We start from the raw sequence: 123191 nt of genomic DNA, 5'->3' as shown, positions 1-123191 counted from the left end.
TTGTGCCTTATGGAACTGATGTGATAAAATGGAATAAGAGAATTTGATGTTTTCTTTTGAGCACGCACAGACACTGGCGACCGTCGTCTTCTCGTGGATTCGGGAGTGTGTCCAGCCTCACAGGAGCTCGGAATCCCCCCAGAGGCATGTGAGACTGGGATCACTAGCGTTCACGTCAGTGGCGCTACGCCTGTGGCGCTACGCCTTTGGATTACGTGTCTGTGTTGTGTCTCTTCTGATTGGCTTGCGTTTTGATAGTGGGCGCGGCATAGCACGTGCTGCACAGTGTTGCACACTGTTGAACGGGCTCTACGTTTTACGATCGAGCTGCGCCGATCACTTGTTGATTTCTGTTCTCCAGACTTTCAATATTAAAAAGTCAGCAGTTTACGGTGCGACGTTTTGTGATTTCGCAATAGTTCGCAATCCAGATCGTATTGCTCACTTCCACGGGATAGATTCCGTTTCTGTCTCCGTCTGTGGATCTATTCTGGATCTACCATTAGACTACTTTATGTATTACCAGACTATCAGCTGTTTAGCGGTTTATCTATAATCAAGTAGCTTTTATCGGCGAGAGGCGTCGGTTTGTTATCAGTTCAGCCGTTAATGTGCTGTTTACGTGTCATACCGCAATTCCTCTCAAGCGCTTAATTAGGAATCTAAATTTTATACAGTATATACTGTAATGCGCTTGCCGTATAAATCAAAAATACAAGAAATTAAACGACATTATTCATGGTAGATCACCATTCCTGTCAGTACCTCCTGTCATTAATTGCAAACGAAAACGCAGATAGAAATGGCGGTTTTTCAACACGAACAGATCTCACGCCTTGACCCTTATCCTATATATTCTTATGTTTCTGTATACTGCAGCCCCGACGTAGTAGAATTAGGCTGCTATGGACTGAAAATTACGGATGGGGATCAGCACACCACCTCTATCCTGGACAAGGAAAGAGCATTGTTGCCAAAGTTATCTGACCAATGGAGCCGTATACAGAACTATGACTTAACCGTTGCGACTGCAGAGCGAGATGATTTTGGGAAGCATTCGACGCATCAGTGGAAACCTCTCTACCATCTGAAACAGTGGATAGATGCAAATCAAGAGTTGTTTTGGGAAAATGGTATTTGGTACGCCGTTAAGGTTGCGCAATAGTTGCTTGTGTTTCCAACACTACCTACTATAATATTGTTGATTTCGTACTGTATCTATTTTCCACAGTCCTCATGTAATTTGCTCCGGTACGCTGCTGCGCACTCTCCTGGGACTTTCAACAACAATCTTGCCAGTACCGCAGCCCGGTGTGAGCGCTCCAAATTACTTCTCGAATCAAAATGCGTATAAATTCGTTGCCTGTAAAGTCAATGGAGTAATTTACTTGGCACCAAAAAACCAGCAGTACGGAACGGATGAAGGAGACTGGGAAAACATTCTGCGGTACATAAATATAATGCTGAACTGATTTTGCTTCGTGTTTCATTATTAGGTACTAGTATATGAATACTAAGCTAACAGAAGCATATAATCATCTGTGCCAGGATTTCGGCCGCTCTCCAATGTCATGCATGATATCACCTTTTACCCACTACTGGCAGTGATGGACCCCTTTGTATCCATTAGCTCAACATTTATTTTGGATTTGTAAGCTTTGCTGGTTGTCGCAGACATCCCTACGGTTCGGTGCGTTGTACGGTTCGTTTACTCGGAGTAATTAATGTCGAATCGCATGCATGCTTACAACGAACCGTAATTTTCTCTCGAGCTTGGATAATTACTGGACAGAAAGGCAGAAGCCTAAATCCTCGCACAGATTACTATTTGTACAAGTACTAAGTATGCTGGATAAACTACATTTTAATCACTATTAGATCTATACTTCTACTGTATTATTTTCAATACCGTTTCCGTTTTATCAAAACTACAACACAATGCTTCTAAAGAAGCTAAGTAGGTATTTGTAGTCATAAACCGTAATTCGTCCGTGCGGGCTTGTATAGAAGTTGGTTCCAATTTGAGAAAAGAGCGTTAATGCTTTCACGGTTCCTTCATCCCCAACGTTTTTGTACGATATTGTACAGGCACAACTGTATGTTTCATCATAATTATTTTTCAAATGTTTCATCAAATGTTTCAAATTTCAGCCGGCGAAAGTTTGAGAATCTTGTTACTACCACATCCGAAGGCAATGCTCACAATGCTCGCAAAGGCAATGATTCTGAAATGTTTTTCACGGTGTTACAAAGAACTATCGGCAACACTAACCTGCTATATTCGCACAAAGTGGATTGTGAAGATCCGCTCAGTGAAGAGGCTGGTCCTCAGCGTTACGTAAAGTTGGCCTTTCGAAAGCCGGTATCGATGGATCAACAGGGTCAAAGCAGTTCTAGGTGCCGGTATGTACTACTAGTACTGCCTACTAATATTTGCAAGATGTTAAAATTTAATAAGATAGATAGATGTTACGAACGACACTCAGGTTTATGTGCATCCAAAACTGTTTTAACGGATCCATATCTGTGCTGTAATAATAACGAAATACTGTATACCAAATGGAGATCCATTGGTCAGCATCGTAGCCGGGGTGTTCTTTCTTAGAGGGACAGTAATATGTAACAGAAGCGTAACGGTAGGGTAGTGCAAAAGGTGGCGAACCGAGCGAAAGGTTGTGAAAGGTTGTGAACGGAGTGGTCACCAATATTATACTGAGAGCAATTTGGCAAATCAATCAGTATGAATATACTGCACTGTATGTTCCATCCAATCAACCGCTACTTCTGTCCTCTGTCAGCATGAGGAGGCTTTTCATGTTACCATAATAATTATCATATTCACTTATTTCTTACCTTAGTATTGCTGCTTGTTCTTATACAACCATAAGTTTGTGCCCTAAAGTGTCAGAATTGGAAAATCTATGACAGCCGCTTGTTAGCGCCTTTTTTCAGCTTCGTCGTTAATCAAATTTGCCCCTTCTAGGAAGCTCTGCATAAACTCAAAACTGAACTGGTTGGAGAGTTTCGTTCTAGGATCGTCAAATTTACTAGTGGGATACACTAAGAACCATACCTTACTTCGTTGTGAACTTATCGCGGCTTCCGTTATTCCGGATAATATTATATCGGTAACTAACTTCGTCATTCGATTCCGCTGTTCGTCTAGTTTATTGTTTCTCTTATTTCGAAAGGTAAATTTCTTAACCGTAAATCACATCATAAATCATAAGTGCTCGTAGCCTCGTACGTATCAACATTTCCAATTATTAGATACAAACTGCGAAGAACGGCCTATGTCTTTGTTTCCAGTGCTCGCAGAACCATCCATTTCATTGGAGTAAATACCAAAGCATACAGTTTGTGAGCTGGTTTTTTGACAAGCTGATGGTCTCAGTGACTGACGACTTCGAGAGGTACGTACGCAGTTGAACTTCCTGTGGAAAGTGCGAAAACAAAAATACAGTTTTAATGGCAAACATCTGTCAATGTTTTTGTAGTGCCTCATTAGCTATTATGGTCAGATGCCTCATTAGTTTTGGTCTTGGCTCTTACAGATCGGTCTATGGATTTGAATTCGACTGTACAGACACAAAATGTTTGGGATTGACTGTCACGCAGTGGCCAGCCGGTCTCCAGGAATTTTCCGCAAATAACATTATTAACAGTTGGCGATACTAGTAGTCTTTCCGTCACCAGTTCTTAGCGTGTTCTGGATAGTCGTTAAAGCAATATCAAGATTAATGTTTGGTTTAGCTAATCATTTATACAAAAGCGGCTAGTTGCAGACCTGGTCACAGATCATACATACTGGCGCATTGTCGTGGTTTTCAGTTAACTGCTATAACATTAATCGTAAATTGTAATTACAGAATAGTTAGTACAAATTAGCTACTAGTTAACAACATTCCAGAAGCTACCATTCAACACAAAAAACAAAACTGCAACGTATTTTTATTGAGAAGAAAACGAAGACTGTTTCAAGATTCTGTGTTTGCTGATTTCTCAACCTAGACCGATATATAGTAGAAGACCTACCCAAAAATGTTCTCGACACTTGCTCTTGCCAATGGTATTTTCTAAAATTTTAACTGTACCTCATTTGTATCGATAGTTAATTTTAGGGAACGACCATGCCGGATCATAAAGGAAGCTCAGTTGAATGAATCGTGTAAAGTACGAGTACTTCTCAGCATGTCCTATATACAATGACTTACAAAGCTGTCGGATATCGATCTGATAATACACCCTATCCAGACATCGGCATGTGGGCTAGGTTAATCGCTTGGACGGAACTCGAAACTCGTTTGTCAACATGCAAATAGGACATGTAGAGACCGACAGCCCCGCGCAAGGTACGAGAATAACGAGATGCGTGCGCATGCAGTGCAGTTTCTGATAGGCAAATGAGAGCTGACTTGTTTACTATGTCTAGTTTACTATGTCTGTCTCTGTCACATGATTTCAGGATGATTTCAACTGTTTTCAACCGTGGACGGTTTTTAAGTGTTTAGACAACTGTACAGCTAGTGCGTACGTTGGCACTAATACACGAATGGAATCTAAATTATGTGCGTAGATGTGCGCAGTATTGCAAAATCCGTCGTTTCGCATACTTTGCAGTTACAAAAACTCTTGCTGCCGCCCATAATAAATTTCTGAACAACAGCAGCAAGCTGATCGAACAATTATGGCGTTTTATTCGTATTACACAGTGCTACGCAATGCTCCTCGTCCATATTACGTGCCGTGCAGTCCGGTAGAAGAAATAGGTTGCTACGGATTGCAAATGGTCAACGGGGATCCGTACAAGTCATCTTGTCTAGTCAATGATCGCACATTTCTCCCTAAATTGTCGGAACAATGGAAACAAACGCTTAATCACGATCTGAGTGTTCCTGTGGCGGAACGAGCGGCATGCGCGAATAGCGCGCCGCATGAATGGAGGCCGTTGTATCGTCTGCAGCAGTGGATTAGTGACAAATCCAACAACACTACATTCTGGCAGGCTCATTCCTGGTACTGAGTTTCGGTTTTCTAAATACAAATTTGAAACTGAAATCATAAAAACGTTTTGGAAGCAAAAGCCCATTAATTTTTATAATGCCATTCTTGCAGCAGCTGAAAACCCCTCAAATTTTTTACATGCGGTAGTCTACACTTTAATACACTTTAACAATAATACACTTTAAGTGCACAACTGGTACACGAAGTGCATGTTGATAATTTTTTTTGCAGGCCGGATGTTATCTGCTCAGGAACCACGTTGCGTACCATCCTGGGGATGCCGACAAGCGTGTTATCCAAGCGGAATCTCTATGCCCATAATTATTTTCTCAACAAAACTGCTTATAGTTTCGTGGCCTGTAAAGCGGATGGAGTAATTTATCTTGCGCCCAAAAATGACTATCGATACGAAAATGACGATACCGACTGGAAACATATTTTGCGGTAGGCAGCTGTGTCATCGATCATCAGTACTCACAACCTAAGAAACCTAAAAACTGTTGCCGTCTTACATAAAGCACCGGCATTTGTTGTACAAAGTTAAAATTAAAGATAAACAGTGTTTGTAGTACAAACACTGTTTATCATTAATTTTACTGCAGATATAAAACTATAAGTACTACAAAGTACTACAAAGGCAAGCTGTTCAGCGTGCACTTGTAGTACACAACGTGACGAAAATCACATTCCCGAAATAATGCAGGTTTGCTGTCTAACTTCAGTACAATATTTTTGACCTCTGCAGTCGGTTGAAATTTGAACGGCTTCTGACGACAACGCAAGGTAGTAGCGATCGTCTTCCTCAGCCTGGAAACAACAGTGAAACTTTTTTCGCAGTCTTGCAAAGAACCATCGGGAATACGCGTGTACTGTACTCGCAGAAAGTGGACTGCGAAGACCCGTTGAGCAAAGATCCAGCACCGCAACGCTATGTCAAATTGACACTCCGACGTCCTTTACCAGCGGAATCACCGTGCTGGTAAGCAATCTGAGCAGTTTAGATAATTCCCGAATACTCATGAGTACTAGTTTTCCTCCACTTGATCGGATAAGTACATTATGTATTAGTTTTACGTATAACACGTCGATAACGTTTGGCCTCTAGGTTGCAATCAAGAAGCAGCAAGTGCAACTGGTTGGAAAGCTTCGTTTTGGGTTCATCGAAAATTCTTGTCGGGTATCACAGCAATGACACCTTGCTGAACTGCCAAGCCATCGCAACACCCGACATTTTGGATGATACACTGGCAAGTTAATATTCGGCTTTCGGTCTCAAAACATACAAATTCGATATAAGAAAATTTAAGAATTTGTATATCAAGTACTACAGGACCATGAGTGAAACGTTTTTACATACGAATCATATTCGTCTTAGTGCGCGGAGCCCCATTCATTTCACTGGAGCAAAGTCCAGAGTATCAGCTTTCTCAACCGTTTTCTCGATTTTATGCGTGCTGTGGTGGAAAAGGATTGTAGCAAGTGTGTACTCATTTTACGTTATGCATGCTTCATGCGTTGCTGCTTCAAGCACGTTGCATTTGTGACTATGTTCCAGCTCCGTCTACGGATTTGATTTTGACTGCACCAATCGGGATTTTCTGGAGCTGACCGTAACACAATGGACTGCAAACTCGGAGGAGTATCTTGCAAACAACATAGTGTATAGCTGGCAAAGCTGATGCGCACCGACCAGGACGCGTTAAGTGGTGTATCCAAATCGACCTCGCACCAGGTGAAGACACGATACTCTAACGTGCCGGGGCGTGGCTCGTGGAGTGATTTGAAGTTTACTTATTATACTTTTATATATATTTTTCAATAAAGTCAAACGTAAATTACAAGCTACGTGTATCTTTATTGGGTTGCCTTATCCGAAAGGGGCAAATGGCTTACGCAGTGTATATCGCATTCCTGGTAATATTCTCATGTTTTTGCACCAATTTTGTATACCTCTTCTTCTGATGTTTTAGCTAATGACTATTTTAGGCTTGCTACTGGTACGCATCTAACTTATCTTAAATGTGGTAAATTAAAGTAATCCTGAATAATAAATTAGACCACGGTAGAAATGCATATACGCACGAGTAAATTATCCAGAACATGCGAGCATTTTTCTAATGACGTTGCTGGTGCCAAATAATCAGCTGTGTCCTTTTGAGTATAACTTTTAATCCGAAAGAGAAACATTGGTTGTCGAGAATGTAAAGAAACATCGGTTGTTTTCCAAAGAGTGATACTTCAGCTATCGAACAGTGTGCCAGCGCGCGAATTATTTACTTGGGTGGGCTATTGTCTAAAGATAACGATTAAACTGTATCTTTCTGCACTTCTGGTACTGGTAGTATACGATTAATAATCTTCCGCGCTGTATATACCGGCTACTTGTCGCATAACGTGGCGTGGCCATTCCTACAAGCACAAAAATTATCACTATCGTTTCATGTCCAGTGCTTAATGATTTATACCATGAGTGCAACATGCGAGTAATATTAGTTTCAATTCACTATTTTATGATTTCCTCGTTCGATCAGACCTTGTCCATAACAAGACAGCAGTGCGCTCGTTGTAAGGAAATAAATTATCGTTTCTATGTTGTGTAAAATCGCAATTTTTCATTAGTGTATCAGCGCAGGTGTGCTGTTACGTAAATGGGCTATTGTATGGATAAAATACAATTATCGTTCTTTCACTGCAGCTTGGTACACTGGTAATGGGCAACGCTGTGCTTTGCACTATCACAATAGAATCCATAATCAGAAAAATAGGGGATACCGTTAGCTTTATCAACTGCGGTGTATTTAACTGCGTAGCATGATACACCGGCATCGCACGCACGAGCAGCCAATTTTGAAACCGACACCGTGCACACTAAAATTGTTTAGCAGTAATATAAGTTCCGGGTAGTACAGAGTAAATAGTATACTATCTAAACAGTGCACCTTAACAAACTGCCAAATTTCCAGAGAAAGAACGTTGTTCGCCTGAAGGAAGCAACAGCCAAGAAAACAAACTAATGATATTTTGTGTGGGATCGGCCCATTCATGCTAGTAACACGTGTTCTAGCATATAACGATAATGACAATTAGGTATATGCGCACACTTACCATTTACAAGCATATTATGGGAGCGCCAGTTCACCGATGTTTGCCCTTTCCCAGCAGTATACACCTAGCTGGATACCTATTTTCATGCAATGATGATTAGCCTAACATACACATACTGCCTTACACAACAATAGTGTTTCATTTGGCCAACCATCATAAATCACCGTACCTACTGCAATGACATTTAATTTATTATTTTGGCAGCAGACGCTTCTCCAGCAGATACTGTAATTATAACGACACAATGTCATACTGATGGTGAGTCACTTGACAATTGTTGTATCGGTAAACAGGCTGGCTTCAGCTGAGCCCACGCTAGGCTGGTCCAAGAACGCTGTGAAGACGTTAGAAACCGGTGAAATGTGCCTCCGGGGCTTTTGCAAGAGGACATCTCGATTATAAAGACCACCGGTTTTCTGTGCTTTACCTTGTAGTTGGGAACGGTTTTTCTGGTTTACAGTACTTTCTGCACCACTATCACCATGCACGCTTTATCGGTTATCGTTGCCCTTTTCGGCCTGTCCTTCGCTGCTGCCTTCCGTACGTAATTTTGCGTCAGGACTTTAAAAGAACTGTACATCTAATTAAGAAAATGTTACAGTATCTAAAAAATTAAAAACAAGCTGAGCTTGTGAAATATAAATCACCGAGAAATATTCAGATAAACTTTTAACGAAAACTTTTACGTTGCAGCCTTCTTCGGTGGTGGCGGCAGTTCCAAGCCGGCTCAAGTTGGCGCTTGCCAATGGAAGCCAAAAGACAGTAAGTTGCCTTTTTGCAATATAAATTTATACGACCGGCGAAACTCTATAACCCCGCATCATGGCCTATAACCGATGTTATAATTCGCACTGTTTGCAGTCGGTATCATTGGTCAGGCTGTGAACGGCGTGGGTAGCCTTGTTGGTGGTGCGATCGGCTCTGTCTGGGGTTTTGTGGCACCGACCTCGGCCAACCAGGGCGCCATTGCCGCTGCCAGCGGAGATGAGAGCCAGGATCAGAGCAACCCCAATAACCCAGCCAGTGGTATCTCCAACTTGGGCGGCCGTGGTATCGGTGGCCTCTGGGGCGCTGTGGTGCCCAATTCCGTCCGCTGTGGAAGTATCGCCGGCGCTAAGGCCACAGGTCTGTTGAGCACTGACCCTAAATAGGAAAAGCCTATTTTAGAAAATTGAAAAAAGAAAACAATTAACTCCCAGTTCGAAATATGACTGCAAATATAAATAAATAAACTAACATTTAATACAATTCAAACTAAAAAATAACATGATTTAATTTATTTAATTTAATCGCAATCAGAGCAGGTAGCCCATATCCGGTTAGACTGACAGTCAAGCGTGGGATTTTAAACCTAACTGATGATAATAAATGGGACAATTTTTTTAAGTTTTAGTCTCATGCAATTTTTAGGAAACGTCGGTACCTCGAAAAAGGACCCCGCTTGCGATAACTATCACTGGGTGGACGACAACGGAGCCGCATGCACTCCAAGTATAATGCATCGAAAGCCGCAGGATAAATACATACTCTGTATATCCAATTATTAACGCACGCACCTTTTTTATAGGCAAATCTGACCAGGAAACCAGCGGTGCTGGCGGAGTGACTACCAGCGGTGGCCAGCAGCTCTTGACGCCAACCATCACCCAGACCGGTAGCTCCTTCTCCATCACCGGCACCCTCATCATCACCTATAGCTCGGACAGCCAGCGTGATGCTGCTCTGCAGAAACTGCTGCAGATCTGGACCAGTGTTCTCAGTACGTGATTTGCATTACACAGTATTTGTAGCAAATATTTTACCAGAAATTTATTACTTGCACGGCATATATTGTGGAGGCTAGTGGAGCAAATGTTTTTTCCATCATGTAAAGGATAATTATTACAAGTACTGTACACTTGCTTTGTAAAACGCTTACATGTATAATTTCTATGTATAAAACACTTACATGTATTCGATAATTTATATCATAAATATTACATACATTATCAATAGATTCATATATCCTTACGTCCTTATGTTTTGGAAATTATCTCATAAATCAACATTGAATTTTCCAATAAGTTGTTATTTTTACAAAATAGATCTTCGCACAAACGTTCCTACCTTTATCTTTAAAAAAATCATAAGTTTTGGAGAAGGTCTAAAAAAATTTTAGAGGTTGCAGTACTTAAAGGTTGTTAGTACTTAAAGGTTGTTAGTACTTAAAGGTTGTCGGTTTTGGAAATTATCTCCTAAATCAACATAGTTTTTTTCCAATAAGTTGTTAATTTTAAAAATAGAGCATCGCACAAACGTTCCTACCTTTATCTTTACAAAATATTAAGTTTTGGAGATCTAAAAAATTTTTAGAAGTTGTAGTACTTAAAGGTTGTTAATACTTAAAGATAGTAGGTAGTAGTTAAATGTAGCAGTGTAGTAGCACTTTACTAAGTTGTAAGTAGTACTCCTTAAATATTGTTAGCTATCAATAGTAGATACTTTAAAAGAAAAACGAAAAACGTCCTGAGTGAGCACATACAAGTAACTTAGCAACTTAAACAATAGTTATTCAAAATATTATTGACAATTACATCAGACTTATAATTTTATTTTTTCGAATGCTTGAAACCTTTAGGATGTTTTTAAATCCATTCGAATCCCTCAAAATAACTAAACAATTTTCCAAAGTCGCCTCTGAAGCTTTTACATTTAATTCCAGAATTTCTAAATATTTCTAAAAATTTCCAGAATTTCTAAATTTACATTTCCAGAATTTTAAATATTTCCAAATATTTCGACTCGGCCCCGCGCAGCGGGGCCGTTACCTCTAATTTTTGAGCCTCCAGAGTTTCGAAATTATAAAAACATCTAGAAATATGAATACCTCAATATCTCACGGTTTTAAAGTGTCTATTATATACGAGTGTCTATTAAAGTGTCTATTATATATCTCGTAATTCTAAATTCTAAATATCTAAAAGCTGATCCGTTTATCGTATTCAACACGTGGCGGCTCTGTGATACTGGTGCTTCCTTCGGTATTCACTAACCTACGCTCCTCTGTAATACTGATGGTAGCATGGGTATACAAAAACCTCTAAATTTAATAAATATATGTATTTATTTTATTTTAAAAAATACTGAAGTGCTTGAATGAATGGCTGAAAATGTTACAATACGTAGAAAGATGCAGTTTACGAGGTCACCTAGAGCAACTGTTAACTGTTTCCATAAGTTTCTGCTGAATGGTTTTTTTTATGGGAACTGTGTAAATGATCCCACTCCATCCATTTTATCACCGTTTAAATACTATCTGTCGTACCAAAAAATTAAGGTTTTGAATTGGAGAGTGGCTAGCTCGGCAATATAAAGTTACATTAAAAACGTGAAAAAGACAAACAAACAAAAATTACTGACGATTCACAACTTTTATAAAACTGGTTGATTTTAACCGGAAAGCTAGCTTGAAAGCTGCCCGCATTTCTACTTGTTTAAAATATTTTCGTGGCTGGCCTTGCTGGGGCTTTATATTGGAATATTTCCCAAAATCTGTTTTATTGCCGTACCAAGTGTATTTTGTTATTTCTTTCATTTTTCCATACCTCGAACACAACTGGTCGCGCCCTAGCGCGACTGATACTTGTAAACATATAAAGCTGCTTATAATATAACTACACTTAATATTAAAAAAATATGTAACTACATACCCTCATATGCTTATACACCTGTATACTGTATATTTATATGAAACTGCCCATAGTCTTTATATACACGTAAGCAATATAAGCAACTGCTTCCATATGTTGTATGTCACATATGCAGCAGAATAACGAATGCGTTCGTTACAGAAAGCTACAAAATCCAGAAGGCCACCATCAAGGTGAAGACTGTCCACCGAACGGACTTCAGTGAGCCAGCCTCCGTATCATACACCGTAACCGGTACGGTTACCGGCAAGATCAACGTCGATTCGGCACAACAGGCTTTCTTGACCCAAGCCAAATCTCAGAAATTTTAAACTATGTTACTGCAGTTTTGATGCTGGTACCTGACTGTTTGAAGAAAAAAACATAATCTGTAAATCAGTTTATGATTGCTAATCAAAATTTGAATGCCGGTGGTGGGCGCTGGCTTGAGAAAGACAATATTTGATTTGTCGTCTCGTGTTACGAAATCGGAAATAAAGAAATTGTGCGCATTGTAAGCAGAGGACCGCCAAGCACTAAACAGTAGCGTAAAAAGTACGGCGCGTAAACCAAAATGTCTATTTATTTATTTGTCTCCTAAAATAAATAGTCGCCATACATGATATTGGCAAGCGTTCGTTAAAAACGTGTTCACGGCAGATTTACAAACGTTATAAGTAATTGATTCACGTATAATCAAAGAAAACTTTCACTACAACGAATGGCAAAATCTAAGCAAGCACAAATAATCCATATTTGTACATTCTAGTTAATTTCTAGCTAAAAAGTTTCTGCACAGTCATTTTTTAATTTTTTTTGAGTCGTTCTAGTTTATTGCCATCGGTTACGGTTATGAATGCACAGTGAGAGAGTTTGTACAGCGTCTGGTGGTGTAGTTGAGTGTAAAATACTGATAAAAACCAGCAAACCGGCAACTTTGTGTACTGTAGCCGTTGGTAAAGCAGGAAACGAACACAGCACCTTCTGTGAAATGGGACATGTTTGTCGTTCTCGGAAAGGATACCGGCTACACCCACGATGCCGATGCAAAATTAATGGCATCAACCATTAATTAATAAATGATCAGAGATCACATTAGACGTATACCTAACTCCTAATTGTAAGAAAAACAAAGTGCTGCATTAGTATTTTCTTGCCACGAGATAAAGCCAAGGCTCTGCGACAGATCAAAATGCATGTATAATGTATATACCGCGTAGCCATTATTAATTAATGACCTCTGGGTCGCAAGTATGTACTTTGAATGTCTCGTCGGAGTACTCAAATTACGGAAAGGGCTCACAGTTAATTGTAACAAGTAGTATATTGCGGGGGGACCCCATATTTGAAAATAATTACAGTAAATACATGTGGCATGCAATATGCCGTACGTACGCCACTTCTATTATCTCTAATTAGACCATTATCCCGGTCGCATCAGTGCCGGAAGCATATCTTGCTTTTATTCTTCCTGAAGAGCAGTGCAATCATTCACCGTTACTGGGACTAAAGGTATCTAGAAAACTGCATTTCTTATCCCGTCAGTATTCCCGTCATTCAACCGAAAAGGCGCAAGATTGTTTTTCTCGAGAACATCACCTGTACTATGGCTAACGGTCTTATTTATGAAAATGCCACATTTATGACGAACATCACCAGTTCTAATCCGTATGACCTTTCAAACTTTACCTGGAATTTTTGGTCTATCGCTAAGTTGTTCGTATTCATATCGTCCGTAACATTTAACCTGCTTGTGCTGCTGGTATTAATCTTCCACCGGGAACTTCGTACGCCCTTTACCGTGTACTTGATAAACTTACTGGGTACCAACATTCTCTTAATGGTCTTCGATCTACCGTTTGGCACCATCTTCGCGGCTAAACCTAACTGGTATCCCGGATGGCAGGTCTGCGCCGTCTACCTGTATGTGCTTTATCCGCTGACCGCATGTCAATTATGGGCGCAAGCCCTCATCACTTTAAACCGTATCTGGGCGATTTTCCATCCATTTTCATACCGGATGATGCACACAACCCGTATGGCTATTTTCGCTTGTACCTTTTTGTGGGCATTCATCCACATTTTTGGGATCCCTTTAATTGTCACCAATGTCACGTGGTACCGGCTACCGGGGACATTTTACTGCGCGATAAACGAAGCTGCCCAGCCGGTAACCGTCCACGCCTTCGAGATCATTATGCTGGATGTGACCATGTGTATCATCTATGCGGCATATCCGTTACTGTTGTATAAAGTGTGGAGCAGTTTTCGTAAGCGCTCGATGCGTGTCACCTCTAGTACGAAGATGGGCACTTTCACGAGCAGGAACAGTCAGAATAGTAGTGAGACGGCGAGGTTACCGCTGCAAAATCTCAAGCGTCGGCATGTGGCGCGGCGCCCGTTGGTGATCCTGTGGTTGTTGACGATCAGTGCGACGGTCTGTTGTACACCGCTGTGCATCGTCCTGCTGCTGGTATCCTGGACGGCCGTACAACCGAATGCCTTCTGGTATAACCTGGGATCGCTGCTTTATATAGTACAGCCGTTGCTGGATCCCGTTGTGTTGATTATCGGTTTGGACAGTTTACGCGGAGCGTTATGGCGAAACATCATAAGAAACGCTCGTGACTAAGGCGGATGAGAAAATTACTTGTCTATATTAATTAAAATTTTCATTGTCAACTCTCTAAAAATTTGATGGGCATTATGATGTTCAATATGCTGATATTATTGGTCGATCATTATCGTAAGCACAAAACCGTGATTTAAACGAACAATCTTCTGGTCGTTTTTGCTTTTGGGTTTTCCTGGAATTACGAGTACTTCTATAATTAATGTTGAAATGTTGGGAGCCGTAAAATGAATAAACATGCGTCATTTTTAGGTGAAGGCTCTGCATACCATGCCTTTTACCACCTTCGGCTCCTAGTACCACCTTTTATACCGCTTTTGACTCCCAGTACCACCTTTCTCCGCATAGCAGCGCTTGATTTATTACTTTTTAAACTTCATATCTTATTCTTTCTGGAGGAATACCTCGAAGTTTGAACGTTCAAAACCAGTTTTTTACCGGGATTCTGAACGTATAACACTGTTACGAGTACTCTACAATAATTCAATAAATACGGTTGTGCTTTAGTACAAATGAATAGTTTTAAAAACCCATATCATATCTTTTTTATAAAGCGAACCTGTACAAATGTGAAACATACAGGTAGAAAGAATGCACAAATTTTACTCGCAATCGGCTAAATTAATTACGAAAACCGTGTTTTCGTTCTACCCTTGCAGTCAATCGCACTCAGGACAAACACTGTCAGGATTTGTACGCTGGAATTAATTTTCAGATTGTGGAGCACAAGATATCGTAAAATTACCTTGAAACTATATTTTATTTAAGGATTAAAGTTATCGGTGGTATGCGGAGTCAAAGGTGGTAAAAAGGTAGTACTAGCCTACTAGGAGCCAACGGTGGTGTAAAGGTGGTATGCGGAGCCTTCACCTTATTTTTAATACGAGTACATCAGAGATCGATTTCATTTGTCCAAGAACGAGTGAACGTTTGGTACGCAACATAATTAAAAAAACTCGAGTCAGTTGGAAAGCAAAATGAATAAGTACATAGATATAAACTGATATGAGTATGCAGACAAAATACTCGTATATTGTTTGTTGTTGTTTTACAAAATATATTGTTTGCAAAATATGTTGTTGTTTATAACTGTATGCAGACAAAGTATATTGTTTTACTCGTATTTGTAACAGGCTAACAGGCAGTAACAGCAGCCAGTTTAGCTGTTTTTCGTACTTTTTACAATAATAACAGGTTGGCTAATCCAGAATGGCGTGCTACGATGGAATAGCTTGTTTATTATTGGCTTCAGCTACTGTATGTTACGTAACAGTCTGAGTTAATACTGCAACCCCCGTTATTATTATTGTGTAATGTCTAATTGGAAAGGACGACCGGTAAAAGCGCGGCGAAGATGTTTTTAATAATTAAAGAGACAAATGAGGATGACGCTGATTCATTCCAAGCGAGTGAAAGGAACAGCGTAATTTCGGTATGTTTAACGACAAGATAGCGCAAGAACAACAAGAATAATAGAGGGCTTTGCTCCGTATTAATGGCGGCAGGCACTTCTCAGCGAAACAATCTAAAGAATGTCCATCCCATTTTACCATCAAAACAATGGTGTCCAGAATATACTTTGCGTAGGAACTAGGAAGTAGAGTAGCAGGAGTTATGACATTGAAACCGACGCTGTTTATCGCAGATTCTAAAGAAACTTTATTTACTGCGTTTAACTACGAAAACAGTTTCAATTCGTCATTTTTGGCAAGAGCTTTTTTGACAAAACCCAATCGAACAAGCAGGAAAAAATGATAGCCAACTGTATCTCCACCTATTTGCTTTTATGGACGCTAGAGTCCTTTTTAGACCGATGTAAAGCAGAACCTAATTACCTACTGTAGTCTGTACATATCTGTACTTGTGTATACTATAATTATATCGAAATATGTACTGTACGCTACAAAAAGCTGTATGGGTGTAATTACATTAATGTCCGCATAGAGAAAAGACAGCATTCAACACACCGCATACGCAGTATTACCTTTTAATATTATACAGCGCCAAAATTATTATACATCTGCAACCCGAGCAATGATTTATTTCTACAGCACAGTTATTGTTGTAAGTTGCGGAAAACAACGACAATTTAAACTGTACAATGACAAAGGGCAGTTATTACTGGTCGCGTGACGGATGGACCTTATTGGAGACGGTGCTGGTAATCCGTTTTACGCCGGTCAGGGACATGGAATTCCCGTTTGTGGATGATCCGCCAAAGACACGTTCCGCAAAGGGCAGCCGGCGTTTCAGCACATCGTGGACCCGCTTCTTCAGATCCGAGTTGAGATACGTATACAACAGCGGATTGGCCGCGCAACCTGTCAACAAATTACCACACAATCAATGCAGTTCCTCGTAGAAGAAAGGCAGCTGCAACTACAGGGACATTTACCAATCCACATCAGGAACACCAGCGCCATCCCCATGGGTGACTGCAGGGCCGCCCGCGCTTTCACCACAAAGCCGAAGATCGCGCTGGGCACGTAGCAGACAATAAAGCCCACACAGGTAATGAAGGCGATCTGCGTGATCTTCCGCTCGGCATTGCGCTGACGTCGATGGTTAACTGGCATCAGCAGAGCGCCGGCCTGGTTCACCGCGGGATTCTTCCGCAGTTTCCGGCTGGAAATTGCAACTTTGCAGAACACGGCAGCATAACAGATGACCATAATAATCACCGGGACGAAGCCGTAGAGGACTTTATAGGAAATGACAAATTCCGGGGAGGTCAACGAGGAGAAAGTGCATTTCATGCTCTCCGTCGAGAATCCATACGTTCCGCCTAAACGCAGTAGCGGCCACATAAAGGTCATCCCGGCAATGAACCATGACGCCGCGATCAGGAAAACCGTCGTCGATGTAGAACTGAGTTTAGATTTTTGCAATACAACGATAAACAATCTATTCGCGGCAATGGCGCTGTGGGAATACGCCGAAGCGGTCAGCGTCCAAAAGTAGAAAAACCCGATAAAGCTACACGCTGATTTGGCAAGATACGTAGGCTGGGCGAACGAACTGGCTTGTTGCGCCAACTGTGTATACGCATGTACCGGACACACAATTCCACAGAAAAGTAATGTCGCGATGGATAAATTTATATACAGTGCGTTGGTGCTGCTGCTCTGCTGTTTGGCATGGGTGCGGATAAAACCCAGACAGCCGATACTACCCGCCGTGCCGACCAAACTGATGGGGATAGTGATGATGCCGAATACTTCGGTCGGAGTGGAAAAGGTGACGGTCGTGTTGCCGGCTAAAGACGCTAAAGAAGCTGTTGTGTTGGGCATCGTGACAAATGACGGCTGACGGTTTAAACGCACCGCCACGATTCCGGCGCGGCATTTATATAGTAGGAGCTTTTCTACAGCGCATTGTTCGGCTTCGATCACGTTCAGTGGAGAGATCGGCAGCGAACCGGCTTCCGGCATCCCTGTGGCTTCGTAACGTGATGGGGCTGTAATGAAATGCGACAGATTCCGCTTCCGTGCGACTTTACGTGGATGCTAATGTACTCTGCTCGAAAATCCAAAAAAAGCTCTTTTGTTTAAGAGCAAATGGGTTTCGCACGAAGTCATTACAGTGAAAATTATCCGTGGAATGCCTGCATGAGTGGTTTACGTCAGTCAACCATTTCTGCTGTTAAAATGGAATATTTTTGTCTATGTAGTAACTAAATGTAAATATCCTGAAACTGGAATCCTATTTCAAACAAATACATGTGTCCTCGCCGACCTTGAAATATGATACCCCTTTACCGACTACAGGTTACACATTCCCCGGAGACCACTCCACAACAAACAATAGCGTAAAACTCCATTTGCATTAGCAGGTCATTCTTGACAGCCATTCGGCAACAAATGCAGTTTCTGCAGAGGGCTTTTTGCTGCACCCCTTTTCTCTTTCTCACTAATCGTAACCTAATAATAAGGACATTTTAGCTATTCTTCGGAATAAAATAAAGGTGTTCCATTAAGGCGTAATAAAGACTAAGAAGAGCGTCTTTGACCTATGCTCTTTGCAACAATTCTGATTTTAATAAACAAAATCGGTCAACCGTCGGCGCGTACAAAGCATTCTATTAAAACCCAGCGTTTCATTAGTATGTACCTACGTCACAGAATGTTTGCACTTATTTTGAATTTGTGTTTTGTGAACAGCATAGTTTAGCGCAGTAGTAGTGTGTTTTGCGGCATAGTTTAGCGCAGAATGTACGAATTTGCACATCGCCTTTAAAAACTGGAAAGTACCAAATTCAAACGAAAGCTACTCTCCATTAGCTTAAGCGGCATGAAACATAGGTTCTTTTAGAAATTAAACTGAAGAATTAATCAAACTGTACGTACTCAACGAAATCCGGTAGTGACGGAATAAAATTATATACGTAAAGCATTATCTAAAGCGTCCCTGCCTTTTTTAAAGTAAAGTATTGCTCATTGCTTTATCACTCTGTGCATTAAGAATGTTTCTATAACTTAAGCGTTTTGAAGAAGAATTAACCATCAGTCGAAAATATACCCTACCTACACCAAAACATACCAATTTACCATAGTTATTGTAATTACAACCACCTTACAAAGGGGATGACAAAGTATAGTAGTAGTACTCGCTTTTTCGTCTGACTCCGCATATGATACGCATGAGCGCCCAGGATACAAAGGTCATGCTTGACCCCGGTATAATTATGCTGAAGTATGTTATGTAGTGGCTGGAAAAGTGCACCACCAAGCAGTTTTCCACCTAATACTACAAAATCTGTGGAGTACTGGCCGCCGTACTGAGTCATGTTCGTTTGTATACATTTGTCGGTGTGCATATGCAGTAAAAGTCTTTGTTGAACAATTGCCCAAAGCTGCGATATGCGACAGCGTCCACAAGTTATAAACCATGCGTCAGCTGGACATTAACCTTGCTCTTATTAACATTTCAAATAGATTGTTTCCGGATAAACGTTTGTACACGCCGGTGTATACGCATACTTTTGGAATGTCCACTTTACAGACGCTCAGCTTTACAATTATTGAAAGGAGTGCGTTCTGATCTCGGTTTATTGTACAAGGATAATTTCGTGCTAATTACAGACCGTTTTGTATTTTTGGTAATATACTGTGATGCTGCCACGCTATCGAACATGGCTTGGGGTAATCGATTGATTTTGGATTATGTTTCTGTGGGTACGGTTATCCTGACGATCCTGGTGGCGGCGCTGACGCTCACGGGATTCTGGACATCGTCATGGCTGGTTGTGGACAGCGAAATGCACCCGGAAATGGTGCCGTCGTTCAGAATGCTCTTCCACAAAATCGGCTTGTGGGAGATCTGCTTCCGGATGTACCAGAACACCGGCAATCCCTATCAGCGCTATTCAGTTATGTGTGATTCGGTGATTGTTAATACAAATCCCAACTACAGAAATCCAGGTACATAATATTAATAAACCAGCAACTATAGAAACTATGCAAATAATATTTCCTTGCAGTAGAATCGATGTTTATTGAAGAATTTAGAGACAGTCGGCATAAGCTGGGTATACACGTCTACTTTTATTGCTATCAACGGCCAGTTATAAAATTAAATTATAAAAAATAGAAGTTCTGCACAACAATATTTTTTACATACTGATATTTTTTAAAAACAATTTTTACCACGATAAACTGCAACAATAACACGGGTGTATTAAAATATTTACTTACAGTTGTAAGCAGTATAACGATTGCCGGCAACGATATTGCTCTAGTACTCGTCGTGATTGCGCTGTGTTTACACATCTCTCAAGTTGTGCTTTTGCAGATTTTATGCTAGCAACACAGGTGCTATACAGCACCGGGATGGGTGTGGTCATAATAGCCACGGTCTTGATGGTGGTTATGCTGGCATGCGGAGCAACCCGGAAAATCATATTCGCGCTTGGAGGATGCTTTCTCTTTTCAGGTACTAAAAATAGGCATAAATTATGCTACACCATGCGCATATTGTGCTGTAATTTGTAATCTGTATGTGCCCACACAACGGCGCACAATTAGATATTTAGATCATCGATCTGCGCATTCAAGTTGGAAAGTTATGACGGAAAATCTAAAATGTAACGCAGTTGTCATTATTGTTCAGCGTAAGAGCGCATGAGTTATTTCGGTGCAAATTATGCCAATAATACTATAACACGTGATGGCTGCCATAAATAAATTACTCGCAACGAATTTGAAGAACATAAAAATATTTAACAGTACTGGCGGATAGTATCACCACAGCTTAATAATACTAATAATAATAATAATTAATAATAAATGGGCTGTGGTCATACCTACGTAAAAGTAACAATATCACACTGAATTACAGGTTTTTCGATATGTTTGGCCGACATAGTCTTTGCCGCCTGTGCATTCGAGAAGGAAGGGTTATTTGGATGGACACAGAGCAATATTTTGGGGTGGACCTTTTGGGTAGCGGTGGCCAGCGGGTGCTCTTTGTGGCTCCTGGGCACGTGCTATTTTATCGTGGCATACCGGCTGGACCGGGTTCACCATGCTCAGTTCACTAAATATATTCTATAACAACTCTCTTGTATCTGCGCAATACTACAGTGCAAAAATTGTCGGTTAATTGAAAATTTTGTACAGTCCATAAGTGCTTTCTGGTGCTCTAAAAAAGCGCAAAAACCGCTATTTTCCAGCGGCTGGTGTCTGCTACTGCTTAGGAAATCTTTATTGTCTTCATCACACCGTAATTTTTTTTATTTTGTGTAGAAGTACAGTATATTAGTGTTGCATAAATAGTATCGTTCCGAGTTGCTGTCAGCATTTACCGGCAAAGTTGTCATAAAACTGACCAACTTACCACATATACATGGTGAGTCGATTGAAACGTTATTTTATTTAATCCGAGTTAAACACTGCATCCAGTGGTCATAATTAACAAAATTGTTTTAGAGCAATCAAATTTTTTCTTCTTTCTTTATACGACTTGATGATACAGGAATGCTGGAATAATAATGCTGGCTATTCAGCATAATTACCGGAAGATAAAATACGAGTGCCGATAAATTATCGCAACTTCTGTACAAGTACCAACCGTGAGAACCAACCACCTCCAAGAGATAAACCATCGTCAGATATAAACATCGTTGTGCTATAGGTGAAAATATTTATAATGTCGTTTATTTTAAAAGTTTTATTAAAAAAATTTATTATTTGGAACTTGTGTCGGTCGTAATCAGAAGTTTCTGCCTTCAACAGAATTTATACATATAAACCTAATTATTAATTTATCTGGCATAAGTATACAAGGAAGCCTTTTGTGTATCCACCTTGACTTTGTTAATCATAAATTTAATTTCCGTATTCTTTTCTCGAAAATGGTTTTCCATCCTTTTGTAATTGAATATGTCCAGTGTATTTGCCACTCTGCCTTGGAAACCCCTACCACGATTATTGATTAAGTGTTAAAGATCACTTTAGGAGCAAGAACGTACAAGTAAAAAAAAGTGGTTTCTGTAGACTGTAATACTTTTGCAAGATGCACTCCATTCTTACTATCGCGAGGTCACTTTATAAATTTGATCCCTAATTCATCAGGCAAATGTTTACCGTGTGACGCTCGTTCTACCGGCAGCATTGCGCCAGTAGGTCACCATTGTCAGTGCCACAGAAAATGTATCCTAATTGGCCGTAATACACACAACACACAGTTTAGACTTCGACCACATATGTTTACAATCCTCTCCGCAGTGGTCGTCCTAGACATACAGCTGTTAAAAGATTGGAAAAGTGATAAGTAAATACTCAACACTTCCTCCTACCTAATCGCTGCACAGTCTTAACACGCTTGTAGCATTGACTTCTTTCTCACCTCATTGTCACTTACGAAATTTGGAGTGTTACAAGACGCTGCCGTTATGCAAGCCAACACTCTGGTTACGCTGTAAAATATTACAAAATGCTACTCTACGAATCCCGATGTTTTCTTCCTGTGATTGGATTATTGCTTTTTACTTGGATATCATGCGTTTATGCCATAACGGATGTTGATGTTTCCGAGTAAGTGTGAATTTTATTTTTATGCTTCGTTGTTACTTTTTACCCTTCTAATGCATTTGAATAACATAAAAATATAGAATAACATATAATAAAAAATTTCCCGCCAGAAAGTGAACAAAAACCCTGTTCGGTAAAGCGAATTTACCTAATTAAAACAATATATGTATCTGTACATATATGAAAATGAAAATGAAATTGAAAAAATGAAAATGAAATATATTATGAAAATTATTTTTGCCGGTGAAAATTAATTGTTGAAGTGGAAATGCTGTGTACTGAAGTCACTATTAACGTTTGTAGAAATATTGCCAACGATGACAACGCTATTCCACAGTTTGAGAATATCTTACCGGAAGATTCCAACGAAGTTACACTCAGCACGGCGGAGGTCGGCGTGGCCCGGTATCTGGGTTTAGGCTATGACCTTATGCGAGCCAATCCCTTTGCCACCACTCTGGATCCCGGTTTGAAAAGCAGCTCGCTGAAACCGGCAAAACTCCTGAAGACCTTCTTCCAGAACAACGCCACGTGCCCGCAACTAACGCAGTGTTTGAAAATCGAACCGTCCGTTGGCACGGACGGACCGGCGAAAGACCAACAACTTTTTATCAGATCCTTCGCCGATTACCAGCGCGCCACTCTGGAACATTTGCATGTGTATGGAAAATTTACAGTACGAATGCCCAACCCATTTTGTAATATAACACCTCGTATATAAGAAGACCTACGTTTTTTATTGATGATTAATATGAGTTGTCTGTAACTGATAAAGCCGGTTATCTAAGGAAAACTGTAAGAATATTACTGCATTGCAGACTACATATTCACAAATTCGGTAGTGATATCTTTTTTACTTAACTGCTGCCGTTTTTTTCTACAGAAAGGTTTAAAACGGCACATTAATATATATAATGCTAACTGCATAGAAATGAAGAAAAAACAAATCAATCTTGCTTATGTAGATAGGAATATGGTGGCATAACTTATGACTTGTGTACGTATAAACTGCAGGTACATGCCGATATATATTGTACATGGGTGTTTAAACGATTTTCAAATTTTTTAGAGTAACATTACAAATGCAGTCGGAACAGCCGAAAATTCCCTCGACACATTGCGTAATCAACTCGCCAGTGGAGCATCCTTCACCGCGGCCGTATCCTTCCGCATTTCCGAAGAGGCTGAACTGGACTTCCGGTCCAGTCAGACCCTGCACACGCCCTTCGCCATTGCCCTGTGTGAACTGCCGCTCGACTATCAGCGCGATGAATATCTCAGTCTGCTGAAGGAATTCGGCACGCACGTCATCGTCAAAATCCGTTTGGCCAAAACCGTCGTGCGGCGCGTGACCATCACACCGGAAATGCTGTATCAGTCCTTTGTGGATAGCGGTGTAAGTGTTGATACTATAAACGACGGGTATTTCCTAGCCAACATCACCGGGACACTGATGGCGCGTATTGCCCAAAACGTGGAAAAGAATGGGTCTCTTACGTCTTTGGTGGACGTAAGTACAATGAGCGAAGCGAGTCCTGTTGTCACGGCCATTCGGGAGATCCCGTATTTCGTCACCCGGGAGCGTTTGCAGCGATCCGGTGCCAGTATTGACAATTGCCGGTAATTAACTGAATGAATTTCTATCTGGTGAAAACATTTTTCTATTCACGTTGTATTTGCATTAGACAAATTTCTACTGTGTGTTAAAAAATAAATTTCTTAAACTTTGATTTTTCTTAAATATGCATTAGCGTATGATTTCTGAAATATGCATTAACGCTTTTGATAAACGTATTTAAAAACGTACACCGGACTCATAAAGCGTAAAAAGAGATACCTATCCATTTGTTTTTTTTGAATAAAAAATATGTGTAATCAAGCTTTGTAACGAAGCCTTTAAAAAAATATCAATTTTTAAAAATACACAAGGTAATTTTTGTACAGGCACCTTATACAAGACGCTCCCGATGGCACCGCAGCGTCCAAAGTCGCTCAACTCCGCGAGAATCTTGGTCGTGCACTGATCGACTATGCCGGCGAAAGTAAACACCGTCTCCACATCAAGCAGCCGGAATTTTTCTTCTGGCCACCGGAAATCTACGCCCGTATTGCCTTCACACAAAGCCGTTCTCTGGAATTCATGCCAGATGGATGTACCGGCTCCGTGGATCTATCGCTGCTGGGGCGGGGCTACGATATCTTCGCGGCCGACACGCTGGGTTCGCACTTAGATTCCGGAGTGCATTTCACGCCAGCACTTCTCCATAAAGCGCCGTGTTTGGTGGGACGGAAGCCCTTCTGCAGTACCGGGTTGTCGTGCGCTAGCGTGGAGGCCGCGGAAAGGTCACAGTATGCGGTGTGGTCCGGACGAGACTACCAAAAGGAGATCAACAGTGTCCTTCGCATTCCAGATACGCTGCCGGTAAATTAAAGAAAGTTTTATTTGTGTTTTGATGCTTCACCGTATTCTGACGACATAATAAACTTATAAAATATTTCAATATACAATATTCGCTTCCTTTTCCCATTGTACCGATCATAATGCAGTCCGAACAATAAATTTCTACGTACATAATTTCTTACGTATATATAATTCCTTACGTATTTCCTCTGCAGAATGCATGTATGATTATAATTTCTACTGTAGGTGTAACTGTAATTATGTATTCTAGTAATATACACGTACTGTATACAAAGATTATAAATATGTACACACATGAACTTAAATTCAAATAAAATTTCTTGTTTCAGTGCTAATTATAATTAGTAGTTTCTTTTCGTAATTTTCAGATTCAAATGGCCGGCAAAATTGGCGGTAAGGGCGTTTCCATGCAGCAAATTAATCAACTCTTCCTTGCCGGCAACGGCATAATCGACACCGTCCAACTCAACGCCTCCAACGAGGTCTCCCTAAACTACCGCGATATGGATCAGATACTGGACCCGCATTTCCTGTCTGCCATCTGCGAGCTCCCAACCGTGTATGACCCGACACGTTACGTCAGCTTTCTCAAGGAATTCGGCACCCATATCATGGTGAAACTGCGGTACGGCAGTGTTGCCGTTACCCGGTCAGTTATCCCCCAAATTCTGATCCTGGAACAAATTCAGTCTAATGGCAGCGCACAGACAGTTACTCCAGAAGTACTACAAACAGCCATGGAAACCGCACGAAAATTGGGATCAGTCGACATTATTACGAATTCTTTTTCGACACCTAACAGACCTATCATGATAACGCTGAGGAACATTAGCTACTTTGTCACAAAACCCAGGATAGTCGCGTCCAATCCGCCAACCGAATGCAGCGGTGTGCTCAACAACGACAGCGCCATTTCTTCGCTCCAGAGCAACTTGAACCAAGCCATGAGCGATTACAGTAAGGAGACAGATGTTACCGAAAGGTCATACCCTGTAATAATTCCGGCTATCTCGACATCGTCATCAAGCACGCCTACTCCGCAGTCAAGAATGCTGGTTATACCGAATGAGTCGTCTACTCAGCTACGGACGAAACCACCCAAACGGACACCACCACCGCGACGGTCGACTCCATCAACGAGGACGACAGCTGCCGCAATACTACCAACGACAACGATGACCTACGTCGTTGACGGGCCATCTGGGTTGTGGCCGGCTGGAACGTATGCGTTATTGGAAGCTGCGGACGGATGTCCGGCAGGAGACTGGAGAAAGGGCAGTAGATTTCAGGTAACCTTGAATCAACCGTACTTGACCTTTAGGTGCAATGTATGGTTCGTTTTCAAAGGAAATCATTCATGATTTTCACGTCCCGGTGTTGCTTGAAAAGCTCAAGGGTCCCGCGGTTTTATTATTAACGCCGTCATATATATAGTTTGAAACGCCATCATATACATGTACAAGAAACAGCCTCGGCTTCGCCTCCGCGTTTCTTGTGGTCCATGGCCATTTTATTTGAATTTGAACGAATATTTATTAGAATAACATCTAAATTTCTCCGAAACATGGTCGGTACATGCAATAGGGCAAACACGAATTTATATGAAAATCAGTTCATGATTCTCTCAACTTTGAAAGCATTCTCTTTGACTGTGCATACAGATAATTTTTACGACATCCCCTACCCGAAAAGAAAGCCGAAATATCAGTCTATAAGCATGAAATTTGAAACAGTGATAGTGCACTGGATCATACGGTACTGCTCTTTATTAAAAATCACTTCACAAATCAGGTGGAAGAAAAATAAACATTACATTATTCACAACAGCAAAACTTCGTTTAAACTATCCACTCCGTCCATCGTGCCAAGGATAGATGCTGCATTTCCGCTGAATTTCCAGCGACAGCCGTAGCCGTCATTAGTTCGGTGACTCGTCACTTCACTGACTCTTTTCACTGGAAAGTCGTGTGTGCCCGGTAGTGTATGTCCGGTCAGTAGTGGTACCTCGATTACTTGCTTACCTAACCGGTTCGGTTCGCCGGACGGTAGTGGTAGCTCGGTCGCCTGCTCACCTAACGGACCCTGTGCACTGGACAGTTTAAACATCAGAGTGCAGTGTTTGTACGGATTACTGGTTTAGCCAAACTCCAAAGTCAAAACGAGTGGTAGCTCGGTCACTAATTTACCTAACCGGCTTTCTGCGCCGGACAACAGTGGCAGTTCGGTTACTCATATACACTGTACAATAATGACAGCTTGGTCACTCGTTCACCTACCGGGCTCTGTGCACGGACAGTAGTGGTAACTCACTCAGTCACTCGTTCCCTAACGGGCTATTTACACTGGACATTAGATACAACTCGGTCACCCGCACACCTACCGGGCTCTGTGCACGGACAGTAGTGGCAGCACTGGTCGGTCACTCACTGGCTTAGCGGGCTATTTTAACTTGAATATAGTGGTATTTCGCCCACTCGCTAAACTAACGCAACAGTGCCTGGTTAAAAATACTCGTACCACGATGATAATTATTATTATAATAATTTAGTTACATTTGGTGAAGGTAGTCAAAACACTTCCGCTTTAGCGGTCGAAGCGGGAGAGGTTTTGATAGAAATGAATACTGTCTGGCAGGGTTTTCGACTACGGGCATTCAGAATATAATATTGGTTTTGGTCAGTCTTTTCTGGTTTGCCGGCTCTGGTGTATCCCATTCGTGGCAACATAGATCTGAATCTGGATATAGTTTCGCACACGCAAAGGCCCATAAAATTAGCTCAGTTTTATGAATGCGACGATAACTGTGTTTAAACATCTCGTGTGTTTTGGACGGTGGGCCCACTGGATACTTGCACTTCTTATAATACAAATATAAATAATTATCGTTGCCTAATTTACGCGTGAAAATAAATGAAACAATTTTTTTAGAAAGAGAACCGGGATTTATGCAAAGTAGCAGATTTATCGGAAGAAAAGCGTACCATATATACAGCTTATGTAAACTAAGTTTTAATGCGTTGCTTGCTCTTTTCAGGACTCAGAAGACCGCAACAATCGCAACGACTGGGCCGTGTTGCTGACCTCCCTCACCACCAGCCGCTTCTCTCCGGAAGGCGTCCGCCTCCACTTCTGCGTCAAAACGACGCCTTTCTCCCCCTACGAACCGGACTGGCCGCCCGGCCAGTACTGCCTCTTCAAGAAAGGCCCGTGCCCCATCGGTTTCGAGACCAGCTTTGTCGACCACGACGACGAAACCACCAACAACGGGAACGGTCAGGAGGGTGTCCTCCCCGACGGCTTCTACACGCACAACACCCGCTACTACTTCTGCTGTCGGGACGACGGGGACGTGGACATCCCCATCAGCCTGCCGAAATCACGGCCCTTCTTCCTCTTACGTAAAGGTCAACAGTGCCAGCGGGTGTGGGATATGGACGCCGAGCCGTTATGGCTGTTTACCGACTGTGAGGATTCATCGGCAGGATGCCGGATGTCCCCGTACGGTCATCATCCGGGGCTGACCAGTGTCCATGGCGATTGGCAGTGGCATTTCTGCCATTATACACCGGCTAAACGGTTGGATTTCTATGCGCAGTTTCTCAGGCAGGCCTTTGATTATTTGGATTTGTAGGCGCTGAGGAGGAAGTGCAGGATGATGACAGCCACGTGCGTGCCGGGGTCAATCGATCGGATATATATGAGTCAGATGCGTATATATGGAAAATCGGAATTTATTTGGCGCTTTCATAACACCTGCTGCTCTTTACTAACAATTTATACGTCTACTTGCCACTTGTTGAATTCGGTATTTTTTGCTGCTGGTTGTTAAATTCGTACTGAGGATTTGATTTAATGCTTAAGCTAACTGAATCACAATAATTTACAAAATGATGTCAAATGCGTTTTTTGGTCGGAAATGTTACAGTTGGTAAATCTTTATGTACATAAAGGATGGTATCAAGACTCCACCTTGAAATGTCCAAGTTAACATCGATTAGCGCACGGTTGTTCTCGTGGAAATAATTTAATGTTGTTAGAGCTGAGTCAGGCGATGCGTCAGTGTAATTTTTATCGCGCAAAATACAGAAATACAGCACACGCCGGCACAGATTAAACTTGCGCCGGTAATCAGCGGAAGTCAGACACTGTTGCGCTGCCCCGTCGACCATTGATGCGGCTCGGTTAATTTACAATCAGCACTTGGCCCGTCCATCAAATTGTAAGTTGCAGTCGGAAGAATCGCTAGCACATGTATAGTTTTTTTACAATCCGTTGCCAAACATATTGATCGATGCGCACAAATGAATGCTGAGGGATATGTGGTGTGATATGTGTATTACCAGCGAAGAAATCGGACGGAGATTGTTGTTTAAATTTTAAAGTTCAGAACGATTAAAAAACCTTCGGCTCATTATTTCCTTACTTCGGCCAAATTCTGTTCTGCATCTGAATAATGGAAAGGCGGCATGTGCTTTGGACGATTGCCGTTATCGGTATATTTTCCATTCTGCTAAAACAAGGTACTTAATCGTAGAATTATTAACCGTTAGAATTAAACAGCGTTTGTATTTATACGTTCAAAAATATTCAGCTGAGTATTAATGCGCTGTTGTATTGTACAAGCGCTTAAGAGTTAAGTACTGCGATATATACATAAAGTTACTGATTATTTGAATTTCCGGTTACCAATACTCCAGCATGCAGGTCGATTATTGAATTGTTTTTAGCTACTTTGGATTACCGCTATCTGTATAAAATTTGTTTTTCTTCTTGGGTGCTACGCATTTTCAATTTTGTGGAAAAAAATTCGGGAAATTTTTAAATCTCGAAATTTCCCGAATATTAGCTGGTCTGTGAGTCAGTATGGCCGATCGTTGAACGTGACGCGACGCAACATTTTCCCCAAGATAAATCCGATAATATCAGCCCTTAACACCGATATACTGTATTATACATGTGATTATTCCGTAGGTTGGGCACTGCGATGTTATACATGCATTGAGGGAACGTGTCCCAGCGCTTCCGATATGAAGGAGACCGGCTGCACCACACTGCTGGATACATGCTTCAAGTTCGAAGGCGTTGTTACACAAGATGAAGTTCTGTTTCAAGGTACTAGTACTAACAAAATTACAGCCATAATTATATGATAATATGTAGATGAGCACTGGGACTGTACATCTTCGTTAAAAGATTCAGCTAAAAGTACGCGGTTGTGTGGGATAATTTTAGGCTATGTCACACGTGGCTGTGCAGCGAACAGCATTATGCAACAGTTCACGCCGGGCGATATTCAACCGAACAAGTGCACGAACGTTACCGGCTCCCGTGATCCCGATCCAGATAGATTAGAGACATACACCGGCAGGATCTGCCTATGCGACACCGATCTTTGCAATACAGCTTCCGCCAGTCGATCTCTTTATGTTGTATTTATTTTCTTTATAGTTTTATCATGTTTGTATCAGCGTATATAATATAATTGACTGCTTGAGGACGATGATCTCCCGGATTTTGACACAGAATTATACATAACTGCGATTGTTTTTGCTAAAAGTTTCGCCATAATATACTGTAAACGTTTTATACGATATTACAATTGTATAACTGGGTCGTGTGGTAATGGAAAATAATAAAATATCTATGATAATGAAAGTGCAGTAAAACTTCCAAATTTGCTAGAGTACACAAGTGCGAGACTGCGAGTAGTACGTATATAAATAGCAAAATTAATGCAAATACTTACATATCACATACTCGTAGAATATGTATATGGTGCAACGTGAATAGAAGTATGCAGTATTATTATAGATGGACACTGTATGTAACAATAAACCTAGACAGAAATGCTATAGCGACTCACGAGCAGTTCCGACTTCCAGTATACTAGTGGCAGCGATATATTACTGTATTTAAACGCCAGACGTGTCAAACACTTGCATACGTAATAAGTTATGTAGGACATTAATAAAAATATCTAATCATAAATAGAAGTACAGTACTTTGAAAATTGCTGTTCAAATAGAGATAAAGTACAACGGCAAAATAATTATTAATTCAACCGGCTCGTGTGCGTTACTGTACGTATCTGTATAGTATACCCGGACCGGTACGCTGTAATACGGAAGTTACCTAATTACGTTAAGCGGTATGGCTGTTTCTGCAGTCTGCATAATTAGCAACTTTAATAGGCACAAAAAAATTATATTACAATACAATACAATAAAGAATGAAATGTAATAAGGCGGTTTAACTTTTTAATTTTTTACATGTACAATACATGTACTGTATTCAAGCTGCAACTACAAGCCAACGTTGCCGTGCAAGCCTACCCCCTTCGGGTGCGGTAAATGAGATGTTCATGTTTGTAGGACTTTTCCGTTGAATCCGCTCTGCAAACGCGAAATTTCTATCAGATTTCCGATTTCGAGGCTTTTTTTGAGTTTTCGTACAATTCACATTTCATTTTCGACAGAATCGACACTGACAATCCCGATTCTTCTCAGTCCTTTTGAAATATTCTAATTTAGTGGTTTACACGTTCATGAGATTATTGATGAGAATTCTGTCACGGATTGGTTTGTTATCGTGTAGTAATGCAGCTACAGTCGCTGCTAAAGTGTATTCAGAATCAGTTCGCTGTTGAACGCCATCGCGCTGTGATTGATTCCCTTGATCTAGACCAGCAGGATGCGGAATGCGGGAGATCACTGCAGAATCAGATTGAGGAGAAATTGCTTGAAGATGGAGGTTTGTCCGTTTTTTCACTTTTACGTTGAATGACATCAGTATTTTGCGTGCGAAACTGCCTGCAGTGAGTGCAGTCTGCATACGTCAGAATGTTTCTGGGCGTAACCGGTCACGTTCGCAGTACCGCATGTTGTGATTCCCAGTTATACGATGAAATGCCCTGATGGGCTCTAATTTACTTTTGGCATTATGAGGTGTTTTAACGGTTGATCAACGATTCAACATTCAACTTTAAAAATTTTCGCTTGACTTTCTTCTTATTTGTTGGGATCGTAAGCTCACAATATTTGTGAGTTACGGACATTCGTGGATGGATATCGTTTTTATTGTTGAATTAATTTAAGGTTGTTGTTTGACCAACGAACAGCGTGTGTGACTGTGTCTATACTCTATAGCTCTGTGCAAAGTTATGTTTTATGGTTATCAGGTTATGGGAAAAATCGAGTTTGTATGCGTAATTTTATGCATTAATAATATGTATTTAAATTTTATAGGTTTTGTAACAAAACCTATAAAATTTATAAATTTATAAAATTTATAAAACCTTATTATACCTTATAAACCTTCAAGGAAATCAAAAATGTGTTTAACAAAACTCTTTGTTAAACACATTTTTGATTTCCTTGAAGCTAATGTAAATATGAAAATGAAAAAGCGTTCAGAATGAATGAATCCATGCAAATGTTATGCCAATGTATTTTTATTTCGCTTCGCAGTTCCCGCTGGTATCTTCAACATCGGGAACACGTGCTACGCCAACGCGGCTCTCCAGGCGCTGATGGTGTGCCAGCCCTTCACGGGCTACCTCGTGGACCAGTTCAACCGCATCCAGGGCCTGGTGGAGCAGCGCCAGTCCACCCTGGCCGCCCTCGAGGGCCCCGCCAAGACGGCCCCTTCCTCAGCGCCGAATTCAGCCAGGTGGTCTCCTCCCTCCTGCTGCTGCGCAGCCAGAATGATTCCTTCTCCCCCTCGCACCTCATGACCGCCGTCCGCAAGCTGTATCCCCAGTTTGCCGTCGGGAGTCAGCACGATGCGCAGGAATTCATTTCGTGTTTATTGGACAGGTGAGAGAAATAATTTGCGGATTTTGTCATTAATTGCCTCCTAACGCCTAACTGTTACGTTTCCCGTGCTTCTAAATTTTATGGTAAACATACAGTACGTTACGCTATTTCAAGATCTTCGTAACGCCTTTGGAGATAGTTTATTTAATGATAGTGTAACAGTGTCAATAACAGTGAATAACATCTGCCTACGTTCTTCAGCCTTTTTACTTGTTTTGACGTGATTCATTGCATTTCAATAGAAGTATGCGTAATTTCATGCAGTATTAATTCAGATCAGTAGAATTAAAAATGTCTGTTTTAAACCACATTCGGGCGACCGTGGATCTTTTCTTTTTGCATGCTGAAATGCTGAACGTAATTTTCAGTAAAAGTATAGGTGCTCAAGGAAAATCGTTTGATGGATTTTCGATACTTCAAAGTATGCTGTGATTGTTTAGAAATAGCTTATCAACGGACTGGCAGATATCGTGAGATATGATAATTTTACTTCGATTTTTACTAATAATAATTTTTCTTCGATCACCACTTTCTCATCGAAAATCAATTTTTCGTTGTCATTTTTAGTGCAGCTTTCCAGTGCATTAATTGGCATTCACTCCATCTGAACGCTGTATTTTATCATGGAGAAATTAAAACCGTAATTTATGAGGGAGATTATTCGTACTTCGTATTGTGACTTATTTTGTGTTCTTGATTTGTTGTAGAATACACGAAGAACTGAAGTATCCCGTGTTCCAGTTGTCCGAAGAAACTGCCGACGAAGACGAAACGGTCAGCAGTACGAAAAGCGATTACGAGAGCTGCATGAGTCTGGTGTCGGAGGACTCCGTGTTCCATTTAAACGGCGAAGAGGACTCCGGAGTGTCGGATGGACTGTCCAACGGCCATGTTAACGGCGACGATAACGACCGGGTACGAAATATTAGTCTTTTTTGAAATGATCGCATTCCGTCCAGTCGATGATGATAATCGGCACCAGATTTGAGTTCTAGTGATGTCAAAAAACCTTTCTGAACAGTTGGAAAAAATGATTTTGTAATGAAAAATATTGTGTTGCTTTTATTAATTTTCCACGTTTTGTTTTAGGATTCGACGCTATGCGGGAATGGCGATGAGTATTACGAATCCATGGACGATCATTCCGAGCTGGACCCCTCCCCCTCCACGGAGCTGCCCACCACCGTCTTCCCCAAACACCGAACGAGTAAAGTGGTCACCTTCCGCAGTATCATCCAGGATGTGTTTTACGGGGACTTCGCCGTCAGTATCCAGTGCCGGACGTGCGGGGAGGTGTCGACACGCTACGAGAATTTCCAGATGTTGGAGGTGTCCATTCCCACGGCGGAACAGTTGGCCGAATGGAGTGAGGGGACGCCGTGGTGGAGGAGAAGAAACCGAAGGACAGTCGCTGGCCCAAGTGGTTGAGCCTGAAGACCGGGCATGCCAAGCGACGCGTGGGCCTGATTAATTGCCTGCGTAATGAGTTCCGCCCGGAGCAGCTGAGCGGGGAGAACCAGTACCACTGTGATCGCTGCAACCGGGCCACGGATGCCGTGAAGAATATCCGGATCTCCCGGCTGCCAGAAGTACTAATTATCCATTTTAAACGGTTTAAGTATGAGAACTCTGGCGCGTTCCTGTCGACGTTTAGCAATCCGGACCGCAAGATTCATGATCTGTAAGTCTTGAATTCACTAGTATACCTAGTACCTACATCGCCTATTTATGATGTGGTAGAACAAAACAGATAGAAGTATATCCAACGAAAATTAAGCCGCAGTATAAAATTTAATTAAATAATCTAATGAAAAAGTGCTATACTGTAATTAATTTTCTTCTTTTACATCCACCCTGCAGTTACTGTATATAATGTATTGCAGTAGCTTTTTCCAGTCTTTAGTTCGAACTGTCCGGATAAAATTTGAAATATGTATCGGTTTGACATTTTGTTAGCTTTTCGCGTTTGATTTGATTTACCATTTATTTTGCATTGATTGAATTGTCTGGCTCATCCATTTGTTTATAAACTAGTAATTTTCTTAAAATTTGTTTTATAATGGCATTTTCCGGAATTCATTCTCAGGAAGTGTTATTCTCTAACAGGGTGGATTTTCCGCGCGATGAGCTGCTGGATCCGAGCCTGTTCAACATGGACTTCAGCTCCAAATACGATCTGCGTGCGGTGATTTCCCACTCCGGTTCCACGCTGTCCAGCGGACATTACACGTGCTACGTAAAGACAGGCGAGCCCAACACCGCGCCGAAGTGGTACATGTGCAATGACGCCGACGTGACGGAAGTTCCGAGTTCCGTGATTGCGGACACGGAGGCCTATATTTTATTCTACTCCCAAGTGGATCCCGAGAAGGACGAGCGCCTGTATCAGTTGTGTAAGGATCTCCGGCGGCTGCCTTTTGAGGGCACTCCGCCCGATGGATGGGAAGCAATATCCAGAAGGTCTCAGCAGTTCTTCCGCCTTCCATGTTTGCCCGATATGACCAAAATGTGCCACTCATCAGTAAAGGTAAGAATAAACATACAGCAAATATTCTTAAAAAAATTTGACTTCTCGAGTAGAATAAAGGTTAAATCTGCATTGTTAGCGATATCTGCTGATGACTACTATAATATGATTATTATATAGATATCTGCATTTTGATGAGTACTGTTGTACCGTATTATTCTAACTTCTTAAAATTCAACTTTGACACAAAATCAAATGGGGAATATTGAAATAGCAGTAGTTTATTATTTGGTATAGAAATTTTTGGTGATTATTTGGATTTTACTGACTATCGCTGTTAGCCTGTTAGGGTCTTTAAGAATATTGGAAGATAAAAAAGCCTTAGAATAATCACCGTAATAGTTGTTGGTGTCAGTCGAAAGTGCGGCAAAGATGCACAGCTTCTTTGTTACTAGCTCAAGTCCTTTTTTGTGTATTTTGACACAGTCGTTCATTTTTGATTGTGTCAGTATGTAATCATATACTGTAATGGTTTGGGAAAGGGCGAAATAAGATTGTTTATTACTGTGAGTCGCGAATTTCGAATGATATAAGTACTTACGCTTCTGTTGGTGCATAAACCTGCAAGGCGGTAATGTGTCGTATTTCGATATTGCAGAGTGGCTGTCGAAGCTGAAGTGGTCGCAGATGATCCACCGTATGTCTTCCCAGGACCTGATCTGTCCGCACCGGCTACTCCTGCCCGGCACCCTACAGCGTCTTCCTGACCTGGCCCTGCCCATCGCCCCGGCCGCCTTCGAGCGGATGGTGGAGCTGTTCGACGGGGCGCAGTGCCGTCTGCTGCACCGCGGCGAATGCTCACTCTGCGCGCACCTTCTCACGCCGCCACCGCCGCCCCGGCCCCACTCTGCCGATCGCAGCAAGACCATCGTTAAATTATGATTTATTTTTATCCTCTTCCACTCGCCACACAGTTTTTATTCAGTTACAGATTTTTATACTATTTTTGCCTGTCAAAGTTTGAGCGTTTAATTTTTTATGAATTGGGAATTGTTATCAGAGTTAACGTCTGCATCTCGTACAGTTGGTTTACAAGTTTTAGTTTTGTAGTTTCTGATGTCTGTGTCGTCGAAGGATTTTATAATTAAATTAGTTACGCGGCTGCGGTCACTTTGTAGACGATGCAGTATGAATCAGTCGATTGGAAAATAACGGAAGACTATTTAATACAGTTGCATAATAACTGGAATCAGCAGTAGAGCCGAAGAGAGAGCACTTCCCATGGCCAAAGTATGTGACTTTTGCGCAGTTGTCAGGTTCTGCAGTTCGCGCGTTTACTTTTTAATATTTCCTTTCTTTTATCGGTGAACAAAACTGGAAAATAAAATTTAGAGAATTTCTGCTGCATTAAATATTTCCTATACTGGCTCTGGCAACTTCCGGTACAAGTGCCTGCGCTCCGCGAACCCTTCAGGCCAGCAGTTACGGTAACTTGCCGCGGCAGGCAGCACGTGTTAAAGCAAACTGCAGACGAAGTAGTGCATTCTGCAGTCGTTTTTGTGGTAGGGTAGCTGTTAAATTTGCTGCAGGCGCCAGCCATAGTGGACACTGGACAGCATGTTAAAAATCACGAACTGAAAGAAGTGGCATATTTGCGAGTTTTTTTTTACTTCCTCTTGCATTTCATACTTAACGAATCTGATTTCGAATTGTGCATCAACAGCTGCACTTAATATTAAAGTACTTTCCTGGCTGTAGGCTGACTATCCAGTACGCTTTACCGTCCTTGTTCCCTACACAATGTCGCAACAGAGCAGTTCTACAGATCCCCTGCCTCATGGTTGTCCCGCTAACACCGTGGAATTTCTGCGCGGACTGCGTGATCTGCAGTCACATTATCTCAGCTCATTATCCGTTCATTCCCCATGAATGATGCTGTTTTTGTGTGGACGTAGCCTTTTTCACCTGTTTCCCAGTATGATCAGTCTTGTTCCGTTTTGCAGATTGGTAGCGTACGCTTACACGATGGATCTGCACCTTAACGACGACAACGTTGAGCCCATCTTGATTGGGGCGCAGTTTCTACAGATGTCTCCCGTGGCCAGCATGTGCTGGGAGTACGTGGAGAAGCGCCTGTGCCTGTCCAACTGCCTAGCCGTCCACGCTCTGGCTTCTCAACACCACAATCCGCTTCTGGGCGACGCAGCGCTGAGCTTGATCAATCCGCACTTCCTGTGTTTGGCGCAGAGCCAGGAATTTCTGCAGATGGACGCGCAACAGGTGCAGTCTGGCTGACGGCATTGTAAAGTTTACCCTAGGCATAACATGAGCTTTGTATGAGCCCAGGGCCAGAATCACTTGGGTTGCGGTGTATTCAGCGACAGTATCTGGCACCTGAATTATCCAGTTAGCATGTGTTCGGGGAGTTTATTTTGCAGCTGGTTGTACTGATCGCATCGGATGAAGTGGAGGTGTTCAGTGAAGATCAAGTGTTGGAGGCTGTGCTGCGCTGGCTAAATTACGACCGTCCCGGACGACTAGCGCACGAGCCCGCTGTCCTGCAGAACGTCCGCGCTTCCTGTCTGAGCGCCGATTCTCGGCAGGTGTACTCGGCGACACTTATCAGTGCGGGGGCGCCGTGCGAGTCCGCAGTGGTGGACTTGAAATCCCCGCCGCCAAAAAGCAGAAAACTGCACCACGCCATTCATGCGGTAAGAACCACATAGTTTCGTTAATCGGTCTTCACGGTTCAGTTTCTTCCAAAACAGTGAAGTCTTTATTGGAGCGACATATAGCGTTATCAGATTATGTTTATCCGTTTACGTTCCTCTCATCAGGAGAGAGGTCACCAATCGATCCTCTTTTTGTTGCTGCAAGAGCTCCAATAAACGAACCCTTTAAAAAACTAAGTCTTCGAATTCACCTTGTAATATTTTTTACCTGATTACTGCTGCCTTGAGTGCCTTCTAATAAAACCACTGTCAGACTGTAAATAATATTGAACGGTTTTTGTTCCTATGTTTCGAATCGCATAAAAATTACTTCCTCAGTTGACTGGCGACCACCAGATCATCTAATGGTAAGGCGAAGCCGAACATGACTGTTGTGTCAGTAATAGTAGTGACTCGGAATCTATTTATTTCACTTTTTTGTTAAATCGCGGACTTCAGGGTGAGCTTCAGTATTATTAAATTATTTTTAACTTCAGGGGCGCATGACGTGATCGTCTGCGTGGGAGGACACGATTCGGATGAAAGTGCCGTGGAGATTTTCATTCCATCGCTGCCGGCCGTATGGCGCCTGGAAGAGCTGCCCTTTCTCGATGATTGTTGCCGCGCAGTGCTGCTGGACGCCAGTACGATTTTCATTTCCCACCCTGAAGGACCCCATATCGTTAAGCGCGACAGCTACTACATGGGCCTTCGTAACGAGTGCCGCAAGGTGGCCCCAATGCTGACGCCGCGCAGACTGGAGGGCCTTGTCGCGCTAAATGGGCGCGTTTACGCCGCCGGTGGCTACAGTACTAGAGGCCCACAGCCTCCACTTCCACTGACATCCATGGAAGCGTACAATCCTGAGAGCAATTCCTGGAGTGCAGTCGCCCCGCTGCCCGTTGATCTAGTCAGGCCGGTGATGGTGGCTTGTGATGGTCGATTGTGTGTGTTCGGCGGGGTCAGCGCAGGGCGCCGTAGCAAGTGTGCTTTCTCATACGACCCCGCTGCCGATACGTGGACCAGACTGTCCGACATGCCGACCGCGTGCAGCGACTGCGTTGGCTGTGTGGCGCCCAGCGGATTAATCTTTGTTATCGGTACGCTGTTCCCTAGGATAGCATGGCATGATAAAATGACCAGCCTTACTGCAGTGGTGAATTGTGTAGGTGGTGAAGCGGATGAGGGTTACTGTAGGCGCGTGGATGCGTACGATTGTGCCGCCGATCAGTGGGTAAGGAAAGGTAGGTGATATTTTGTTTTCGGTCGCGGAACTACCTGCCGTTCGCTATGCGGTGGTAGATTTATCGGAGTTGAGATAGGTGGCGTAAAGAAACAGCGAATACTGCACATCTATGGGTTACGTTAATCGCTAAATGCATACTTATACTACGGCGCGCCACGGCCATTCTTTTTAGCTGCTTGACCGAAATATTGACAAAAATAATGTACGTGATCATATTCGTTTAATTGTTAATATGAGTTAAATTATTTGTATTTTATTTATGTCTATGTAGAAGTAATATTGAAATTATGGTACTTGCCATCGCGACCATTGTAATGTTGTTTGTATCGTTTTCGCGCCAACTTCGCTCATTGCGCACTATATATACCTGTACTTGTAACTGCTCCTTTGTGCATCCCATTTCAGATCCAATTTGTAGTAGTACGGCTTTGCGATTACAGCTGATCTGGTCCGATACCGCTCGTATCCCGGATGCGCTTGGTTGGATGGGAAAGGCTATGCTCTTGGAGGGGATGCACAGTGGGAAGGGGACGGTGACAGCAGCATCGAGGTGTACGACGAAGAGACCGACAGCTGGGCCCTGCACGCGTGTGAACTGCAAGGCGACAAGTTTGGTTTTAGCTGTGTCGTAATGAAGTTGAAACACGGGGGAAGCGGCATAGGCATAATTGACGCGTTGAAGTTAACATTCCTTAATAATATTCTGACGTTTCTGTTGTAAACTTATGTCAGTGAAGGGATTTTCGGAACTTATCCGGTGGAGAGTGATTTATAATTCTTGCAAAATGGCTTACGATATTAGAAACAAAATGATGGTGCTTTCGGCTGGCTTCCGCTCGCAGTAAAATAAAGCGCTTAACAAGTACGAGGCTGGAAACTGGTAAGCATAACGATCTTCGACTTGAAAGCCCGTTCGGAAAGAAGCGTGGTCACTGCGACCCACTGGTCATCCGTCATTCCACTAACATAAGATAATGATTTTGCATTACTACAGTAGCAAGTAAGCTGTCTGTATATTTCGCGGGCCCACTTGTGTACTGTACTGCCTACCCCCAGCACACTGTTAATAACACAGTACTTCTACCCACACTTCAAATAACTATTAGTCCTTCGTATATTACATGAAAATATTTGGATATATAGAATATATCTCTACTCGTAATTTTCAAGATACTGTGAGACTTTACAACAACATACTGTGTTTCGCTTCGCATTTAGAAAAGCGTTATTGTCAAACGGTATCTGCTCTGTATAACATTACTGACAATTCGTTTGTCCTACACTACAGTAGCAATTCGGTTCTGACTCTTACAATATGCAAATGATCTAGCCTTTACAAATGATTTATCGTATAATCGTCGGCGATTCAGATAATTACATAGTTGTTCAAAAATCTGCATTATGTTATACTTCTATGTAAAACTCCGTTTCTCCGCATAACACAAACGATAAGCTCCGTCAGATGCATGGAAATACAGTACGTCAACGAACACGAGCATGGTGTTAAATTTTTGATCGTTTTTACGGAAGTGAACACGCTGTAATTTCACTTGCTGGCTGCTGCAAAGGGTTCCTGCCTGCTAGAAGTTACTACGTCCCTAGAAACAAAGTTACCGTATTATTTTTCGTCTAACTAATCAGCAAATGAAGTGACCCTATTTCCGCAAATGAATGAAACCCTCAACAACAACAACAACAAATGAAGTGACACTATTTCTTTTACTCGTGCAGTGACGCTCACAATTTCCTTACTTCATTTTCGGCTGTTTGCAGCAGCAGCATCATGAGTTTTCACCAAAAACAGACACCGAAACGCAGTTTACGTGATCAGCGGAAGGGTAAGATCATAATATAAGGAGTGTAATATAGATATAAGGTCATGTAAGGAGAAACCGTATGGCGAAAGGACAACAGGGAGGGTGAAGCGCCAGAAGCGCGTGCGTGGAAGAGATCTTGTGGCGACAAAGTCTTCCATACGCCGACAGATCGACGGTAAGCAAGGTTTACGGCAAAGCCTCGAATAGTTTCAGTATCGATTGCACTTAACTTAATCGTCATCACTTGGTACGGTCAGAGTTGCACGTTCCTGTTATTGAAAAATGAGAATTTTGTTTTGGTTAATGCTGCCTGACTGCGTCCACGGCTAAATCTTTCTCTTTAAAACGGTCCGTCGCGACATCTCTCGGCAGTTCGATTGCAGCTTGGGTCGGAATATGACAAGGAAAGTTAAGCGGCTAAATGGTCATCTAGAGAATTTAGATGAGGGTCAAAGGTAGATCGATGGAACGTTGTCAAAAACAAAGGTTGTTGAATGCGGCCTTACACTATCAATGACCCCGGTTGTTTCTAAAGGTTGGCCTGGAAACGGCAACTTTCGAACTGAAAAGGATGCGAGGTTACTGTATCTGAAGGTCGCATTATGAGCCATGAACATCACACCATTCCTTCTTGATACCGGCAGGACTGACAACAGCCTGACCAGGAAGACGAACGTACTTCGATTGTGGCATACCAAAATATGTCCCGAAAACGGCTAGGAAATCTGTCATTGTTGCACAAAATGTGAAAAGGAGATCATGAAATTACAACTAGAAAAGTAAAATTCAACAAAAATATTCAATAATTATTCAGATATTAACATACAAATAAAAATCCATGCACGCAGCCAAGCCCCGTGCGGACACCCCTGTAAACAGCTGACGCCCGTGTCCCCTCGGGCACCCAGCAATAATATAGTTCGTTGTAGAGAAATGCTGCTCTTCTCGCAGTTTTAATAAAATCTGCATAATGCATTATAAAATTTTAGGGCAACATGATAGTTTTATTTATTTGTGCAAGAACAAGTAGTTTACTGAAATCATCGGATGAATTCAGGACGATTCATAGCAACATCGATGTTCTTATGCTCGCATTACGATCATCTGTATGAAAGAGGTGATTAGTCAGCGGTCTATGGAAAATTACAAAAGACTTCTGTACAACCACATTTTCAGTGACTGAACACGAAGAAGAGCCTGTGTCCTGAGCTCCGGCACCGCCGCTCCAAATATAATGGGATCGATAGTGGTGTGGATAACCTTCAAAATGCGGCAAACCTGTAGAAACGCTAGACTGTTCAGATGTGGTGCTGCCAGGTAATACAGGTTCATCGGCGTCCAGCAGATCATAATACTAAAGGTCATCAACGACAGTAACGTGATGGGAATCGTGGAGCGCTTTACTGCGGCTCGTTTAGGCTGCGGTAAATGCGGTGTTGATTGCAAAGTCGTATGACTCGATCGAGTTAACGTCGGATTGTTGTCACGAGTAGCGATCATTGGCGAAGTCTTGAGTGTGCGTCTCCTGAAAAGGAAATAGGGATACGCTGCTGCCACTGCAATTTCCGGCAGAATGTAGAATAGCCAATTATAAGCCGGCAACCACTGCGATTGTACAGGCGTTGGATTACGGAATGTGCAATAGACATTGTCCATTTGGTCAAGATACAGATAAGCGTCCACCGCGATGGTCGGAATAGCGTACAGTTGCACGACAATACAACTGCCCAGACAGGCCAATACCGCCATTTTCTTAGTGTGCTGGTTACGGTAAAAGAACGGCCAGGCAATGGCGCACACCCTATTCAGCGTGATCAGCATGTGTGACAGCGGAATCAACGGGCCGGTAGCGGTTGACACAAACCGAAAGAATGTGCAAAATTTCGGCCAGTGATCAGGCGACAAAAGATGCTTTACTCCAAGAAGAAACGGGTTTTGCTGGAAAAAGGCGCTGATTATATTGGAAATAAGCAGATTGATTACGTAGACGCTAAACGGTGTTAAAGTACTTCGGACTTGATAATACAGATACAGGAGCGCCAGGTTGCCGGCAAGAGAGGTTAGGCAAGAAAATGCCGCCATCCATTGGAGGTACGTAAAACTTTGGATGAAGGCCGGGGAGGAATAATTTGACATTGTGGCATTCATTACGTCAGCTCGCACCTTTTTCCAAAAAGTGCTTTAAAAATTACCACGTATCGTTTGTGGAAAATGTTGGCTGGGGAAGGCTTTTTGTTTAGTACCTACGCATTTCGTTCCAGGCACGCAAGATAAACATTCTGTGCGTTCACTGTTCGATCGAAACAGCAAAAGCAGAATAATTATTCCGACAAATAAACACTCTCATAAATATCGCCGTTCGGTATAAACTGGTGTCTGATTAAAAATTTACTCAAAGTTTCTTACATCCCGTTTCCTGCTCTGACGGGTGCGATATGCTTTTAGCTTGACTAACCGCTGAATAGAAGGCGTGTTTCACGATTCGATGGTTGCGGTTGCCTTTGGGTTCAAGGATGATTAACTGATAATACCTCGCAACTGTTTTCTAGGAATTATACCATACCTTTTCCCCAAACCTGCGGTGAACATGCTTCGTTCATTTCAAAAAATAGCGCCCCCATCTTGATCCATAATCGATTGTCGGCTGCATGCGATGTGGCTATGTATCTGTATGTTGATGGGCAACAGCTTAATGGATTTACATTTGAATGGGCAGAACTGTAATTATTATAAATTAGTGCCTAAGGCGGAAGCAATTTGAGAATCTACTCCGCAGTGTACTCTACGAATTGGAAGAAAACGCTTATAATTAAAATGGTGCGATACTTAGCCGAAGGAGTTATCACTTGGCGACTGCCAGGATGATGGACTGTTCAGTCTTAAAGAAGTGGTAGCAGTGCAGAAACTGCCAGACCTTTACAAATCAACGTCTGCTTGGCTTACGAGTAAATTGCATCGTTCACAAATAAGTAGCGATTTGGTATCTCATTTCGAGTGTCAGAGCGGCACCCGCTCTCTATAGGATCGTTCGATAGAACATTGCAATACATTTTGTATGCTATGCCGATAGCCTAGTGGTGCCTCTTTCGGCCTTAGAGTATGGAGGTTGTGGCACTTGTGGGTTCGATTCCCTCAATCGGCAGATTTTTTGCGAGTGTTTGTGCGAGCCTAGCCCAGCCCAGACACGAGTTCTTCGGTTTTATCACTTATATTACCAACACTCAAGTACAGTACTCATACTTTATGCCAAGAACGAGCGCTGCTCACTAGTCTCGAGTTCTCAAGCCTCAGCACAGATTAGATGCTAGAACACGAACAAACAACCAGATTGATCTCGGCGCTTTATATCGATGCAGATGTACCGATTGTCCGTGTAAAGTTCGGTCTGCTTACAGCTTACGTATTTGTAGAAGTAGATCGGCAAGCTCTCTCCTTTGAACCGGAACTTCCTTTGTGTGATGTTAGTACAACATACTATAGTGTAGCGATAGTATTTGTACGAACGATAAGACCGCCCAGTTATGATGAATCATTCCATCGCGTTATGAATTTGTCCACTTTACCGGCTAGTTTCCTTTCTCATGAACTTCTAGAATTCAGTCTTGTGCTCAGCTTGCTACAGCTTGCATCTACTTGATTGTTTCTCTTGCTGAAACCCTTGCTAACAACCTTGCTCCGTTTCTTGAACGCCTTGTCATTAAACATGCCTTGAGTTACGTTGTCGTGTTTGACCTCTTGGGATGAACTAGCGTCATCCCAAACGGAGCCACCTGTGTAATTGCGTTACATCTGTAAGAGCGTCCTCGGCCAGCATCGTTGCCGGCCGTGCCACCTTTCACACCAACAGCCGTTTAATCGTGGTAAAGGCTGATCGCCACCCCACTAGGACAGTAGCCAGATAGGCCACTGTTACAATAGCGATGGTGCTAAAGCATTGCACTTCGAACTGCTGATCATTTGGTAATGAAAGCTTCCATGAAGTTTCCAGCTGTACAGATATAGGTCGGAAAATAATTCAAAGTCACCAGAGCTATGAGGTATGATTATAAAATCAGGAAGACACCGGATTGCAGACTACGCTAGACGCTAAGACGCTACAGTAGGCGTTACCAGGATTATCCCTTACGCAAGTAAGAATATACAGGAAGTGTTGAAGCGTATGTGTCCACAGCTTCTTTCTGTTCTGACGACTGACTGTTATCGCCAGCTTTCCAGGAGCGGGAACAGGCTAGACAGATTTAGAGGATCTGGGAGTTGCTGTGATTCCTGATATTAGTTATGGTTCTTACTTGCGTAGGGGATAATACTTTTCACGTACAATTATGAATTATTCAAACTCCGTAACGGAACAACTCCGTTCGGTGAGTGGAACAGTGCGTCCTGTTCCACTCACGCACTGTTCCACTCACCGAACAATAGTTACGGAGTTTGAATGATTCATAATTGTACGTGAAAAGTGTTTAGGCCATTGGAATACAGTTGTTGTAAAGGTACTTCGAGCTAGTGGTAGCAAACCGGTTGAATACTCGAAAGTCGCCTTAATTTGAAATTTGAAAGTCGCCCTTAATTTGCTTTCTGCCTATGAGCTTATTTGGAGTCTTCTTTCTTGCTTACGTGCTGGAAATATTCTGAGCGATTGTAAGCGAAGTGGTGCATGTTCATGCTTAAAATTTGGGAACCGACCGAAATAACGTATTCCGCTCCTGTGATTCATCAGTAAAAAAGTGCCGGTCGCGTCGAACACTTTGCATCCGCAACACGGTGGAAGGCAGCGATTGCAGCTGTTTTTTAATGCTTATTATGTAGGGTAATTAATTACAGCCATCAGCTTGTGTGGTTGCCGGTAAATCTGCAGTCTGGTGACCGAAGACCCAACAGTTCAGTCATGATAACATCATAATCAATAATTTATTATTATAAATAGTATTATCAATATGAATTCTGCTCTGCACCACACAGGTCATTAAAGAAGTAGTACTTCAGTACATAATTTAATGGTGGTGGCTAAACACGAAGCTTACAGTGCCTAATTAAGCTTTGGAACGGGAATTATGGGGTTTGGACGTATGACCATTGTTCGCTTGCGCCTTCCCACGTGCCGGCGCTTTCTCGCGGCCTTTCTGCACGTTTCGTCCCTTAGTGTTACTCGACGGCGCGGGTTTTCTCTGTCGCTGATCGACTGCATGGGGCGCTGGTGCGGGCGGTGCCGGTGATGGCATCGATGGGTATGTTGTATAGTCATAATAGTAAGTAGGTGTATATATATAGGGGCAGGAGCAGTAGCAGGAATATCCATTCTCAATTATTGTACACCCGTAACCGTAGCATGTAACGCCCTGACAAGGGTAGCGGGTTGGATAGGGCGTGGTCGAGGTGGGATTGGCCAGATACAGACTGCCACTGGCCGAATTACTCATCGACATTCCCGTACCGTTGCCGATGACCTGCGACTGGCTGATGACATTGTGGTGCTGTCCGTTGCTGGTGCTGTTGGATTGGCTGTTCTGGTTGTTCTGCAGGACACCGGTCTGCGCGTTACCATAGGCATTCACATAGTTACTGCCGGAGGCGGCGGCTGGTTTGGCGGTCACTGTAGGGTCATACTGCAGGCTGGAGCTGCTGCCGCCTCCGATGCTCAGCGATGTGCCGGAGGCGATGTTTTGAGACTGACCCACAGAGTTGTGGTTACCATCGTCCAGGGCGGTTGCTTGCTGAATGTTCAACTGGACTTGGCCATTAGTCGCTCCCCCGCTTCCGGATGATCCACTTGAACCGCCTGTGCTCCCTGCAAATACATCGCATTTAGAGCGTACACTTCACGTTAAAATCGTAATACATACCCAGAGCAAGGGGCAAGATAGCAGCTAGCAATAAAGCTACCAACAAGCGGTGCATCATTATTAATACTGTATATATCGGAAAAAGGAAAGGTTTTCGAATGAGAGATAATGTTTTGAATTATATCGTTTTCCGAGAATGGTTTGGTGCTTTTTATACCGAATGGTTCACTATTAGGCATTCAGTTGCGCGGTGTTAACTGGTAAATACGGAAACAGTTAAATAAGCGGCAACGTTCTGACGTTCTTTGATCTGTTCGCAGTTACTTTTACATACTCGATCTACCGGAAGTGCAAGTTCGACACGAACAACACAGCTACGCGTACACGTAATACACAATAAAGCGGACACCGTAAGCTTACGCATGCTACATCTCCCTAACCAGATGTACTGGTTTAAGGTTTTGAGGTCCCTTTCAGTGAGTGTCATGCGACAGATGTACAATATGGAATATGCGGTAAGAGAAAGACTAAGCAGTTTACTACCAATTATAGATCTTCTATGGAAATTTGATTGTTTTCTTTGCTAATTTACAAGCATTCGGATTGCATTTTGCACTTGTTGAATTAAACGTTGCAAACGTGAAGCAGGATGCATTTAGTCCCATGTACTGATGCACACAGAAAGGCACTCATAAGGATATTAACTATATTTTGCAACGGAAAACGGCAAAATGGTGGTACCAATGGACATTTGCTTAAAAAACTAGTGAAGTGTTACGGTGCTCGTACACGTTTTATGTTTACAAACAAAGTTTTGCGCTTAACCGCTAGTCCTCGAATCGTCCGCACTGCGCTCGGTACAAATTGCGTATTTCAGTTCCGACTTTGCAGTATGGGGTAAGATACTAGTAATAATAATAGTAGATTCCATGCATTTTGTGTCCTCGACTGACGACTGTGCAAATACTGCAATGAATGCACAGTCGGCCAGCGAATGAGCGTTGCCGGTGATTTTCCATTATACAGCTGCGAAACGGTTTTACGTGTCTGTTTAGAACTTTAACGCATCAGAGTCGTAACAACACAGACGATATTAGTGTCATATTACGAAGACGAAATTCCGGTATGGCGCAAAGAGCGCGCTTAATTACTGAAAATCTTAAATAATTACGAACAGATCAAAGAACAGATCAAAATCATCCAAGTTTGCCATTTGGGTCACATCATCGGTTTTTGCCAGTTTTGCGGATTGCCGAACGTTTCGGTGCAGTGCTGTTACCATAAATAGGACGAATGTATCTACAGATATAAGGTAATTCACCGTTCGTTTTTCGTGAGAATACAAAGTAGAATCGTATTTTAGTAGCAAGATGCAGAGTTTAATTTTGTTTCTCTGTTGTCTGTCAGCATCACCAGAAGTATTCGGTAAGTAGAAAATAAAGAACTTTGCATTTCTACGAACTTTACATGGTTAACCCATGTCAGTGTGGCAATGTCGTAGGTGATACGGGTGGCAACAATGGAGCATCCTCTAACGGGCAAGCAACGAACGGACAAGTTGACCTTAACATTCAGCAGTCATCGGCACTGGACAACGGTAATCAGCTTTCGCTGGGCAACTCGCAAAGCAGTCTCTCCGGCACATCAATATCCTTTAACAACAATATCAACGGTGGTCTTCAATTTGATCCAACGCTTCCTGTAAATCCGTACATTTCTGGCAGTAATTCGGCCAATTCGTACGGTAGTGGTACCACCGGAGTCCTACAAAACAACCACCAGAGCTATTCCAACAGCACTAACGACGGCCAGCATCATTCGGTGGTCAGTCAGTCGCATATCACCGGCAACGGCACCGGACTCTCGCTAAATAATTATGTCAGTGGTGCTATTTCAGCCAGCAACAGCACGGATAGACCGCAGTATTATACAACTATGTATTATTATCCGTGCCCCGGTTGTTCACCACCCCCGTGTTGCCCTTCTCCAGGACCACCCTACTTTAGCGCAACCGAGTCACCAATGTCCGCGCACTCTGATCAGAGACAACGCAAAATAGCGCCTCGGGCGAGAACTAGGAACCAGCAGCTAAAAGGACGAGGACAAGCTAAAGTGCACGAAAAGTCTCCAGTGCGTACTAATCCTACCACTGCTCAAAGAAAAGTCCGTAGCAAACTCTAAATTATTAATATAAGGAAGAGCTGCCGCAAGGATGTGCAGACGCGTTATTTGTACGTTTACATTTAAAAACCATACGAAGTGTTCAAGTAACTGTTAATAATAAACTAAATAAAGCCGTAATAATTTATTCATAGCTGCAAAACAGTTTACATGCAACTAAAGTTAACAAAAAATCCGGATACAGTACACAGTGGCACATTTGGAGGACAAAACAAAGATGAAAGTGCTGCAGTTGATCAAACAAAAAGGTTTTACGCACGGGTATGCTTCAGTTGCAACAATATGTTCTGTTAAAGGTCATTACGCAACAGAATTCGCACTATTGGTACATGTGATAAATAGAGATTAAAAATTTGAAAAATAAGGTCGCTTTGTATATATGGAATGTTTCGTACCAAAGAAAAAAACTGGAACGTTTTTTTCCTTCTTGTAGTCACTGTAGTCATCTGTATATAGACAACCTGAAGACACCGTGTACACATCCTAAGAAACCAGGTGACTACAGTACGTCTACAGGGGTGTCTACGGGCTGTCCACAGATGACTACCGGTGTATACAGACAGGGTATCGAGCTGAACCTAAGAAGGGCTGCCTGCATACAGCGGTAGACATCCGTAGACAACCTGTAGACACCCTGTAGACAACCTGTATACATCCTGTGAACCAGGTGACTACCGATAGGTCTACAGAGTGTCTACAGCCTGTACACAGATGTCTACTGTGACTACAAGAAGAAAAAAAAACGATTCACTTCTTTTCTTTGGTACGAAACGTGCCACAGGTGAATTTTTTCCACACTCTCTAATTTTATCAAACAGACTTTTAAGTTTAAATGCCAGGGTCTTGATTCAGTCCGTATCTGCGCTGTGATGTCGATGCGTCTCGTGACGGAGAGCATATCTCCCGCTCGTTCAATGCGTGCTGTACAGAGTACAATAGAACTTCGCGTTTGTCCCGTTTACCGATACATTCTTAGGCCTCGTCCCGAATTCAAAGCGAATCTCGTTGCGATACAGCAACTCCACCTCGCGAGGTGGCTTCGCGTACCGTATCTGTAGGCGTGGCCACTGCATACAGCCACCTCGTGCGGTTGAGCAACCGTACCATAGCGAGATTCGCTTTGAATTCGGGACAAGGCCTTATAATATAGCCTCGTTACTTTAGGAGCGTGGTGAAGTGCGACTCGCGGAGAATCGCTGCATTCAGATTTAACGTGCTACGGCATCTACGAGTCAACAAGTTTGTTTAAAAGCTTTTGAACGATTACAAGCAATCAAGTCCTTTCTCATTTTGAACACAGATAATACATTCATTGGATGTCAGTCTTTAAGAACTAACCATAAGTCTCAATTCGGCAACAAGCTTTTCCCATTAGTAATATCTGGCGGTTCACACAACAAAAAAACGGTGTGGTATTTAAATGTCGAAAGGTCACGATACGGGTTCGACATCGCATTCGCCGCACTAATTCATTCTGTGCTGAATCTTGCGATGTAACGAACCGAAAGCAGCAAATTTTGTTATTTATTATGATACCGATTACCGTTCAAGTAATAAAATAGTTGGTGTACAGTCTGTACGTTTACCTTGAACATTTCACTTTTTACGCGTGCTCGTGTATGCCTCTGCTGAGAAATGTAGGCGCCGTTTCTGTCGACAAGTTTACATAATCGTATATATCATGATCTCGCATTTCTTGACCCATGATGGGTGATAAGCGCCCTAATGAACATTTCCTTGTTTCTTAAAATCTCTAAAAGCAGCAAGCCGTTCGATCATGGACGGGCAGCCGGCTCTCGCTGAAATAGGGCGGTCCAGGATACACTAACACTATTTGGTTTGCTGCCTGATAAAAACCGAATTCGAGTGGAGTGTCTCAAATAAACCTTTTGCTAGGGTACTAACGATTGCTAAAAAGTTTTAGAAAAATTGGTATTGCATAACTGTATCGCGTTAATCACCAGTATTTCCCCATATGTTGCATGTGTACTCAACTATCCGGGTAGGTAAATACAATTCTGTGGCACTATTTAGAATGCCTGAATGAGTTCCGATTCTCCTCTAACATTAACAGCGGCGAGTGATTTGTTTTGACACATTTTTTAAGTATATTGTTGTACGAGTAGAAGTATGTTCGATTCAGGCATGGCGCGGTTATTGCGTTTTTAATTGGTACCTGACTCGCATTCAATCATTCAAATTGCATAAAAAGCTTTGATTAAATTTTCCGAACCTCATAAGTGTGAGAACAGCCACCTGTCTTCTTTGTTTAACAATTTTGTACGTATTCCATGTAACTAAAATTTACTCATGAACTGTGCGGTAGAGTACTTGCAAATTATAATAGGGCAATCCGTTCTCGGAAATCAATACACGTGCCGGTGCCGACCACACTGAGTGGGCTGGGACACATTCTTTTTGTCTATTTTGCCGGCTGCGTGTTATTGCAGCATAATAACAATGAAATAGCTTTACTGAGCCAGTAATTAATGATCAATAGGCAACATATTACACAAGCGTTGCCTTCGTTGAAACACAGGCTCTCGCGCGGTACAATTAGCATAATGCCGCTTTGACGATATTAGCCGGGCATCGATCGATACCCATCCATTTACAGTTGCCATTTATCCCCCGTAAAATAAGCACGGGTATTCGATCGTTGCAAAAACCTCGTCTACCTCTGTGCTCTTTTCCATTCCAGCAGACATCCAAAAGTAATCCTCCTAATGACTACTTCTCCGGCATCTCCGCTGCGGCAACTACCTGCCAGCTGATCCATTCCGTCATTACATGCACCACAGCGTAACACCGAACTGAGACCTGTACACCGACATATCCACTGCATCGGGGTTTGATTAGTTCAATTTCTCTGTAGAATGTCCTTTTCCTTGAATGCTTCTTTACGGGAATATGCAGGCGCATATCTGTAGAGTAATCCGCTAATGTAGAAGCCACAGATGCGCACCCCGTAGTGGGGAGACAAATTGTACCATTCACGCCGACTGCGCGAATCGTGTACAGATATACACGGCCATCGGCTGTGCATCTAACCGTCTAAACGAATTACAACCGGCATTGATCGGATGTGCACCACCGTCTGCGTCATCCGTTGTTCATCAACCTTCGGGGAACGGCTTCGTGTGTGGGCTCATGAAATGCAGTGATACTGCGCAATCTTCTTCATAATATCCTCGGCGCTCGGTGTTCTGGTTGTCGCGACGCCATGCTCGTGATCGTGTTTCTCTTGTTATGCGCTGAGGAAATTCGCGGAGCGTTCAACGGTAGTGGTCAAGTGTGCGAGGGATGTGTTGGCGGGATGCAGGAAGGTCTGGGTGAACCGGCGGGAATGGGTGATACACTACTGGCCCAGTGGTATAATGATACTCTGGCGCAGTGGCTCCTGGCGACAGCGGCCATGGAAGCCGTGGCCTCCACGCCGCTCAGCTATCGCGTCATCGCCACCAGCATGCATGTGGTCATCTTCTGTCTGGGCGTTACCGGAAACGTCATGCTCATCATCGTCGTGCACAAGTCCAAGTTCTTGCGAAGCCCGACGTATCGATACTTGGTAAGAAATTAATATGGGCTGTTGAACGTATACTGACGTAACCAGGGTTAATAAGCATCGTTTAAGCTTCAAAGCGTACCGAGTACATTAACTATACAAAAGCTTTCAGCGCTCACGTAGTTTTTCTTAAATACTTAGCATTTACGCATTGTTTCGCTGATGCACAAAATGAGATGCAGTTCGAGAACAACGATAATCATCCTTCAAATTGTGGTAAATGGTGAACAGAAAGCGTAAGCTAATGCTCGGCTAACGAGGCACAGCTCCATCAGTGCATACTGTTGTGCAGCGACCTTTGCCAATGAATGCGCGTTACCGCGAAGGAAGCAATAATTAATGATAATGGTTTTTGTGAATGTCTGCGATAACGACACTGGTCCGACCGTGAATTAGGTGCTACAACAAACCGAAAAATTCGAATTCAGGAGTCTTAATTTGGGGGTTAATGAGGCCTCACGCGTTTACCAAAGTGCGCGGTAAGCGTCGTCAAGTGAAACAGGAGCGGCAGGGCCGGAAAGTTTTTTGTCCGGTCATGCCCATGCTGGCCATGCACACTGACAAGTGAGTGCACGTGCAGCTCAGCACGTCAGCACTGCTATGGCCTAAGCCCGTAATGGCTCTTCATGCCTTGACTAATGCCGGTATAAGAGCATTAAAACGCTCTTGATTGTCTTCCCCGATTTTTTCTAGTAATACTTTTTTGATTGGTGCATTACTTCTTAGGTTGTTAGATATAATTGTTTGATATACCACTCCTTCTTAATCCTGCAGATGCTCTTTGATTCAGTTCCGTGCAAAAATCTAGCATACCAGCTGGTACATACACGGTACAGCACATAAATTTACTACCCAACGCCGTAAGTAAAGTAACAAAACTCGGTTGGATTAATAAACAATGCAATACGAGTACAAATTTAGAATCAGATACATTACGATCACAGCATGATGCACATGGTTTACGCCAGTACACACAAGTAAGCAATGCTTCGTTAAAATACATATAACAGTCCTACACCCCGCAACGCCGTATGACCAAAAGTTGTCATGCAGTAGGTACTCCGTACAATAATATTAATGTTTATAATGTATTATAATATGTATTATAATGTATTATTGTAATGTGCTAGACGATTCGTTAGTAAGTACTATAATGTATAGCTTATTTGATTTGAATAATCAGCATATGTCCAAAAGCCAGCTTTCACTCCACCATCAAGGGAATTCGCCGTAGTATCCGTTTCCGCTCCAGCCTGAACTTTAACTGCGGCCTGGAAAATTACGGGCAATTAATCGGATCATGGAAACAACCGGGTATATAAAAGTTTACGCTGGAGGCTTAATTCTACGGTCATCAGGACCCTACGATTAATCAAGCGTGGGCCAAATCGTGCGGGATAATAACTGGGCGTATTTTTCGGTTCCCAAGAAAAAGTGAACCACTGTGGGTTTGATTGGAGAGGCTTGCTAGTGAGACAGAATGAAAGCCCACTAACCGGATCACAATTCGCCATGACCGCGCTGATTAAAGCGCCAAGCGAAGCAATGGAAACATTCCACCTGAATATCTCTTGACCGGTTGGTCGTTAGGACGTTAGCATACTGACTTTGGAAGTCGCCTTATTTCCGAAAATAAATTGCTTTGGGACAGCAGAAGAGATGATAAATGTCGGTCAAAATCTGGGTAGATGCAGTCTAATTTATTTCAGTTGAGTAGGTAATTTTAATCTTCAGTGTTCACTCTCAGTACGGCTTCGAACGACGTCAGTAGCATAAGTATCACTCTAATGACTTACTTAATTACAACAGGTCTAATGTTATGCTGACCTTTCCAAGAAGAAGAAGCTGTGGCAATGGTGTCAATGTTTCTTTTCATATGGTTTTGGTTTGAATTCGCTTTGCAGTTCTGCTGTAAGTGGTATCTGACACTTGCATTACTTAATTTCTTTTCTACAAACATTCTGTGGAGACCAAATCACGAAACAACCGACCATATGGCTTGCTTTTCAACGCAAATAGGTTTTCAAAATACTGGATCTACTTTGTACAATGGCAATTGACTAATTTGAGTTCCGATGTACTAGTGCTCGGTTTTTTTATTTTAGTGTAGTTTGTCACAAGATCGCCATTACGCTGACGATCGATACCATTCAAAGCAACACAAGCAAACGTTGCATACTTATTCCCATTTATCGAAGCCTGATTAATTTGCATTGTGCGGCGATGCAGTATGCATTAGTCGTTAGGGAATTAATTTATTTATTTATGTGCATATTACACGCAGAACAATGTACAGTATAATCTGCGGGGGCACATTAGTGGGCATAACGGTACGTTCATAGCAGCGCCGCATAGTCGATAATTTCGTGTGTGCGTGTGCGCAAGACACCGCAGCTTGAAATGCCGCGGTTATGCAACCGCTTTCGGATAATGAGGCGGCAATGACGGTTTAAATGAAAGCCGGCGGTACACACAATCGAGGGTATAATCGTATGATGCGACATAACAGACTATTTTCTACCAGCATTAAATTAAAAAAAAACCTCTCTAGGATTCAATAGCAAAGCTCTGCCGCAAAAATGACGCCGTCAGTAGAAAAAAACATATACGGCAAAATAACGAAGATTCTGATGGATCACGTCTTTGGTCATTGTTACGCCTATACGCGTATAGTGCCTTAATATAAACGGGAGTTAAAAACAAGCGTTAGCGTGTGATTATCAATTTATCGTGCCTATAAAAAATACACCTGACTTTCGAAAGCGGATTAGAAAAATTATTAAGAAGTCTTATTATTCATAATCAAATAAATCTTTGTCTTTCAGTTATCTGCAGATTTTGCATTGTATAATATAATACACACATTATGCACCATATAAAAACGAAGATTTAACACTGGATGATATTCCCCGATATTATCAATGCACAGGGCTATTTTAACATGACCTTAGTATTTTACGGTTTTTCGCATTACATATATGCTGAATATATGACGCTGAAAGATAAAATTGCGCGTTGTATTCGCAGGTTTCCTGTCCATCGCGGATCTACTCGTAATTATCACGGCAATCCCTGAGGTATGCTTTACGCAACAACGGCCTTATTTCCGTCGCGCTTGATGCGATTCTCACGCGTACATCCCGCCGTCTCTCGAATTGATTACAATTTCCTTCTTTTCTCGCCGGTGTACACCAGCTGACATATACAGTTTTACTTAATCCTTTAATTATTTTATAAAGAGCACATGCGTCTACTTCCGCTGTGCCGCGAATTCTCAACAGCTTGTTTCCGCTCTATCTCTAAGATTTCGCTACAATACTCAATTACCACTTCTAATTACAGCAAATTAAATCATATGCTTTTCCAAAATTAATCATAATATTTGTCTGGTTGCAGTCACTTGCAAGTAATGGGAATTCAGTGACAAAATTATTGGTATATTTTTTCAGGCTATCGTCTTTGATCAAATGGGGAGTCAGTGGCTGCTGGGGAGCACGGCATGCGCCCTCTTCGTCTTTCTGAATTTTCTCGGCATCAATGCCGGAAGTCTTAGGTGAGTAACATGGCGAAACGGTCAGTGGTCCGCAGTCTTCCGGGATTTAATCCCCTGCTGGCTGATACAAAGTGACCTGTATTTCCGCAGTTTCCGCACCACGCGCATTTAACGAGCAACAACATCAGCTTTTCCTTCTTACATAGAAAATAGATTACCACAATTGTGCTAAAGATTTTAAGTATGCGACGACATTCTCAGAAAATAAGCGTGATTTTAACTAAAATACAAAAACTGAAAACAAATAACGTCACCATCTCACCTGTTTTAACCGCACTTACAATTTACACTGTTTGCACGATTTTGTATTTGTGCCACAGCAGTTTTCGACCGTTATATTAATTGCGCAAATTTATTTCTGTGTTGTTTGTTATTACGCATTAGTATGCGCTAGCTATGTAGCAACGCAATCAACTGCTTAATAAAAACTGTACCTTGAAAACCATCATTATATCAATGCACAGATTAAATGGTGTGCATGGGATGTAATTCTTATTCGAAAAACGACTGGAACTGTAAACGCTGACAATATGCACGTTCTGAATTTAAAAAAAGGAAGAGCCGTTCATTCATTTATCTGTAGCAGTACTTTGTATTACACTCAGATGTGAAGCAGACTGACGTTTTCTGGTGGCGTTTGATGACTGCAAGATAAGCGGATTCTAGCCCTAATGGGTGTGTAAACGCGCGACTTAATTTTTGCAGTACGCTCGCATTTACCGTGGAGCGTTACATCGGCGTCTGTCACCCCCTCCTTGCCCGCAAACTCTGCACACTGAACCGGACAAAGCGGATTATCGTCGGCTTGTGGATATTCGCCGTGCTGTACTGCTGTCCCTGGCTGGGCCTAACCGAGGTCAAACACGACACAGCACTGCCATTCCGGCCCCGCTGCGAACTCCGCCTCCCGAGCTCCTTGTACATCCCGGTGTTTGGAGCGGATTTGTTATTTTTCTATTTTGTCCCGCTGGGCGTGGCGGTGGTAGTGTACATGAAGATCGGTCGGATTCTGTACAGTAGCCTGAAGATTGTGCGGCAGAACTGCGGCAGCCGCAAACCCAAGGGCATGAGTTTGGCCAGTAAGGAGAAGAATCTCATGCTGCGCACGGAAGAGTCGCCGGTAGCGGGGATCTGTATGGAGATGGCACCGGAGAAGCAGCTGTACTGGCTGCGCAGAGATTCATCCTGCAAGAAACAAATGGTGTGGACGGCTCAGTGCCGAATACAGGTACTTCTACGGTTCTACCTATACAATTTTGGACGAGACTGTTTCTTGAAAATACTAAATTACGGTTACAAGAAATGTCCATACTTAATTTTAACAGTGAAGATAAACCAGTACTGTATCTGGATCACTGATCCGAACAAGTCTCCGGCACTTTTTAAAGGCTGTTGTTAGGAGGTTTTTCTCATCAGCAAGTTTAGATTTATTACTTGCGCCGCTTTATGCTTATTTTCGAACAATATCGTCACAATTTCGAAAACAAATTTCTGACATAGCAAGAAAAACATGCTTTAAAACTTGTGTTCAGCATGCTTACCAAGATTTTAAATACCACAGCACTCTCAAATCCTTGCTGCAGCAATTAAAATTTTAATCAATTATACAGTAATAATCTCGCACATGATACCGCAGTCAGTCGGTGACCTTAACATATCATAATATCACCGAAAATAAATCAGCAGCTAATCATTCCGAAAATCCAAGGTAAGGCAGTCTGACGTTGGCTGCCTTAATATCAATGGAAAAGATTTGTCCGGATCTGTTATTGCAAACGTGACTGCGTCAGAGTGGTTCGAATAAAGCCTCTCCCACTTTCACTCTCCCATCTTTTCTACACCTTCACGAACTAAAAATTTGATTTTCTGGTTTTGAGTTCATCTTAGATTTTGGGCATGAATTATTTCGTGACGTGAAACAATCGACGCGGGTCAGCTGAACAACCTTACCGGAAATAGCCCGTAAATTATTCCCACCCGAAAACGAGACAATGATTGCTGCACCTTTAAGCGAACACTGTTTACTGGTGAAAGACAACGCCGGTGTCATGCGCGGCTTAATCTGTTTGCAAGGGCACGTCCGTGGCAGCCTACATATACATATTTTCCAAGGTTGCCAGCTGTGCGTAACGGCCACATAACATGTCTAACAATAGCAAATTCTCCGATAATACTACTGATGTTTTTACTGCAGTAGGTGGATAAGCAGCTGTTCCTCCAAATGTCTGTATGGATAATTATTACAGGTACTGCGTATGCTGATCGTGGTGGTGGTGCTGTTCGCCGTATCGTGGCTGCCCTTTCGCGGACTGCTCGTATATAACGCCTTCGTCGCCGAGCCCTGGCTGAATATCTGGTATCTGTTGTTCGCCAAAACCCTCATCTACCTCAATTGCGCCGTTAATCCCTTCCTGTACAACATCATGAGCCAGCGGTTTCGGATAGCGGTGAAGCAAGTTCTCAACATCCGCTCCGGTAAGCCGGTCGCACCCTGCGTTTCTTCAGTTAACATTAGCTGTTTATAGTTTATCACAATCCCGGAAGATTGCATAATATACACTGTGGGATCTCTGTAGAATGTTGATGAATAAATAAATAATGCTTATTTCTTAACCTTTTTTCTGGGATGACGCGCAGACTTATACATCCTTAAGTCCGTTTGGGTTCAGCGTTCAAACTAGACCATAAACAGGCAATATAAAATTGCTACAAAGTACTCTATTTCGTGCGTGCCGACCGCCGTTCTTAACACTAATTTCCGCCTTACGGGTTTAAATATATTGCATTTTCATTTCCGCCATCTCCATTTATTATCACTTTTTAATTACAAATTTACACGTGCTTTGTATAGTCAATGTTCGATTGTTGCTCTAGAAAAGCTGTATCATCACACTCGGTACAACTAGAGTAGCCGAAATTCGGTTTTAGGACTTGAACAGTTCTGTTACTTATTGATATGCTAAGCAAACCGCTATATACGTATGTTATGATTTCTTCATTAAATTTTCAGCTTTGTAATAACCTTATTTACATGTGTGCCGCCAACACCAACAATAATATCAGTACTTCAAAATACAAAAATAAATCGAATTCTAAACAACAGCCAGAACATAATACGTATTCCCGTACGTTGATAACTTGATAAGTGTCTGATGTAATTATTAATTCAAGAAATTTCTTATGCAGAAGATTCCAAAGCCAAAAAGCCGGGAAAGGTCATCCAAATTCAGGTACAACGGAATTTCTATCGACAGTATCCGCTGGATAAAGCCCCGTCGATACTTAATTCACGCAAGTCCAAATCACCGTCCGATTCGCTACCGTTGAAATCCAAATCAAAATCCGATTCCTCATCACAACGCTTTCAGCCGCTGTGGTACGGTGCCCAGCCCGATACTCTGTCCCAGGAAGCCATCGACCATTTCTCCCGATCCCGCAATAATAAATGCAGATCACATTCAGCGCTGTAGATAGTATGTTGCTCTTGCCGCTTGTGATTAGTATAGCAAAATTTTTTTATGATAGAGTTGCTTTTTTTGTATTACCAATACACAACAGAAAATGCGCTATAATAGTTTCGTATTGCAGTACAGTATTTTTATAATTATGACGGTTCCTTGTAACACAGTAAATCCTTTTAACGATAACGTTACAAAAACAAAAATCTCGCGTTACTGATGGGAAATTAAAACCTATGCAGTTAATTATTCTATATTAAGAAATGCCACATCATCTAGAAATGTATTGTGATCGCTGACAACGTCGTTATTCTGAAATATTTCATTAAGCAAATCGTTGATTTCCTTCGACATTTTCTCGTCGATAACTGAATTTCCGGTCGAACTCAAATCCAATTCTGTCTCTAAAAACGATAACAGCATAATTAATAACGGTTTGATGACGTGCACCTGCTTAATTAATTTTCAAAAGCCAACTGAATTTATTAGTGCTTAATCATTCCCCAAGCACACGAAGGTCCCAAAACTAATGGTGGTAATTTTTTTACTTTTCCGTGTACTGTTCTTTCTGTGATTACCGAATGGTAGCAACTCCGCCGTTATTAGAGTATCAGCTGCTTTCAATTTTTCTGTCGGTGCGAGAGGAACAGAAGTTGACCCCTTAGGAGTTTTAGCAGCAGATTTGGCTTTTTTCGTTTTCCTGCCGCGTATTTCCGATTTTGACGCATAACGAGTCAAGTAGGCGTCGTCAATCAGTTGGATATTTTTACAGTATGTTCTGATAAACTGGAGATATCTTAGTGCCGTTTCTAAAACCCTGCAAAATAGAAAATGACCTCTATATCTGACAGCCAAAGCAACCAGTAGACACTCATGCAGTGGAGTTGTAGCAGTTTTTACGAGGTTAACTTTCACTCGTACTTTCAAAGGTGAAATAGCAAATTCTTTATCAACTTTTTATAGGCTCTGTAAACTGGGTGTTGTAAACCGTAATAAATATCCAGCAGATACTAACGCTGATTTATCCAGTTTTGCACCCTGGAGTGTCGGAATCGTTGCTGCAATCTTGGCAATACAAGTACTCATTCGATATCTGCAAAGAACGAAAACCAAACAGATGTTTATTGAGATCGTAAAATGTCGATCACCGTTACAACTTCACGAAACTGCAATTTGCTGTTTGGAAGAAATCTTCGGATACATTAATTTTTGCAACCTTATCACCTTGAAATTTATGACTTTTGAACTTATGACCTTTGAAATCCAAATATTCTGTTTCCTTATCATTTGTTTACTATCTTTTCACAGTTTCGTGCAAACTTCTACCGTAACAGAGTATCTCGAAAGAAATCACAGAACTGTATCTGTACTACGCATTACACACGAAGACATGGCTAATATGGCATCATATTGTCGATATATATCGATATACGAGTATTTATCGATTTTCACTTGACGAAAATTGTCTTACATTTGGACTACAAACCTGATACTAATATTTGAGTACAGCATCAACAAGTAATGCCATTAACCGAAAACGAACCTACGCATTCTTTCCACCATGTTATGAATAGCTTTCTGCTTTTTTGAAGCTCTAGCGGGAACTACAGCGATTTCCTGGATGTCGTCATCCGTGTCGGCAGCGACATCGGCACTGGAAGACGGGACACTTTCCAAGTTGCTATCCATACGTGTAGCTTGCAGGCAGAACGAAAATTCACGAGAATAAATTTCCCAGCTAAGTTTCACGAGAAAATTCCAGTTTAACACGTGCACTGATCCGTAGGTCTGACAGCTTTCTAAAGTATGTGGAGAAACACTGAAACGTTTCCGTTACCAGGCAATGCTTGTACATTAATAAATGGTAATGTACAAGTACTATGTTTTGTTATTATTTATTAAAAATTAATTACTGTAATAAACCATATTTTTTTTATAAGTACATGATTTTTCTGTTCCCTAGAGACTATAATCACATGAATACTACGAGTAGTCACCGGTGCCAGGGAGCTTCTGCCCTTCTCAAATGTCATGCTTGATCTCAGATTTTTACTGATCCAGTTTTGCTACTGCAAAATCCAAAAGATTAGAGAATTCTCTCACGGTGCTATCCGTCTAATCGACTTTTGATCTTTCCAGTTTTGTATCTCCTAAAACCTGGACAACTAATTCGAGTAATCCGAGTTTGCTGGCTAACAACGGCGGATGCCGAAACCTTAACACAGATTATACGAGTATAAGTACCTAAAAACCGTTTCCGTTCATAAAAAACTGCAGGACAATTTTACATAATTATTACAAGGATGTCTTTCGTCGTAAGTCTAAATCATCCGTCCTAGGCTAGTTACCGATTTATATTTATCTGTCGCCCACTTTTATTAATTCGAACGAAATGGCTACGCGCGAGAGGCTCCCGCGCTATGAGTATTGACTACGCGCGAGAGTTATTCCCCGCACAGAAAAACTACTAAAAACTTTGAACCAGTATATTTATCACGTCATGACAACTAACAATTACGGAAAGGTCACCTTTTAGTGAAAGAATTACAAAATCTGACTACACCGGCATTTTTACACCGGCATGCTGGCCGGTCGACATAGAGGGTGTCGACATGGTGCTCTCAATTCACCTTCGGTGAATACGAGTGTCTGTAATAGGTATTGGACCGTTCGCATTGAGCCCATAAGGTTTTTCATCCCTGAAGCTCTGTTGCTATATTTTTGCCTTTATTTGTTAACGTTTTCCTAAGTCTCAATCAAGTCAAATTCAAAAGCCAAATGTAAACCAAAAACAAAAATGTGAAAAACGGGGTTTCAGAGAAAGGGAAGTACAATGTCCTTTTGTCTCACTTGCTGCTCCGCTCGCTTCGCTGCGCTCGCTCGCGCTGCAGCTCGGCGTCGCCTTCGGCTCCGCCTTCGGTTTTATTGGCATTGATAATCTTTACGGATTCGTTATGGTAACGGTAACCGGTTACGGTAAACCGGTGCGGTTACGGTAACCCGTTACGGTAACGGTAACCCGTTACGGTAACGGTAAATAACGGTAACCCGTTACGGTAACGGTAACCCGTTACGGTAACGGAAACCCGTGACGGTAACGGTAACCCGTTACGGTAACGGAAACCCGTGACGGTAACGGTAACCCGTGACGGTAACGGTAACCCGTTACGGTAACGGTAAACCGTTACGGTAACCCGTTACGGTAACGGTAACGGTAACCCGTTACGGTAACGGTAACCCGTTACGGTAACAGTAACCCGTTACGGTAACGGTAACGGTAACCCGTTATGGTAACGGTAACCCCTTACGGTAACGGTAAATAACGGTAACCCGTTACGGTAACGGTAACGGTAACCCGTTACGGAAACGGTAACGGTAAGCGGTTACGGTAAACCGTTGTCAAATAAACCGGTAAACCGTAAACCGGTAAACCGTAAATTTTCTGATAATAGTTTTCACAACCCTCAGCCGTTGTGGCATCAAAACTTAAAATGGGAAATAGATATGAATCGTACACGGAGCTTTTGAGAGAGAGGGAGCAATGGAGCGAGCGAACACATCAAGTCTTTATAAATCCTGGCGACAATAGCAAAATGCCTAAGACACACACATTCCCCTCTGCCTCAGTGAAGGTATTCTGCGAAAAAGCTGGCGCTTTACGCATATGCCGACGGAATTCAATTCCCACTAAGAAAAATATCGCTACAACTTTAGAAAGTAACTGCCAAGCAGTGGTCCCCCTAAAGATGACATGATGGAGGCCATTCACCTGCCAGCTTTAGAAGACCATAACCCTGAGCTCACGGAGGCGATGGCCCAACATTCGCCAGAAAGAAGGCGGTTGTTCGAAACCGAAAAGAAAAATGTAGAGCAACTGATCGAAAGTCGGGTGGCACCTCGTATTATAGCCAACAGATGGTCAGAATGACGTTGTACACCGATTCGGTGAGTTAGTCGTGCTCCGTCAGAATATCAACAATCTGACAACAAGCGGATTTGGAGCAAGGACTCTTTAACGCAGGAGTCTATCTGCTGCAGAATGCATTTCCCCAGAAAGGCGGACCAGAACTTCCTGCAAAGTTGGCTTTGTGCCAGGATAACGACCAGTGCTTTGCAAGGATACGTTTCCATAGAACACAGCAACCTGAATCAGTACGCTTCCACAAATCCATACTGGCCACCAAAAAACAACAACAAGAAAAACATTTTGTTCACTGTATATACTATATACTTCGTCCACTCCATAATAACTCAAACACAACATTCCTCAACTTCTTATGTACCCACCGAACTCAAAAAATCCAGTCAACAAACCAGTTAAACTAAACATTTTCTTGAACAACCTTCTAATGTACGTCCCAATCTACTTCCCATATACAAACCACCTCTTTCTACACATCCAAGACTATCAGAGCAAAACATAATAGCCTGCTCCATTAAGCAATCAACTTCTCGAAATTTCTTAAATTTTCCACAATAATCCATCATTATCTACCACCACAACCCTTAACCCGCAACACACTCCACTTCCTGTAACACTTCATTAAACACTCAGATACGAACAACCAGAAAGTCGAATACGTTTAAACCGAACTATAGCAAAACTCCCCACTATCTTCACCCTATTTCAACATTCACCCTTTCTTCATTATCACTTTCCGTCAGACATATCACCTTTAATATAATTTACTATATTATTAAATTCTCTATTCAGCACTTAATATTCCTACCGCCTTATGATGCCTCGTACAATGTGCTCCTACAGATGTAGGAGCACATTGCAGGAGCATACTGGATTACGTTTGTTTGGATACTACAGTTCCGTTTTTCTTCTCCAAGAACCGATGAAACCGATGCAGTGTGCTCCTCATAATGTAGAAGCACATAATGTAAACTAAAAAAGATGCGGAGCTAACAACGCCATCTACAAGTTTCACGCATCGTTACTCGACTCATGTCAGATGACTCATGTCACGTGACTGTTAGGCCCCACCGCTTCCTTCAACCGGCCGGACCCTTCCGTACTGTACGGGCGCCAAAAATTACTTTTGTTTACACACGGATATCGAAGACCAAAAACCGAAACTACAGTTTCATATATGCTACGACTGATTCTAGTCGTATACCGCATATAAGAACCTGTCACGGTTCAATGAACCTGCCGCAAAAGTTCCAGGTTGTTTACTATACTGTACCTCATACACATCACGAAGTCTTTACAAGGGAATTTCACACAGGCAAATCTGAACATTATTCGAACGAGTTCACTCAAATGCGGCACCCGTTACGGTGTTATCTGACACTTGCTCATTCACCCGCGTTTCAACTTCATTACGACACAGCCAAACGGTCTATAATTAGCATTTGGTAGTCGGCACTCGTGCAGGGCCTAGCTGTCGGTTTCTTCATTATAAACCTCGATGCTGCCACAATTTTTCTTGCGTTGTAGGTCTCCACCAATAACGTACAAATTTCCATTGAGACATGCAAAACCAGGAGAAAGGCGACAAACGGACAGATCAGCTGTAAACATACAGCGCACTGCACAGTTTACGTGCAAAACCACCGGCATGCAACGAGAGGCAGTTCTTCAATCAACAATGAAATCACACTTACCTTTTCTCACCCACTGATCGGTGGCGCGGTCGTACGCATCCACGCGCGCGTGCCGTTTAGTACCATAATGATCATATCCTCCGCCTAAACAATTATTTCCACTAGAAATACTGTAGTTTAGCAATTCAACATGAAATATTGCCCTACTGGCTATGCTCCGTACCCAGAACAAAGATCAACCCGTTGGGAGCCACGCAAGCAGCGCAATTATAGAAGCGTGTGGTCGGCATGTCGTGCAGTCTGGTCCACGTATCGGCTGCGGGATCGTAGGAGAAAGCATAACTGCCAAGGCCCTCCGCACTCTTGCCGCCAAACACAAACAATCGACCATCACATGCCACCATCGCCAAGCCGGCCAGACCAACAGGGAGCGGCGCGACTGCGCTCAAGCATTGCTTTCCGGATTGTAGGCTTCCACGGACGTCAGTGGGTCGCTTTCGTAGCCATGACTAAAGCCACCGGCCGCGTAAATGCGACCACTCAGAGCGGCAAGGCCTTCATCTCGGCGCCGTGTCAGCACTGGGGCCACCTTGCACCACTCGCCAAGTGGGCCCATGTAGCGACAGTCCCGCCTGAGGGTGTTGCAGCCATTAAAGTGGGCAACCATAACGGTACAGGCGTCCAGCTGCACTGCGCGGCAGCTTTGGGCGGAAATTGGCAGGTCGCTGAAGCACCACACGGCCGGAATGGATGGGCTGAAGACTTCCACCGTAGTGCCACCGCCCCCGCCCACGCAAAGGACCACTTCCTGTGCACCTTAACCAGCAACCAACTTTTTATTCTTTTCCAAAATTTGTACTGTACCGACGTATTATTATAAACACAAAATGAATTATGAACCACAATGAAAACCACTCGAAAATGAAAATCACTCGACAATGTCTAAACTGTCTGGCAAAACACCAGATCGTACGAAACTGATTAACAGAAAAATGCCCTTACCGTACGAAGGGCGTGGTCTAAAGTTCTCAATTTCCTCGATTGGTAATTCTTTGGCGGCCATGGCAGACTGGCACGGCGGCATTGCACTGGCGAGTACTTCCGAGTATGCCAGACAACTCTGATCGCTGAGAAAAGCAGCGCGGACCATCTGCAGGACGGCGGGCACGTGCTCCAGTCGGCCGGGACGGTCGTACTCCAACCAACGCAGCACCGCCTCCCACACCTCATCCTCACAGAAGACCTCCACTTCATCCGATGCGATGAGAGCAATCAGCTGCAGATAGGTAAATTCATGAACCCATGAAATCCGTGCAATTTACCGTTGGATATAATTCCATAATAATTCCACTACTGCCACATATGATTACCAAACACAGCGCAAGCCAAGTAGTGTAGAGGATTGCTTTTGGAATCTGTTTATAATTTTTAGAAGAGCGCACGTAAATATCTCCAAAACTGTATACTGCCCTGAATCCGATTGTTCAATATTCATTGTTCAAACTATTCAGTTTAGACATTTGTTCTGTAGCTGCCACAAACTATCGCTGAATAAAATCAGACTGCACCTGTTGCTCGTTCATCTGTAGAAATTCTTGGCTCTGTGCGAAGCGTGGGAAGTTAGAATGAACCAAGTCCAATGCCGTGTAAGCCAGACGGGGATTGTGATGTTGAGATGCCAGAGCGTAAACGGCCAAACAGTTGGACAGACACATGTGCTTCTCCACGTACTCCCAGCACAATCTGGCCACTGGAGTCATCTGCAGAAACTGCGCCGCAATCAAGACAGGCGCCACGTTGTCACCGTTAAGACTGATCTCCAGGGTGTAGGCATACTCCACCAGCCTGCAAAGCGAAACAAGAACGGTCACAATGTCAATGAAAACACGAAAAAACAGCCAAATAAAAAGCGTCATAGCATGAGCGAAGCAGTACTATCGAGGTGGAATCTTCTAATTTGGTTTACAGGTACATGTACGATACAAGAAACGGTAATCTAAATCTGGACTGTCAAGTTGCCACCGCACGCCAATACTACAATGCTTGAACAGATCGGCACAACGCTACTTACTCCTTCAGCGTCTGGGTGTCGATGTGGTGCAGCGGGAAGACTTTCTGCGATGACTCTTTCCAGTCCGCTCCAGTAAACGCTGCCCGAAAGAAAGCGCTGTGCACAATCAGGATATTGCGATGACAGGGAATGCCCGCCGCGTATCCTTCGCTTCCTTTAAGAACAACGTCGCAGAGGGTTCCCGTCGACTGCAGATCATGCAGTCCGCGCAGGACCTCCACAGCGCTAACGGGACAATCATAAGCAGGGCGATCTGCAGAAGACTCCGACATCCTGTACGGTTTAGTTGAGTCACAAGGCAAGCTAGACAGCTAGGCACGGACAGAGTACCTGATAAGCGGGTCAAGGCGCCTCTTATGCTAGTATGAAATCAAGAGAAATTAACAAACCACGAGATGCAAAGACGCTACCAAAATCAAACTGTGTCACGGGAAAGCGGGAAGTCGAAAATTCAAAAATATAGTAAGTACTGACAATGAATGAAAAATCCTTCAAATGGGAGTGAAAACTGAAAAGAGAGCGAGTTCGTGTCTGTCATTCTTCTTGATTCGTGAAAGTTGATAAAAAATCGTAACTGCCGGTTAAGGGGGCCGTGGAGTATGCACCGGCAATTGTTCCTTCCATGCCAGAAGTCGCATAGCCGGTCCACCGATACATTTAATATCTGATGGAGTGCTGAAGCAGAATAGAAAAAAATAGGAAACTATCAATACAGAAGTTGACGATTGATACAATGTTTACTGAAATGAGCATAAATCCACTTCGCCTATAGCACATCTTTAGCTTTTTAGCTTTAGCCCGTCTTTGGCTTCTTTACTCCACGCGGCAACATCATGGTATAACAATGGCGATGGGTCCACATACATTTAAAACATTTTAAATTATTAATGGAAATTTTCGATACTCACGTCGCACGGTGTTGTACTCTGTACAAATGAAAGCAAAGAGCATACTGCAGTTAGAATTTTCAATAAAATGGCAATTTTATTCACAGCGCACCATCGGTTAATCAGCAATCTCGCGCGTCAACCTCTTTACTAGTACGTTTCTTTCTAAAGAGGCCGTCACTTAACGAAAGACTACATCACTGGGATAAACCATTCCCCGAATGACCTTTACCGAGGCCGTAACAAATGGCACGCTAATTAAAGTTACAAATGCTGTAATAGTTATTTCATTATGTATTGTATATAACAAAGTTATAATAGGCTTATGAGGAAAGCGACAAGTGTACATAGAGAAGCTCTGAACTACAAGGCGGTGGAATATTTGTGCATTTCATATCTCGTCCGCATTGGCAATGGGAGGATGGCGACGCGGAAGGGTGGCGCTGTAGTCCGTATTGGCGTATATGTGATTAGAGGTAACTGAAAGGTAGTCGCGGTCGACCAGTCGATCCAGTCGGGCCGAGCTGGCATTGTTCGATCCGTCCAGTTGGCGGAGATTTAAAGAACTGAGATTCACGGCGGATTGGCGTCGTACTGTCTGCTACGAAATTTGCAAAATTTATTAATCGATAGTCCTCCGGCCTTCTTATTATTAGTTGTAGATATGTACTATGTAGTAAAATCTGGTAATCGTATCAGTTTTCCTGTCACTCGTAAATCAGATGCTGTTTTCGTACTAAACCTTAAATTTTATATTTCATTGTATAAAAGTTTTCTACGACCTTGATTTGCTCCAGGTTGGTGAATTTTTGTTCCAGTAGATCGTCGTTAGATCGCACACAATTGAGCAGGACGAATTCGCATACTACGGATGCCTGTAAGCATGCGCACATGATTCGTATTTAAGTATTTATACAAGCATTGTGAAGTCCTATGATTATATTAATTATTGCAGGGATTTTATACTTACAATTCCTAACAGTCCGATCCCAGATCCAAGATTTAACAAAAAGTTCACCGGCGAAAATTTCCCTGCACGACCGTTGACATTAAACACAAAGCGAATGCCCCACAGCTTCACGAGATCTCTACGCGTAGTGCCGTTATAGTCGTAATAATAATGCGCTGTCCTGTAAAACGAAAGCGCCATGCTGTAGAACCATATCAGTGGACCATGTCAGTAGGACCCTGACGATAGTACCAATGCTTATTAGTGGGTCTACGCGGGAGTAGATTGAATTCAATGATCGGAGTAATAATATACTGTATGTATGTCATTAATGTATTATGTATAGTAAACGTTGGCAATACAGTAATTTTCATTTTGATAATAATGTCCCACCGAAAATTCCATCCTTTGGCAATCTTGGCATTTTTATCATCCAGACGGCGGAACGAATAAACCGGAATGCATTGTTCTTGATCAAAATCGAAATTGCAGTTCCATGATATTGTGAAACCAAGTATACCACCCTGAAAAAAATAAGTAATTACAGTACTAGTATGTAAATGATTAGCCGAGCGAAATTCTTGTATTTTGCAATATCAGACGCTTACATATGTAACAGGTAACACTGCAAATATCTTTGTGATGTAACCGTCTAGACAAAGTTTTTTAATTATACAAAATTATGCAGGGCCGGGCGATAGAATATTGTGTTAAAAAACTGATTTTATTTGATGTGACATAACCTCCTAGTGAACTGTTTATATCGCCACTCGATGTCCGCGTACACTCCAAACGGCCGCGTCATGACAGACAGGGGATTAGATTACTACCACAACACACCCGGCCAGTTCACTGGTCATGTAGAACGTGTCTAATGAGCCACCGACGTCGGGTTTTGATTTATTCATGCCACAAACACGTAGTATAAATGAGTAAAAATAATTCCAACCAGATGCTTTTTTGCACGACGTGGCTGTGCCCAAGTGGAGCGGAACAACTAACATATTGCTGGGCGATTTTTTTCTCCGCTTCTCCTTACCCGCGTCGAGATCTCCTGCACATCCTCATCGGCATACATGATCATATCCTTAACGTTGAAGATGGGACACAGCGGGTCCGTGTCGCGATTATACCGGCACGACTGCAAGTATGTTTGGTTGATGGAATCCAAAATATTTCGCCTGTAATAAAAGACATATCAGCGTGTGCATTCCGTCGGCCGGAGAAATAATTACTGCGCCCGGTGGCGGCTGTGTAAAGCTGGTACATCAGAGTAGACACCCATGTTTCCTCTTGTGTTATGACAGTTGAAAATAGTTCAGAGCAGCCTGCAGAATGTTGAATAAATGAAATTGATCTTGTAAACGTCAGACTGAAGCAAGGAGTTCACTGACAGCGACAGCTGTACTGGCGAAACATGAAAAATAATTTGCTCCAATATGCAATAATACTGCCAAATGTTTAACAGCCGGCACACGCCCACATTACTGTTTTGACTGCATTAGGACCTACACTCACCTACTTTCAGTAAAACAATATCGGTCCTGATATTAAATAACGAAAAACCGTTACTATCCAACATTTTGCCATAGGTACGAACGATTCGTTTATATTAAAGGAAAGTGAGACGAATCGATAAATCTCGACACTTCTAACAAAATCTCCGGTGATAAGTGATCGTTGAATCGGATACAGGTCACCAATGATGCGGAACAGTTTAATAGATTTTTTGCGTTTATTTGCATTCCGCAAATCTTTCAGCTTTTAATTCTTCTGAACATAAACTGCTCAAATAAATGTTCAGCTGACTCACAAAAGAGCTGGATTTCTCTAAGCAACGGAAGTGCCAAGCCACTATTTGCCAAACATTCGTCAAGCATCTGACTCACCTTTTAATACCGAACTTGGGAAAGGCAATATGATTCTTCACCAGCACCGTCACACTGTCCAGTCCATGCAGGATAGGTTTCCTACAAGCGGAAGTTACGTGAGTAAAAACATTCCCAGCAAAAAAATAACCCTCTTAATCACGTCATCAAAACCCGGCATTTTACGCATAATTTCCTCCCGACACTCTTCGGGGATATATTTCACCCTGAATGTCAAGCACAGAAAGTGTCGCGTTTACGACCACTAATGGACCGACCGAAGTGTTCCTTTCGCGCTTCTCATGCTGCGATAAAGGCTGATGAACTCTTGTTACATTCGCCGCATATGGTCGTCGGCGGGAAGATTAATGGGCAATAAAGCGCCGAATACGGATACAGTATCGTAATCCGTATGTACCCCCATGTTAACTAACTAACTTGGGTGTTTTGTCCGTTTCCGTCGGACACCAGGCGTTCACTTCGCACGTCTTAATCTCCTTGTCCCAGTTGACGCAACGTCCCGTTTTTCGACCATTCCCACCGGGAGTGGGCTGACCCGGTGTACAGTCGGCGTCCGTCTCGCACCAGACACCCTTTCGCGATACGTTAGGATCCTGCCAATGGACACCATAACAAAATCCGCATAATATAGTATTCACTCAATAATTGCTGCATACAAATACTGACGGAAAAGATAAGTCGATGTAACTAGTACTGCAACGTAATACGAGCACTATACGATACTACGGGTACTCGATCGTACTATTCATTAATTAATGTAATAGTAAATGTAAATGGATTATTAGTGAGATCGCGAGGCTGATCGTATCCGGCATTTGCAAAATAATATTGCTTTTTATTATATAAACAAATACAATTTGAATGTAATGTAATACAGCAATAGCTATCTCGTACATCAAAGTTAAAGGTCTTTCGCATCAAACTGTAGATGAACACTAATATCATATTATACTTCTAGTTTAAATCGTCTACAATATCCGTACCTCTGGACATGCTTCCTGACTCTGATTCACGGTGAGCACCATACTTGTAGCAATAAAAAAAGCATCACTTTCCTGAAAATAAAAAAACATTTCCTAATAAAATTTCATTAAATCAACCCTAGTAGTAATAATATGTAAACAAACGCCAAAAGAGTAAATCTGAGATGGTATATTACGCAAGTTTTTTGCAAGCACGTGCGATTTTATAATCATTTTTAATAAAATATTAAGCGCATAACAAATATAAATAAATATCGAGGGCTTGAAATTACTGCTCCAAATATTTTAAGCGTGGGCGTTACGTCAATTGATCCCATTAATGAGTTTAGTCAAAGTAGTACGTCGCATAAAAAAACGCAATGAATGCTCATGCGTCCATTAATACACTCCCGAGTACATTATGCAATGAGCCTTCAAAGTCAATCATGTAGCCATTAGCAGCGCGATGAAATGTGCGCATCCACTAACCTGTGCCGGAACAACAAAATCAATACTGTCCCAAATTTCTTTCCGCCCTTCTAATCCCCGTGCATACATTAAGCCCTTGATCTTCGATACGACACTGCTCTCGGCCAAATCGAATTCCTGATAGCTTTTGGTGTATACAAATACGTATCTGCAGGAGAAGAAAACCCCGATTAAACCTGTGCGCATCAACGCACAGCAACAGTGGTGCTGTGCAGGCTCAATAGAGCGCACCAAGACGATAAATTCCCCAGTGGTCAATTTGACCTTATCAACACAAGGGTTACAAAGCGCCGGAAAAGCAATTAATCCCAAGGAGTGTACAGGGACTACGTCCTTACGCAATCAAAGAAAATACTGCTGAGAAAGCGAAATGTAAGGTGGAAATTTATACACGTAAGTATTATAATGCCTTACCCAATCAAATAAGAAATTATACAGGCTTGGACCACACGGTAGATAATCCCGATCCGGGCGCTCCGGACGGTGACTAAGCGCGGCGTCTCGTATCTGTAGTCGCACCAGTAAAAAGTATTCTTTAAGGTACTATAGGAATACATTTGCCAGCTAATGTCAAATTATTATCCAATAATTTGTCGCTTCCATATATGCCGCGCGGTGAATGGATGGCATGATAAGGCAAAAGTGCAAACAGCTACGGGTAGTCAACGTTTGATTAAGAGAGATGGCACCTGCCGGTGGAGGGATAATTTAATTTCAAACGCGCTTATGAAAAATTCACACGGCTGTCCCGGCCGTGGGAATGCGTTCCCGCGCTATCCCCTCTCGACGACGCGGTAACAAGGAACTGTAGTGCCATTTGGCTACACACGTGATGATTGAAGCGTGTAATTATTCACCATTGACGTTTATGTGCCAGGACATTAAATTTTTGCAAAAAGCTCTACGGTGAAAAATCGATGCGATAATATTAGTTCGGCGGAGGCCTGGAATTAACGGAAATCACCAAGGTTTTTCCGTTAGCGAGTCAAATTACTTTTACTGCTGTAAAAAAAGAGTTTTATTGGCTTCGTTAATTTGATACCAAACTTTTTTGTTGTTCAATAAATGTCTATCACGCGATTCACAAAAGGCGCTTTTGTCTTTCGCGAAACTGAGAAACTGTAGAGAAGAAATGTGCTAACCGGTTAAATGTAACAAAAAGTCTCCCGCAAAAAATAACTTCCGCTAATTATTAGCGAGTTTTTACTTGTTGGTTACCTAACCTTTTCAAGGCGTAATTTGATTGTTCTGTTCTTTAAAATAGCCAAGTGTAAACTGTGGCGAAGCCTGGTAAATTGGTCGCTAAAATTAAATAGAAAAGTATCTCCATGTTACGGAAAATTATATTTGCTTTACTTTTTGCGTGCTGATTGAGCCAAACCACAAACAACTTGTAAACAGTACAAGGAAAACCTAACTTTATCAAGATATATGAGAGATAATATAGTTTCGTACATAGTACGCCTAATAATATCTTTCTTGTAAACGTATAGTATTCTGTAAGGAGCAGCTCTCACAATAAAACAATAATTTGAGAATAGTTAGAAACTATCATTTCATAACCGGCAGTTCGATAGTCATATGCGATAGGGTATAATTTTTATTATTGTAATCATGCTGTAACCCAGTTTTCGGTGTTCATATTTTATATTGCAGTAAGGTGTTGCTTTAACTTACTGGAAGAGAAAAGAATCAGAGCACTTGAGGAATGACCGCAAATGGGATTTTTTCGGCAATAATCCGGCCATACTCAAGCACAATATGGCAGTGCAGTGGATCCCGGCAAATGGTCAATTGCCTGTGCATATCTCCGTCAACACATGATATTCCGCAATTGATCGGCTGCAAGAGCGGCAAAAGTTGTAAATGATAACAACGCTCCGGTGCGCACTCGACACGCGGCCATGATGAGATAGTTTAATTTGCGCCAATTCTCCACCAGCACACCTACTTCAAAAAGGAAGGAACTCTATGACAGTTTTCCTGCGTGATCTGTAGTTTGTACGAGCACTGGGCCGGGGTTGGCGTCCTGCTGCGCGATGAGTCGCACAACTATTTAAGTGCAGGATACACAGCAAAATGCACGGAAACCGGAAGTGTCGCTGGCCCGTATACGCGCGCGCACCCGGCGTTGTGCATGTACTTCTATACAGGAGGAGAGAAGACTGATAGTTTGCACATTAGAGACTGGATCTATTAAACGCTTGACTTGGGCCGCTTAAAAAACTGCTGGTCTCATCGGTTCAAATGGAGTCAGTGCGCGTCTCCTGTGTAGACAAACCAATGGTTGGGTTCAATGGGACAGGATGTACTAGTCATTTATGAACGGATCACACGTCGCAAAAAGCCAAAAACATTGGTGTTCATAAGGGACTGTGTTACGAAATTCACAAAATTGACTATTGCTCTAAACAAAATACCAGAAACCTGCATTACCATTTAATTTTAAATATTTTTTAAAACAAAATTTTATAGCATGTTCACCACTTTTGGCGGAAAGCGTAAATCGAGTAAAAAACTAAACCAGGCAGAAGGATAAATGCAAGATGCTGAAACGTGCCGGTAACACATTCAGTGCCGGTAGTCTGGAACGTAAGTTTGCGCGTTCAGCTGAAAAGTAGCAAGATCGATTATTAAATCACGCAGTTCACTGCGGTTCAGGTGACGACCTTTAATTGTACGACACCAAGTATCCATCAATTATTGGCTCTTTTGACCAACATAATGAGCAGCAAGATCCACTCGGAAAGCCAGTGCGCATCCAGTGATCCAGGACAACAGCAGATACACGCGTGTGGGCGACAGGCGGATTTTCCCATAAAACAACGATGTAGCTGATACCGTCATGCGCATATCCCATGGTGTCGGATGTTTTGCCTCCCTCCATACGCAAAGGCAGCGAGAGAAGCGTGCAGTTATATCAGGTAAGTCGCTTTTTAATTTACGAGCCTGCCATGTATCCTGGGGTTCCGAAGCTGTCCTGGACAGCTTTATCATAAATAATTCTAGCTCAGTGATTTTCATATTAGTTTAAGGTATGCGTTGCTCCGCCGTTTAAATTTTTTTTCAAACTAATCGCTTTGTTGTTTACGCTTTTGTCTACACCACGCTGCAGGTTTCCAGCAAACTGCACACCCATTAACATTGCTCACTGTGTTCACTCCGTTTTGAAAAGGTCACGCTAGATCTGCAGATGCCTAATCCGCGCTTCGAAGTCTTCTGCATCCGCGAGTAGTTCCTATTCCTGCGAATAAAGTCATTTCTGCATCGCAATAAAGGAAAACTACAGAAAGATGGAGAATTAAAAAGATTTTTTTGGGAAAATCGTTCAAAAGGAATACTTGTACTAGAGTATTTAACTTACGTCTGGAAATGGCAACGCGTTAGTTCAACCAGTAGCTGAACTGCTGACTAAACTACTGATTATAAAGCAAAAAACAAGTGCAGTCCCCAATGCGCTACCGACTCAAACGGGCACGCACAACAAATCATATAACGCTTCTCCCAGAACAGCAAAAGTGAAAGCCATCCAGCAAATTATTCCCTAAATTATTCTCCCGTACGGGTTACCTTCCGTCCAAAGATTTAGGTGTACAGATTCCGCCTAGGTGTACAGATTTAGGTGTGCATATTTAGGTGTACAGATTCCGCCAAAGCAAAATAACTAGAAATAGAATTCATGCACGAAGTCCAAAAAATAAAGAAGTAACAACAACTTGACGGAATCATACTTCTTTTGCTGTTATATAAGGGGTTGTCAATGGCCTGGGGCCCTGGGCAAGGAATCCATGTTCTTGCCCAAGGAAAGGAATCCCAGTTCTTGTTATCGTGAGTGTCGTCACCCGGCTAGAGCATGACGTTGCGGCAATAGTAACGGTTAAATGAGGCGCGGTACGTAAGATTAAGCACCATTTTTGGTCACAACGTACGTACGTAAAACTCCAGCTGGATGACGGCACAGCGTCGGCACTCACGGCAGCACACACAAGGAGTGCTTGCTCGTCAGCCGCCGCTTTTATCTGATTGATGAGTAATGAAAGCTGCTGCTGTTTCTCAGTAAGCTACTTACAGTAAAATCGTACTTCAAGTTTGCAAAACGGCAAAACACCGATTGTTTGGAACTCTATCTTTAAAAATGCAACACCATTCCACAAAGCTTTAAACGGCACACAACACCGAAGCGATCAATAGTAAGAACTAAGAACAAAATATGAAGTGCTCGATGCCAGTTCAGCTATGGAAAATGCACACAAGCTCTCGCACTCCCATCAGTTTCGCGCAGTTCAATGACCTATCTACAAAAGAAAAGTGTTATTACAATTCAAAATTCCATCCATAAAACCAAAACAACATAACATAATCCATACAGCTGATTACTTCGCGGTATTCGCCAAGAATGTACAGTTACGGATGAAAAATAAACGAAGTGATCACAATTTCCACTTCCTGGCCATCAGTCGGCGGGCGACCATCGTACAGCGAGAGTCCCAGTGTCACGGGCGCATATTCGTCTTGCTGGTCGATCTCCTTCGGCAGTTCACAATTCCAGTTGAATATCTCATATCTGTTGTTGTTGTTCTCATGCCCGTGCTGCGATCGAAAGAGTACACTGTTGCGTTTTCGATAGAAGGAATGCGTTGTATTGGGTCCGTTGAGCTTGAAGCGATGCCCAACCGATGTCGCGGTCCGCAGGAACGGCTCGTTAACGAAGCGGTTGCTCATCCCGTAGCTCACCTGCTCTGCGTCTCCGTATCCCCATTTCGCGAACTTTATCGCCACACTGTCCGGAGAGTGTTCGGGCTGGCTGTACATGGCGAAGGTGACGTTGGGATCCAGTTTGTCCAAACGCGCGTCCACGTGAAACTGGTAGCGACCGAAGCCAAACTTTGAAACGCTGGTCAATAAAGCTCCTTGCCAACCGTCATCCTCCTTGCTCAAGCGCAGATGGAGTTTGCCGTGCTCATCCACAAACGCATTATCGGAATTCCACTTGGAGGAGGTAGGATTCACAGTCCACTGAAATCCAGAGAAAGAAATAACCTTCGGAGTTTCCGGCATAAGTGGTACTGGAGGATTATCAGGTTGCTCTACAACGCAAACATACACATGGAGCACAGCTTGCACCGTAGTAGACGACATCTGGCACAGATAAATCGAAAAATTTCATTATTATTATTGGAAATTGAAATTCATTTAAATTTAGTTTATTTACAATTTCGTACTCGGCGTCCTTAATATCTCAGAAGAGCCGCAAAGTGCACCCTGCGCGTCGCCTTTATCAAAGCATTGTTAAGGAAGATTTGGTTTTGCACACGGCCTCACCTGATTCGGTCTTATCCTCGCCATCCGTGTTTTCGCCAAAAATCAGCTCTTCCTCTGTGCCACTTTTACGATAAAGCACATTCTCGTACTGCTTGCACAAATTCCACACAATACGCTGGCACTGATCTGCAGAAATATCGCAATAAGTAATTCCAATTATTTTTAATTTTAAATGATTTTTCGTTATCGTGTAGTGATTCATCAGCATCATTCCGTGACAATTTGCCAGAAAATTTTTCGTGCAACTTTCTAAATCATCACATAGAAATTTCAACAAATTTACAGGTCATCCTATTATTCCGAGGGATGAGCTGGAAAATATGGCTCACAGTATATTCCTACCCAGTACCCATAATGCTGGCTTACCCATAATTTCGTTGACCTTCTCCACAAAGATTTTCCTTTCTTGCTGGAGCTGCTCTTCCATGGTACTGAACTTCCCCTCCATGGCAGCGTCCGGTATTATGTCGTGCTGATCCATTGCGCTTTAAATTTTGTTCCAGTGTCATACAGAAAGCTCTTTACAAAGTACTACTAGCCGACAAATTACCAAAACAAAAGAGATATCAAGAAAAACATACTTTGCAATCGAAATGTCGAGAAAAATTAACAAACCACTTCAATGACTTCGTTTGCCACACTTCTGTAGTGAGCACTCAGCAGCGACAATGAAGCTGAACTGAACAATTTAACGGTGAGCACTGAGCCAGCGAGAAGACTCAGCACTCAGCGCGCTGGCCGCAGCACGTGACCGCCCGTCGCCGTAGATTTCAGCAGTTTAATGGACAGTCGAGTCTGAGTCGACACCATTCACGGCAGTGATGGGTTACTGAGTTTTTGGACCTCTTCCTTACTCTTACAGGGGAGTGCGCTAAGCACCGAAAGCGATTAAAGAAAGCGATTAAAAACTTGAGCGATTAAGAGTTTTACGAATTACCAGAAGCGGCTTGACTCAGAACTCAGACTCAGAACGGTACTATTGGTAGATTCCAAGCCACCTCCCAGTGGCAGTTTTTAATCACTACCGATGAAGAAACGTCCGATTAACGAAATTCGCGAATTTCTTTAATCGGTTGGTAGCAGACCGATTAAAAACTCGAGCGATCAAGAAGTTTCTCTGGAACACCTTTTTAATCGCTTTTCTTTAATCGCTCAGAATTGCTTAGCGCACTCTCCTGTTACTGTTGCAATACTTTTGAATTACTTTACTGTTACTTTTTCGCTGCCGCAAACGCTTACTTACTGTTACTGTTACTTCAGGTCCAAAACGTTACTGGTTACTGAATCCTTAATATTAGGCTACTGTTTACTGAGTAGCTTTCCCTTACTTACTGTCTACTCAGTAACCCATCACTGATTCACGGATTAAACTTAAACAAGGATTAAACGCTCCTGGAGTGGAAACACCACCCGGGAAACTGGGAACGCACGATCTTTCGTCCGTGTGCATATCGCAGTTTTGTCGTGTCTGGGCAAAATACAATGTACGTACTCCTGCGGACGTACTCGTACCGGTAATGATTGTGAATTTGCAACGAACGAAATTTAATTAATTAATAGGATTTTTAATTATTAAACTAACTAACCAAGTGCATTTGCCAAGTACCTGTCCCGGACTCAGCCACTTTCTGCCATGAGTCATGGAAGCAGTAATCCGAACAACGAAACATGGGATCCATGGCCTTAACAATTGTTTTTTTGTTTTGCAGGAAATATCAAGGCATCGAAACTTGTCGTGACCTTGTTGTCGTTATGAAACGAAAAAGCTATGACTGGCAACTGACCCTATTGACCAGCACGGTTCTACCCGCCTGCTATGGATTTTGTTTTGGCTAACCTTCTTGAAAAAATCAATAATAAACTTGAAAACCGTAGGAGCGGTAGCCATTAGCCAGTCAGTACTTAATTACAGTACGAGTACTCAAATACGATTCTACAAATCTCGCATATGTGCAGCCGGACTTATTAGCGCTAGACAGAAAAGAATTCCTTATCTGATGGTATTTGGTGCTTTCCGAAAAGTGAGCAAGAAGACAGAAAAATTACAAAAACTGTCAGGGTAAAACCCGTGGCAAAGTGTCGAAACCTTGAACGGCTTTCTCGGCAGTTCTTCTCCATTTGACTGTAATTAGGTAGAGTTATATTTTATTTTGTTTCGTTAATGAAGGACGTTTCTAAAAATATAGTTCATAAGAACTAAAAGCTTTCAAGCCGGGAGATACAAAATAGGGAAACTTACTTTTGGAGCGTCCTTTGTACGTAACGTAACGTAAGTGACGGTCGTAACGACGTAAATAACGTAAGTGCCTAATACACAATTAATTATACTTCTATATTTAACGTTAAAGATATTATTCTGCACCTGTAGAACTGTTTTAGCAGGAGTCGATTCAGACGTGTCTGATTTATTTCCTGATATACAGTAACTAAATGTACTGCCTTAACCATAGTTATACGAGTACGTCACAAAACGGCTATTAACGTTTGAAAGTGTGCACACTGTGCAGTGTAGTCACTGTAGTGTATTACAGGAAAATCGATGCGAGAATCTGGCGGAGGTACTTTTATTACAGATTCATTACGGTTCTACAATCCTCCGATAAACGTCAGGTGTCCCAGAAGCCCAAAGCAGTCAACTATTAGCACCTCGTACTTTACAATGCCGAACCAGCGCAACCTTCGTTCAACAATGATACCAACTGCGTTGTCAGCTAAGTCAACTACGTACATAGGTAATCCCGGTTCTGATGGCACCTTGGATGTGTAATACCAAATACAAATGTCTGACGTCTCTGAGAAATGAAGCTTTTTGCATATTCCAACTCCCGTCAAACAACACAAATAGTACCATGATCCTGGCGATTACAACGCTACAAAAGCTGGCTTAATGTCTCATTTCTCTAGATGCTACTTGCTAAAACCGTCCCACTGCGTCAGTCAGATCCAGAATATCCAGTCAGATCCTTTCTCTCAGTGCCTCCACTTTATCTGTGAGCTTAACTGTAGCACTTCGGTGGTCGTATCCTATTCCTTTTTAAATGGTGCCTTACTGTTTAGGTGGATAATGCAATAATGCAAGTAACGGTTGAGATAGCCGCAAAACGACATGATGTGAAGATGTTTTTTCTTCCGTTAACCGGATGAAACTTTAAGCGCCTCTTCTGCTAATAGGTTGTATAACGTATCCTTGTAATCCTTGTACGACTTGTCGTCCATTGTAATCCTGACTGTTATTTTAACCAGTGCCCGTATTGAACGTGAAAATTGGTAGAAAATCTATTTCTGATGCTCTTAATATGGATACGAATGGGACTGATTATCCAAATGTTTCTGATGCGGCGTATTGTAGCCATCCAGTGTTTTACTTCGCTAAACCCGAAATCATTGTAATTGCAATAATTGGCATACCGCAATCTATTCTTACTGCAGTGTGTAATGTTTTCGTCATTTTAACCTTCATTCGGCGAAAAGAGCTTCAAACTCCTCAACATTTCTATTTCATAAACCTCGCTTTTTGTGACCTTTTGCTCGGGAGCTTTTCCATGCCGACTCGCCTTACACTGGATTTGTTGGGATGCTGGCCAGCTCCTTTTGCCTTCTGTCGCGTATGTAAGATCATCGACTGGATATGTTCTGCGGAGACCGCAACAACCGTGATGCTCATTGCTCGCCATCGCTACAAAATGGTTACACACGGCGCACAGTTTGCCGCCGAAGAAAGTGGACGATACGTTATCCAGAAGATCGTATTGACCTGGGTCGTTAACATTGGTTTTTACGGTACTATCCAGTTTGTGGATCTTTTTACTGGTCAGCGTTTGTCACCTATGGGGCAGTGCATGACTGAGTTCTTTCAAATACAGTGGTTAGGTGACTTGGCGATTTTAACAGAAAACATACTGCCTTCTGTTGTCGTTGTCATTATATATGTGCTGGTTTATATGACGTTAAGACAGCGGAGGAAACGTATCGTAATGGCCCTCGAAGAATCCCACCAAGTAAAGGATGAGAAAGAGAAAAGTGGAACGAACCGACAAAGCCATAGACGAACCACCAAGCAAGGGACAACAATGATGCTGTTATGCGCAGTTTTCCTGGCTGTGAATTTCCCTTGTGCGCTTATCAGCTTGGTCATGTTGGTTTACGGGAATACGTTTTCGTTGCTGCGATGGTATACCGTCTCTTTGTATTTGTTCTACGGAAATAGCCTCATCAATCCCATTGTCTATACTCTGAAAATTCCCACCATGAGGATGATCGTCGTGGGATGCTTTAGAACGAATATCTGGGGGAGCATGAGGTCGTGGCTGCGTCTGTGAAACTGAACTCCTGTGGATGTACAAGTTTAAGTATGCTCAAGTGGCTCAGTTTTACGTTGAGGCTGGTACTGATAGCTTGTTTCACCAAAAACCGTGCTTTATTACAGCATGATATTTATGTTTGTTTTGGACATCGGTCTGCATTTTACCACCTTCGCTGACGAACTGCTTTTTTGGTGCAAAGATCGCGAAATGTTAATCTTTATGTAGCATCGCATGATTGGCTATAATGGTAGTAATTTATACAACATGAAGTACATGTACGGAAGTGCAGTCTGTACACTGTACAGTAAAAAACAGATTATGTACATACACTTCGAGAAATTTGAATTATGAAATTCCATAATTCTCAGCGATAAAGTACGTCTTACGATTAATCAAATCTGATACATCATGAACTTAAGATGCGAATGTTAATGCAACACGTAAGTGTTAATGCAACACGGTAGTCGAACTTGGGCAAGCCATTAATGCATTCCGACTACATTATTTTGTGCTGCAGCAGAATCCGAGTCCAGTCTGCCTTCGATAAGTGGGCACAGCACTGCAATGCTTTTATTAGACCAACCAGTAAAAGAAGTACTTTAGGCATCTATTCAAAACATGCCGAGGCTAGCCGAGCCAATGTGTAACGATAGATATTTGAGTATGTCCGGTTCGCGAGATCATGTTGTCTCTTTTACCCAAGACTATATACATCACTACAAAAATGTTCCAATGAACAGCTGTTACTTCCGCACTAGACGGATATCAATCTTCGCTTGTGCTGCCGAATGTAAAGAACTTCCCGTCGCTTTTCCTTCAATCGACAAGATCCCACCTTTCATTGCGTGCGCGTAACGTTTAATCAGCGTCCTTTCTTGGCAAACAAACGTATTAGGATGATAGGGTTAACCGTAACTCAGTAGTAATAGATGTGTTGTTTCAAATCGACGCTACAATTATACCCATTAGCCGAACACTTGGGATGACAAAGATTAATTGGAGTTTCTTGTTAATGTTAAGCTATCGACAGATTACTCACCAATCCCCATCGTCATCGGGGAGGCAGTTATCGATCGCAACGTTCATGGAAGAACAAGCACAAGCAGTTCCCTTTTTCATTGAAAATATACAATAGATGACTCACATCAGCTGACGAATATTCGACTAAGTGCAGCGTGAGCGGCATTCCCAGAAACATGAGCCAATCATGGCGAGCTACCTGTACACCGCTCCCCTTCCCGGCGGAACCGATAAACAAACACAGGCGCACCGAACCCAACACAGATAATCATACTGGACACCAGGACGACTGACCACCACGAGCTGCACGGCAGACATGACTAGTAGTTGTACTTATATAGCCCACAACCAGCTAGCTACACTGCCATGCTGCACCGCGGTGCACTTTCCCTTCTTAAACTGTCGTCCTCCACAGATCACGGATTAAACAAATCACGTCAAACATCCAGCACGTCTATTTCAACACACCACAGTGAGCCATTAAGCGGTGCTTCCTTATTAGCGGACCTAACGAGCGGAAAATAGAAAAGGCCCTCCAGCGCGACACAAGCGTCGGTTATGATTCAGCATTACCTGTTATATGTACCGCGCGCGCGATCGATAACCATCCGCTCCAAGAAACATTCCATCACACCCGGTTCCGCTGCGGACACGGCACGTCACATCCGACCACATGGTGTCCGTGTTGAAATCTCCTCCAAGGTATAAACATTTATGACAATGGCATTTGAATAAATTATTGACTGTATGAGGCACAGTATTGTATAAGACCACTTAAAGTGTAAACCTCACAGTTTAAAAAACGGAAGGGTACAAAAACGACAAGAAATGGCGGCACTCACCAGCGAGCAGTGGCGTTTTTATAGAATGCCATCCACTCCTTGCAGATGACGCTCCGCCAATGCAGCGCAGTAAGCACCAATCAGCGCATGTCACGTGAGAGCACTGTGTCAGTTCACCGTTGCCCTGTCGAAGACAGTCATCCGCTGCCTCCCCCGACTGATCGCCAGCGCGAAGTTCTTTCGATGGAGTTTCACATACCAGACAATGCATTTACAACATTTCATTTGTCGCTGTGTAAACCGCATAGCTGGTAAGCGAGACTGCAACCGATGGGATTTCGGTAAAACCCAGAGTCACCACTGTCCACGGCAGACCGCCCCATACGCTGCAACATAGTGTTTACACTACAAATCACAAGAATGTAATGTAGATAAAATCCATTCATAAAATAATGACTACACTTGATCTTTGTACAGCACCACGTTATCAAATTAATGTTGGATTAATCTCGTATCGTGTACTTGTAATGTAAATTAAAAATATCCGCGGTGCACACGCACGTATAATATCCACTTAAACGGGAAATGACGCGCGTTAGACAGAAAGGGAAACGGCAGGCAGGGATTGGATGAACTTACATTTCCATGAAGCACACATAATACCCCAGTCACACGCTGGCACTGGCGAATGACGTCATCGGAAGCAGTTATTCCTGTAACAAAATGAATTCCCTGAGATGGTGGTGGTGGAGAGAATAATTTTCGGGGAAATCATAATCGGGATGTATCGCGAAATCTCCGTGGGTGAGCACAGGAGAAAAAACGCCACGTCCATCCGCCATCTTGATGTCAGCAAAAAACGCTTTCCCCACATGAGAGAACGACAACACAACGCAGCTGTGCCGTGTAATCTCCGCATATATACACACACATGCAACACGAGAACAGATAGAGCGATATATTGGAAGCGCACATACAACCACAACATGCGATGATGCAATCGGCATAGCATAGCGATCGCGATGTGCAGCTGATCGAGGAGGATGTAGTCGAAGCGAGCCGCGCTGATCCGAAAGAGACGTGTCATTCCATCCGAGGTTTTTTTTCCTTTGGACAAGGAACCATTTTTAGGACGGAAATGAGATTGGTATGTACTGGCTGAACTGAACGGAAATGAATGGTTTAAGCAAATTGGACCGATAGGTGGTTCATTGTCCGCGGGCGCTTGGGTAAATTTCAATATGGCCACATGCAAACACGCGTACAAGACAACATCCGCCACGTACAGCAGAAATTATCATCACCAGGTCGTCGTCCATCGATCGCCCGCCAACACAACATCAACATAATGCGTATGAATCAATTGGGTATTTACCAAAACAATCTCTTAACAACTGGAGAAAAATCCACGTAAAATTTTCTGTACATTTTCCGTACAAAATATTGGCCATCCCATTTTTGTAGAGGCATTTCAATAAAGAACGTACAATAAGTACAATTCCGAAATAATTATTTAAATACATCGTACTTCAAGGCATCCGGTACAAAATATTTGCTAAATCACTATCACGTCGTCCACACATGCGTTGGCTATCTGCCTGCTGTCATTGATTCGGGAAAATATGCTGAAGCGGAAATGCTCAGAGATATGCTGCGGTATAATTATTCTTTCAGTAAACTAATTAAACTGCCAAGATTAATAATAAAACAAAAACAAAAGTAGCGCACGTACGGTCGGAAATAACACACAGTCACGCAGCAACACGGGAATCAGTACAAGGTTGAAATGTGCAGTCAAACATTGTGGTGTTTACCAAAATTCACATGAACATGACTCGGACCAGCACTCGTCAAACTAGCCGAAAAAAAACACTCGCAGCTCACGTGCCAGAACCTGTACAGAAAACTAAGCGAGCCAAAACTCCAAATGGGCCATATGCAGCAACAGCAGCAGCACAAGGAAGCTGAGCACATACATTCTATTATTGCCGCCGCACTACTGTGTGCAACGCGTATAGGAAATGCCGATACAGCTGTAATGCGCGCACTCGTATACTGTGTACAGTACAGCTGTATAGCAATGTCCCTGACATTGACCTGGCAAGGACACAGCGCGTGTTGGAATACTTATGTTATTACCCATGCATCACATGCTCGATGTCAACAAACTGGAAGATCCGGCTGTGTGGGCCCAGCCGATGCCGGGTGCTGTTGGCGCGGTGCAGCCGTAGCGCGGCAGTGCGCACTCGATAAAGATATCCCCACACGCACCGGGCGCTCCACGCGTACACACTGCCGATGACTCACAGCGCAACGCTGATTGCTTGGCAATGTCATACTGACCTTGGAACCCAAACAAACCTCGCGCGTTTTCCGATGTTGTGCGAAGATGTTTTCTCCGCTGTTCGAGAAACATGACAGATAAAAATGGATTAACGAGAATTTACACCAACGTTCCGCTTTATTACACAATTCCACTTGAACATCGCGACGGTAATGCGTTGACATCTTTAACTCGAAAACTGCATCAATATAATTTTTCCGACTCGTTAATGCGTCTCTCCGTAGGTTCCACGCAGGCTTTCTGGTACTATGAGCAGTGTATGCTGAGTCAAACAAATCGCTCTCTCACTCGACCATATTAAACAAAATGTATATGCATTGATACCGCACATTATCGATCGGCACATTCTTTATGCTGGTGTTGCTTGCAAACCGTGCCGGCGGTCGCTGCGGCTGTTCCATTCACATTAGCAACACGTACGGATTACAGAGGCGTATGTGCTGCTGTTGGTATTGAAATACCGGCACTTTTCTATCAAGCGGGTGTTCGTACTTTTACCTACTTGTTGTACCTACAGTACTGTTGTGTTGTCACAATTCCGAATGTATTAATTGCAGTGTTGTACTGAGTGGTATCACAAGCTCGAACAATCTTTCCGCGTACTTTGTTGGGTTTGTTGCATGATTTCCGCGAGATGTGAGTTCATGTACCTGCACCGAACAGATTAATGTTTTGTTGACAACGGATAGGTCACGTGTACGTACCGGCGGATATTGATCACGATGCAACTAATCATTCACCCGCCGGGACTATATAAACAAAAAGTCACTTTATATCTTGGACATGATTAGTACAAGTAGTAGTGGCGCATGAGCTAATTATGTACACAAATAAAACATTCCTACAAAAAAAGAGTTTATTCTTTTACTGTACTTTTACCGATAACGATGCACAGGAGCAACATGACGTGCTAGTAATAACAACGACAGCATAAGCCAAAATGGTCAACTTTGAACGATATAATATTACCTTGTTCGTCATCATATATCTGTACGTGTGCGATGCGAATAAACTAAACCCGGCTTGATTATTGTAGCTAGCATTCATAAACCGCAAAAAAAGACCGTACATGGTACTATATCTGCGATGTAATAATATGTAATTGTGAAAAACTGTTCGATTTCGCATCGTTAAGTACGTGCACCTTAGAGCCTTAGAAAATGCAGTAAAAATCAAATTAGGAATTGCATATCGGTTTTTTTGTATATATAATTCTGTACGTCTGTATTTCTGTATATGTTTTTTAAATAGGGTATTGTATTTCTGTGGTTAGTGTAATTACCCAAGACACTCATCAAGCTGGATTATCGAGGTTAACGGATGTACGTACAATACAGACACAACAGTTACAATACAGTCATACTCCGATAAAGGCGAAAACTGATATTTTGTATATGTACAAAAAAATTAATACTATCGTTTTATTCTCCGTTCTATTATATCCATTATGAAAACGTTGCTTGTTTTCATCCAAAAAAAACTACGTAGAACATACATGTAATATGCATATTACAGCTAAACGCACATTGTTATCCGACTAAGGCGTCTGCCAGAGGGCGAAATAAACGTTCGCTTAATAGTGGTGTGTGTCCACGGAGTTTTTTTTTACTTTATGCGGATGCACATAACTAAATCGAACTATGAACCCCCGCTGCATATACTGACCAAAATGCCCGGCTCCATTCGTACGCCGACCATGTATCCGGCCCAAAATTTTAAATTAAAATTTTGCACACCCGAATTTTCCCCGTTTTCTGCACAGATTTATTAGTCGGGGTAATCGCTGGTCGGATATAAAAAAAACTGGGTGAGACAAATTTACGGCGTACGTCTTTTTTGACCTCCGGGTTGTTCATTAGTATTCATTAGTATTACCCTTCTTTGTCGGCTATATTGGCCATGCAATTGCCTGCTATAAATTGAACATCGTGAGATTACGGCACTACCGATACAAACACAAAAACCAACCTTTCACGACGACCGTATATTGAGTTTGCGTATGTTTAGGGGGCTTTTTTCACCGTAAGGTCAGCACGGCATTTATAAAAACTGCTTTTTGCCATTATTTATAAATAAATGTAAAATGTTCGGTAACAACTTTAATAGTACTAATGGTAAGTTACTAACGTCAGTCGAAGCAATCGTATTACATGTAATTGCCCTCATCATATCGCGAAGTCGAAAATGAGTCACCTCTGCAAGATATTTAACTGGTAAAATAATAATACAGACTCTGTAGTAAGTTAATAACAATTGGGTACAATACTGGCAAAGTCAAAACGCTTATCGTGGAGAACAATTGCAGGTATACGGAAGTTGTTATCTAATACTGTCCCTGAGTCAGAGCTGATTTCGCGTTCAAATCTCAGCATTGTGCGAAAGATGTTACAGTATATCTGGAGCATGCATATTAACGTCTTACACCCGAAAGCTTTGTAACTCTTCATGCAGACATTATCGGTACAACTGTTTTTGCCTTTTGTTAATTTGATAAGCAGGCATGAATCAGTCACTATACTGCGGCAGACGCTATCCTTATCGCACCTTAAAAACATTGCTCGGCCAGTTAGTCTATTATTTTCATAAATCAGTTTCAAGTAGATTCAAAAATGGCGATCTCCATATACGCCTTATACGTATTGCTTATAGCTCTTACATATTCTCATGCTGCTCCATTACAGCCGTACGGCACGGCCGTTGGTGACCGTCTCCTAGAGAAAGCCGATGACATTTCCCTGGGACTTGCCATTTCTCATCCGTTTGTCTTTTTGGAGCACAGCTACAGCCAGTTATACGTAGGCAGATGCACATTTTAGCGGATTTTTCAAGAGGAAAATTTAATGTTCTACAGCAAAATCAAAGGTTGACTGTGGTTGTAGTTAGGAACGAATGGCTACATCAGCTTTAATCAGCCCTTTACAGCGTTCACACCGACCAGTTTTCCCATGAACGACAGTTCGCTGCTGTCCGCATTCTGGTCCGACATTGATCCTCGCCACGACTGCAACACTCTTCCAGGAGGCGATTTAAACAACAACGTCTTCTATCGCGAAATAGCCAACCAGAATTCAGATCTGCTTCTAGCATTGTCAAATCAAATACGGTAGAGAGTAATACAAACGCCAATAACGTACGAGCAGATTACACTTCAAGATTTAGCTCATCAAAACGTTTTGCAGAGAGTACGACGCAAGTTTCCGATCGTTCCGTGCGCAGTGGGCGTTTATCCTTACGTTTTCCCGTGTCGTTCGATTTAGTACGAGATGTCCTCCGGTAAGTGATAACAACCTTTCTCCATTACATGAATGACAACCGCTATATCTAGGAATATCCAGCCAATACGTTCCAAATCATACTGGCAACCGATGGACGCTATTCCTTTTCAATTTTCAACTATGACAAACTTGAGTGGATCTCGCATAACGACAAATACGCGATTGGTAAAAACAACGTTTGAAAATCCCTTTTTCCTACCGATGGGTACCCAACTATTGGTTGCCATATCAGCAAGAAGCCACTCAAATCTGGCTAATTTCTAGCTGGCTTTAATCGATTCGATGGCCTGTATTACAAAGAACTCAACGGCTCCGGAACAGCAAACTTGGGAAAGGTTGTGACGGAATCCAATACCGGCGTCCCGGGCCGCTGGATTTTTCGGCTCGATGCCAACACCATCACCGGCGTGGACTGCAGCGATCCATCCAGTAAGGCAACGGCGAATGCGCTGGCATGAGTTGGCAAAAAGTGTTGATTGTTTTGTCACCTTCTATAGACAGCCATGCGATTTCCGTTAGTCCAAAATACGGTTCCGTTCTGGGTGGCAACGAAGTCATCGTCAGCGGAGTGTGCTTTGATGCTGGCACACCCATCAATCAAATTATTTGTCAATTTGGCGGTGATCGCCTTCCCGGCCAGCAACATGGTCCGACATCCGTGCGGTGTGTGGCTCCCACACCGGGTGAGATCGGCGTAGTGGCTCTACGCATCTCGGTGGACAATGGGATGACCTTTCCTTATGCATCCACGTATACATTTGGTAAGAAAAAACTGCAGGCTTCTGCTTACAGCTACCTATCTTCCGTTTCTATGTTAGTATTTAGTGTTCAGAGAATTAATATCACTTGCTTTTATGTCGATCGCACCGCTGAAACCTGTTAAGCAAATATGTACCGGGCGGCCATAAGTGCCATAACATAGTAATCTGAAATAATTATACTATAATACATGCAGATTCGACAACGTACTCTGCCAGGCTTATCGACCAGCATTTATGGGAGTCGCTGCCGGAAGTAAAGTTGCGATTTCAGTGGAATCCGTACGATATTGATGCCGATTTAGTAGTTCTAAAAAACAACTCCAAGGTTGCGGTTGATTTGGTGGGATGGTATCTAAGGTACATGTCTAAAGATAAGCCAATGATTTGATGAGAATAAATTAATGCGATAAGGGAACACATAAAATTTGGAATTAACGGTTTACTTGACCTGATAAGCGGCCTTTACTGCCAGATATATGAATTATGTTAGCCAAATTCGTCCAGAAACATATACAGAAACAATGAACTCTGGCGGTCCTTCATTCTGCAATCAAACGACTGATTAATTGCAGTGGTTCTGATGTAACGCAGCATGTCCGCACTATGGTGATTCCCCTTGTCCCATCAGTCATCAATACGGGCCGAATGGACATCACACTGAAAACGTCCATCAACCTCTTTCAGCCAGAGTTCCCGAACGAACGTTACATCTTTTTGCGAGGATCTCTTCGTATTATGAAAGACACTGTTCGTAACGCGCTGGTGAACAGCACCGGCATTACGCATGGGAACCAGTCGCTTCCGGTATCCCTCTGGACGCCGATGTTCGATATAGATTTTCTTCAACGACTGCCCCAGCAGTCCAGTCGGAACAATGATGATTATGAACACACTGAATATGGAATGATCCTATCTTATACCGTTCGCCGACCACTGCAGCCGCTGTTTGGCCGACGTGCACTTCAGGCACTGACTTTTTACAAAGGTTCCCAAACACTACTCAGCCAAGATCAATGGAGCAAATATTTGTCAGGGTTTCCTGAACGCCATGTACTGATTGACTCCATTCTGAAATGTACAGCTGATACTGATTTTTGTCGATGCTGGGCGGATGCCGAACGGTGGACGTTGAGGTAAAGGTCGCCATACGACCTGATAGGGTATACTTGTTTCCATAAAAAATTAGATCCCTTTAATTGTCAGTAACAATGTGTTTAAGAAGTTATGTCGATTTGGGTAGAAATGGTAGCGTTTGTGCTCTTTTTGCAGATACAACTCTTCGGATTGCGCTGACTTCCCAGCGTGCCCAGCGAATGCCAACCAGGCTCGCTTGGACCGTGCCCGGTTTTCCGTAGAGAACCCCCTAACCAGCATCAGCGCCTGTAACCGTATTCAAACAGCGGATAGTACTTTGTGGCCCACTAGTTTTTGTGCCGAGAACCCGGCCTCCGTTCTATGCGTTGTGGCCCCCACTGTATCGCGGAAGTATCAGCAGCAGTGTTGTTATGCTGACAATGCTAACCTCATTCTGGCTAACATGCACCCGGGCGGCGGGCGGGTGAAGCTGCTTGTCCAAGATCGGGAGGTCGATGACGTTAGTTCCGGTTTAGTCTGGATGGCGCAGAGGCTGGAGGAGGCTATTACGGATAGACTTCCGCTGAAAAAGTGTTGCAACAACGCCAACTGGAATAGCGATAGCTGCCGTTTGTTCCGAGATGTCAGGAAAGGTGGTTCATCACGATGCTATGAGCCGCCACGACCAGGTAATAACACTACTTGTCATCCTGATACGAATAACCTAAATATTACGTATATGGCAAAACCGGTCAAAAGAATTTAAATATCGAGCGACAGAAGTGACAGTTTTTCCAAGTGCCGGGATTCCTATATACATTTTTTGCTTCACTCATTAGAGTTGGCACGAGTGGTAACTTCTGGTAAGAGTAAGTTGTGGTGTAAGCTTAGTGGTACGTGGCATTTTCTAGTCGCTTGAGTCACGCGTGAAACGAGATTTTCAGTTATACCGCGAGCAGTATTAAGGCAATTGCTTGTTTTGTCTGTAGCCGTCGGTTTCGGAGATCCGCACATTCAGACCTACGATGGCTTCCGCTACACTTTCAACGGATTGGGCGAATACGTTTTGTTGGAGATCCCTAACGTGATAACCGTGCAAGGTCGCACAGCCAAAGCGAAATCCGAACAAGGTAACTGAACAAACCTGGAAGCCGGCAGTCTTCTATCCTGCGATCATGGTATTAAAATGCTTTCCTGTAGGAGCAGAATTAATGGCCACAGTGTGGTCAGGTTTAGCGCTTCGCGTTGGCAACACGACCATTCAGGCTAGTATCAGTTCGCGAGGAGAAGGACTGAACTTGTACTTAAACCGCGAAAACATTGATCTGGATGCTGTTTCGACGCTGATTATTCTAGACGGTACGTAAAATTTCAACAAGTGTAGGTGAGCTAAAGTGTATCAAAATAAAGTACCTACCTATATCATTGCCGTAACCGTCTAGATTCCATAATACACCTGGATCGCCTGAATACGTCCGCGCTTAAAAAAGTCAGTGCTCAGTTGGCACTGGGAATTCTAGTGGAGATCGAGGAAGTTGACTTGGTCGTTCAGTTCCAAGTTTCCTTGCCGAGCACCTACAAAAACGCACAAAGCGCTGGGTTACTCGGCCGCTGGAATGACGATACAGCGGACGACCTTATACCTCGCGGCCAGACTGTGGCGATTCCTCAAACTCCTACCGCCGAAGAGATTTTCACATTTGGAGAATCATGTACTGCATATGCAAAGCATCTACGACTTTACCAAATTCTTTACTACCCTTACTATTCAGCATAATCAATTTAAACTTGCAGGGCGGATACAGAAAGCCGAATCACTGTTCCAGTACCAAGTGCCGGAGACGTACGAGTCCGTCAACGACGTTTTATTTCGCCCGTTATTTGCTGCACCCGAAATTGAAAACGCAACGCTCAAACGGGAAGCAGAAAATCTCTGCGGTGCAAATGCAGAGTGCATGTTCGATGTCGCGGCTACCGGCTTGTTGCGTATGGGTCAAACGACAAAGACGTTCATGACAATTGTGGAAGAGGACTTCAACACCTCCATCACCGTTGGTAATTTAAACACTGCAGCGTTATTTACAATGTACACGATCGCATCTTATGCTGCTACTTTCTCATACGGGTTTACGTTTGTCTACGAGTAGTAACCAGTTGCGGCTACCCTGCCCTGGATGAATCGGTGGTCATCGCATCCAACTCCTCATTTATCAGCGGCGAGAGTGTACAGTTAGCCTGCCGAAACGATACTATTTCTCAGATATCTGGCAGTACAACTCTGGTATGCTCAGCCGAAGGAAAATGGACGGGAGAGGCATTAAAATGCGACGGAAATCACGGAAATCGTAAGTGATTTGGGCAGGTTACCAGCTACCACGTAACTGCTTGTACCACAAAGTTATGTATAGTTCCACTTTTCAGGTGTCTACGGGTCCAGTGTGCTCTTTTTGCTCGCAGTCCTTGCCGCCTGGTTAAGATAGACAAATGTGGAAGCTCATTCAGCAATCCAGAGACAGAGCTGGGAAATTATATTAATTTATTTTACAAATCATAGTCCTGTTTTAATTTACACCAAAATGACACAGTTATTAGCTACTATGCAGGTTATTAGCTGGTGTAGCTGAATTCGGATGCAATCAAATTATTACTGTAGATTTCTTGATTACCTTTGCTTAGGCAACTGAACTGTACGTAAGCGAAGCAGTGAAAAAATAAAACATTGCCGAAAAATTCCAGATATTGACTAAAACGACTCTCAAAAGAATAAAGTGTAACATATTGTATCATGCTTCCATGTGCAGAGTGCATAAAAATCGCTGCATCGTAAAATTGGCGATTTTGGGGTAAATTAGTGATTTTCGGTTTTCTTGTGGCAATGTATCGTTAAGCGTCAGAAATTCCCTCAACAATACGCGAAATCGTCAGAGCTTCGGAAGTTGTGTCTTCGGATGTTTCGTCATTTATGCTGGACGAGACATTCGTATTGTCATCCGTTAAAACCAATGCACCTGCCCATCGACCAGGTCCGCCGGACACGGCAGGTGTTGTTGTCAACTCTCTCCAATATCGTACGGCGATCGAGTCCCTTGTTTTATTTTGTCCTAAAAAGAAATCATGTGCATTTCGCGACGCAGGAATCAACAAGGATAACTGAATAGTAAACACTTGAAAAATATGGGACGAAGTGTATCCATACGAAGTATCAGTAGCTACTATAATGTACCTCTTCGGAAGATACGTAAACGTTTCTTGGCAAGTCCAGCCGTGCTTCGTACGTTCATTTCCCTGAGGTGCACCACCACAATGAAAACTCCTTGTGCAGCACTCAGTACGATGTACACGCATCCCAGAGCCATTTTGACGTTGTCGCTCATATCGCATACGAAAAGCAGGAAGTATCCCAAAAGCCACGTGCCACCAAGTAATCCGCTGGTACATATCAGACTGATTATCTTAAACCGCTTAGGTCCATCTCTTCGTGAGGGCTGCAGTTCTTTCTCATTTTGTAAAGTATCTGCAAATTAATGATCAACATTACTTATTTATACTTAAGAGGCTTTATACCGGGAAACATTCGTACATAAAAGCAATGAACTTACGACGCAAGTACAAAATGTACAGCACAATGTTGCTGACACAAATTATGGTAACCGGTCCAAGGAAGGTCCAAGCCACGAAAGCGGTGTGCTCATGATCAAGCCAACACCTACACTTGAAGATACCCTTAGGTATTAAATAATAAAACATACTATATAAGATACGAACTTTGATTATCATAGGTTCCCGGCAAGTATATTGTTCTAATTAGATGACTGCAAGTTGCAGATCGTAGGTCATTTATAACTGTTGCAATTTTTGCCTCGGAATTGTACGGATTTAGGATACACTAACCATCGTTCTTCCACTGCATAAGCATGGCCATCAAACGCTTGCTTCATAGCCTCGAATGGGATGTGACTGAGGATCCCGAAGAACGGAAAAGAAAATGGAAGCACTACAAACCAGAAAACGATTAAAGTGCACCGAAGGAGACGGAACCGAGTCCCGACCTTTAGACAGCTTACACCAAGCAATGCACCACACCTTCCACCGAACGCCTCCATATGTATCACCGGGCACCCGTGTGTTCTCGTATATTGCCGTCCAAAATTTAAACACTGGCAAGATCATCCAGTACCCTTCAATTCCCATCCAGGCAAACACCACCAGCATAAGCCAGTGCGATACAATCGCCACTAATAAGCAGCCAATTTCGTCGTCACGTTCCATTGCGGTATGGCTCAAGAGAAACGACATATGGGCCAGACAAATGCCGACTACAAAATTTAGTCGAGTGAATTTTCTGGGAGTGAATCCAATGACGTTATTCCATACGGCCCATCTATCGAAGAAATATCTCGCTAAATACCTCTCGCAGTTACTTCGAATTGAAGCGGCTCACTTACAGTAGATGGCAAGCAATGAAGAAGCAACATATAATTGACACAATTAAACTGCACAGGGTTACAATCGCCGGTTCCAGGGTTAAATACATAGGCTCGTCATCCGCATCGTCCTCGCTGAGGAGACTACCACACAAATCAAGAAGCATGGTAAACGGGGTAAGATGATCGCATACACATTCAGCGGTTGTCCCTTCGCTCCATGTTGCACTCTTCCGCATAAGATGGCAGCCTTCAGTCGACCACATGGAAGTAGTCTCTTCACCTTCAACCGAGTAATCCAGAAATACACAGTGATGTGCACTCCGACCAGTTAAACGACCCTAGAAGCTTTCCAAATTATAAGCATTCTGGCGACATTCCCACATTGCATCTAGAGTACTAAAGAGTCTCAAAAAGTAAAGCTACCTGAAAAAGACTGTCCGCTTTGTGCGTAATTGTTACCATGTCCTTGTACGGCCCGCTGACGTTTCGCATAGACGCCGAAACTAGCACCAATCCACTTCGTCGGCCGTTGCGCACCGGCATTTCAGACGGATGTTTGAATCTTGCAAAAGAAGGATTCGGTAGCGCCAACAACTGAAAGGCGAAAATTCGGTTCTCACTCGGTGGAATGGGTGCGACTAAAAACCATTGGAGCTATAGGTTTAATTCAGTCATGACTGCAATCTTTTTATCTGACCTCAGCAACTTACCAAGAGTCTCAAATTCCTTCTGCAGCACGGCATCGTTTAGCTGCAGAAGCGAAGTAAAAGTGCTGTTGGTAGTTCGGCGAGAGAAATCGGCACTTTTTATTTGATTTGACCCAACAGGATGGACGGTTGCCACTGTTTTCAGCTTTTCAGAAATCGATTGAAAGTTGCTGGTAGAATTCACTTTGAATATATTTAAGCACAAGGATATTTTTCCGAAATTAATTTCCAACGGGTGTTCACTTGGTGGCATCGTTAGATACAGATTTTCCAACGTGTCCAAAAGCAGCACAGCGGCATCATTTCCGCTCTGAACAGAATCCGGAGGGCTGTTTTTGGAATGAAGTAATCGGTCACAAATTTTAACCACGGCATGAGCGGCATCGATCCGAAAGTCATCTTCAATTAGCGAACAAGTAAGTGTTTCCGAAGTTGCATTAAAATGTATTTCCGGTGCTATGGAAGGTCGTTGACAGTTCTCGGAACTGTTGCTGTTGCTGCTGCGCCGTCTTTGCACATAAGTGTTCACGATCTCGATAGACCTTTCCACATCGTGAAACCTCATTTGAGAGCCCTGCGATAAAGTGTTAACTGCGTCTAAAGTGGCATTCAAAGCTCGACTCCAATCTTCCGGATTCTGGATGTTGGTAGTGTTAGCGTAATAATCCAGGATGTCGGATGGATTGTCGGGGAGCGGTGTCGTGCTTGGAGGGCTGTTGAATACGGAAACCGTGGTGTTAACACTTTCAGTTAGGTGTACTGCGGTAAATTCGCTGGTGAGGTTAAGGTGTATAATAGAGACCGTGGTCTCTGTCAGCGAATCCGTCTGATAGAAAGTGTCGGTACTATTTGTTCCAAAATCAAAGAAATCTGGGGTTCCGGTGACGGTAGCTGCGGAATCAGTGCTCAGATCATCGTTTGTAGACAGCGTGGAAGAAAATGTTACGGTGGTATTGGGAACCGTGGCGGCAGTGTCGATATTAGGCGAGAGGTCAGTTGTTCCGAAATCTGTTGTGGTTAAAGTTGTGGATTCCGGTTCTGTTATATTACCTAGCGGCGGTTCGGTTTCAGTGACTGCAAAATTTGTGTCTGATGGAATAGTTGTATCGGTCGTTGAAACAACTGTTGCGGTTGTATCGGAAATGGTCGTATCATCGTCTATCCCAGTTGAAAAATCCGTTGTTGCGATATCTGTTGCAGTCAAAGCTGTCAAGTCTGCTTCTGTTGCATTATCTAACGATAGTCCAGTGACATTAGCTGGGAGATTCGTGCTCGAGGGGCCACTTGTATACGGTGTTAAAGAAAGGGCAGCGGTTGTGTTGGAACTAGTCGTATCCATGTCTGTCTCGAGCGAAAGAACTGTTGTTGAGAAATCTGATGCTATAGATTGCGCTTCTGTTGTGGTTGTTGTGGCGTTGGTAGCTCCTTCCCAGTTTGGTGAGCTGGATGCCTCTGTAATAACAGTGGTGGTTGCATCCTCCAGCAGAGTACTGAAACTCCCTGTTGTCGAAGACAGTGTTGTTGTTGTGCTGATGCGTGCTTCGATAAACGTCAGCATTCCAAAGTTTCGACAGCGACATGTGACCCGGTTCTGAGCATCTATGTCTGCCGGTTGCTGACAGTGTCGATCACTCCAGTGACTTTCGCCCCGCGGCAACATGATGCACATGAAATGGCTAGCGTCAGATTTGTCCTTGACCTGCAAAACATCAGCAAAACCACTTTTAAGCTAAACATGGAATCGCTTAGCCTAATTGACAACCCACCGGTGCAAAAGGTGAAAACTCGGCTGTTAAGAAATATTCATTGGAAATGCCAGTAAAATTGGCAAAAGGGGATAACAGGCCAACGACCCAGCCGAACACTCGAACAATTCGAATGATGGATTCAATGTCTACGGCGTCGATTTGTATGTTTGCAGCAAAGCTTGTGTGGTCGAGATATTTTGGACTGAGGATCTGTATCCAGTACCATGAGGACAAAGTTGTATCTTGGCGGCACATTTCCTCCAGAGCGGTCTCATCTACTCTAACACAGACGGAATCCTCCTTTGACAAAAGACCACAATCATTAGCAATTACCGATATGTTGTTCGGTAAATTATTAATGGCTTTGTACACAGGAAAAGAGGCTATTCCGTCTGCCGCTAAAATGTCACACCGTTGTTTCTCGACAACCTGGTGCACAAACATGGTCGTTTGTTTTACTGTTAAATCGCTGATGCGGGATTCTGACCAGCGGGACCGGGAGCGGACCATTGTTTCCATAACACCGCTCCAAAACTGATTTGGCAGAAGTGGATTGGAATCGATAGCTACTTGGGCAGATGCTGACGGTACTGTAAAAAAAGCTTGAATATGTTCTTGGTAAAACTGGATTTCGTTGTCCGATAGTCCTGCTTGCAGCGGACGACAGTTTTGTCGATTATGAAAGTCCAGTGCGGCGTTGAGAAACTGTTGTGATGTCATGCCGTCCTCACTGTGCAGATCGTATTCATCGATCACCATAGCCCAACAGCAACAACAGTTGGATTCGGATGAGCTGCACGAGCATGTCCATTCGTCCTGCATTTCGGCGATGCATACGTCGACGTCAGACCGCATATTTGGATTGCTGTACAGGTGGGGTAATGATCGATTTGTTGTTCGGTGGTTTCTGTCCGCTGTTGTTGTTGACAAGGGTGAGCATTCCGCTGACCAGTATTGGCATATTAGTATAGCCAGTATTAAAAATGGACGAATAGCGTCCATAGTATAGGCAACACGAAACTTGAACGAAAATACATGTAAATACAATAAAAATAAATCTCCGTATTTCCCCACAAAGATTGGCGAAGCAGCGTCATTGTTATACTGGTTTGCGGACTGATAGGTATGCTTCGTCCATCTATGCATAGAAATGATAGAATCAATCAGCACTGCCTGCGCACACTCGTGGTGGTGTACCAGTAATTATTAAGGTTAAGTACACAGAATGATACACTCTGTAGTCTGTAGTTTGTACATATACTGTTTGAATCGTTGCTTGAAACTTTTGGCTTATTATTATTGCTTATACTCGTATTTACGCAGATTGATGATTAGGTATATTGCAGACAACAACTTGTTGGTTTAACAGCAGAGCATTACCAAATCTATCTGGAACTAGCTTAACTGGAAAGAAATTAAGGTCGGCACCGTCCAGTCCGGTGACTACCATCCGTACGGGCGCCAGAGACTTTTGAAACTGCTGCAAAGATATGCAACAATATATATACGAATAATTGGTTACAGGCTTACAGTAACTAAATCATATTATAACTTTTATAAGTGAGATCGATCAACGCAATACTAATGCCTTAACTATGTGCTCTTAGACCGTAATTTCTACGCAACTACGCATTACTAAAAAGCTTTCCTGTCATATAGATATTCTATGTAGCGATATCAGTGTTTTAAAAAACTGGGGTGAATACAGTAAATAACGTTCTGTTGTGAACAATACAAGATGCGCAAAATTTGACCTACAAAAGGACGTGTGTAAACATATTGTGGTCGTCAGTCCAAATGCGTATGAAATACATTACGCATATTAAGCGTAGCAATGCGTTTTATGTATGAGTAGAATGATCACTGGCTCCAAACAGTTCTGAAATCGGTGCTTTAAAGCATTTCTTTTTTTGATCGAAAGCTGAAGCATGGTTGTATTTGATAGCTGTAATTTGTTCTGAGCACTTTAATAACAGTTACCGTCGCACTTAAATACAATCTGAGTACTAAAACAAATTTATAACAAAAACACTTCTCTTTGCCTACCTAACACAATTATTCTTACAACATCAGTACGAGTATTGCGTTAAATAATCCTATCGAGCTATTTTGTGTAGCATGACCAGTTGGCATAAACAATTTAATTCCTCAAAAATGTGATCCCCGTTCCTGTTGATCTACCAGATGGGTGTCCAGACATGGTCGGTGCTGTGATAAGGTGCAAATAAACCACGTATTTTAGGGAAATTCTTTGGCGAATCGCTATATTTTTCTGGTTTATTTATACCGGTTATTTATAGCAGATCTTGGGTTCTTTAACGCAGGTTTTGAACATGCAAAATATGGAAATCTTTGTTCAGTTGTTGACTGGAGCAGCCATATTTTTTTGCTAATTATAATAAAAAAATGGTTTGAAATCATTAAACGAAAATGTCCGGACTTCCATAGCATCTTCTGGTAATTGATAAATTCATGGTTACATTCAGCATTCACATCAATATGTGCCAATTAAAACTTGCAATCCACTGACGAGGAAATAAATGCAAAAAAATGTTGCAACACAGCAGAGCAATAACAATGGCACGGTGCACTAAATTACAAGATTGTAGATACTGTATACACTTTCATGTACCAAATTTTATATTATGCACTTGCTCGTTAGTCGTTACATAAATTACGTGACATTAAAAGCGAAACACTTTGTCACTGCTTATTCGTGCTCCCGGACAATAATGTATCATATCTTGTTGGCATAACTTATGCTATGATCAACAGTAATTTAAACCAAGAATGATGATATAGCTGTAATTAAAGCGGCTGAAGTACGTACGAGAGATACACAGTAACCGGCTTACGATTTTCCAGGTGGAGCACATAGCGCAGCAGATGGTTCCGGATCGACATCGGACGGCACCGTATTCCTCAACGCTCAGAGCGCTTCCACTTTAAACAATGCAAACAATCAATACATATTCCAGAACAGCGGCCAGTCACAGAACACTGCCAACGGGACGGGCGGTTTCTCCATTTTCGGCTCCACCTACGGTTCCGCCAGCTCCATCAAACACCCAGCCAGTACTTCCGTACAGGCATCCGCCAATACCAACACCAATGGCGATGCGGAATCCGGTGAAATAACCCGCACCGAAAGCAGCGTAACCAACAGCAGCGGCGGTCAACGGGAACAGTCAGGCGCAGATTTTTGCTGTGGGAACGGGCGTGACCTTGAGTGCAGCGGCCAATTCCGCCGTGGAGCTTGTCTCGTCCACGACGGCGCCCAAGTTGTGTACGGATGCCGGTTTGTGCCGCGGGAAGGTGGCAAACACTAACAGCCGTGCGGTGGGGTTTGCGTTGGTAGGAAGTCGAAGACGCAAGGTGCCGGTAAATGTCAATGCTGTCAGAAGTGTGCATGTTAGACTGGCGGAACGGAAGCCGGTTGTGTGAATTAAAGTGTCGGAAGCAACTACTGCCTCGCATAACAAGGAAGTGCATTCTTATGAAACAGAATCTAACCCAATTTAATTTAGTGGGTGCTGCAAGGTTACAGTTTAACTGACCAACTAACACTTTGACTTGTGAAAACTTCACGGTGAGCCAAGCCTTGATTCAGATGCAAAATTATTCGATTTTGGGTTGCAGATTGTAGAATGCTTTTATTTTGGGCTGTATAGTATGCTTTCTTGAAGCTTTGCCATCACAATATAAAGAGACAGATGAGACCTAACTTTATCGCATCACTATGGTTGTGCTAAAATTTAAGGAAACCCGTTTCGGGATTCTCCTTGTCCAGATCGTTTGCTTTAATAAAACACTGCTGACCATTACTTTACAGGTCGTTACAATCACGTGCTTTTAATTAATATTTCCACTGCCCCACTTAAACCGCACTAGCTTTCCGCAGCACCATTAAAAGCTCTTGTAATATGTAATTCATAATTGATCTGTCCCGGGATTGTTTATTGCTGCAGTTTTTAAATGGACCTCGACGTCATTTTCCAGTGCGCACAGTATTATAAGTGCATCTAGAATGCCTTTTGCGTTGTCAATAATTTGTGCTCGGTGCGTTAAGCCATTTTCATGTACATTCGAAATGTACATACATGAGACCATCTTGATCGGGAACGTTGAATGCCACCAGTGGATGTGATCAAGTTAAACATGCCATCGAAAATCTATCGTTTTCTGAATCAAGATGACGCGCAAGTGGTGCATCATATTAAAGGGTTTGTTGTTTCACTTCAAAACAAGATCAAACTGGTTACAGGTGCACTATTTTTCTACATCTCTTGTTTTTTGTCGACACTACTATGGCCTTGATAGCTATTTCGCTAATTCTTTTAATTTCTTTCGCTCCATCTTTGCAACGCAATGTCCTTCTCTTGTCCCAACAATCTGCCACTTCTCTTCCGTCCAGCCTTGACTATGTAGGCGCTCCCATCGATTTAGCCGTGGAGGATATGAATATGCAATATCGCAGGCTTAATTTAACCTTTACGCTAATCAGCTGGAATAAGACCAATCTTAAAACATGTGCAGACGTAGTGGTGGATGTCATTCCATATGCGTCCAATTATTTTTCACTAAACCTTGGAAACGGTCGGACAAGGATCTTTTTGTCTTGCTGGCACCAGGTAAAGTAACTACGTAGACTGTGAACTGAACTAAACTGTTCATTAACTGTAGATCGGCTGTTTATCTTATTCATGGTATTTAGTTTTATAATATTTGATAAATGTTGCATCTTATAAGCCATACGTTATTTTCAGCTTGCAGTGACCCCGTAACACAGCTGGGAGATATCGGACGAGGTGAAACTTTCTGACATCTTCGTCCAGAGGATCTTTCATTAAGTTTTCCTAATATTCAATAATTCGATAACGTATGGTACCTTTTTTTCAGAATGGAATGTTCCCGTTATAACATCGTAAGTAACTGAATGCAGCCGCAGGTGCAATACATAGCCAAACATTCTCATACGTCAGCGTAATAAATTGATGTTGACTTATCCTGACATCGATAACGCCGAAGAAGGTTGCTCCCAAAGCGAATTAAAATAATCTTGTTGCTTGTTTTTTTACGCTACCAGCGGTGGTACGGATAGTGTTATGGACAATAAAATCCGATTTTCGACACTTTTCCGTTTGGCTCCGTATCAACAACAAGGCCTAATAGATTCGGTTATCGGCCTGTTTCTTTATTACAACTGGACCAACGTTGCTATGATCTGCGACGATGGCGCCACAGAATTCGCCACTTTTCTCCTGATTTGCAAACTTTTACCGACAGTTCTCATCAGAGCCCCGTTTTCAATGACTCTTCTGAAGTACAACTTTAAAATCAATCCCGATTACCGGAGATACCTCTTGGAAGCATCGGCGAAAAGCCGCAGTAAGCAATACTTCAAACTTTACAATGCTAAGATTTTTACTGAAGTGATTATTGGAAAGTGTATGCCTATCGGCCAGCATTGTACCGGGAACCCGGCATCCGGTTTTTACTTAAGGAAGCATCTTGGCTTGATGAACTGTTGTCCATTTATATTTCCCGTATGAACTCCCTCCTTACTTTGCAGCATTTTTTTGAAGGTTGTATACCAGGAAATTTCCATCACCGTCAAAGTGTTTTTAAGCGACGGTTTGTTGTTGCAGTTTTCTTCATCAGCACACACGCTTCTCGATTACGCAAACTTCTGGTATGTACGAGTATTTAACAAAAGCCAAGCATTATAATACCTAAGCACCAACATATAGCTTCAATAAACGCAGGAAAATCAATTTTTTTAGCTTGCTGCTCACCGATTAGGATTTGCCAACGGAGAATATGCAAGTACTTTTCTAGTACAATAATTGCTATGCCACTCTCGATACTAAATTTTAATCTAATGGTCTGCACGGCATTATTGCCGGAATATTGACAGATTTATTATTGACAGGCGTTCGTTGCTGTGCTTCCTTTTGCGTCACCGTTTATCGGGAGAGCGACATGGAGGTTTGGCGACCCAGATGACGAAGTAAATTGCCTGAATTACTATTGGGATCGCCTCTTATCCTAAATTATTTAAATTACGCATTCTAATTTTTCCGCATCAGATTGTTCGCATTATTTACCGCTACCTGCTGTTTGTGTCCTGTCCAACGAATAAAAATCCGGCAGCTAATAATTTAAATGAGAGAATTAAGAACCGAACATTGGAATCGTATGGTTTGAAATATGACTGGGATGAAGAGGTACGTCGTGTACATGAAATAATATCAACGCGTACGACGTTACCATTGATTGCTTTTTCTCCTGCGGTGCAATAAAGCTTAGTCTATCACCGGTATTGACCGATTGGTTGCTCTACTTATTATAGTCATGTTGTTATGTATGAACCTATTTTTACAATCATGTTGTTTTGCACTAACTCAAGGTCACGATGTATGCCAGCAGTTACTATCTTGGGATCCAAGTTTTGGCGCAGGTAGTTTTTGAAACGCATTTTACTGTTGCAATTTAACTTCTAAAGCATATTGTGGTCATTAAATACATGTATCCTGATTCGTGACAGACGCTGGTCAGTGACAATTTTCTGAATCGCGTTAACCCGATCCTCGGTACCGACTTGAGAAGAGCCATGTGGAACCGCACTTACGATACGGAACTGGGCAGATACCGCATCAACGCCAACGGCGACTTAGACAATGAGTACGGGATAAAAGGCATCGTGGACGAAAGCGAAGACTTCCAGGTGGTTATGTGATGAGCAATTAGCGGAAACAGCAGCGCAGGAATCGGGTGTTTATCGGCTAAACAGCGAACCAGCTGGTTAAAAGCAGTATTACGTTATTTGTAAATCGTAGGTGTTTCTGAAGCTGAACAGAAGTGCGGGGCGTTTGTTCAAAATTATGAATGACAGCTGGCCACTGAATGGGACACTTCCACGGAATCGTCCAAAGTGTGGCTATACCGGCGAGGATCGAAAGTGCCTAATCGGTAAACTGCCATAGGATTCAGTGGTGCTCTGGATAAGTTTACCAACTGCACCACTGCTTCTGGCAAATTGTTTCGTACAGAAACGTAATAGTCGTGAATTCACAGGATCCAATCTTCTACTCATTGCCGCTGTGACTTTGTGTTCGTCGTGTTCGGTGGTTTTGCTGTTAGCACTTGCTGGATTTCTTCGGCTGAAACGGCAAGCAGACAAATAACGTGACAAAATGGCGATCGTTTCATAAATTCTAAAACCTTTGAACAACATTTCAGATATCAGCGGCTGCATAGTGTTGACTGGCTGATACCTGCCACGGAGGTCAAAAGGCAGTTTTCAATGAAAACTATGTCGTCGGACATGCCACGAGTAAGGTTCCTTCTTCTGCTGCTTTAATCGCTTCCATGCTAACTGTAGCACTGCAAGTCTCATAATGACCCACAATATTAGCGCAAGATTTGATTTTCTTGCAAGATCTCGTACTCCGCGAAAGGAAACGAAACGTGCCACAAAGTGTGCTTGTATCGCGACAATAAGGTATGGTGCCGGGTAATCGACGGTCCAGCTTTTACATCAGCTCAACGCTCATGGGCAGACTTTATAAGATGCACCAACCAGGTTCGTGGTTTCTCTTACAGCCATACGGTCTTTACAGATACTTTTGGGAATATCAAATAGGCTCAGTCATTTTCATTTTTCAGCGCAAATCGATCAAGCACTCCAATATAGCAAATTTCATTGGCGTGATACTAGAGAAGAGTGAGCTCGCCATCGTAACCGAACATTTTCAAAAAGGGTCCGTAAATCAGCTCATCAACTACAGGACATCATTTCTCGATAGTCTGCTAAAAATCGCTTTCCTCACTGATATTGTCCAGGTCAGTGGTTTGAATGAAAACTAATTTGTGCGAAGTTTGCCGGTAACCTCGGCATATGATTCCCAGGGTCTTTCTTACATTCACGCTTCAAGCGTTAAAGCTCACCGGTCGTTAAAAAGCCCGAACTGTATGGTCACCAACCAGTTAACGATAAAATTAACTGACTTTGGCTGGCCATCGCAGCAGACCACGGACGTTAAGGAATCCCTTAATCAGCATTTGTTCAACCGATTGCTTTGGACCGCTCCCGAAGTTCTGCGCTCGGCTGGTGCTTTGCTCACACAAGAATCCGATGTGTACGCTTTCGGGATAATAATCCATGAAGTTATTTTTGCTACACGCCCGTTTGATCTGCAAGACACGGATAGTGGCGGACTGTTTGCTGCGAAAGTAATAGAATCTGTCCAGCACGGCGCACAAGTGCCGTGCCGACCGGTTGTGCGAGAGACCGAAGACGCATCCACCTTCCGACCGGAGATCATTTCCCTGATGCAAAAATGCTGGGCGGAATCTCCATCGGATCGACCAAAAATTTCACAAGTTCAAGAAGTGTTTAAGAGGCATTTCCGGTTAAAAGGAGGGAATTTTGTAGACTTTATTCTGAAGAAATTAAGCAATTATGCGGAAGATCTGGAGGACCAAGTTGCCGAGAGGACGCAGAATCTTCGAGCCGAGAAGAAGCGGTCGGAAGATTTACTAAGGAATATGCTACCTTCGTACGTTTCTCTTGTATACAGTATCATTTATGAAGGATATTCAGACGGCAATATCGTTGCAGGTCGGTGGTAGATGCCTTGATTCGTGGTGAAAGCACAGAACCAGAAATCTTCCAGTGCGCTACCATAGCGTTTACGTGTATTAACCAGTTTGGACAGATCATAGCTGATTTGTCGCCTCTTGATTGTGTCGCCTTGCTCAATGAGTTCTTCACGCTTTTTGATCGCCTCATCAACGAATACGATGTATATAAAGTGGAAACCATCGCTGATAGTTACATGGTAAAAATTCTTTCACATTTTTCAGATGATAGCAACTCGTACTTCTAGTCATAAATATGATGACGCTGACACTCGAAGCTTTGCGTAAGTTGAACGTAACACTCTTTTTAAACGCTTATTGCAGTTAGCCAGCGGTTTACCAGTACGCAGCGAGAAGAACCATGCGGAGGAAATTGGTGTTCTTTGCTGCGCGGCTTTATCTCGAACGTTGACCGATACATTTGCTTCTCACACCTTGCAACTGCAAATCGGGTTTCATTCTGGTACATGGGTATATCTGTATAGTGTACTGATGACATATTATGTCATCAAGTCGTGTGTTGATATGGTCAGGACAATGTTCTGTGTGCTAGGTCAAGTGGCCGCCGGATTAGTTGGATTGCGCATGAAGAGATACTGTTTGTAAATCGAGCGACGGCAAGGCAGTTGCAAAGCTACAGTTGTAATAATTAATGTATCATTGTAGATTTGGCGATACGGTCAATATGGCATCGCGGATGACCTCGACATCCATGCGTAAGCGGCGCCCCTTTACTTTGGGAATCCTGTTACTATGTTGTCTAATCAATATTCTCTAACAGCTTGCCGTATTCAATCCAGCGATTCATCCCGAGATTTACTGGACTGCTCAAACAAATTGAAATGTGAACCACGAGGCGAGATTCCTGTTAAGGTATGGATCAGTTTTGTTGTTACTGAGACCAAATTTTTCTGGTCTGAAATCTCATGGTGTCACTTAGGGCAAAGGTATGGTGAAGACATTCTGGATTACATTTAAAGAGGCTATTGATACGACGGGCGTGGCCGTGAACGTTCTCTGAAGCCCATCACAGCTGATGGATGCACTACATCCATATATACATGGATTATTATAGAATTATGGCTCACCATTCGTCGTGTTCCATTGCTTCCATGTGCAAAACGTGTTCAACTTTCCATGCAGTCTCGAAATAATGTTTAAAGAAAATTAATCTGCTATTGTCTTTCAAGGCGCATCGCCGCATAGAACGAGCGCTGTCCAGCCAACTCAAAACTGAAGACGTTTAAAGAAGCAATGTACGAGATCGTGTGAGTAAGATCGTGGTGACTTATGAAGAAAACAGAGAAATAATAAAACATCAGAATAATAATTATCCGGCGTACGCTTTAGCAATAATCAAACGCGCTTTTTCCAGTTTGCGCGCAGTCATCAGCAATAGAATGTAGTATGTGCCGCAACATGAATTTTGTACCGTTTTGATGTTACGGGCTTACGGCCGTTTTTAGTTTTTATCATTTTTTGCGGCGCTTGTTTGTATTATCTACCGGTGCTAGCGCTCTACCACAAAGTTGTTTTTGAGAATTTTTATTAACATGGCTAATAAATTGCATATTAATCACAATTATCGTATTTTGGCTCTTCGTATTCTAATTATGTATTCCGAGACCTTTAATTTGGCAGTGGTGTCATTTTCTGCGATGGCTATACTGGCTGTACTCAGACTCTCAGAGAATTGTTTAGATGTATGGCGAGTGCATACTCCGCGATATTCCGATGAAAGGGTAAATATTTAAGGATGATCCAGTAATAGTGTGGAGGCACTGCACACTGCATGTGATGCGTTACTGTACAAATACAGCTTAAAGAGCGGAAAGGGAGAGCCTACTTTGTTTCTGTGTACAAATTACACAATACTTCTGGATGATCTGGTTAGTACTTAGTACATACAGTCTCGTGAACTACATCTCGTTCCTGAGCATAAAATTGATAAAACTACTTTTTCAGCGAATTCTTGCAGCACCGTGTCACAAGCCCTAGCTGCTTTTCATAATTACAATACATCCTTTAGAAAGCACTGAATTATGTTTTCACACCACACCGGCATTGATTTGGAAAACGTTTTTATTCCATGGATAACCATCCTACATTTTAGCGGCTTTGGCAATTTTCACAGAGCAAGCAGTAAAGAAAAACATATCACTTGGAGATTAATAAGTCAGTGGTGCTTAAAATTATGGAGCGCTTGGCTGTTGGCGAATGTTCTGGTTGTTGCCGGCTTTTACTTCAACAAAACACTACGTCGTGCCACCAGTTCTACGGAAGACTATCTTTATTTTGCTGCAATTGTGCAAGGTCAGTTGGCTCTGGCATCCAGCACATTTTATTTGGCTTTTGTTTTCAACAAGCTTGTCTCGTTCGTGGATCGGTTCATTGTCTTCAGCAAACCGTTTGTAACTAAACGGAACAAGCAAGCGATTGTGGCCCTAATGACTGCACTAACGATCTACAACCTCTTTATCAGCGTGTCCACTGCAGTGCAGTTGTTCTCGCAGTTTCCGTTCAGTGAGTTCAACGTCTACCGGAATCTTCTCTGCAACTTCAGTCACTGTGTAAAGCACTCATGGGGAATGCACGCAATCGATGTATTTTCGGCGTTTGCCCTTGTCTGTAAACTGTTAATCATTTTTGCGGAAAAGATCATGCATTCGTTCGTCATCACTGTATGCTTAATTTTGGGATTGACCTTTAAAGGCATTGTATCGGAAATTGAAGGCACCTGTAATGCGAAAGGGAAAACATTGTTTGCCGTAGTCGACAGCCTCATGCACCGACACGTGGAACTGGAGAAGCAGTTTTGCCGGCTGGATAGCATTCTCTCGTTTACGACCGTGATGCGCTACGGCTCCGATGTTTTGGGATTGCTGTCCTACAAAAAGCAGCATATTATGGCAAATAACTTTTTCGCATACGCTTACTTAGCGCAATTGATTGTTGATGTTACGTCACGCACACTGACATTTATCTATGCAAATGAAAAGGTAAAAGCTTCACCAGCCAACCCGCAGTATGCAAGTATACGAGTACTGCAGCATTTCGAAATATTATCCTAATTTCAGGCAAAGGAAGTTATTCCGGTGTTGGAAGACGTGCTGATAGCAGAAACAGAACTGAGCACCGGTCAATGTAACCGCCTCACGACCCATATTAACCGATTAAAAACTAACAATATCGGCATGTCATTGGCTAAGATTGTCGTGGTGGATCGTGGATTCATCGCCACGGTAAGCGGAAACACTGAAACATCTCGGTGCACTCGTAAGGGTCACTGAAAGAGCATGTCTACATATATATAATTCTTCCGCTACTGGGGTATGATCTCAACTTTTCTGCGTTTTAGCTTGTTGGTGTGGTTTTGACGTACTTGTTGATCATGTGGCAAATGGATGATGGCGAGTTCAGTGCCAAGAAGCAGCTCCAGCTTGGCGCACTCCTGCAGAATTCCCTGAAGAATTATTTTGCGCATCGTAATTATACTATCCCTTCCTGACTAAGAAGTACGTAGATTAATGCGAGTAGTCTGATTCTGTATTACGCGTATACGGATATAACCGTGCTTCCGCTTTATGTGTACGTTATCGCATCATTCGCATTTTCAACTACGCTGTACGCACACTTCATTGTCCCTATATGTCAATTCTTGTTCGCCGAAATAATTGGCTAAACATGTATTTGCGCCCATCAAATTGTTCGTCGCGAAGTGCAAGCATAATTAACTTTTATAATCACAATACTCTGTCGCTCTCGTTTCGATTGTATGTTTTATTGTTGGAACTATCTTGGTTATGCGTAAATCAGTTCAATTCAGTCACGCACTCACAGGGTATAAAAGGTGAAAAGTTTTTCAATGAGAAAAGTTTGTTTTAAGAACACATGTTACACAACACTATTCTAACAGATTTTGAAAATACAGATCGCAAATGTTCTTAGTAAAACATATTCAACCCGAATGCTTGTAGCGCTACAGACTCACACTTTTAATTGGTGCAGTACTGCGTACCTTTTAGTGAGAATACCAGATCTTGGCTAGCAAAGTGCGACGTAGGTCATTTAACCCAACAATTAACAGAATCGGGTCCGCTAAAGGCTGCAATATGAACAGCCAGTTGCCGATGGCGTACCACATGGGCGAAGGTGCACCGATGCCCCACGAATGCACCAGAAAAGCCACACACCCCGGAGTATAACAAATGGACGAGCTAACCGTCAACAAGGACAAAACTAGTAAAGATTTGGACATCTCCCGACGCTGCACGAGCCCTCTGTCGGGCTGCTGTGCGACTAACCCGTCTCCGGCATTTCGCTGATTGGCCCTGACGCCCATGTTCATCATATTAGCGGTATTATTCGATCCAGCAAGCCGATTTCGGTTTTGCAAGCGTTTCCACAAGTGATAGAAGACTAACGGATAGGCTGTCCAGATAATTACAAGCGTCAAATCAATCATCACTACTTCAAAAGCGCGCGCGGTGATTGGTTGCGCCCCAGCATTCACTGCACAGCGTCGGCGTTGTCGATACCATGTCGTATCGGCGGCGATAAACGATATACCCACCGCGTTAGTGACCAAACAAACCAGTGCACAGATCCCAATGGCAGTTGCATACGTATGGTGTGTCCGGTATGAGAAAGGAAAGCCAACGGCCCATAGGCGGTTGATCGTGATCAGCGCTTGCGACCACATGTGATACGGGGTCAAAGCATACGACATGTACATGTATACTGCACATCCAACGGTTCCCGGATACCGCTGCGGTATGCCAACGTTAATCACGCCGTACGGCGCATCGATTACCGCAAACAGAACATTAATACCCACGTTGTTTATTAAATAAATGGTGAAAGGACTGCGGAGATGTCGATAAATCACGAGTGTCAGGAAAACCGTTAAATTGAGAAGCAGACTCACAGAAAATACTATCAGTTTTGCGATCGCCGACACGCTCCAAGAGAAAGCAGCTAAACCGTTTTCCGGTTGTGTTGGACTATTCTTGGGAATTCCGTTAAGCCAGGTGAAATTGAAATTGGAGGTATTCGTGTTATTACTAAAGGTAATCATTTCATACTTCATGAAAATTATATGACGGCAAAGTACCCAGGAAGAACAGAAGTAATTACAACTAGCTCGATCCGGCTCGGTATGTGCACAATAAGTATAGCGATGATGGAATGTTGCGGACTGTAATTTTGCACAGCACTGTAGTACCACAAATATTTCTATGGCCGTCAGTTTAAATAAAGCAATCAAGAATTTTTCTCCTTTAAAAACAAGGAGCAAGCGTAAAGCCCTTAGAGCGTAGCCGAGCCAGTTATTGTATCCGTTTAAACGCACGACGGAAGCAGTATGCTATTACGCCTCGTGCACCTTAAATCATTAAGGGGTTTTAATTGCAGGAAAAGGAAGGTATTGCTACTAACGATCACTGCATATTTTCTAATTTCTGTAGCTAGGCCTGCTTTCCAAAACCTTGATTTTGTTAATGCACCATCAGAGTTAACACCTGAATAACAGCCCACACGAATCCTTCAACCGAGGTGGAGAATCCGAAGGTGTGTTCTCTAAGGACGCTAATGTGTTTTAAATTTAGATGACGTCTGCATTCGACTGCGTTCGTTTTCGGTCAAATAACTTTAAAGCAAAAATACTTTCTAGTTTATACAATCATATCTGGGGAATCGTCTTATTGATAACTACGCTACAAGCATTTATAGTGATGTTTCTGGTCCGCATGTTCCATTAAAGGTAACACGTTGGTTACCACGCCACTCTTCTGCCGTGATTTACAAACTGTGTTGATGATTGAATGGTTTCGTTCTATCGTACACAAACTAAAACACGCAGTTGTTATATAACGTAACAAGCAAAACAAGCGGGTAATCTCGTATGTCACAGATTTAAATGCTTACCGTACATCTGCAAATCACACCAGCAAACATGAAAACTTGCATGCATATGGGGAAAAATAGTGGTATTCCGGCATAAACTATCAGGATGATATCAGGCGGATCAAATCCGTAAACACGAATTTGACGATGCCAATGCCGGCACAGACGTGTGCACTACTCCCGTGATTATTACAACCAACAAACTATTTTTCTAATGAAATTACATCATCGCTAAGGTTTTCGAGGTATGGGCATCCTGAAAACGGCTGCCCATAAATTGTCAATGTCAATTACCAAGAAGACCGGGTTCAGCAAGGGCTGCATTTCGTACAACCAAGCTCCAATTTTAAACCACATCACTGACGGGACAGTTGTTATCCACGCGGAAACAAAGAAAACCGCGAAGAACGGCGTATAAAAGATGGAGGCGCTAATGGTCAGCACAGATAGCACTAGCAAAGGTTTGGAGTTCCTCCCACGATGCTTGGTTGCGTCCGAGACACCGGATTTGTTTGTACTTAAACCAGTCGTACCCTTGATCACAATCTTTTACGGAAATCTCTGCGGGATTTGCCGTGAAATGAACACTGTTCGGGTTCGGTTCATTCCCCATCGCTGACCTTCCTCCGTGCTCCGACTTTGAAACCGTTGTATCCGTCATCTGGCTGCTCGAAACTATGCTTTTTCTTCTAAATCGTTTCCATAATTTGTAAAAGAGTAATGGATAGGCGGTCCAGATAATAACTAATGTCAAATCGATCATAAAAATCTCATAAGCACGAGCAGTGACTGGTTGAGCGTCTTCGTTTAGCGCACAATACATTGCACCGGGTCTTCGGTACCATGCAGCATCGACTGCGATGAAGGAAATACCGACAATATGGACAATCAGCCATACGCTAACACAAAGAGTAATCGCGAGCCGGTAACTGTGAATTCGACGATAGGACAGTGGATGGAAAACAGCCCAGACGCGGTTGATAGTAATCATTAATCAGCGCCTGCGACCACAACTGCCACGAACCTAACGGGTATAATATGTAGATGTAGATGTTGCAGCCGGTCCAGCCGGGATCCCAGTCTGGTTGCCCGGCGTAGATCGTACCGAATGGCAGGGCGATTCCGGTAAACAATATGTTGATGCCGACCAAATTTATTAAATATACGTTAAATGGCGTACGCAGTTCGCGGTGCGTGACAAAGGCTATCAAGACGGTTGCGTTGAGAACTAATGTCAGAATAAATACCGCACATTTGAAAATCGCTGACAGGTTCCATTCGAAATAGGAAAGGTCACTCCCGCTCGTATCTATCTGTACATCAGCCGTGCGATTTTGCAAAAAAGCTAATGAAAAAGAAAAGTTTGTGCTAAAATTACTCTGCATCATTTTATGATCCGTGAACGCGATGGTAAATAACAACTACCAGTTAAGACTTTTACGATTAGTCTCTAAAGCAAATGCAAAATTAATGTGATCGACTGGGCTATTGATGCCTTTCTATATATCTATTTGGCTACAGCTAACGGTATTCGACATCGCCACATCGATGTTATATTAATGCACTGAATTAATCAGCCAAATTTGAACCAGACAGAAATATTTCCTAATCATTTTGGGCCAAATTAGGATCTCTTATTACGACCGTTGGGGAACTAGCTAAGCCTAATCAGTTGTTCATCTACATGTCTGCCGCGGCGCCGCCGACGATCCTTGCAGTTTCGTAACGCTATAATCACGTAAGATGGTTAGCGCAAATTTTGAGAAAGTTCCATTTCCGCTTGCTCCGGCCCTGTAACGCGAGTGATTATCTTGGTCGCCGTTTATTACAAGGAAGCAGCCATAATGACATTGGTTCGTAGAACCAGTTTTTAATTAAAAAGATTCGAATAAAAGTAAACTGCCTTCAAGTGCGTCCAAGGTGAAACGTATGTCATATGTACGTACACGTAATTATACGGGGTTATACGCAATGGAGGTGCTATGTTCTAACCAGGAGGTCTAGGTAGTGGCACATGTCTTTGTTTTGGTTAAATATTAGTCAAACCTTTCCTTTTGTATTAAATCTTCTGCACAGTTTGCGGCGACGATCGTGCTGAAAAGTCTAACAGTTGAGATATAGAAGGAGAAAATTGATACCGGCCACATTCATCAAGTAACCGGAAACGAAGCAGGGAGTTCACCGTGCAAAATAAAATTAATGTCAGTAAGATATACTAACTGCGTCGCACAAGAGAATTAAAATGAAAAACAGCGTTAATTTCAGCACGGCCAACCAGTTCCATGAGGAAATTCGATAGGGTAGTCTCTAACGGTTATGGAGCTGCTGCCATTTTGATCGTATTAATATCGGAAACGGCTTTATACCGCATGATTAAAAACCGATTCTGTGATTTTGTGAAGAAAATTGCAGAAAACTTAAAGCAGCAATGTGCGAACCCTATCCTATTGGGTTTTTAGTTTGTTATACGTATCTCGGCCATAGTGCCGTCACATGCATTATACAGGTATATAGTCTTTTCTAATTTCCTTGATGCATCTACTTATTATCCACCATCCATCTTCATATCCTTGTTTCTCCTTAATGTTTGTTTGAGATGAAGCAAGTCCTTTAACTGAACGTCTCTTTACAAAAGTGTTGCATGTTGTTACATTTCCGTAAGAAGAAATAAAAATGTAACGCCAAGTCCGCATGTCTTGACCATTTTATACTTACCTCAAAGAAAATTACGTACGTATTTTACTGTACAAAATTGCCGCGTCGCATTTATTAAAATTTAATTACTGTCTTTGCTCTAGGTTGCAGACTTGTAGCGCCAATTACTAGCTTTTTCATTAGATTCGAAATTAGTAATAAATGTTTCCCTTTTCAGAGGTACGCAAATGCCAGTGTGTAAACTGACGTCGCATTTTCAAAGTGCTCTGCACCAGCCAGCAAAATACGCATAATCTGAATCGAAACATTATAAAAGATTTATGTACAAACGATACCGTTCGACTACAAGAAGCGCCTGCTCAGCCGCAACATTTCAGTTTAGACCAAATCTTTAAATGTTATTGACCGCGCCCTTCCTCTTCTTATTCCGGTTGCCTTTTCGTACAGTGTTAGCATTATCAGTGCGTCCGTTACACTTCAAGTTCTGTAATCGCTTTTCCGCCTGCCGGAAATCACGGTTGAGTGGCCCGGTAAACCAGGGCATTATGCGCTCCATTAGCACTTGCGGGAAGCGGGACTTTTTGGTGGATAATGCCGGCTCTTTGACCATTCGGCCGAACACGAGATACATTTGACTGCGCGGCTCCACTTTACCGGCACATGTCACGCGGCAGTTGGCGTTGAAGATGCTCGGATCGAACAGGAATTCCAAACTCTTTTCCGCATTCAGGCTTTCTTCCGATGCGGTGCGGTTGAAATCCGGGGACGGATCTGTTAAGCGGAGGATGCGCGGTCGGCGCGCTAGATAAGCGCCGCGACGAGTTTGCCGACGGAATCGAATTTTGGATACTGAAAAATGAACAATAATGCGAATATTGGTATCGTCTCAGAAGTCAGAAGTAAAATATCCAAAATTATATTAAGAAAATTCTAGATCTTGCACAGCATCTTCAAGGTATTTTATGCAAGGTATATACAGAATCTTCAAGGTATTTTGCACAGAATCTTCAAGGAAAAAACGTTTTATTAGACAATAGCCGTCAAAGTACCAAGAAATGCAAGCACAGGCACCCTATGTCACCGTTAAAATTTTTCTTCAAGGTACTTTATAAGCGCAATGCACTTAAAATAGCAGTCATGACTTTCTTTGTGATTAAAGATTGTATTAATCGTGATAAGGTTGTATAATTAAAGCGAAGGAAGACCTTTCAACATAACTGCTTAAGCGCTTCTTCTTTATTTGTTCCGTCTGGTTTTATCATAAACGTGCTCATTACCACTCGGTCTGTGAGAAGAAATAAAAATATCTGTAATTTTAATGTGTAGGTTTTTTTTAAATCTGCAAACACGAGATTTTCGATAATTTATGTCTAAACTTTCGTACTACTATCCACTTCAAAATACTTCACACTTTGGCCAACTTGGCCGCTGTGTATTTTGGAGAGCGGCACTCTAGTCGAGCAAAGTGGTTTCAATTTTCTCCATTCTCCGTGACGGGCGTGACCGTTACAGCCTCTCTTTTACTCTACAAAGTGGGCTAATTTAAGCCCCGCATAACAGCACGAAATTCCCTCATCTGCTGGCCCGGTCACGTCGCCCCATTTCCCTAGTGAGAATAGGCCCGTCTGCCTTAAGCCGGCATTGAAAAGAATGAGGAAATCCGATACATATTGCTGCTTGATCAGGAAATGGGTAAAACACAACAAAGCGATATCCCTTTTCCTCAATCAGGAATGTGCCGGTGTTTATATATACGGATATATAAATCACCGCGCTTACCGAATTGCGCCCGGCAGTAAGCGGCATCCAGCTCCTTGGGTAAGACAACCGCCTGACAGGCATCACAGGAGTCAGTTGATGATGGCAAGGGACTGCTGGCCGGCGTCGGCTTTCGTGGTATGGCCGCTGCAAAAAGACATACGCATACATAAACAATCTGGTTTTATGGGAATGTTTTGGTCGGTACGGTGAAAATGGACTGCAGCGCGCGCGGCGCTGTTATTTTAGTGCATGAGCCATGAGTTTATTAAGTAATGCAGAGCTGGAGTCTGGGAAGCTGAATAGGGAATGGAGCCCGGCTGGCAGCCGTAATAAATAATAAATTGCCCACTGTAAGCGCCGATTAGTGCCGGCGGTGGCTGCAACCAATTAAGCCATCGTACGCCGTGCCGCTCGTTAACTTTGACAACTACCATAACAATAAAATGTGCAGTGCCGTGTCGGAGGTTTACGGTTCCGCAGTACACCGAACAAAACAACTCCATAAATGTTCCTCTTTTACTTACAATAGTCTCTTGCGGACGTTATAATTAATCCTCTGCTTTAACCATAATTGTTAAACTTTGGCCAGATAAATTCAGATTGTAAATTTCGCGGGATTAAGAACATGGGAAACAATTTATGTGAAAATCTTGTATGTACAGTACCATACAAACACCTATGTACTGCAGTACGAAATCTTTCCCCATACAGGAATGTGCGGTTGCAACAACGGTTTGTCAAAATAAGGGAAAACAATAACTTCTGCGGCACAATCAGAATAAAATTAGTACATTTTTGTTATTGTGTAGTATTATGAAGTATCAGATGTGTATTATGTGTAGTATCAGAAAATAGCACAAAATGCACGCCAGCTTTGATTTGCCACTTGTGGAATAATTTCCCCGCCTATGGTAGTGTTTTTGGTGAAAGACTTACGCCTATTTTGAACGTTTACTTTGCGGTTTAGAATATGTTTGCCAAAAGCAAACGTATTAGTAATTTAGTAGTGCAGGGGGATTCTGCAGTATTTTAGAAGGTGATAAAATGCAAACTTTGAGGAACCGATAATGCTAGCACTAAATTAAACCGACTTTAGCCTAAATTTCAATATTAATGATTTTTATAATGAGTTTATACGTAAATTATGTGCGCTGAACTTGCCTGTTGGAGCAACATGATGCATATCGACCGGTTTCCGGTGTTTCTGCCGGCCAGCCTTTGTACTCCCCATCGTCGGCGGAGGCGTCGGCGATGGTGTGGTGGCCACTTGGGCATTGGCATTGGGCGCAATGCACATATCGTTATCCAGCGGGAAACGTCCACATTCCAGAATATCTGGCCACGGAAAGCCGTGTTTGTTCATGACCCCTTGGCAGCTGGACTTGACCGATTCACACAGTGACCGGCAAGGATAGATCGTCGGTCCGGCGGTTAAAAACGGCGGCAACGCCTGGTCCGCCGGCATGGACACATCCGGCTGCACAGCGGGATGCTGAATGGGACAGATGGGAGCAAAAGGGAGCATAAAAACAACTGCGTATGCTGGTGACATTTGATGTTGGCCAACGGCAGCCAGGATGCCGACTGCTCCGTAGCTTCCGCCAGGGTCTCGTGCTCCAGGAGATTGGGCAGCAGCATCTGCTGGTAGCCGATCCCATAACATAAACTCATATTCTGCGGGATTTCCACACATTTCTGCTGTGTGGGAAGACGCGAGGAATCCGCCTGATAATAGTGCGATTCGGGGAATAATTCCGCTTCGATGACCGACGCCGCCGGTTGACTGTACTTTTTCCCCTCCAGACCATGGCAATGCAGGAGAAATAAAAAGGGAATTATTACAGCGTCCATGGTGTCGCAATGCTCATGTAAATATTAGTAAGATAGTGGGTAAATGTTTATCACAGAGTGAACATCTTTTATCGGCTGATGCATCGGCGCTGGACAAATACAACAAATGAAGTTGTGTGAGAGACGGTTATCCGTGCACATGCGAACACGGCACTCTTTCGTCCCTCTCTCTTGTTCGCTGGTTATGTGGTGGAGTGCAGAGGAGAGGGAAGTCAATAATAACGGGGGCTGTGCCCGGCATTCAAACGGGGATTAGCGTCCTTTCTGACATGAACGGTCTGCTGCTGCTGATTTGATGGCTTGATGCTTGTCTACTATGATAACTCACTTACGGCAATCAAGCCGGCAACGAGCCCGATCAATCGTTAATTTCTTCGACTACTTCCCTTAAAAAGCATTAAAACAGAGGATGTGCAGCAAAGAACGGTGGAGAGGCGCTTGCAAGTTTGTCGCCGGGAAAATTTTGCATAGGATGGTAATTCGGTAAACATGACTGGTAGACGAGTTTGGAGTGGCACGTTAGGTCAAACAGGGTGTTCTGCGAATGGTAATGCATTGTGATAAGCTGATTAAATATTTACGGCAGATAAAGTGGACGTAATCGCGATGAGATATTTTGATTCGAATGGATCATGGATGTGTACAGATATATTGTACATGCATGTCCTTATTTGCGCAATAAACATTATGCAAGAATCGTTCACGATAAATTTACAAAAGTGGAAACTAAGTAAGTGAATATACTATATTTTAATGAAATGCAAATACCGAAATCTATCTGCACTGTAAACTCAAACTCGTATCACACGCAACAAATGCCTTACCGGCACTTTGCTAAGTTTATTTAAGTCGGCGGTAACTTAATTATTTGTTCTTGTTTCAAACATCGTGCACTGTATATACTCTGTACACAATAATTCGGTTAACGAAGTGCGTATTTTCTTTTCTTCCGTTGTATGTACACAGTTTTACGCGCAACAAAGACGACCTGTTTGAATTCCTTCCTACGTGACCCTAATACGATTGATCCGGCAGATTTGCCTATCGTTCCATTGAAACGCCGGGATTAATGTGAATAATGTGAAATCCATTAACACGCCAGCGCGTCCCATGTACTCGGTATATACCGTAATGCTGTCTTTCATTGGGCAGTAATTGCTGCAGCAGCGGTTGCCCGGCCGCTGATTGAAGGGGGAGAATAATTAAGCCTGACCGCCGGGGGCTGTCCTCGGCAACTGTATGGACTTGTCGATGGACATATCCGCGCTGAAGTGCACTTTGTACCAGCGGTGGATATCCTGTCCCTGCAGTCACTCCATCCTCGCAAATACAGTAGAAGAAAGGGAATGTAGATATGTGTGAAAACAGTAATGGATGCACAGCAGGGCTACCGCAGCAATTTGCAGATTACTCCTGCTGGCTGTGGTCATTAACGGGATGCGGATTATTTTACAGATTGAGCCAAGCGGCTTCTTTTGACGGGAGGATTGTTGCGGTTAATTGGATTCGAGTCGTTTTGATGCTATGCAGTAGAACTGTGGAGTTTCATAGCCATATCAGGGCCCATACGAGTAACTGGTAACGCCTCTCCAGTACTTTTTCCTCCTGGAATCACTGGTTATAGTTGCACTACTAATTGTGCTAGCTAAATTTCAGTCCTGCAGAGTGACTGTTATAATTGAATGCAATTTTTTCTAAAAATTCCACAGCATGCCGGAATTTTTAATATTCGTATGTCTTGAAGTAAAATTTTATACTTTTGTTAAAATTTGTTACAGACTTTCTTTGTGGTAATGAATTTTTCATTCATAACCATAAGCGATAAATCGTCTATGTCTGTATCGATGTCTGTCTGTATGCTTCGCTGCTAGTACTGAATCAAATTAGAAGCTTGATTTTAAATAAAATATGAAAATACGGAGATGCCGGTGCCTTATCCTTTCGGATTTAGTAATGGTATCACTAAAGCTCAATTCTCAGAACTCAAACCAGCAAAATTAGTAGTCGTTGGCCTGCGTATATGGCTAGCATATTATTTCAAATGGAATTTAATTACGTACGTGCTCCAAAAGCAACAAGATTATGATTAACAATTTAGAAATGCGTTTCCGAAACTAAAAATACAATTATTTGTAATTTCATTCCTTCAAAGATTTTACCGTTGGCAAGCAATACACTTGAATTGGAACATTGCTAAAGTGAAGTGCTGAAGTAAACAAAAAAGTAAAAGTAAAACCTACTCGATTGCAAACAGCTCGCGTGACTGTATTAACTGGTGCGTGCAATGGCATCACACAGCAACTGCATATAATAGGGACTGCCGTACAGAGGCTTAGGAAATCTCAGCCATCCTGCTTCGCCACCAATAACATTGTGCAGTTTCTTCTACAGTGCGTATTTTTTCGGACTAGAGTCTCTTGAGAATTTTCCGCAAATGTTTATTTTCTCTGACTTTCCCTTTGGTTCTTCGAGCTGGAGATACGAGTGGGTGCCATTTTTTGCGACCTTCTGTAATTGAGTTAACAAATTACTGCACTTTTTCGTTGTATTTCAGGTTCGGCTCGAAAACACTTTCGTATTTCACAGTAAAATTGTTTAAGCCAGCAAGCGGTACTATTGCAGTACGTTTTCTCGACTGGTTTAACAGCTTATACAAAGTACAAATATATACTGTTACAGCTGCATGCATGCACAGGATATTTGGCTCGCTTCAGTAAAATCCGGCAAACAAAGATTTTCCACATCCCCGGTATTCTGTGGATAATGGCGATCTCTTATGGTTTTACTCGGCAATAGTTACCTTACAAAGCAATATGCCGACGCTGCTGCACACTGCACACACACAAAGGAAGCAAATTCAACACGTTAAAAACGTTAAATTTCAAGACGTTAAAACGTTAAAAAACGTTAAATTTCAAGCAAATTCAAGACGTTAAAAACAATCAAAACCCTTAGTGTTGCTCATCAGCACAGGACCCGCTCACGTGCTTCTAAAGCGGCTGCTGCGTTTACTGCCGCCAGGTTCAAGAGTTGTTTCAGAAAAGCCGTAAATTGAGGTTCCCCACCAACTTACTCACGGATCTTTCGGCCAACAAAACGACTCACGGAAAAGGCAGTTACAAATGCTCCCAGCATTTGAAATTACAAGTCGGTGGGGAGAAGAAGATATCCCACCCCCTCGACGAAGGCCTCCTTCCGGGGTTTGCTAACTCTGCCACAGTACCGGCTTTCTCTGATTTACGTACTGTGCGAGAATACAAACTTAATTGAACTTGTGTACCTACAATGCAGGTACTGTACACTCTGAACCATTTAGGGAATACATCATTCTGATTAAGGGACTGACAAAACCCAAAGGAAGGTGCCTCGAGCGCAGTAATAAATATTGTCACATGCCTGAAACGCAAATAGGTTTTGTTGATTGACCACTGATGCACCGGAAAATATAAGGACAGCCAAACTTTCCCGACGAGTTTTCTGTCATTCCCTGATACGCTTTCATTGCTGTTTTACGATTTTGACGAAAATTTGTCTTTAGTGCATCTTCTAACAATACTGCAAGTAGTGACATGCGCGATGGGAGCAGTGAAACAAGACAACGTAACCATAGAACGTATTTTGCGGCCGTGGTTCTGGGTGCTTGAACTAGCCGGGTATGAGTATGTGGAGAAATGCGACGCCTCCCGAAAAAATCGCGGCGCAGTTCTACTGCACTATGCTTTGCGGACCTTGTACACTGTATGGTTACTCTGGCTAACGACATTCGAGGTGGCCATAGTTGTAATCTTTGGAGGGGTTTTGAATATTGTTACCAATGGATCGTCCCTCGTCGCTACTACCGAGGGCCTTGTTAACGTGGCAGTGACCTTGCAGGAACTAATTACCCACACTGTTGGAGCACTGTATTTAAGAGTCACTGTGAGACAGTGGAGATTTGTCATACGAAGGCTGGATGCAGAATTCTCCCAGTACTCCACAAAGCTTTTTCGAAAAATGCTCATAGCGCTCGTTGTCATGCAAAGTGGTTACATCATTGCCGAGACTGTCAACACCACAAGATCCAACATCGAAAACCAATTAAGTGATCGCATACTAATGACAGCCGGAATCTACCTTCCAAAATTAACCAGCATAATTTTTACTGTAATCGTTCAAGCGAGCTACGCCATCAGCCACGCTGCCCGGCTAGTGACGGACCTGCTGTTGATTTTGACAGGGCTCTGTTTGGGCCATCATTTCAGCCGGTTGAACAAATTAGCGCAAGAAGCCGAGCACAGACAGACTGCAGCACATGCTGAAATGCTGATATTGTGCACACAGCATTCGATCTTGTCCGATTTGGTTGACAAATACAGTA

General features: G+C 42.7%; 22 protein-coding genes and 2 long non-coding RNA genes across 29 annotated transcripts; 13 read left to right on the top strand and 11 right to left on the bottom strand.

Annotated features, from left to right (window-relative positions):
• The first annotated feature begins 8506 nt into the window (after positions 1 to 8506).
• LOC129599107 (uncharacterized) lies at positions 8507 to 12295 on the top strand. The gene is made up of 6 exons (XM_055497245.1): positions 8507 to 8649; positions 8803 to 8871; positions 8971 to 9234; positions 9520 to 9600; positions 9677 to 9868; positions 11940 to 12295. The coding sequence occupies exons 1-6, from the start codon at positions 8592 to 8594 to the stop codon at positions 12107 to 12109; spliced, it is 834 nt and encodes a 277-aa protein (XP_055353220.1). The 5' UTR covers positions 8507 to 8591; the 3' UTR covers positions 12110 to 12295.
• Positions 12296 to 13617: 1322 nt separating this feature from the next.
• LOC129599129 (5-hydroxytryptamine receptor 1E-like) lies at positions 13618 to 14409 on the top strand. The gene has a single exon (XM_055497270.1). It carries the CDS (start codon positions 13618 to 13620, stop codon positions 14407 to 14409), a length of 792 nt encoding a protein of 263 aa, XP_055353245.1.
• Positions 14410 to 16417: 2008 nt separating this feature from the next.
• On the bottom strand, positions 16418 to 17702 carry LOC129599115 (melatonin receptor type 1A-like). The gene is made up of 2 exons (XM_055497255.1): positions 16805 to 17702; positions 16418 to 16730 (listed from the first exon to the last, which is right to left on the bottom strand). Exons 1-2 carry the CDS (start codon positions 17697 to 17699, stop codon positions 16528 to 16530), a joined length of 1098 nt encoding a protein of 365 aa, XP_055353230.1. The 5' UTR covers positions 17700 to 17702; the 3' UTR covers positions 16418 to 16527.
• A 1535-nt stretch (positions 17703 to 19237) lies between these two features.
• Positions 19238 to 21296, top strand: LOC129599101 (uncharacterized). The gene is made up of 3 exons (XM_055497240.1): positions 19238 to 19829; positions 20200 to 20340; positions 20746 to 21296. The coding sequence occupies exons 1-3, from the start codon at positions 19541 to 19543 to the stop codon at positions 20958 to 20960; spliced, it is 645 nt and encodes a 214-aa protein (XP_055353215.1). The 5' UTR covers positions 19238 to 19540; the 3' UTR covers positions 20961 to 21296.
• On the bottom strand, positions 19310 to 23025 carry LOC129599102 (uncharacterized). Its single transcript, XR_008691876.1, has 3 exons — positions 22793 to 23025; positions 20103 to 20343; positions 19310 to 19761 (listed from the first exon to the last, which is right to left on the bottom strand). It is a non-coding gene; the product is annotated as an uncharacterized LOC129599102 (long non-coding RNA).
• On the top strand, positions 22211 to 28835 carry LOC129599100 (uncharacterized). Of its 2 annotated transcripts, XM_055497239.1 has the most exons (7): positions 22211 to 22442; positions 22743 to 23115; positions 23509 to 24059; positions 24384 to 24861; positions 25230 to 26150; positions 27896 to 28437; positions 28493 to 28835. In XM_055497239.1, the coding sequence occupies exons 1-7, from the start codon at positions 22342 to 22344 to the stop codon at positions 28497 to 28499; spliced, it is 2973 nt and encodes a 990-aa protein (XP_055353214.1). In that variant the 5' UTR covers positions 22211 to 22341; the 3' UTR covers positions 28500 to 28835. The 2 variants fall into 2 exon arrangements, with proteins under 2 accessions (XP_055353214.1, XP_055353213.1); XM_055497238.1 differs by having other exon boundaries at positions 27896 to 28835.
• A 161-nt stretch (positions 28836 to 28996) lies between these two features.
• On the top strand, positions 28997 to 30482 carry LOC129599112 (uncharacterized). The gene is made up of 3 exons (XM_055497253.1): positions 28997 to 29381; positions 29833 to 29973; positions 30094 to 30482. The coding sequence occupies exons 1-3, from the start codon at positions 29315 to 29317 to the stop codon at positions 30336 to 30338; spliced, it is 453 nt and encodes a 150-aa protein (XP_055353228.1). The 5' UTR covers positions 28997 to 29314; the 3' UTR covers positions 30339 to 30482.
• Positions 30483 to 31267: 785 nt separating this feature from the next.
• On the top strand, positions 31268 to 36303 carry LOC129599104 (ubiquitin carboxyl-terminal hydrolase 20-like). Its single transcript, XM_055497242.1, is given in 9 exon segments — positions 31268 to 31611; positions 32328 to 32483; positions 32486 to 32675; positions 33383 to 33590; positions 33765 to 34053; positions 34056 to 34356; positions 34782 to 35143; positions 35146 to 35202; positions 35801 to 36303. Coding segments are annotated over 9 exon segments (2001 nt in total). The 5' UTR covers positions 31268 to 31457; the 3' UTR covers positions 36085 to 36303.
• A 457-nt stretch (positions 36304 to 36760) lies between these two features.
• Positions 36761 to 39769, top strand: LOC129599133 (kelch-like protein 18). The gene is made up of 5 exons (XM_055497274.1): positions 36761 to 37422; positions 37581 to 37853; positions 38351 to 38953; positions 39023 to 39097; positions 39540 to 39769. Exons 1-3 carry the CDS (start codon positions 37072 to 37074, stop codon positions 38363 to 38365), a joined length of 639 nt encoding a protein of 212 aa, XP_055353249.1. The 5' UTR covers positions 36761 to 37071; the 3' UTR covers positions 38366 to 38953; positions 39023 to 39097; positions 39540 to 39769.
• Positions 39770 to 45946: 6177 nt separating this feature from the next.
• LOC129599128 (probable ATP-dependent RNA helicase ddx17) lies at positions 45947 to 46860 on the bottom strand. The gene is made up of 2 exons (XM_055497268.1): positions 46757 to 46860; positions 45947 to 46701 (listed from the first exon to the last, which is right to left on the bottom strand). Exons 1-2 carry the CDS (start codon positions 46812 to 46814, stop codon positions 45947 to 45949), a joined length of 813 nt encoding a protein of 270 aa, XP_055353243.1. The 5' UTR covers positions 46815 to 46860.
• Positions 46861 to 48034: 1174 nt separating this feature from the next.
• On the top strand, positions 48035 to 48891 carry LOC129599137 (uncharacterized). Its single transcript, XM_055497276.1, has 2 exons — positions 48035 to 48121; positions 48198 to 48891. The coding sequence occupies exons 1-2, from the start codon at positions 48067 to 48069 to the stop codon at positions 48875 to 48877; spliced, it is 735 nt and encodes a 244-aa protein (XP_055353251.1). The 5' UTR covers positions 48035 to 48066; the 3' UTR covers positions 48878 to 48891.
• Positions 48892 to 52135: 3244 nt separating this feature from the next.
• Positions 52136 to 59692, top strand: LOC129599127 (thyrotropin-releasing hormone receptor-like). The gene is made up of 7 exons (XM_055497267.1): positions 52136 to 52445; positions 54347 to 54353; positions 55470 to 55519; positions 55892 to 55995; positions 56701 to 57223; positions 58242 to 58470; positions 59182 to 59692. The coding sequence occupies exons 1-7, from the start codon at positions 52194 to 52196 to the stop codon at positions 59463 to 59465; spliced, it is 1449 nt and encodes a 482-aa protein (XP_055353242.1). The 5' UTR covers positions 52136 to 52193; the 3' UTR covers positions 59466 to 59692.
• LOC129599144 (protein max-like) lies at positions 58988 to 61244 on the bottom strand. Of its 2 annotated transcripts, none has more exons than XM_055497286.1 (4): positions 60940 to 61244; positions 60469 to 60546; positions 60032 to 60270; positions 58988 to 59857 (listed from the first exon to the last, which is right to left on the bottom strand). In XM_055497286.1, the coding sequence occupies exons 1-4, from the start codon at positions 60963 to 60965 to the stop codon at positions 59700 to 59702; spliced, it is 501 nt and encodes a 166-aa protein (XP_055353261.1). In that variant the 5' UTR covers positions 60966 to 61244; the 3' UTR covers positions 58988 to 59699. The 2 variants fall into 2 exon arrangements, with proteins under 2 accessions (XP_055353261.1, XP_055353260.1); XM_055497285.1 differs by having other exon boundaries at positions 60997 to 61244.
• Positions 61245 to 64741: 3497 nt separating this feature from the next.
• LOC129599142 (kelch-like protein 17) lies at positions 64742 to 67530 on the bottom strand. Its single transcript, XM_055497282.1, has 6 exons — positions 67081 to 67530; positions 66578 to 66854; positions 66012 to 66285; positions 65233 to 65825; positions 65070 to 65153; positions 64742 to 64976 (listed from the first exon to the last, which is right to left on the bottom strand). Exons 1-4 carry the CDS (start codon positions 67350 to 67352, stop codon positions 65455 to 65457), a joined length of 1194 nt encoding a protein of 397 aa, XP_055353257.1. The 5' UTR covers positions 67353 to 67530; the 3' UTR covers positions 64742 to 64976; positions 65070 to 65153; positions 65233 to 65454.
• A 428-nt stretch (positions 67531 to 67958) lies between these two features.
• On the bottom strand, positions 67959 to 75927 carry LOC129599140 (P2X purinoceptor 4-like). 3 transcript variants are annotated; one of them, XM_055497278.1, is made up of 14 exons: positions 75827 to 75927; positions 75409 to 75500; positions 74208 to 74523; positions 73934 to 74098; positions 72671 to 72763; positions 72257 to 72404; positions 71789 to 71860; positions 71223 to 71398; positions 70806 to 70886; positions 69956 to 70097; positions 69310 to 69440; positions 68938 to 69097; positions 68750 to 68842; positions 67959 to 68568 (listed from the first exon to the last, which is right to left on the bottom strand). In XM_055497278.1, exons 4-14 carry the CDS (start codon positions 74002 to 74004, stop codon positions 68359 to 68361), a joined length of 1377 nt encoding a protein of 458 aa, XP_055353253.1. In that variant the 5' UTR covers positions 74005 to 74098; positions 74208 to 74523; positions 75409 to 75500; positions 75827 to 75927; the 3' UTR covers positions 67959 to 68358. The 3 variants fall into 3 exon arrangements, with proteins under 3 accessions (XP_055353253.1, XP_055353254.1, XP_055353255.1); XM_055497279.1 differs by lacking the exon at positions 74208 to 74523; XM_055497280.1 differs by having other exon boundaries at positions 67961 to 68565; positions 73934 to 74523.
• A 457-nt stretch (positions 75928 to 76384) lies between these two features.
• On the bottom strand, positions 76385 to 78210 carry LOC129599143 (uncharacterized). Of its 2 annotated transcripts, XM_055497284.1 has the most exons (4): positions 77945 to 78210; positions 77579 to 77704; positions 76634 to 77343; positions 76385 to 76551 (listed from the first exon to the last, which is right to left on the bottom strand). In XM_055497284.1, exons 1-3 carry the CDS (start codon positions 78057 to 78059, stop codon positions 76661 to 76663), a joined length of 924 nt encoding a protein of 307 aa, XP_055353259.1. In that variant the 5' UTR covers positions 78060 to 78210; the 3' UTR covers positions 76385 to 76551; positions 76634 to 76660. The 2 variants fall into 2 exon arrangements, with proteins under 2 accessions (XP_055353259.1, XP_055353258.1); XM_055497283.1 differs by having other exon boundaries at positions 76385 to 77343.
• Positions 78211 to 80874: 2664 nt separating this feature from the next.
• Positions 80875 to 81897, top strand: LOC129599126 (histamine H3 receptor-like). Its single transcript, XM_055497266.1, has one exon. The coding sequence runs from the start codon at positions 80875 to 80877 to the stop codon at positions 81895 to 81897; it is 1023 nt and encodes a 340-aa protein (XP_055353241.1).
• Positions 81898 to 82243: 346 nt separating this feature from the next.
• On the bottom strand, positions 82244 to 84479 carry LOC129599145 (uncharacterized). Its single transcript, XR_008691885.1, has 3 exons — positions 84324 to 84479; positions 83745 to 84070; positions 82244 to 83597 (listed from the first exon to the last, which is right to left on the bottom strand). It is a non-coding gene; the product is annotated as an uncharacterized LOC129599145 (long non-coding RNA).
• A 4094-nt stretch (positions 84480 to 88573) lies between these two features.
• On the top strand, positions 88574 to 93861 carry LOC129599139 (uncharacterized). Its single transcript, XM_055497277.1, has 15 exons — positions 88574 to 88823; positions 88908 to 89131; positions 89208 to 89301; positions 89354 to 89468; positions 89568 to 89732; positions 89801 to 90064; positions 90259 to 90421; positions 90637 to 91197; positions 91334 to 91827; positions 92128 to 92268; positions 92339 to 92497; positions 92581 to 92850; positions 92933 to 93193; positions 93286 to 93483; positions 93560 to 93861. Exons 1-15 carry the CDS (start codon positions 88638 to 88640, stop codon positions 93616 to 93618), a joined length of 3354 nt encoding a protein of 1117 aa, XP_055353252.1. The 5' UTR covers positions 88574 to 88637; the 3' UTR covers positions 93619 to 93861.
• Positions 93704 to 95885, bottom strand: LOC129599141 (adhesion G protein-coupled receptor L1-like). The gene is made up of 6 exons (XM_055497281.1): positions 95584 to 95885; positions 95203 to 95519; positions 95030 to 95132; positions 94738 to 94844; positions 94362 to 94652; positions 93704 to 94239 (listed from the first exon to the last, which is right to left on the bottom strand). The coding sequence occupies exons 1-6, from the start codon at positions 95826 to 95828 to the stop codon at positions 94022 to 94024; spliced, it is 1281 nt and encodes a 426-aa protein (XP_055353256.1). The 5' UTR covers positions 95829 to 95885; the 3' UTR covers positions 93704 to 94021.
• Positions 95886 to 95961: 76 nt separating this feature from the next.
• LOC129599124 (uncharacterized) lies at positions 95962 to 99117 on the bottom strand. Its single transcript, XM_055497265.1, has 3 exons — positions 98039 to 99117; positions 96276 to 97971; positions 95962 to 96203 (listed from the first exon to the last, which is right to left on the bottom strand). Exons 1-3 carry the CDS (start codon positions 99020 to 99022, stop codon positions 95962 to 95964), a joined length of 2922 nt encoding a protein of 973 aa, XP_055353240.1. The 5' UTR covers positions 99023 to 99117.
• Positions 99118 to 102530: 3413 nt separating this feature from the next.
• LOC129599123 (atrial natriuretic peptide receptor 1-like) lies at positions 102531 to 107684 on the top strand. Its single transcript, XM_055497264.1, has 21 exons — positions 102531 to 102651; positions 102787 to 102828; positions 102920 to 102944; positions 103107 to 103408; positions 103669 to 103712; positions 103953 to 104030; positions 104110 to 104247; positions 104430 to 104480; positions 104568 to 104747; positions 104860 to 104992; positions 105098 to 105191; positions 105263 to 105356; positions 105462 to 105605; positions 105689 to 105865; positions 105932 to 106581; positions 106644 to 106863; positions 106988 to 107126; positions 107217 to 107265; positions 107330 to 107379; positions 107445 to 107536; positions 107604 to 107684. The coding sequence occupies exons 1-21, from the start codon at positions 102549 to 102551 to the stop codon at positions 107682 to 107684; spliced, it is 2886 nt and encodes a 961-aa protein (XP_055353239.1). The 5' UTR covers positions 102531 to 102548.
• A 1426-nt stretch (positions 107685 to 109110) lies between these two features.
• On the top strand, positions 109111 to 110171 carry LOC129599122 (uncharacterized). The gene is made up of 3 exons (XM_055497263.1): positions 109111 to 109662; positions 109741 to 109905; positions 110022 to 110171. Exons 1-3 carry the CDS (start codon positions 109111 to 109113, stop codon positions 110169 to 110171), a joined length of 867 nt encoding a protein of 288 aa, XP_055353238.1.
• A 5159-nt stretch (positions 110172 to 115330) lies between these two features.
• LOC129599106 (secreted frizzled-related protein 1-like) lies at positions 115331 to 119324 on the bottom strand. Its single transcript, XM_055497244.1, is given in 4 exon segments — positions 115331 to 116071; positions 117002 to 117127; positions 118145 to 118501; positions 118504 to 119324. Coding segments are annotated over 4 exon segments (1272 nt in total). The 5' UTR covers positions 118835 to 119324; the 3' UTR covers positions 115331 to 115613.
• Positions 119325 to 123191: the final 3867 nt, after the last annotated feature.

This window comes from Paramacrobiotus metropolitanus, unplaced genomic scaffold (genome assembly GCF_019649055.1).
Source record: "Paramacrobiotus metropolitanus isolate TYO unplaced genomic scaffold, Prichtersi_v1.0 Parri_scaffold0000138, whole genome shotgun sequence".
In the NCBI taxonomy this organism is placed as follows: Eukaryota; Metazoa; Tardigrada; class Eutardigrada; order Parachela; family Macrobiotidae; genus Paramacrobiotus; species Paramacrobiotus metropolitanus.
Note: the sequence above shows the minus strand (reverse complement) of the source record. Positions and strands in the feature narration are given on the sequence as shown.

What these genes read in the sequence shown, in the direction of transcription:
- LOC129599128 (XM_055497268.1), bottom strand. Translation starts at nt 46,814, where the DNA reads ATGATGCACCGCTTGTTGGTAGCTTTATTGCTAGCTGCTATCTTGCCC. An exon ending in TATCTTGCCCCTTGCTCTGG is followed by an intron (nt 46,702 to 46,756) that starts GTATGTATTACG and finishes ATGTATTTGCAG; the next exon opens with GGAGCACAGGCGGTTCAAGT.
- LOC129599123 (XM_055497264.1), top strand. Translation starts at nt 102,549, where the DNA reads ATGTGCAGACGTAGTGGTGGATGTCATTCCATATGCGTCCAATTATTT. An exon ending in TTTTGTCTTGCTGGCACCAG is followed by an intron (nt 102,652 to 102,786) that starts GTAAAGTAACTA and finishes CGTTATTTTCAG; the next exon opens with CTTGCAGTGACCCCGTAACA. An exon ending in TTGGCGACCCAGATGACGAA is followed by an intron (nt 104,031 to 104,109) that starts GTAAATTGCCTG and finishes TTTCCGCATCAG; the next exon opens with ATTGTTCGCATTATTTACCG.
- LOC129599144 (XM_055497285.1), bottom strand. Translation starts at nt 61,142, where the DNA reads ATGGATAGCAACTTGGAAAGTGTCCCGTCTTCCAGTGCCGATGTCGCT. An exon ending in ATGGTGGAAAGAATGCGTAG is followed by an intron (nt 60,547 to 60,996) that starts GTTCGTTTTCGG and finishes CGTTCTTTGCAG; the next exon opens with ATATCGAATGAGTACTTGTA. An exon ending in GCAAAACTGGATAAATCAGC is followed by an intron (nt 60,271 to 60,468) that starts GTTAGTATCTGC and finishes TCTATTTTGCAG; the next exon opens with GGTTTTAGAAACGGCACTAA.
- LOC129599101 (XM_055497240.1), top strand. Translation starts at nt 19,541, where the DNA reads ATGGCTTGGGGTAATCGATTGATTTTGGATTATGTTTCTGTGGGTACG. An exon ending in TCCCAACTACAGAAATCCAG is followed by an intron (nt 19,830 to 20,199) that starts GTACATAATATT and finishes GTGCTTTTGCAG; the next exon opens with ATTTTATGCTAGCAACACAG. An exon ending in AGGATGCTTTCTCTTTTCAG is followed by an intron (nt 20,341 to 20,745) that starts GTACTAAAAATA and finishes ACTGAATTACAG; the next exon opens with GTTTTTCGATATGTTTGGCC.
- LOC129599107 (XM_055497245.1), top strand. Translation starts at nt 8,592, where the DNA reads ATGCACGCTTTATCGGTTATCGTTGCCCTTTTCGGCCTGTCCTTCGCT. An exon ending in CGGAGCCGCATGCACTCCAA is followed by an intron (nt 9,601 to 9,676) that starts GTATAATGCATC and finishes CCTTTTTTATAG; the next exon opens with GCAAATCTGACCAGGAAACC. An exon ending in GATCTGGACCAGTGTTCTCA is followed by an intron (nt 9,869 to 11,939) that starts GTACGTGATTTG and finishes CGTTCGTTACAG; the next exon opens with AAAGCTACAAAATCCAGAAG.
- LOC129599129 (XM_055497270.1), top strand. Translation starts at nt 13,618, where the DNA reads ATGGTCTTCGATCTACCGTTTGGCACCATCTTCGCGGCTAAACCTAAC.
- LOC129599142 (XM_055497282.1), bottom strand. Translation starts at nt 67,352, where the DNA reads ATGTCGGAGTCTTCTGCAGATCGCCCTGCTTATGATTGTCCCGTTAGC. An exon ending in TACAGATGAACGAGCAACAG is followed by an intron (nt 66,286 to 66,577) that starts GTGCAGTCTGAT and finishes ACCTATCTGCAG; the next exon opens with CTGATTGCTCTCATCGCATC. An exon ending in TAGACCACGCCCTTCGTACG is followed by an intron (nt 65,826 to 66,011) that starts GTAAGGGCATTT and finishes TTGCTGGTTAAG; the next exon opens with GTGCACAGGAAGTGGTCCTT.
- LOC129599139 (XM_055497277.1), top strand. Translation starts at nt 88,638, where the DNA reads ATGGCGATCTCCATATACGCCTTATACGTATTGCTTATAGCTCTTACA. An exon ending in GACGCTGATTATTCTAGACG is followed by an intron (nt 92,498 to 92,580) that starts GTACGTAAAATT and finishes GTAACCGTCTAG; the next exon opens with ATTCCATAATACACCTGGAT. An exon ending in TTTCACATTTGGAGAATCAT is followed by an intron (nt 92,851 to 92,932) that starts GTACTGCATATG and finishes TTAAACTTGCAG; the next exon opens with GGCGGATACAGAAAGCCGAA.
- LOC129599112 (XM_055497253.1), top strand. Translation starts at nt 29,315, where the DNA reads ATGGAAAGGCGGCATGTGCTTTGGACGATTGCCGTTATCGGTATATTT. An exon ending in TTCCATTCTGCTAAAACAAG is followed by an intron (nt 29,382 to 29,832) that starts GTACTTAATCGT and finishes ATTATTCCGTAG; the next exon opens with GTTGGGCACTGCGATGTTAT. An exon ending in AGATGAAGTTCTGTTTCAAG is followed by an intron (nt 29,974 to 30,093) that starts GTACTAGTACTA and finishes GGATAATTTTAG; the next exon opens with GCTATGTCACACGTGGCTGT.
- LOC129599126 (XM_055497266.1), top strand. Translation starts at nt 80,875, where the DNA reads ATGGATACGAATGGGACTGATTATCCAAATGTTTCTGATGCGGCGTAT.
- LOC129599124 (XM_055497265.1), bottom strand. Translation starts at nt 99,022, where the DNA reads ATGGACGCTATTCGTCCATTTTTAATACTGGCTATACTAATATGCCAA. An exon ending in AGTTTTCACCTTTTGCACCG is followed by an intron (nt 97,972 to 98,038) that starts GTGGGTTGTCAA and finishes GATGTTTTGCAG; the next exon opens with GTCAAGGACAAATCTGACGC. An exon ending in GAAGGAATTTGAGACTCTTG is followed by an intron (nt 96,204 to 96,275) that starts GTAAGTTGCTGA and finishes AATGGTTTTTAG; the next exon opens with TCGCACCCATTCCACCGAGT.
- LOC129599133 (XM_055497274.1), top strand. Translation starts at nt 37,072, where the DNA reads ATGATGCTGTTTTTGTGTGGACGTAGCCTTTTTCACCTGTTTCCCAGT. An exon ending in TGCAGATGGACGCGCAACAG is followed by an intron (nt 37,423 to 37,580) that starts GTGCAGTCTGGC and finishes TTTATTTTGCAG; the next exon opens with CTGGTTGTACTGATCGCATC.
- LOC129599100 (XM_055497238.1), top strand. Translation starts at nt 22,342, where the DNA reads ATGCTACTCTACGAATCCCGATGTTTTCTTCCTGTGATTGGATTATTG. An exon ending in ATGTGTATGGAAAATTTACA is followed by an intron (nt 23,116 to 23,508) that starts GTACGAATGCCC and finishes CAAATTTTTTAG; the next exon opens with AGTAACATTACAAATGCAGT. An exon ending in GAAAGGGCAGTAGATTTCAG is followed by an intron (nt 26,151 to 27,895) that starts GTAACCTTGAAT and finishes TGCTCTTTTCAG; the next exon opens with GACTCAGAAGACCGCAACAA.
- LOC129599137 (XM_055497276.1), top strand. Translation starts at nt 48,067, where the DNA reads ATGCAGAGTTTAATTTTGTTTCTCTGTTGTCTGTCAGCATCACCAGAA. An exon ending in AGCATCACCAGAAGTATTCG is followed by an intron (nt 48,122 to 48,197) that starts GTAAGTAGAAAA and finishes GCAATGTCGTAG; the next exon opens with GTGATACGGGTGGCAACAAT.
- LOC129599143 (XM_055497283.1), bottom strand. Translation starts at nt 78,059, where the DNA reads ATGGATCAGCACGACATAATACCGGACGCTGCCATGGAGGGGAAGTTC. An exon ending in GAAGGTCAACGAAATTATGG is followed by an intron (nt 77,705 to 77,944) that starts GTAAGCCAGCAT and finishes ATATTTCTGCAG; the next exon opens with ATCAGTGCCAGCGTATTGTG. An exon ending in CGAGGATAAGACCGAATCAG is followed by an intron (nt 77,344 to 77,578) that starts GTGAGGCCGTGT and finishes TTTGCGTTGTAG; the next exon opens with AGCAACCTGATAATCCTCCA.
- LOC129599115 (XM_055497255.1), bottom strand. Translation starts at nt 17,699, where the DNA reads ATGCCCAACACAACAGCTTCTTTAGCGTCTTTAGCCGGCAACACGACC. An exon ending in GGTGTTCCTGATGTGGATTG is followed by an intron (nt 16,731 to 16,804) that starts GTAAATGTCCCT and finishes ATTTGTTGACAG; the next exon opens with GTTGCGCGGCCAATCCGCTG.
- LOC129599122 (XM_055497263.1), top strand. Translation starts at nt 109,111, where the DNA reads ATGACTGCACTAACGATCTACAACCTCTTTATCAGCGTGTCCACTGCA. An exon ending in TTATCTATGCAAATGAAAAG is followed by an intron (nt 109,663 to 109,740) that starts GTAAAAGCTTCA and finishes TCCTAATTTCAG; the next exon opens with GCAAAGGAAGTTATTCCGGT. An exon ending in ATCGTGGATTCATCGCCACG is followed by an intron (nt 109,906 to 110,021) that starts GTAAGCGGAAAC and finishes TCTGCGTTTTAG; the next exon opens with CTTGTTGGTGTGGTTTTGAC.
- LOC129599141 (XM_055497281.1), bottom strand. Translation starts at nt 95,828, where the DNA reads ATGTGGTCGACTGAAGGCTGCCATCTTATGCGGAAGAGTGCAACATGG. An exon ending in TTCATTGCTTGCCATCTACT is followed by an intron (nt 95,520 to 95,583) that starts GTAAGTGAGCCG and finishes TTTCTTCGATAG; the next exon opens with ATGGGCCGTATGGAATAACG. An exon ending in TTTACGTATCTTCCGAAGAG is followed by an intron (nt 94,240 to 94,361) that starts GTACATTATAGT and finishes ATTTCTTTTTAG; the next exon opens with GACAAAATAAAACAAGGGAC.
- LOC129599127 (XM_055497267.1), top strand. Translation starts at nt 52,194, where the DNA reads ATGCAGGAAGGTCTGGGTGAACCGGCGGGAATGGGTGATACACTACTG. An exon ending in TTATCACGGCAATCCCTGAG is followed by an intron (nt 55,520 to 55,891) that starts GTATGCTTTACG and finishes ATATTTTTTCAG; the next exon opens with GCTATCGTCTTTGATCAAAT. An exon ending in AGTTCTCAACATCCGCTCCG is followed by an intron (nt 58,471 to 59,181) that starts GTAAGCCGGTCG and finishes TTTCTTATGCAG; the next exon opens with AAGATTCCAAAGCCAAAAAG.
- LOC129599140 (XM_055497278.1), bottom strand. Translation starts at nt 74,004, where the DNA reads ATGGCCGGATTATTGCCGAAAAAATCCCATTTGCGGTCATTCCTCAAG. An exon ending in ATAATTTCTTATTTGATTGG is followed by an intron (nt 72,405 to 72,670) that starts GTAAGGCATTAT and finishes CTTCTCCTGCAG; the next exon opens with ATACGTATTTGTATACACCA. An exon ending in CCAACCTGGAGCAAATCAAG is followed by an intron (nt 68,569 to 68,749) that starts GTCGTAGAAAAC and finishes CAAATTTCGTAG; the next exon opens with CAGACAGTACGACGCCAATC.